The sequence below is a fragment of the Candoia aspera genome, chromosome 1 (genome assembly GCF_035149785.1).
Source record: "Candoia aspera isolate rCanAsp1 chromosome 1, rCanAsp1.hap2, whole genome shotgun sequence".
NCBI classification, from domain to species: domain Eukaryota; kingdom Metazoa; phylum Chordata; class Lepidosauria; order Squamata; family Boidae; genus Candoia; species Candoia aspera.
This window is the reverse complement of record NC_086153.1, coordinates 22,543,492-22,687,670: the sequence shown is the minus strand read 5'-3', so window position 1 is coordinate 22,687,670 and position 144,179 is coordinate 22,543,492. Positions and strand designations below refer to the sequence as shown.

General features: G+C 42.5%; 4 protein-coding genes across 7 annotated transcripts in view; 1 reads left to right on the top strand and 3 right to left on the bottom strand.

The window, feature by feature from the left end:
* The window catches only part of POMC (proopiomelanocortin), a 6,248-nt gene extending 6,197 nt beyond the window's left edge, over nt 1-51 (bottom strand). The window contains exon 1 of the mRNA XM_063300329.1: nt 1-51. This exon is cut by the window's left edge and continues 61 nt beyond it. The gene's annotated coding sequence lies outside the window, so the exon portion shown is untranslated.
* A 46,197-nt stretch (nt 52-46,248) lies between these two features.
* STMN4 (stathmin 4) lies at nt 46,249-81,809 on the bottom strand. 4 transcript variants are annotated; one of them, XM_063300308.1, is made up of 7 exons: nt 61,962-62,028; nt 59,751-59,867; nt 54,571-54,668; nt 52,769-52,864; nt 51,773-51,981; nt 47,400-47,591; nt 46,249-47,000 (listed from the first exon to the last, which is right to left on the bottom strand). In XM_063300308.1, the coding sequence occupies exons 3-7, from the start codon at nt 54,581-54,583 to the stop codon at nt 46,941-46,943; spliced, it is 570 nt and encodes a 189-aa protein (XP_063156378.1). In that variant the 5' UTR covers nt 54,584-54,668; nt 59,751-59,867; nt 61,962-62,028; the 3' UTR covers nt 46,249-46,940. The 4 variants fall into 4 exon arrangements, with proteins under 4 accessions (XP_063156378.1, XP_063156372.1, XP_063156371.1 ...); XM_063300302.1 differs by lacking the exons at nt 59,751-59,867; nt 61,962-62,028 and adding an exon at nt 81,620-81,809; XM_063300301.1 differs by lacking the exon at nt 59,751-59,867 and having other exon boundaries at nt 61,962-62,047.
* Nucleotides 81,810-86,333: 4,524 nt separating this feature from the next.
* SLC35F6 (solute carrier family 35 member F6) lies at nt 86,334-107,985 on the top strand. Its single transcript, XM_063300300.1, has 6 exons — nt 86,334-86,482; nt 93,150-93,222; nt 94,246-94,417; nt 102,173-102,385; nt 103,481-103,591; nt 105,786-107,985. Exons 1-6 carry the CDS (start codon nt 86,406-86,408, stop codon nt 106,265-106,267), a joined length of 1,128 nt encoding a protein of 375 aa, XP_063156370.1. The 5' UTR covers nt 86,334-86,405; the 3' UTR covers nt 106,268-107,985.
* Nucleotides 107,986-111,506: 3,521 nt separating this feature from the next.
* Nucleotides 111,507-130,516, bottom strand: CLU (clusterin). Its single transcript, XM_063300299.1, has 8 exons — nt 130,378-130,516; nt 125,798-125,946; nt 123,665-123,832; nt 122,158-122,617; nt 120,301-120,414; nt 114,962-115,185; nt 113,145-113,326; nt 111,507-111,740 (listed from the first exon to the last, which is right to left on the bottom strand). Exons 1-8 carry the CDS (start codon nt 130,463-130,465, stop codon nt 111,734-111,736), a joined length of 1,392 nt encoding a protein of 463 aa, XP_063156369.1. The 5' UTR covers nt 130,466-130,516; the 3' UTR covers nt 111,507-111,733.
* Nucleotides 130,517-144,179: the final 13,663 nt, after the last annotated feature.

Below are 144,179 nucleotides of genomic sequence, written 5' to 3'. Positions count from 1 at the left end.
CTCTGCAATATGATAGAAAGTTAGAAACGGGACATGCCATGGACAGCGGACAGCGACCATCTCACGTACTGCTTCATTGCCTTTAAAGCTACTGCTGGTCTGAGTTTTTCCCTTCCTGATGTTTCTCTCCTGGGATCTGCCCGCCTGAACTTTCAATACAAGGCTTCTTCTCCTACACTCGGAAGAAAATGCATAAAGCCAGCCCTGCCACCCTTCCAGACAGAACATTCCTCTGCCTGAAATATAAGGGGAAAAGAAAAAGCCAAGGACAGCCAGATGCCCGCCTTTTGCCTTGCAAAGAGAGAGCGGACCAGCATCTGAAGAACTGAATTGCAGCCAGGGCGAGAGCTCAGCGTCGCTTACCTGTTGCTGCAACGAGAGTTCTTCTCCCTCTCTCTCTCCCTCTCTCTCTCTTTCTCTCTCTTTCTCTCGGTCTCTCTCCCTTTCTTCCTCTTAACATCTGCAAGGTTTCAGCTGCAACCCCAGCCCCTTTTTATACCACCCAAGCTTGTCTTTAGTGCTAAAGCAGCCTTCCGGACAGACCTTTTGAAGCAACAATAAAAGGGGAGGCGTCCAGGAAGGTTCCAGGTAGACAAGAACAGGAGAGATTAGCAGGCGTCCATGAAGACAACGTAAGTTACGTGGGGAAAAGCTCAGGAAAGGCAGCTGGAGGTAGAGGCAGGATTAGCACCCCAATGCGAAGAGGACTGCCAGATGAGGCAGAGGAAAACTGCCCCCATTTTTAGCCTCTTAAATTGGTTCTGGAGATCAGGAGTAGACAAGTGATTTTTTTTAATCAGAAACCAGACACCCTTTAATAATAATGGCATATTGGTTCATGGGGGTTTAACACACTATTGCATGCATATTGTGCACATCTGTTCAATAGCACCTCCTCTATTTTTCCCCTTTCCAATTTGCAATTTGTAAAGTTCCTTTGTTCAGCTTGGCAAGACAAAAGCGTCTCAACTGGTGGTCCATATGGTAACGCTTGCGTACCAGAGTGGTCAGATAGATTTCAGCTGACATGGCAGGAGGATGCTGTGCCTCTCACACGACAGTGAGAGACCAGCATTTTAAGCGATCCCCCTTCAAGCCCCTGGTTTTTAAAGGATGCCTCCATCCCCTTAATTATAACTGCAATCAGGCACCAGAGACCTTTATAGAATTCCCTTCCAAGAGTTTCCAACTGTTATTTTAGATTCCTGCAGTAATCCAAAAGCACATTTTACCAAACGCCATATGTGAGCCAGATTGGAGGGTCCCTGGTTTAGCAAGACAGCTATAATATTTTAAGGGATGTGAAAGTATTTTTGTAAGTGTAGTATCTCCAGGGTTTTGCACATGAGCTAAATGGCCAGGAAATCTCACTCAGAGCAAAATTGGCAAGATGAATCCAGAAAATCCTGCTCAAAAAGAAGTATCTGAGGAATGTCAAGGGACAACCCACCACATTCACAAATATTTGTGAAATTTTTCAGCATGTCCATATTGGAATAAGGTAAAATACTTAGAGTAATTTAATAAAACCTCCATGAAAAGCAAAACACATGTCCAATACCTTGAGTTGACAATCAATAAAGGGATAAAAATAATAATGTTAGGTTACAATGTGGTTCTGGTACAAATGGACTAAGTGTGCAACTATGGGCTTGCCACACAACCCAAAAAACTTCGCTTCCACTGCAAATCAAAATCCTTCCTGTCTTATGTCAAGTAGCATAATGCTAGCAAGAGCTAGTTTCTTTTTTCATTTTTCATTTTTCATTCCAGCGATAGACTGATGTACTCAATTGTTCTTTATTTAAAGTGGACTTAATTCCAAATTCCTGGCCAGCATTGCTAAATTGTTGTGACCCATCAGCAAAAACTGGGGGGAAGTATATCCCTTTATTACCCTTTTATCATTCCATTTACCTTTCAGAATAGGAGTATTGTGTCCCCTACAAAGATGCATTTAGTGACAAAACAAACAGGGGATGCCCATTGCTTTGATTAAATAAGACGCAGACAATCCAAGACGAGAGGAATATCATACAACAAAAGAAGATTTGAGTACTGCGTTTTTAGAGAGGTGAGTTGAAAGGATGTTGAAGGAACATGGAAACAAAGATGGTTGCTGAGTCTGTACAACCTACTAGGTTTAGGCTAGAATAGGGTCAGGGAGTTTGAAGTGTGGTGTTTTGGAAACTCAGCTAAAGTATGCTGGGAAAGAAAGGTGGGGATGGAACATGATATGGGATGGATCATTCATCAACAGAAGATGGCCAGGAATTGCTTTCTGTGGCCCCAGGGGGCAAACTCTGTCAAATAGGCTTTATTTATGGGGCGCGGGGAGAATACATTTGGTTGAAACTTAGGGTATACTGCTTAAGAATATTTCAGTAATGGAACCAACAGAGAATTATAATGCAATCAGTGGCTAAATTTGATTAATAAATAAAATAAATAAATATGGGTGGGTGGGTGGAGGTGGGGGATCCTTTAGGCACACATCTAAAGGTTCTCTCCAACTCTGTTATTTTCTGCTCTGCTGACTTTGTTTGCAAGCCTGAGCTCTCACTTCTATTCTTTGCTTGTTTGTTTCTTCAAAGCAGTAGTTGAACTGAAGCAAGTGCACCAAGAATTTTGATACTTGGGAAAAGCAGAGAATGCTGCCCTTTCAGAAGGAAAAATGGGATTAAGAGAAATACCAACCAAGCCAATTTGTAAATTTCAAGGTCTTTTGCCCCTAGTTGTATCCAATTTACAGGGACCTTCAGCAAATAATTTCTTCCGTTATATGAACTACCTCTTTGTTCTTAAGGCCTGGGCTGCTGAAAATCACAGGGTAATAAATCCAGGAACCATCTTGAATGGAACACAATGTCATGGTGCGTCCTGTGTTTTGCTGGGCATGAATCCATGGTTCCCAGAGATTCAGGTCTTTAAGGATCAGGGCCATTTATACAAAATACTGTAGGTTAAAAAAAAAGCACGATAGTTATATAAGTGTATTAAAAATATATACATGCTTGCATATTTGTATTCAGTAAGTATATATAGATTGTAACAGTTACTGTCATAATGATTTTTTTTTTCCTTTTTCCTTTTGTAATTTTTTTCATCTTCTTTAAAGCACTTGATGTGCATTTTAAGTATTGCTTTGGCAATGTATTATCTTTGTGTTTTGTTCCTTTCTGTTTTTCTCTTTTCCTGTTATTATTTTAAAAGCAATTTTTAAAAAGGAACAGGGTCTGGAACCCTCAGAGTCCTTGTAGAAGCCTTCCTGGGTGCTCAGGAGACTACTTACCCCATGTGGTTTTTACACTTTAAAAGGTGCTTTAGTTTAAAAAGAGAGAAAAAGAAAGAGACTGAGAGAAAAGCATACCACAGAACAATGCACCAATCTCTAACATCATTTTCATTTCCCAAAATACCAAAACAAACCTCATAAGCTTTCTTAGAAGATAACAGTGATAGGCAACTACAGCCCAGTACTCTGTTTGGAAGTATGCACACCTGTCCAGAAAAAGGTCAAAAGTAAACAAGACTAGTAGAGAGCCTCCTGAAAGAGGGGAGATCTGAGAAGCTGTCAGGTAGAGGTCTAATCAATGGATGTTTTGCAACTGTTTATGTCCCCCATGGCAGATGTTCTATGAATGGAAAGTCTCCATGACAGCCCTAAGCTGAGGGTGCCCAGAACATGTTCGCAGAATTCCAAATGTTCTCACCAGCCCCCATAGGTTGGGAGTTGAGTCTTTAGCCCTTTGATTTATTTCAAGATCTGAATGGCATGAGATTAGAGTATCTAAAGCAAGACAAGAGAAACAAGATTCAGGCCAGAGCTGAATCCCTGCTCTCCAGGCCTCTCAGCTTGGTCAGATGACAACCGTGGGATGGAGCAAAACCTCAAATTCCACCTCTCCCAAAAAGGACAAATCGTTTCTGGAAGTAGTATTCAATCCTGACCCTCATCTTCCTCAAAAGGGAGGGTGTGTCAAATACCTCCACAGCAAACAGGAGCTGAGAGAAGGGGGTTACTGAGCAGAAAATGGGTACAAGGCTTTGATTCTGGAGGAGGTTTAAATCATAAGCTAATTAAATGTCTTACTTTCTTGTTAAAGTGTTAATAACATAACATGCAAGTTGACTGTTAGCATCCTTTTATTTTATGGGTTAAAGCAGTCTTCTCCAACCTGTCCCCTTCAGATGAGTTCAACTATCATCTTCAGCCAGCATGTGTGAAAGAGTGGGGATTATGGAAATAATCCAACCCATCCGGAGGACATCAGGTTGACAGTGGCTGTTTAAGGGCCACAAGAGCCATAATAAACCTGTGGAATGGAGGAAAGTACTGTATATATGCATTGGAGATAATTTTTAAAAGTTTTAAAAAAGGAGAACAGTCTATGTGCCTCGACTGCATGCATAGTCTACACAACTTGTAGAAAGTTTTATTCAACCTCTTTGTAGAAGATAAATTCGAATAGCAAGCAGGGGCACACATTAAAAAGTGGTGGGGCTTTAATCACACTTACAACCTGACTTTTTCAAACTGCCCCCGCACAGACACCCCTGACAGTAAAATACAGGAGGAGGCCAACTTTTTATATGTGATTTCACTTGTAAAGTTGTATATTAGTCATCTCTCACCTTAAAATACATGAGTCATAAAAATGCTTATATACGGCTGTTATTATCACCACTGCCCTGCACAGGGGAAAAAAACCCCTTGGAGATAAGTTGAAATTTTAGAATTAAATAATAATTTAGTTTAACTGACACTGATTTCCACAGATAGATGCCTGACTGCTTGAGACAGCTTCCCATGGGGAGTTCATGCTGGTGGAAGATTCACTGCCGGCATTAGTGGCTTCCAATTTTAGCACCCTGAACAATCCTGGGAAACATTGTGTTTTGATGGAGGGCCATTTGGATGCTTTAACGGGCCTAATCAGAGGCTAAGCCCTTGTCTTGAACTTCACCTTTCTATCTCAACAGAAAGTAGGTTGGATGTCTAACTGGTGGCAGCAAATCGGTTTTGAAAGGATGACGATCCACAGCAATAAAGAATTTGGACCTGGGATGCAAAGATGGAGAACTGCATTTTAATCACTTTGACAGCCTCTGTGCAATTTGGGTTCCTGTCCTCCTGTTTTTTTCTTTATTTGGCTCGTAGCTTTGTCTGCCATGCTTCTGCCTGGTTTCTTCTGTTTCTGAAGCTTGAGCAGAAGAGACCAGGCTGATTTTCCTTCTTAGCCCCCTACTGATGCTTGGACTACAACGGCCATAATATAGCCAGAGATGGTCAGAGATGATGAGGGCTGTAGCTCCAATATATAATTGTCCATTCTAAATGCAACATTGACACCTGTTTGGTTCTTCAGTTTTGCCTTCTCCTGCCAAATGCAATAATGATTGAGGGACCTTGCCAAAATACCTTTTTGAGGGTACTATGTACATGCCTGGACATTCCACTCCTCCCAGCTCCCAGTTTAATCTCCCTCCCAATTTCTCCTTCCAGGTTCTCTTTTTCTGATTCTCTCACATTCACACTCACCTCACAGGGTTGTTGTCATGGGGAAAACAGGAGGAGGAAGGAGTATTAGGTATGTTCACCACCTTGAGTTACTTATGAAAATAATAAAGGTGGGATTTTAAAAAAATCTTTTAAAAATCTTGCTATTCCTTCATCTCCCCTCCCTTAGATAGCAATAGTTATAGCATCCTTCCTTCCTTCTTTCCTTCCTTCCCTCTCTATCTCTTTTTCTCTTAAGAGAGCTTGTAGGCTCAGCACAGCAAAGCTGCAATCACACCAACCATACAGATGGCCTGGCGGAGGGGAGGTGGGAGGCAGGACTGCTATTTTTTAAAGATGCATAAATTTGGAAATCCAATGAAGCCCATGGCCTGGTGATCCAGTCTCAGCGTCACCACAAGCCCAGCATGGCTTGATCTGTTTGCCTGAGTCAACCAGAGTACTTACTGAAAATGTACAGACTGATCCATCTGCTCCCCATTTCTGGCAAGAAGTCCTGAGTTGTGTCATTTAAGAAGAAAAGTGGTTTACCTTTTTCTGTGATGCCTCTTTGGTTAAGGTTAGATACTTGTGAATTCATTACAATTATTTTATGCTTCTACTAAAATATCAGTTAAAAATATCAAGGCTACCATAATCAGTTTGTTTTTAAACCCAAGTAGGAACTGTAAGAGAAAAAATGCTAGAAGCATACAGCAATTATAAATTTGAAAACTTTCTCAAGACTGAGATTGTAGTTGTCACAGAAAAAGTGTTCCAGTTTCTTGAACGCTACCAGTAATGGTTTATTCAATACACTCTAGTTAAAACATGATGGCATGTTTATTTTTATGTATTTATTTGTTTTACAATAATTCTGTATCTCTATATTTCAGTACAACTCCTGGTCATTTGCACATAAAAACAATCCAACACAACCAAAATAAATAAAAAGATAATAACACTTATAGGCACCCAATCCCAATAGCAAGACTTAGAATCAAAACTTTTCACTGTCTTCCTAAAAGAACAACATGGTCATCCAATCCAAACACTCCCCAAAGTAGGGAATTCTAGTCCTTCTCTAGGCATGAAAGCTGGCTGGGTGATTTTGGCCCCATCACTTTCTCTCAGACCAACTCACTTACAGGATTCTTGCTGTGGGGAAAACAGAGGATGGGAGGATTGTGTATTCTGCCTTGAGCTGCACAAAATAAAGGCAGGATATAAATCTAATAAATAAAAAGATCATCTAATAAATAAGAATATTCCAAGCAATAGAAGAGTCCGCCATCCATTAAGGGAATTGGTGCATCTCATAGTGTTTTTACTTAGCTTACCAGACCTGGGCTGCAAAAATCCAGGTGACCACTAAATGGCAGCAAAAGACACATGAGAACTCTTACTCTTTCTTGCCATCTAGTGGCCATCTCCATTTTTGCAGCCCACATCCTGTAACCCTATTTTACTGGTAAACATTTCTAAAGTTCAGTTAAAATACAACACTAACACACTATGTCCACATGCCCACATAATTTCAACCCATGAATACCAATCCTCTTTTCTACAGGACTGTTCCCATTGGTGGGATTTCTTAAACAATATTACTTGAAACGGGTATCAACTTCCCTAACACTGAACTTGTTGAAGGAAAGCAATGTCTTTCTTGGCAGCTATATAGACATGGTGGTCTATTGCCTTCTGGGGGTGTTGTTTTTTTTCAATATCTCAATCTAGTCCATATTTCTGGAACTTTGTGTGGTCTTCCATTTAAATATTAACCAGGTATGACATTGCAATTAGCCTTTGTTTTAATTTAAGTCTTTTGTTAATATAGTTTTTAGTTGTTTTTAATTGTTTTTAACTGTTTTAATGGATAAATTATATTGATCGTTTAGTTTTGTTTTAATTGTATACACCACCCAGAGTCACATGCAAGTGAGATGGGCAGCTATTTAAATTTAATAAATAAATAAATAAATAAATAAATAAATAAAGATTGCTAGATCTATTCATTAAGATTGCTCTACTAGCTGAGATCACTCTATTAATTTAAGATTGCTAATTAAGTTTGCTAGATCTAGATCCTTTCTAGATCCATTAGACAGTTTGATCTTTCCATTTTTCAAGTGAAGTGCACATTTCCCCTCCTTGCTATCCTCCAGAAGTGTTTGAACTAGAATATTCTGGATGCATGTAAATAAGCTGAAGTGGGTGAATAAGCTAAGGGACAACATTGATCTGGTAGCCCTAGGAGATCTTTATCCTTATCATTAGGTTGAGTGTGGCATAAAATCATAAAGTCCTCTAAGTCCTCTACAGCTTAACCATTCCCTCTTAGCTGTAGTACCTACAAATGTTGAAGCTAGCAAGGAGTGCACGGTGTCTGGGCAAAGGCCACGTGTTGTTGTCATAGCAGTGCTGTAAAAATGATGGTGGAGTTGGATTACTCAGCCATGTAATTGATGGCATTTGGGAGAAGGGCAACATTAATTTAAGAGACAAGCATTTGGGTATAAATAAACTCCACAAACAAGTGTGAACTTCATGCATACAATTCAACTCCATCAGGTGCAAAATATATCAAGAGAAAACAAGAGCAATGGAAAAAAATGATTGTTCACACCACTGATAACCTAAGGCTCCCAAATCTGTGGCAATAATAGTTACCGTTGTGTCTGTTATAAGCTGGAGAAATCCAGCTTTCAGTCTCTTAACACTTTATCCAGCTAGGAATCTAAAAAGATTGTAAATGTCCAGAAATCCTTGGAATCCCCCATCTCCAACCTTTACTTGTCCACATGAGATTCTGCCACTCTTCCCCTCAACTCCAACTCCCGTGGGCCTACTTCTCCCTGCTTTTTCTTTTTGCCCCTTTATCCCTCTGTTCTACCTGGGTCCAGCTACCACATCCTTCCCCTCAACCCTGTGCCACTTGCCCACTTTCCTGCCATTCTCCCATTGCCAACCTTGACCTCCAGCTCAGGACAGAGTGTTCCTCCTTCCTTCCTGCTCTCCAACAAACTTACATCCTGCCTGGGATCCACACTTTTCTTTTCTTCAGTCTTCCTCCACCTATCACTACTATAGTAGTTCTATTGTTATAGGGGAAAAGCACTAAAGGAGTTTCACAGTGGATGTGTGTCAGTGTGTATCTATGTGATTGGAGTGGGTTGTGCCTGCACATATAAAAGAAGTGGGACTTCAGTCGCCACACCACACCCACTACCTTGCTGATTCAGTCCTATTTCCTGAAGATGCCTCTGCACCGTACAGGTAGTCCTCACTTAACGACTACAATTGGGACCAGAATTTTGGTTGCTGAGCAAAGTGGTCATTAAGTGAATCTGACCTGATTTTATGATCTTTTTTGCAGCAGTCATTAAGTGAATCACCGTGGGTGTTAAGCGAATCATGTGTTTCCCCATTGATTTTGCTTGCCAGAAGCCATCTGGGAAGGTCAAAAATGGTGATCATGTGACCACGGGACACTGCAATGGTCATAAGTGTGAGGACCAGTTGTAAGTCATTTTTTTTTAAGCACCATTGTAAGTCTGAACATCACTACACATGGTTGTTAAGCAAAGACAACCTGTATTTTCCCCGGCCGGTTACCATCTAAAGCCAGAGTACATAACCACCTTTTGTGCTTTGAAGGGTGTGTCATAGATTTCGCTTCAAAATATAGGAGACCAGGAGGGAAAAAAAATTGGCATAGCCAGGGGAAAAGCTAAAAAAGATTTAATTGACTTTAGATTTAATTTAATTCATTTAAAGTCTTTCTTCTTTACTTAAGCATCTCTGGAATGCCCTGTCAACCCCAGTTGTGCCGTCTCCATGGAGCTAGCCTTGTCTTGTCTCCAGACCATGATTTATGGAGCCTTATCCTGCTATTTCCAATACCACAAAACATCTGGCAGCCACAAGACACAGAGAAGAGCCCAAAGAGTCAGGATAAGACATCATAATCACAGCACCTCTCTGCAGAACACAGCAAGGACTGGTTTTCATTGAGGATTGCAAGGAAGGGACCCCATTATCATAGCCCATGGAATTCCCCCAACATTGCACAGATAAAATTCACTGACAATTCAGGAAATTTTTTTGTTGGTGGTGATAAGAAGTATACCAAAGACATAACACCTCATCCTTATCAGCAGCATTAGCATTTATGTGCCACTTCTTATCATCATTTTGTAATAATCATAAAATGGTAGATATTGGGGAGTGGGAATGCCTTGGAAAGGCCAACCTAAAAAGATGTTTAAAAAAACACCTTCCTACAAAATAATATTTTTAAAAAAGATTAAAAATCTTCTCCTAGTTATATCATTGATGTCTCATATCCTAGCACGGATGGGAAAAGAAGATTAAACACCAAGTTTTTCCACTTAATCTACTCCGTGTTGCAAGGGTATTTCTAAAAACATAATTTTAGATTTTCTTATAGAGCTTATTTCATCTCTGCTGCTTTTAATTGCTAATCTGCTGTTTGCTTGTGTTATTATGATTTTATTTATATGGATTCTGTATTTTTTTATATATGCTTTATCAGTTATATACAGGGCGACTAATACATTTTACAGATAAATGCATAAATAAAAAAGGATAAGATCTGGAGAACTGTGAAGGTAAAGATATTGAGTGCTCTGGGACTTCACATGGAAATACAGCTCATGCAGATCCCTGGAGAAAACAAATAAAAAATTAAAGCAATTTAAATACATTAGAGGTGGGTTGAATATTTCTTCCAACATTTTCCTGCTTTCAAGTGAGCATTGTGGGGAAGAAAATTCTCATGAAATTTAGAATGTTCCCCTCCAAAATGTTAGGGAGTTATATTTACTGGGCAGAGAACAGTTGCTTGCAGGAGAGGCTGAAGGTTTTGATTTTTTCTTCTACAATTTCTCAGAAATGTTACAGTAGATTGTATCCTAATCCACATTAAGATGCTGGTTTGAAATTGCTGGGAAGCATAGACTAGCACAATTGAATGGCACTGGGTTGTGGAGGCTATGCTACAAGACAGCACAACATGGTTCTCAGGATCTTTCCAAGAGTTAAAATAGGCATCATAAGCCTCCAATTATCACCATAGTCATAAGGCAAACTGAATCTGGATGAAGGATCACATCATGATGTCTTCCTTTGGAGTGATAGGGTTACAAAGTCCATCTTCCAGCTAATTCTTCAAGACTGCCAGAGTTGGACCCCCACTCCCCTAAACTCCGTGCAGCCATCTTTTAATTATGTCCCTGGGAAATGTTTACAAAAATCTGGGGAAGGACATTTATTTATTTATTTATTGAATTTTATCACTACCCATCTCCCCCGCAAAGCAGGGACTCTGGGCCGTTTACAACAAAAACAAAGTTTAAAATTCAGTATCATTATAAATACAATAAATATAAATATAAATAAGCAGTAAAAATATAAAATGTGATAAAAACCAGATGGCTAAAGATTGTATCTCAGTCTGTGAGTATAAGGGCCATTCTAGGGTGCTAGCCATCCCCACTAATGACTGTTCCCCTTCCTGCTCCAGGCATGGTGACAGAACCAGGTTTTTAGTTTTTTACGGAAGGCCAGGAGAGAAGAGGCTTGTCTCATCTCTGGGGGAAGAAAGTTCCAGAGGGTGGGAGCTACTGCAGAGAAGGCCCGCTTCCTGGACCCTGCTAGATGGAATTCTTTTACAGATGGAGTCCATAACATGCCCTCTCTGCATGACAGGGTGGGATGAGTCAATGTGATGGGGATGAGACGGTTCCTCAGGTAGCCTGGCCCCATGCCATGTAGGGCTTTAAAGGTGATAACCAAAACCTTGAATTGGAGCCAGAAGCAAACTGGGAGCCAGTGCAGCTCGCGTAGTGAAGGTGTTAAATGTGCCAATCTTGGGGCACTTAAAATTGCCCACGCGGCTGCGTTCTGGACCAGCTGTAGCTTCTGGATATTCTTCAAGGGTAGCCCCATCTAGAGTGCATTACAGTAGTCTATATGGGAGGGGACCAGGGTGTGAGTGACCATTCAAAGGGCCTCACAACCCAGGAAAGGGCATAACTGGCGCACAACATGAAGTTGAGCAAAGGCCCTCCTGGCCACAGTGGCCACCTGCTCTTTGAGCAGGAGTCGTGAGTCCAGGAGGACCCCCAGCTTACGTACTGGAACTGTCTGGGGCAGTGCCACCCCACCCAGAACCAAAGATGACAATTTCCCAGATACCAAGGAGCCTTTAATCCACAGCCACTCCGTCTTACCAGGGTTCAGCTGAAGCCTGTTGTTCCCCATCCAGACCCCAACAGCCCCCAGGCACCTGGAGAGGGTGGTCATGGCATCACTTACCTCACCCGGGATGGAGATGTATAACTGAGTATCATCCGCATACTGATGATACCTCATCCCGTGGTGATGGATGATCTCGCCCAGTGGTTTCATGTAGATGTTTAAAAGGAGCGGAGAGAATACCAAGCCCTGTGGCACCCCACAAAGAAGGGGCTGCAGGCTGGACCTCTCACTCCCATCAACACCGATTGGGACCGGCCCTGGAGGAAGGAGGTGAACCAACACAGAACTATGCTGCCCACCCCCAACTCCCTGAGCCGCCCCAAAAGGGTACCATGGTTGATGGTATTGAAAGCCGCTGAGAGGTCAAGAAGAGCAAGGATGGATGCACTCCCTCCATCCTGCTCTCACCAGAGATCATCCATAAGTGCAACCAATGCTGTTTCCATCCCATATCCTGCCCTAAAACCTGACTGAAAGGGGTCTAGATAATCCAGTTCATCCAGAATCCTCTGGAGCTGCAATATCACCACTTTCTCAACCACCTTCCCCAAAAAGGGGAGGTGGGAGAATGGATGAAAATTGTCCAGTACAGTAGGGTCCAGCGATGGTTTCTTGAGGAGGTGACACACCAGGAATGCCTCCTTAAAGGCTGCCAGGAATGCCCCCCTCTATAGTCATGGGTGGGGGGAGATAGAGCATTGGGAGGTCAACCACACAGGTAAGGAGAAGTGGGACTAGACATCTTATGCCTATTACTTTCTCTGGTCAACCCCCACCCCCAATCCAGAGATTAGTTACCTGGTTGCTCTACCAGCTTGCCTCAGGTCTGCTGGTACTGATGTTGAATGCCAAGTCAGTACAAAGTAAAAGATACAGTATCTACTATGACTAGATAAAGGGCCTGATCTGATACGTGTAACACAGAGCTGGGTGGAGGAATAGGGAGGAGTTAGCCTCTCCCAGTAGCCCACCTGGCTATTCTGTTATCACCCACATTGTCTTGAGAGTCAAGGAGAGAGAGTTGCTGTGGTCTATTGGGATTCCATCTCCCTCTCCAGGCCTTCTGTCCAGTTGAATACCAACCCTGAATGTCTGTCCCTTGTGTCTTTGTCCCTTTAAAAGAGACAGTGTTCAGGCCACTCCTAAAGAAGCCAGATCTGAACCAGTGGATGAAAACATCTATTGGCCAGTGGCAAATATTCCTTTCTTAGGCAAGGTGCTCAAGCAGGTAGTGTCTGATCAATTCCAGGCTCTCTTAGATGAAACTGATTTTCTAGATCCACTTCAATCCAGTTTCAGGCCTGGTCATGGAACAGAAACTGCCTTGGTCGCCCTGTGGGATGACCTGTCCAGGAAAAAGAGAGACCTCTCAGCAGCTTCCAATACCACCAATCATACTTTACCCCACCCCCACCCTTGGGTAGGCTGTCAGAATTGTGATGTGGGGGTGTTGTACTACAGTGATTCTGCTCCTAGTTGGATGCCTGTTTCCAGAAGGTGGTGCTGGGAGGTTATTATTCTGCCTCATGGCAGTTGGGTTATGGAGTCCCTCAAGACTCTATTTTATCCAATATGCTCTTTAACATCTGCATGAAACCACTGGGAGAAGTCATCCAGGTGTGTGGGCTGAAGTGCCATCAATATGCAGACAATAGTGCCCTCTCTCCCTCTCCCCCTCTCTCTCTCCTTTTCATCTAACACAGGTGAGGTGATTGGTGTTCTGAACCCATGCTTGGGCAAAGTAATGAGCTGATGAGAATGAACAAACCAAGACTCAATCCAAACAAGATGGAGATATTATTTGTGGGTGGTGCATATGTCCAGCTGTAATGGTATGTGGGTGTCCTGTTCAGACTATGCAGCCAGGCAAGGACTTATAAAACACTCTTTATTAAATAACTATTTACAATAATTAAGTCCTTGAATACGAAGACTCAGTCAAGAACCCAACTGGAACAACAGGCAGAGAAGCTGTCCTAACAGTCAGAAATCACGCTGAGACGAGGAGTAGGTCTCTAGTGTTTATTACTGCTACATTAAACAGAATCCTAACAAACTGAAGAAGCGTGGGAAAAACCCAGACAGATAAACCCCGAAAGTTAAGGCAGGTCTTATCTGTGTCTCTTTGAATGGCTGCTTAATTCCTCAGTACTACGCATGCATTTTCCCCCTTGGATAGAGGCCCCCTCCTGCTCACCATCAGTGCTCATGACATCACCCTCCCCTCCAGATTCACAGTCCATTTCACCCCCTCCCTTCCAGAGGCTTGATAAGAGTCTATGTCTCCTTCTAAGCTCCCATGGGAACTGGGCAACGATGGAAAGTCTTCAAAGGAAAACTCCTCCAAGGACGAATCAGTGTTGCTCTCCAGGTCTGATAATTCTTCTGGCCCAGGTGGCTGCTGCTGGAAAATAGCTAGATAATTAGAAGAGTCGTCCCTCCTCCCCCCTGGGAAATGCAAACCCGAGGTGGAGGGCTGCGGTTCCCCCCCCCCCCTGTCCTCTGTTACCGGTGTCAAGGCTTCAGGTGGGGGTGGAAACTGCAAACTTACAAACTCCTCTGCTTGGGATTCCTCTGCTTGCTCAGCCAAGTGAGGAATCTCTGGTAGAGTGCAAGGCTTGGGTTTGTGAGGGAAAAGCTGATGGAATCGATGAACCAGCATTGGCGCATGCACATCTCTGGCATTCTCCCACGTGCGCTCTTCCTCAGGGTACCCTTTCCAGTGTATGAAATATTGGATGCCCCTTCCCCTCCTCCTAGAGTCCAGAATTTCCTCGACTTCGTATTCCTCCTCCCCCTCCACAATTACTGGAGGGGGGGGGCAGTTGCGATCGTAAGGCACTGGGGGAGGGTCCTTGGCTAGCAAGGCTCTGTGAAAGACTGGATGGATTTTCATGGATGCTGGCAGCTTTAAGCGATAAGCCACTGGATTTATCTGCTGTACCACAGTGAAAGGGCCCACAAACTTAGAGTCCAACTTCTTGGAGGGTCTGGTAGAGGTCAAAAACCTGGTAGAGAGCCACACTTTGTCTCCTACCGCAATCGCTGGCCCCTCTTGTCTGTGAGCAACTGCAGCTTTCTTGTAAGCACTCTTTGCCCTGTTCAGCTGCTCCTTTAACAACTCCTGTGCGGCTTGTTGCTCTTCAAGAAAATCAGCTGCGGCTGGAACAGCTCCCTGCTGGGAAGAGGTGGGCAACACCCAAGGGTTAACCCCATAGAGTGCTTGGAAAGGAGACATCTTGGTAGAGGACTGTACAGAATTATTATATGTAAATTCTGCCATGGGGAGTAGGGCTGGCCAACTGTCTTGCTGATAAGTGGTGTAACACCTGAGATACTGCTGTAACCATTGGTTAATTTTCTCAGCTTGCCTGTTACTAGCCAGATGATGCGATGATGATAGGTGGATCTGGACCCCTAATGACTGGAAAAGGGCCCTCCAGAACCTGGAAGTGAACTGAGGGCCTCTGTCACTCACCAAGTGATTTATCATGCCTCTATACCTAAAAACGTGGTCCATGAACAACTGCGCTGTGGCTTGCACAGATGGGGGGCCCTTGCATGGAATAAAATGTGCCATTTTTGTGAAAAGGTCCACCACCACTAGTATGGAAGTCAACTTTGATCAGTCTATGAGGGGGAACAGACAGAGGAGACAAATTCTCTGGTAGACTGCCCTGGGATCTCAAGACTACTGGTGGAGCTGCTGCTGCTGCTGCTGGCACCGGTTGTGGGTTAATCGGAGCTGGTTGTTGTAACTGCTGTAGCATGGCAGCTTGTAATGTGTTGATCTGGAGATCTACTTGTTGGTGGTGTTGTTGCAGGGCGGCTGCCAATTGTTGGATGGCTTGCCGAATTTCCTGGTTTCCTGAAGACATTTTCCAAATGTCTCTCCTTTATTTTTCTTTGTTCCTCCCTCTTTCGATGGGAGTAGGAGTTTGTTAGGATTGATGTCCTAACAGTCAGGAACCACGCTGAGACAAGAATAGGTCTCTAGGGTTTTATTACTGCTACATGACAGAAAATCCTAACAAACTGAAGAAGCGTGGGAAAAACCCAGACAGATAAACCCCAAAAGTTAAGGTGGGTCTGTTCTGGTTCTCTTTGAATGGCTGCTCAACTCCTCAGTACTACACATGCGTTTTCCCCCCTGGATAGAGGCCCCCTCCTGCTCGCCATCAGTACTCATGACAGAAGCGAAACTCTCACTGGACCGATAGACTGGGTGCAACTGGAACACAGTGTGCTGAAGGCAGCAGATCTCGAACTGGAATGGTGTGCAGGGGCTGTTCTGACGCTGAACCGCTGGCAGTCTGGGACTGGGCTGGTTCTGCATACAACAACTGGATCTTTGAAGCAGGACTCAAACTCAAGACAAGACTAGACTCGGCTGGAGGCCCTGGACTAGGCTGAATACTCTGGACTAGAGGCTTGAAGCAAGGCTTGGAACCCAGAACAAGGCTGGACTCGGCTGGAAACCCCAAACTAGGCTGGATTCTCTGGACTGGAGATTTGGAGCAAGGCAGGGAATTTGAAGCAGGACTGGACTAGGCTGGAAGCCTCAGATCTTGAACAAGATAGGTGTGAAATTCTGAAACGCGGCTGAGTGTACAAAGCGCGGTAGCAGAGAGACAGAGGCAAATGGCAGCACTGGAATTTCCAGGCATGACTATGCCGCTGAGGGGATCACAGAGGTTCAAGGCTGGATGCAAGGTGAAGGCTGCTGGGCTTGGCTGACGCTGATTCCCCTGTTGCAGCAGACGCAGGATTCAATCCCTCCTTGGAGTGGAGCAAAGGCGCTGGTTCCTCTTCGGCAACAGACCAGGGCCACAACTAGGGGGGCAACCGGGGCATGTGCCCCGGGCGCCGCACTGGTGGGGTGCCAAAATGGACATGGAATCCATGTTTGCCCCGGGTGACACAGACCCTAGTTGCGGCCCTGCAACAGATGCTGTCTCTGATGCCAGTAAGGACTCTTCTTCCGAAGCTGCAGGCTTGGAGGATGGGTTGTCTCTGGAAGCTCACTCTTCATGTGGCTGCCTTTTATTCCGTTCCTTGGTGCGCTTGGAGTCTCCTGCAGCCAATCGGGCTGCTTTCTCCTGCATGCACTTTTCTGCCTGTCTTTGGTGCACACTGATTGGAGGATTCAAATCCTCCCCCGAATCTTGCCGAATCAGCACCATGGATTCTTCCTGTGCTGCTGGCTCATCCTGGAGCTTCGTTTCCCCAATTTCAGCCCAGTAAGTTTCCAGTTCCTCCTCTGACTCAGATAGAGTTTCACTTTCTGAGTCAGAGGCAGGTGAGGCAGGCTTCATTCTGACAGTGGGAAAGACCCCGGGAGACTGAGTGAAGAGATGCTGCCAAGAGAACAGTCAGGTAAGAGACAGCATAGCCCGCAGCTGGATAGTGGATGGGGCAAGAGGCTCAGAAGAGACCTAGTTTCTCAGGCTGTAAGGGAGTTGGGAGGGAGAACTCTACTTTCATACTATAAGGTTCTGTCAGTGTAGGTTTACAATAAAGTAGAATTAGCTCAACTGGTTGTGGTTCCTATCTAGTTCACCCCATGAGGCCGACATCAATCTTGCAAGTTTAAAAAAAGTTAATAAAGTAAATAACATTTCCACGTCCTTTGAACAGGCCCTCTTATAATTCCAGATACATGGGTGACATATCAATGGAAAGACTACCTGCTCTGTATATGTTCAGAGAGACTATTATTAATTTACTTGTTCCAGATCTGAGCTCTGATTTCAGGCTGACTACTGATGAGTGGGGAAGGCAGTGGCAAACCACCCCGCTATAGTCTGCCAAGAAAACATCATGAAAGCAGCTTCCCCCAAAAGGCTCAGACATGACTGGTGCTTGCACAGGGGACCTTTCACCATCCCCACCACTGTAATTACATTTTATCTTCCACTGCTTCAGTTCGTATATTCCTGTACAACTGGTTTTAAGAATCTATCCTGTTATGACATCAAAAGATACCAGTCTTGATTGGAGTACAATACCTCCTTAACCAGCCTTCTTTTGTTTTGAACAAGATGTTCCAGTAAACCCATATTTTGCCTTGGTCTCCTCAAAGCAGACAAAGTAGATGTGCTTAAGGTCAACAGAACCTTCACTTGTGGAAAGTGACACAATATTAATAAATGTGTTCTATTTATATGCTTCAACCTACTCAGGACTTGTGTAATTAAAACTGACTGCTGTGTTGCTGGTTTGTATAGTCTGTGGTGGGCAGAAAAATAAAAAATATATAATTTTTGCTATGGAATGGAATGGAAAGGAGAGGAGAGGAGAGGAGAGGAGAGGAGAGGAGAGATTTAGGTGTTGTTCAAGTTATTAATTTGGATCCATTAAGTGTATATGATGTATTGTATGTCTGAGTATATATAAAGAGCAAACTCTTTTTCACATTGAGCTTGGCTCCTGGTGATAATCTGGCCATGTCCATGTAATTTTCTTGACAATATGAAAGTGGTTCACCTTCAACTTCTCAGTCTATTATACAGCCTACTGATGTATACATGTCAGTGGATTTCTATTCTTATTTTCCAGACATCTGTTCAAAACAATTCACAATAAAAGATGAAGTGAGATCAAGTGTAATGTATAAAATACAGAATCTAAAATAAAGCTTAAAAATAATGGTTAAAGTTTAACATTAATAATGGTAAAGAGGACACAACATGATTACAGTAATTGTAATTAATTTTTCCTATGAATTAGTAGCTTAACCTATTGATTAGATCTGCGTGCATTCTATAATCAATGAAAACAAAATTTCTGATAATAAACATGGAATCATAGGCATTTGCAGGAAACCAGTTTGGCCCAATGGTTAAAGCATCAGGCTAGTAACCAGGAGGCCATGAGTTCTAATCCTGCCTTAGGCACAAAGCCAGCTGGGTGATCTTGGGCCAGTCCTTCTTTCTCAGCTGTAGGAAGGAGGCAATGGCAAACCATTTCCAAAATCTTGCCAAGAAAACTTCAGGAACTAGTCCAGGCAGTCACCAGGAATCAGCAATGACTTGAAGGCACACAAAAAAAAAGACAAGGAAATGCTTGTGCATATGGTGATGCATGATACATTCGTACGTGCCAGTGCTGGACACAAGAACACAAGTAATGGGGTTTGCATAATGACATCATAATGTTTGCCCACTCGCCCCACACCATCCCTGTATGTAACAGTAGGGTTAGAAATTCAGCCCTGGAGATTTCCAGCAGATGGCTGTTTGAACAATTAAAAACTAAAAGTTACCTGAGGGACCACCTCATCCCCATAACATCGACCCACCCCACCCGGTCATGCAGAGAGGGCATGCTACGAACCCCGCCGATAAAGGAATTCCACCTGGCGAGGTCCAAGAGGTGGGCCTTCTCCTCAGTGGCACCCACCCTTTGGGACATTCTGCCCCCGGAGCTGAGACAGGCCCATTCACTCCTGGCCTTCGGTAAAAAACTAAAAACCTGGTTCTGCCGCCTTGCTTGGGGTGGGAGGGGCACCAGTTCATCTTGTGGGTGGCTATTATAGATCTCTCCCCAACAAACAAGATCTTCGCTGCTGGATTTTATATTTTCTATTGTACATTTATTTGATTTTATAGAGTATTTATATTGTAATTTATGTGTTTTAACTTTGATTGTAAACCACCCAGAGTCCCCTTTTTGGGGGAGATGGGCAGTGATGGACATTTGAAATGTAAATAAATAAATTTCTGCTTCCCTGTGTAAGATGTTTTCTCAAAAGACGTACCAGTACCAGAGTTCCATGTTCAAAGCAAGGGAGGCCTGATGGGATGAATAAGGGATTGTGATTGGACTGGATGGTCTCTCTTCATACAAGACAGGTTTCTATATGTTTCAGAATCTCAGAGAAAATAAAATACATGTTTGGTTATTTCTTAGAGCAGTTGTTCTCAGTGACAACAGCTAAGATAATATTGCCACAGGGCTATTGCAGAAAAAGAGATTATTTTGGAGGATCAGACCCAAAGTGAAAAGCATTTAGTTTAGGCACTGACTCATTCCTAAAACTAAACATGAACGTTATTTGCATCATAAGGAATAAACCAAACAGTACATTGTTATGTGACTTTGCTAGTTTGAGGTTCCACATTTTCTGGGAATCCAACCATCATATTAGCACATTGTGTGTGTGCCAATTTAGTGGCCTGCTAGAACCACTGAAATGGAGCAGAGCTTATAACACAGCTTAGAAGCTGGCACAGAAAAAGAAAATTGTCTTAGATAGTTCATTGACTTTATTGTTGCTTCTGTTACATTCATCTTGGTGAAAAAGAGGAAGTTCCTCTATTCTTCTTTTCTTTCTAAATACTTAGTTTGCCCTAAACCCTCAGCCCTACAGCTGCCAAGAGCTGCATGGAAGGAAGGGGCAGAATTCTTCATCAAGGCCTGAGCACATGGCCCTGATGAATGGAGAGCAGAGCAGCATGCTTGCTTCTCCCTGGGTGGAAGAAGAAGAAAGAGAGCGAGAGGAAGTGGGAGTGGCAACAAACAGCTTCCTCAGAGTTGCATTGTGGGACAACTCAATTTACATGCTAATTCACATGCTAATGAGGCGTGCTGGATTTGCCAGGACTTCCAACAGTGTGAACTAGGGCATCATGCCTTTCCCAGTGATGCTGCAGGTAGTTCTGTTGAGTGGTAAGTGCCTGGTAAGTAGCAACAAGTGGCAACCTCAACATTCGATGAAACTGCCCCCAAGTGGCCTCTTTTGGCCATTCCCAGAAAGCTCTTTGGTTTACCCAGGACCACGAGGAGATGAAGCAGCTAAGAAGATGCCTAGAACACGGAGGAAGACAAAAAGTGAACCAGACCAAGCATGGGCACAAGTTCAAGTATGAATGTACATGTTGTTGTTATTATCATTATTTATTTATTTGTTTATTTAAATGTATTGGCCGCCCAGCTCCAGTAGACTCCATGTTGGCAATAAGGGAAATGAAACACTATTGTCTCTCCCTTGTGCTGGCAGCTTGTGAGCCAGAGGCCTCATTTAGAGTTACCAACTCTCTTCTTGGGAGGGGTCAACAGGTATTTGCCTGCCGTTGTGCCTAGTTATTCCAGCATTTTGTCAATAAAGTCAACCAGACACCCCATTTAGGGCATGGCAGACTGGATCCCACAGGGGTCAGGGTGGGTGTGGTGCTGGCAGTCTTGAAACAGACTGTGGTGGACACCATCATTAAGAAGTTCTGCCTGGATCCATCTGTTTTTGACAACCAGCACTCTGTTCCTGGTCTTCCATTTCTGGGGAAGGTTATTGAGACTGTTCCGTGTACAGTGTAACTACTGAACACTCTAGAGGCAGCAGATGCAGACCTGGGTATGAGACGGAGATGGCACTGGTTGCTTTTACAAATGGCTTATGTTGTGACCTGCATGGAGTAGTGCATCCCTCCTGGTCCTTTTAGATTTTTTAGTGAAACTGTTGATGGTACTTCCAATACCATCATCCACTGTATTTTTCTGGGCTGCCTGTGGGAGCTGAAGATCAGAGGCACTGTTTTGTAATGCTTTCCCTCCTTCCACAGCAGAGTTGGAGTCAGTGAGGTGGGCAAGAGGGATCAGCCAAGCAGTAGCCTTCTTGTAGAATGCTGCTGGCTCCAGTTCCTTCTCCCCTGCTTTTAAACATCTGCATGAAGTTGCTGCAGAAGGTCCTCTGACAGTTCAGTGTCCAGTATCATCAGTACTCTGACAGTAGCTGATTGTACATCACTACCTTGAGCCATGCAGGAAAGGCTGTCAATATTTGACTCATTCTGGCAGCAGTTTCAAGGTCTGGATGGGACAAAACAGACTGAAATTGAACCCATTCAAAATGCACCATCTATTTTCAGAGAATCCCTTGAGAATGAGTGAAGTATCAGTGGCTGGAGAAGGGCAAACTTCAAAAGGGGGAAAAGGTGAGTCAGAAACTACCAAACAGTCAGCCTGATGTTGACAGATCATAAAGCAATAGATCTTGAAGCATCCTGAAAACAATGCAGTAATTACTATAGTAATTACAAACCATTGATTTGTAAAGGTTGTCAAATACCTGAAGGAATATCATACACAAGAAGGCTATGACTTGTTTTCCATCATTCCAAAATGTGTAACACAGAATAATGGACCTAAGTATCAGGAAGGCAAAGTCTAGTTGAACATAAGAAAAATACCCTTACAGTAGAAGCAATGTGACAATGAAACCAACAGCCATAGGAGGATTTCTTAGATAACAGAGATTCAGCATTTCTTCAGCTTACAGTTTGCATCTCGCCCCAAAGATCTGAATGCATTCAAGATCAGTAGGTATTCCTTGACTATGTTTCTATCAAGCTCAAGCTTAATCTCACCATATACTTCAGCCAAACACAATACTCCCAGTTGTGTGAAATGCAACTATCAAATGTCAGCAATTCATCATCCAGGTAACACTGACCATAGTTCCCCAAACTAAACCACGACCATTGCAGCCATTTCAGTGGCCATTCTTCTGCATTATTTGTACTTTTCTCTTTCCAATGCACTGGAAAGATAGTTGAGAACATCTATTAAGTTCTCAGGTTCTTCAGCTTCCCTCCTAAAACTTGGACTATGATGCCCACTCCTAAAACAAAGAGAATCTATAGACCCATTTAAGAAATTAGATCAGGGATAATGTAAAGTTCTATTTGACCTAACCGTCGCTGCTCTAACTGAATGTGTTTTTTTCCTTTCCATTAAAACATTCCTCCCATTCAGAAACTTTCATTCTATGTGTTTCTGCAGGTGTTTAGCTATAAATACACCAACAGATGATTGCAACATCCAGATTATAATAGCTTTGTACAAGTTGAATAAAAAAAATGAACAGGGTGCAAATTACACTCAAAAGTGCTTGCAGACACATTAGAGGACTGATCTCTAGTGTTTAAAAGCTTACTGAAGCACGATTGTTAAATTAATCCAGTTTTTGGTTCAAGAGACAGTAGAAATGGAGATGGAAGCAGATTAGACAGTTGCCAGTGGCCCTTTTTCAAGAAGAACACATTTTGTGATTATACCATGGAAGATGAAAATGTGAAAATGGGCTTCATATTGCTACCTTTCTATCACAATTTAGTTCAGGTTGCTAGGTTACTGATTCATTTTGGATTCGGCCTGATTGGGGGGTTTTAGTGCTCAACTTTAAAAGAGTAGTTAGTGCATTGGCTATTATTGTACAGGAATGTGAAATTGGTTAACAAGAAATAACCTCAAAAGAATTGTTCCTGGATACATGCATGCCTGTGAGCATGTTCCAAATTAAACTATGAATTGCCTCAGGAAATTGCAATTGTATTTGTAGCTATTTAATATTACTTGATATAATCTGTTCTTCTTATAATATATAGGACATTATTGTGAGAAGCTCTGGACATTTTTTAGGAAAGGCAGCACGCAGAGAAATCTATAAAGAGCACGGATTTATAATTTTTCCCATCTGCAGATGCTCAGACGGCCTTGGTTAGTAGCTGCAGAGGGTGATAGCCCAACCACTTCCAGACTCACCTCTCCAAAATGCTTCTTGCTCCAGAGTTGCAGTGCATGATGAAAGCAGAGTCCTTTGGAAAGTTGTCATGTTATAGAGGGTTCCACAGCATGCTGGAGCTATGGCTAAAAAGACCAGCTTATCAAGTTAGCAGAATCTTTGTCAGATGAAGCAGACTGGAATGATATCAATTAGGAAAGAGCTATATGGGTACTCTGTCCCATCAGCTTGATACCTACATTCTTCATGGAAGACCCAACACACACTCCAACACATTCTCTTGAAGCTATTTTCCCTTTTAAAAAAATATGTCCTGCTAGATAATTTTCAATTTTTCCCAGTTATAGCTCTTCCCCACTCTTGTGTATGATGTGTTCTGAAGAACAGTTCTACACCACCAATATTTTCATGAAAATGACCCACAATAATCTTCATCATTGATGGTCTCAAAACCCAGAGGAGATGCTCAGATCGCCTCCAGCTGACAGCAGAACACAAATGAAGCTACTATGTCCTGAAGAAATAAAAATTACCTCTCCTTCATTCCACATAAGAAAAGAAATGAAACCATTGTGACATTCTGCCAACATACATCCCTGCTTTTATGATGGAAAGCTATGTGAGATACAGGTTTATTAAAGAAAGAAAACATCATTGCTATGTTGCACATAAGTGTTTGAAGGCATCATAAGAGCCAATGAGGAGTAGTAATTGAGATGTTGAACCAGGAGCAGAAAGATCCAGGTTCCAGTCCAAGCTCAGCCAGGGAACTTCACTTTGGACCAGTCCCCTTCTCCCAGCCCAACCAGCCTCATAGGGTTGTTGTAGGGAAAAATAGGAGGAGAGAGTATCGCTACTTTGAGCTCCTCTACAAAAGGCAGGATATAAATCCAATAGTTAGTAAATAAACAAACAAACAAATAAATAAACCATATCAGCAAGGCACTTCCCTTAATTTTTGAAACCACAGTCATTGTTCCAGCACGGTGTTTCTTAAGCTTGGCAAGTTTAAGATGCATGGACTTCAATTTCCAGAATTCCCTAACCAGCCATGCTGGCTGGGGAATTCTGGGAGTTGAAGTCCACCCATTTTAAACTTGCCAAGGTTGAGAAACACTGTTCTAGCAGCCTGAGTGAGGGATGGGGAGAGATAAACCCTAAACAATGCAGCCAAGAATTTCACTTTAAAATGCAACCAGGCTGATCTTGGCTGGGCTTCATGGTCATAGTCTAAAAGTAATGCATCTTCCCCTGGACTATCAAGTCTCTACTCTGCAACAATTACATTTTGACACCGGTTTGCAACCTCTGTGGGGCTGCAGACACCAAGAGTAGAGCCACACTGCACCGTTCAGCTGCTCCTGCCCTGTGCTGATGCCGGTTTAAGCCTGTTGAAGAAAAACTGTCCAGATTGAGATGTTTTGGCAACAGCTTGCAGAAGATTCAGTCCAGACTGCAGGTTTTCACATCCTCCTGTTAGTCAAGAGCAGAGACATCACACTGACAACAAAGGTCCCCATAGTTAAAGCAATGGTGTTCCCCGTAGTAACATATGGCTGCGAGAGCTGGACCATAAGGAAGGCTGAGCGAAGGAAGATCGATGCTTTTGAACTGTGGTGTTGGCGGAAAATTCTGAGAGTGCCTTGGACTGCCAGAAGGTCAAACCAGTCCATCCTCCAGGAAATAAGGCCAGACTGCTCACTTGAGGGAATGATATTCAAGGCAAAACTGAAATACTTTGGCCACATAATGAGAAGACAGGACACCCTGGAGAAGATGCTGATGCTAGGGAGAGTGGAGGGCAAAAGGAAGAGGGGCCGACCAAGGGCAAGATGGATGGATGGTATTCTAGAGGTGACGGACTCGTCCCTGGGGGAGCTGGGGGTGTTGACAACCGACAGGAAGCTCTGGCGTGGGCTGGTCCATGAAGTCACGAAGAGTTGAATGTGACTAAACGAATAAACAACAACAAATATATATATATATATATATATATATATATACACACACACACACACACACACACACACACACACATACATGCATACATAGATCGTAATTTTTTAGATTTACACTTGCACAGGTAATTAACAAACCATTATAGCAGTGTATGTTACATTTTATGTTATTTTATCTGTGTTATGCTAGCATTTTATCTCATCTATTTGATTTTACTTTTGTGTTGTATTTTTTTTCAAATGTTGCTAGTCATTGACTGAATAAACAGTGTTTCATTTCATACATTTTGTTGTTGTTGTTGTTGTTTATTTTATGCAGGTGGCATGACCTGGTTAACCTTCTGGGCGTGGAAGCTAAGCAGGGCTTGCTCAGTATCTGCATGGGAGGGAATATTACAGTAGCAACCACTTTCTCAACCACCTTTCCCAAAAAGGGAAGGTGGGAGACAGGGCAAAAAATGCCCAGTATAGTAGGGTCCAGGGATGGCTTCTTGCGGAGTGGACCTAATATGTGGACTGGCACATATTGAATAATATGCAATTATTCAAGGGAAGAGAATGGCAAGCCACTTCTGGCACTATTGCCAAGAAACTGCATGGCTGCATTCATGTAGCCACCAGAAGTCGAGCTTGTCTCAAAAGCATCCTTAGCTTTTTGCCTTTCCAAAAAGATAAATGTCCTTGTTTGCCTGTTTATTAGGATGTCATGATGATATGAAGCACCAGCTCTTCTTTTTCCAAAAAAAAAAAGCAGTACTGCATGAGACATAAAAACAGAAGGAACTTAAACAAAGACTTGGGCATAAGCCCAGGACAACATCAGCAATGAAAAGGTCACTGGATTAAAACCTTTTTTGATATCTCTTCCAAGACTAGATCTAGTGGAAAACAAGTATTTAATGAGCTTGGCAAAATATCACTTTGGTTGGACTTGACACATACAAGCCTAGAATGCAACAGCCAGGATATTCTATATCCAAATATTCCCACTTACAGCTCCATTCCAGTTCTGAAAATATGCTCTGGCATTTTCAATTGGAAGGACAGAAAAAGTAAGACCACCTCAGGGCTGGTTCTGAAGAATGGTAGTGTCTAGCCTCTAGGGCTGCTTGGCTAGTGTCTTGCCTCTGGTTGGTAGTTGGTAGAAACCCTTGCCCAGGGTTTCTCAACCGTGGCATCTTTAAGATATGTGGACTTCAACTCCCAGAATTCCCCAGCCAGTGGTCTAGCTGTGCTTGATAGCATCTAGCTTCTGGTGCTGCTCTGGTGCTGCTTGAGGACCTGAAAAGGTGGAAGAAGAATAAGGCTATCTGTATCTCTCTCCCTCCCTCCCTCCCTCCCTCCCTCCCTCTCTCTTGCCATCTATGGTCTTCCAGACTTTAGCAGCAAAGTTCTTACTGAGACACTCATTAATATAGTTGTTCAGATGTAAATGTGATGCTGAACTGAATGACCCATTATGTGCCATCAAGTCAGTGTCAACTCTTAGCAACCACAAAGATAATCTGTCCCTAACCGGGTCCTTCAGGTCTTCCAATAGTACTCTCTTCATCACTGTAACTGAGTTCATCCACTTTACTGCTGGTCATCCTCTTTTCTACATTCCAAAAAATATAAAAATTGACATTTTATGAAGAACTCTGGGTCTGTCAAGCCTGGGGATTGGCTAAGCAAACCATCCTATACCAGTAGAAAGAAAACAACACTCCATATCCAAAGTCTGGGTTCAGGAGATGTGTTGTTTGTTGATTTTTGAAATGACTTTCTATTGCAGAACAGAGAAGATGCAGCAATATGTTTCTACAGTATATGGTCTAGATTTAATAATATACTAAAGGACCAAGGGAGATGTATACTAATTGATTGATTAATTGATTGATTATGTGCCATCAAGTCATTTTTGATTCATAGAGACCACACAGATTTGTTGTGTACTCTACTAATACTATATGGATTTTATTTTCCTTTTTAAAAAAGTTTTAGTTCATTTTTATCACTATTATATAGTTTTTTAAAATTTATCATTATATTCTGGGGTATCCATGTGGGTCAAAAAAGTCAAGATGGTGGCCACAATCATGCACTTTTTTACCTCTTTTCCACCCCTGATTGTGTGGCTTTGAAGATTAAATTGTTTTTTTTTAGTGATATAATCATTTTTTATTCTTTCATTCTGATTTATATTACATCCTTCAAGTAGGCCCCACAAATATTTTGGGGGGAGGGGAGTAAGAGGACGGTGAAGCTTCCTTAACTGGACTTTTTTTGCATGATTCTGAGCTGCTTGGTACTGTCCTTTGCTTCTACTCATGGCAATGCTGCCACTGATGTCAGCAACTCAATGAGCTCGCAGGGGGGCCACCCCTCTGAATTTTGCCACTGATGGTGTTTTTTTCTTGCTGATCAGAAAAAGGAAATGTAACAAAAGAGTGAAATGTACTTTTCAGGCCTGAATGCAATTTCTGATCTCCCACCATTTCACCCACCAGACATAAGAATCTCACTCCCGTGCCTATTTTTTAGGAAGCTTTTAATAACATGGCTTTTTCAATGTGGGTTTAGAGACTAAGGCAAGGGTGGGAGGTGTACTTGATTTGGGATGGGTCAGGCTGCCTGATGTTAGAAGATGTCATGGTTTCTTATAACATTCTGCTTCTGTTGAATTTCTGTTAATAAGATTTATTGTTGTGGTTGTTGAGATGTTTGATAATTTTGGTAACTTTGAATTAGGTACTGTACGCATTGCGTGCTTTTGCTGTAAGCCGCTTTGAGTTGCACAACTGAAGCAGCATAGAAGCAGTTGTAATATATAAATAAATAAAGCACTTGAGCTTTCCTCTCTTTGAGGAGGACCTAAGAGGGTAATTCCACAAAGCATCATTTTCACTTCCTCATATCATAGGTCTTGCACATCTATGCAAAATGTCTTTAACTATGGTAAGTCAATGGCTGGGTTTCCACAGTGTATAATACCTACCACATTTAGCCTTGTTTGGAAGCCAGGTATTATCTTGCCTCCAATCCAATGGTGATGTGCCTCTTAGGACCAGACTTGAAAATGGAATGGGACTCTTCTAGGAAATGGGCTACTGAATTACATGGCCAGTGTAGTGGGGTTGATCTGGCATGGATTTCTTAGATCCTTAACTGGCACTACCATCAATGGACAGTTGCCTTGGAGACTTCAGGCTCCTGATTAGAAGGGTTTCTAGCTCTGGAGGTTGTGCAGGTGTCACTGCAATTTTTCCATTTCATTCAGTTTCCGTTGCCACTAATGTGAAGGCCATATCTTCTAAACCAAGATTGGAAAACCTTTGGACAGTCACAGGAGGCATTACACACAAACACACACACACACACATTATAATTTCCAAGGACTTCAAGGGGGGCAACTATATCAGGATGTCACACAAGTTAGCAAAGTTGGTGTTTCTTTTCCATTTTTTTCTGGTAAGCCAAACATATTGGAAGGCTTACATGTGCCATTTTTTTCTTTTGTTTCCCATTGGAAATGCCTCCTATGTTTGACAATTAGCTATCAACGTTTTGTAGGGTGAGCCTGGGGCTTTGGAGACTGAAAAAGCAGGAAGTTCAGTAGGACCTTGTTTTGTAGGATGGTCACCTGTGTTTTAAACCACCTACAAGCTTAAATGTCTCTCTAATACCATGAGGACTAGAATCTTGCTTGACTTTAATCTATTATGACTTGTTCTGTGCCAAGTACTTGTAAAATCTTTCTCCAAAATACTTGCGCATCCATTAGAGATGGTTTAGGCAATTAAGTAAGATGGCAAATGGCTAAAGGAAAGACAACTTCTGGTCCTTGACCTTTCTAGACAATTTTTCCATTTGACTAAAATTCTCAAAGAGCCATTACATTGATTTCACTTACTTTCCTTTTCTCCTGAGTGCTGCACAAACAACTTAGAGCATAATAGAAGGATGGAGAAATACCCATTTCTGCTTCCCTTGAGAGGTAGATTCACCAGCTAAATTCAGCTGGAGTGGACAGCTTGGATGCAGAAGAAGGACCTTGACTTCAATGTTGCATTGTGAGTTGCTAATTAAAAGCAGGAGGCAATTGCTGGGCTAAGAGCTTTTTGGACTCTCACCGCCTTGTTTGTGCTGCACAGTAGCCATCAGATCTCATGAGTTTAATGCGTAAACCATGAAAGTTGGAGAAATGCAGGCTACGGAAAGGGAGAGCTGGAGGTCAAATCTATTTTGAAGCCTAAGCACAATATGACAAATGTCTTGGGAAAGGATATAAATTAACTCCTTTGAAAGACTGGAAATGCAATTCTAGGTTTTAAGAGAAAGGTGATGGTAATGGATTTTATTATAGGGGAAAACATGTTGACCTAATCACTCGTAATTAATGGAGGCTGATCATTAGTCATAAGAGAAAAAAAATCTGGAACTCCTATGTAGCTCAGGACAGCTAAAGTAACTGCCTGTGCATGCATGCCTGTCTCTCTGAGCAATATATTTAAAGCGAAATATGTCAGATCTGGTTAATTCTTTAATACCCTGTCTTGGGATGTAATGCCAGCCATAAGAGATGTTTAAATGCTCCAGGGGGGAGGTTCTGTGGTCAAGAAAATTCTGAGCATTCCAAACAAAACTGAGGAAAGCAACATGTAAATAATAATTGTTTGTTGTTTTAATCAGTTCAATCGTATCTGATTCTCAGAGACTGCCTGGAGAAGTCCCTGCAGTTTTCTTGGCAAGGTTTTTCGGAAGTAGTTTGCCATTGCCTCCTTCCTAGGGCTGAGAGAGAGCGACTGGCCCAAGGTCACCCAGCTGGCTTTGTGCCCAAGGCAGGACTAGAACTCACGGTTTCCTGGTTTCTAGCCCAGTGCCTTAACCACTACACTAAACTGGCTGTCTTAAACAATAATTTATATATTAAAAAAAAATCCCTTCTCACCACTAAGGGTGGTATGTGTCAGGTCCGCTACCAGAGGCCTGGAAGTTTGAGGGTTCTGTGCAGTATCTTAGCTGTTCCTAGCACTGTACTCTTCTGGACAGAGAGCTCTGATGTTGTTCCTGGGATCTGTTGGAGCCACTCTCCCAGCTTGGGAGTCACAGCCCCAAGTGCCCCTACCACCACTGGGACCGCTTTGGCCTTCGCTTTCCACATCCTCTCTAATTCCTCTTTCAGGCCCTGGCCTCCTCCAGCTTCTCATACTCCTTCCTGATGTTGCTGTCACTTGGCACTGCTACATCTATCACCACCACTGTCTTCTGGTCCTTGTATACGACCACAAAGTCTGGTTGATTGGCCAGTACTTGCCTTTCTGCCTGGATCTGGAAGTCCCACAGGATCTTAGCCCTGTCATTCTCCACGACCTTCTGTGGAATCTCCCATCTGGACTTGGGAGGGTCCAGCCCATACACTGTGCAGATGTTCCTGTACACAAGGCCAGCTACTTGGTTGTGCCGTTCAGTGTATGCTGTTCCTGCCTGCATCTTACACCCTGCCACTATGTGTTGGACTGTCTCTGAGGCCTCTCTGCACAGTCTGCATCTGGGGTCCTGTCTAGTGTGGTAGACCCCTGCTTCTATGGATCTGGGGCTTAGGGCCTGTTCTTGCGCTGCTGTGATCACTGCCTCAGTGCTGTCTTTTAGTCCAGCCCTTTCCAGCCACTGGTAGGATTTCCCAAGGTCAGGCACCTCAGCTATCTGTTGATGGTACATCCCATGCAGGGTCTTGTCTTGCCATGGCACTTCCTCTGCTTGATCTATATATAGACGAGACAAGATAGATGTAGATGTAGATGTAGATGTAGATACAGATACAGATACAGATACAGATACAGATACAGATATACAGATACATACATACACACACACATACAGTGTGTATATATACACGCACACACATACACACACACACACATATCCATCACATTGTTCCCTTTCAGTATAAGCAACGTTATGCAAAGCAAAGTAAGAAATAGTGGGCCCAAGAAATTAAAACATGAGATAAGGACAAGGAAAGGAAATGGAGCTAGAGCTTGTTTACGCCCACACCATTCATTATACCATTCCAGACCCTTTCTCTCTTTGCCAACCGTCCTTGCTTCCACAGCATCCAAATACAGCATTTCATACTCTGCGATTTATCCTTTAACTTCTTTGAGGGTCCATCCAACTTTTATCCTTCATTTATGCTATCCATTTATCTTTCCTTTGTTATTGTTGCTGTTGTTGTTGTCCTTATCAAGGCAGCATTTCCAATATGCACAATGCTTTTGAAAGTATAGATCCCTGCTTCAAAGAATTTATACTCTCAAATCCAGTGCAGGAGAAACAGGAAAGGAAAGAGGGGAAAGTGGCTGTTGTAAACAGGGAAAGGATATGCCTATTTTTTCCAAATAGGCCAACTGGCTTGGCTACAGATTGGGGGCACTGGAATTCGAGTTCTGTAGTGAAGGCTTTCTATTTTGTGAATTGTGACCTTGGCTTATGCATCCTAGTGATGCTACGAGCTGTGCCATTGGGTGTGTATGCTCCCAAAAAATCAACTGCAGCAGGCAGGTCATAGCTAAAAGTTCAAATGACATATTCTCTTGTCCTTCCCCCAGAGGAGGAAACAGCAACCACTCCAACAGCCCACCAGGAAAACCAATAGACCTTCATAGCCAGGACATCAACATGATCCTGGAAGATAAGATGCTGAGAATACTTTGGGCATCAAGGAAAACAAATAATTCTGAACTAAATGAAGTAAAACCAGACTGCTCAGTGGAAGCACCAATCATTAAGCTAGAGCTTAAATATTTTTGGTGCATAATGAGAAGGCAGAGCTCTTGGAAAAGTCCCTGATGCTTGGAAAAATCTAAGCCAACGAAAGGTGAGGTGGCAAGATCCTATCACTGATGACATAAGCAGGAGCTTATAGGAACTCAAAGAAGGCACTGTTGATAGAAAATCCTGGCAAAGCAATATTCCATTATCATGAATAGTTGGAAGTGACTGAATGACTGAACAATAGCAATAAAGACATGAAAGAAGAAATGATTTTTCAGAGGGATGTTGACAGAAGGTAGAGAGGTGACCATTTCCCCTGTCAGATCACACCGTAAAGGGCAGAACACTGTGGTGCTAAGAGTTAGAAAAATAACTGAATCACAGAGGTGGGCAACTAGCAGTCTACATGCTATATGTGCCCCTCCCGGGTTTTAGTGCAGCCATTGGAGCAACTCAGCTTCAATATACAACAGTGTTTCTCATCCTTGGAAACTTTAAAACCTTTCCCCATGCTGGCTGGGGAATTCTGGGAGCTGAACTCCACACGTCTTAAAGTTGCCAAGGATGAGAAACACTGATATGGAAGATCCATGTATACAACCAGAAGGAAACTGTAAACAAAACCACTACAGATCAAAATCATATTGAGGCAATACCTTTATTAGATGTAATGGAGGTTTACACAATAATTTTCAACTTCTAACTTTCCTAAAACTTTCCTTTTTGGATGTCTGAATAGACTCTCCTTCACTCCATTTGATTTGCTACTGGCAAAGTTTATCCATATTTTCACCATGCCTTCCTTTTTCCCCCTCTAGATTTTAACTCCCTGGATTTTATCCACCTTGTCTGATGAAAAGATCTTGGAAACTTGAAAACTTTCAACTACTTTAGTAATCTTAAATTGGCCCATTTAGTAAAGGACAGCACTATATCAGCTCTTCCTCAACCAGTACTCTTTCAATTTGCCAGACTATAATTCCCAGGATCCCTTGTCATGATTACCATTGTTTCTCTGAAACAATCTGTTCTCAACTTGTAATGCAGATATACAAATCAGGAACCATTCCAAACCACAGATGTAAACGATGAAGGGTTTTAATTTGATTTAATTTAATGTATTCAATTTAGGCACCGCCTGATTCCAAACTATGGGTGGATTTTATTAACACATCAGAAAAACAAAGAACTGTATTCTGGCTGCTCAACTCTGAGGCCTAGCTGAGCCTCAAGTAGAAAAAGAAGCTGCAACCATAGTAACATATATCACAATGGTGGTTGGAAGTTATGGTGGTTGGAAATTACACTCCAACACATTCGACATCACTGTTGTAGCACACATCAGGTCTCTTTGAATTTGCTGGATATAGATCCCCTTCCACCTTGAGTTTTGACTCACTCTTAGCCCAGGCCAACAATTGATGCTTTCTCAGAAGACAAATGTGGCGACATTTACATTCAAACAGGTAATTTACTTGTTGCATTTCTCCTCAGGAAGCTGCAATCGTGAAGGGGAAAGTCAGAACAATCAATAACCACATATGAAAATATCCAAAACAAAATCCTGTTTTAGAAAGAATGAATGCACTGATATGAAAGCCATCAGCAGCTGGAGATTCAAGACAAGCAGTATTTGAGCTTAACAGTATCAAATCATAATGCAACTTTTTTTGTTTACAATCCTGGATGCACCTCACTGTGCAGTTTCCAAGCAAATTTGAATCAGATTGGGCACCACTAAGCCCTTTAAACAGCAGATGGTAGGACCTAGCAAACCTTGGCTGTTTTTTTTTTCAAAAAGGCAGGGTCAAAGTAGGGTCAAACCTAGTTTGCACATGGTTAGGAAACCATGGACGCGGTGGCGCTGCGGGTTAAACCGCTGAGCTGTCGATCGGAAGGTCGGCGGTTCGAAACCGCGCGGCGGGGTGAGCTCCCGTTGCTCGTCCCAGCTTCTGCACACCAAGCAGTTCGAAAACATGCAAATGTGAGTAGATTAATTGGTACCGCTTCGGCGGGAAGGTAACGGCGTTCCGTGAGTCATGCTGGCCACATGACCCGGAAGTGTCCTATGGACAACGCTGGCTCCAAGGCTTTGAAACGGAGATGAGCACCGCCCCCTAGAGTCGGACTCGACTGGACTTTACGTCAAGGGAAACCTTTACCTTTACCTAGGAAACCATCAGAAAATCCTGGGGCTGCAAGCTAGACTGGAAAGAAAGAAAAACAGTCTTGGAAGAAGACAATGGCTTCTGTTTCATTGCCAAGAAAACTGCATGGATGTGTCCTTGTAGTTACTAGGAGTAAAACTCAGTGGTTACCTTTACCATTTAAGTTCTTCATAGGATAATGTGAAGTTGTAACTATTTTTGTGACTTGACTTAGTCATAAAATCAACCTGGCAAATCCACCCCATTCTTATATATTAGAAGAACAGAGAATGGAGATGGCATCTGCCATCTAGCAAATGGGTCAGGTGGTGAATGGAAGTAATGACTGAAACAGAACAGCATGCAAATTCAACTGAGCAAAATGGACTGTTTGAAACTGCTGGGAAAAGAAGTGTAGAATTCCTAGCCCCTTATGGACATTTTGCTGAAAAAAGAAAAAAAAATGAACTTGTGATTTATGGGCTTGATGATTAGAAAGAGTAACTTATGGAAAGAAGGAAATTATGTTGTAGTCTTAGAAAGAGAGGGTAAAATATAAATGTACTTGTAACCACTGCTAAGAAGACTGGAAGCCACTTCTTTATAACTTTTTCTTTTCTTTTCTTTCTCTTTTCTATTTCTTCCTTTGCACTTTTTTCACTTACATATTACTTTACTTTCTTTATTTTTCTCTTTCAAAATTTGTATTGTTTTTATTCTTTTAAAATTTTCTTTAATAAAAATTATATATACAAAAAGGAAAAGAAGTACAGAATTCCTCAGGACAACAGCATTCTGAGTACTTTTCATTGGACAGCCAGTAGCTCACATCTCCATCTATAACTCTATCTATCATACAGCTATATCATCTATCTATCTATCATCTATCTAATTTATCTATCAGCCTTGGGCACCCTCATAACTACAGACCCTCAAAATAGACTTATAAATAAGTATGGCCTAGCATACAAAGTCTAGAACCCTCCTGGAAACTTTGGTACAAAATGTGACTACTTGTATGCTAATTGGGCAGTCACATTACTGCCATATAATAACCTCTGCTACAAGACCTGCATCGGTTGCTGGCTTGGTTCGGAATGCTTGGGCCTGGGTATCTTTGGAACCACCTGTTCCAGCTAGAATCTGCCTGCCCAGTACATGCACACAGAGTGCCTGCTGAGAATCCCCACAATTAGGAAGGCCCAATGGGAAGGGACTTGGAGGAAGACGCTCTCCATCCAGGCTCCCCTTCTACGCAAGGACAACCTCTTCCCTTCTGATATTGCAGAGGCTTGTGAAAACTTGGTTATTCTGGAAGGCCTTTGAAGATCACATCAAGGTCAGAATGCAATGCCTTGAACAAGTATGGAGAGAGTTTTATCTTACCTTGTATTATGACGGTTATTTTATTATTACCACTATATGGTTTCAGATTGCTGTTTTTTTAGTTAGTTTTATTTATTTATTTATTTAAATTTATTGGCTGTCCAACTCCAGTGGACTCTGGGCAGCATACAAAATTAGAAAAAAACATAAAAACAGCTTAAAACATTAAATCAAGCAGACCGCCCAGACTAAAATGTTCTAATAAACAACAAAATCAGCAAAACAAAACAAGTGCCTTAGACAAATAATAAACATCAACCCCAGGCCTGGGACCAAAGCCAGGTTTTCAAAGCTTTCCAGAACCCTAGGAGAGATGTATATTCTCATTAGATATATATGTATAATGTGTATTTCAAACTATAAGCCACTTAGACTTGTCTATGACCAAGGCAGTACAGAGTTGCATAAATAATAAGCCATTCATGGGCTTACCACTTTGTAAAGAATTTGTTAAACCCTTTAATGTGAGATAGAATAGAAATCCAGAAAATGCTGGAAACTATCAGTTAATGTATGAATTGCAGCATGGATGATCCCAGCTTATCAATAAATACCTACATCCTATCTACAAACAGGACTATTTTATATTCCTTCTTTCCATGCATCAAGCTATAAATCTCCCTACACCCACTGCTCTATAAGACACTTGTCTATTTACAAAATGACAGCCAGAATAGATATAACTCATCATTTAATTCCTATTTACCAGAAGATGCATTAGCTCCACAGGATGCTCTCTAACATCCCAGTGGGACCTTTGTAGGCCCAAAGGCATTGTTGCAAGTAAACATGATACTGGAGGTTGGTGTTCTGTATTTAAGCTCTGTATTTAATTGTTTTAAAATGCTCCAGTAGGAAAAAGCCTTTTCTGCACTGCAGTTTTTAAGTGGCTTGATCCCTGTGCATAAATTGGCTGAAGTGAAGAAGACGTAAGAGATGCCTTTCCAGGTTTCACCCCTTTCCTCTGCTTCGGCCACAGTGATGACTTGGTGTTCTGTCCAGACCACACTTACCATAGCACACATCCCTCCCCTCCACTGGTGGATTCCGCTGCTTCTTTACTTGGCCACCGGGAAAGCAAGCACCAATTGCTTTCCTTTTTTGTTCCCTTTGGGAACTCATGGTTTCTACTGATAGACCTTGAAGCTGCACTCAGCCAAACAGCAAAGAAGGAAAAGTTGGCTTGTTTTACAAGTGTGGCACTGTTTTCCTGTCTGGGAAGGAAGAACAGCTTGACCCAACCAGCATAATCTTCTCCCTGCTGCTAAAATTCCAGAAGGTCAAGCTGGGCTTTCAATGGTCACCATTTTTCTTCTAAATTGACTCCAAAGTTCATTTTACACTATTTATAGTGCCATGAGAGGATCAAGTACAATAAGACCCTTTGAATCAGAGTCAGCCTACCTTTTCTACCAGCTTGTTATCACTTAAAATTGCCAAGTGGCTGTTAAAGTTGGCCATCTTGTTCTTTTCAGGAATCATCTTTGTGTGGAATCAAGCATAACCAGCCTGTCTCCTTTTCCTCTGGAGATGATTCCAAGCAAGACAGGGCACAAGCTAAAAATATGCCCCCAAGGATGTTTTACCAAGTAGTCTACAGGGAGAGAACTTACTTCCTAAAGGTTGGAGAAAGATGGAACTGAAAATGGTGAGAAATGGAGAAACCATATATCCCTATACCAAAAAAAGGGAAACACTAAAGAATGTTCAAACTATTGAACAGTGGCATTTATTTCTCATGCCAGTAAGGTAATGCTCAAGATCCTGCAAGACAGACTCCAGCAATTCATGGAGTGAGAATTGTACAAGCTGGGTTTAGAAAAGGCAGAGGAAGTAGGGACCAAATTGCCAATATCCACTGGATAATGGAAAAAGCCAGGGAATTTCAGAAAAACATTATTTCTGTTTTATTGACTACTCTAAAGCCTTTGACTGTGTGGACCATAACAAATTGTGGCAAGTTCTTAGTGGTATGAGGATACCAAGTCATCTTGTCTGCCTCCTGAGGAATCTGTATAACAACCAAGTAGCAACAGTAAGAACAGACCACGGAAAAACAGGCTGGTTTAAGATTGGGAAAGGAGTATGGCAGGGTTGTATACTCTCACCCTACTTATTCAACTTATACGCAGAACACATCATGTGACATGCTGGGCTTGAAGAATCCAAGGCTGGGGTTAAAATTGCTGGAAGAAACAGAATACAAAATTTCTTGACCATTTAGAAATGGGTTGTAACCTAGACAACAGTAACTTACAAGGTATCTTTCATCATTATATCATATTTCAATAGAAGGTTAGGAGACTCACTGATTGCCCATATTTAAAAAACACTGCCATCAGGAATATGTTTACTCTTCTTCATATAATGTGCACCAAAAGATTCCAGTGAAGATGCATCTTTTGACAAAATTCACAAAACAAATGTTATATTTTTAAAAGGTTCTTTGCTAAAGTTCTCTGAGAATTTTTTGCTGTTCCCCTGTTGTTGCCCTTGTCCCAAGTCTGCTTTCTTCCTTTGCCCCAAAATAAATCCTTCTTACCCTGCTGTAGACTTGATTATCTACAGCAGGGTTTCTCAATCGGGGTTCCATGGAACCCTAGGGTTCCACGAGAGGTCACTAGAGGTTCCCTGGGAGATTACTATTTATTTAAAAGATTATTTCAAATTCAGGCAACTTCACATTAAAGAGGTAAGCTTCATTCTTTACTTTTAGTTTAAGAACACTGTTAATGCATATATACAGGTCTACCCATGAAACGAATATAATAATTTTGTAACTTCTGGCCTATATTTGAGCCTGAATGTGCAGGGGTTCCCCAAGGCCTGAAAAATATTTCAGGGGTTCCTCTAGAGTCAAAGGTTGAGAAAGGCTGATCTACAGCATCAAAGAAGTAAGAGGAAGGATTGATTTGCTGATCAAGCTGGCTTTATTTCATGGAGGAGCACTAAGAGAGGAGGTGAAGGGGCTGAAATTGGGAGCCTGCCATTCACTCAAACATATTTACAATCTGTTCAGTTGTGTCTATGTTCATCCTTACAGCAACCATTCATTCAGATCTTCCTGGCAGCATCTTCCCTTTGATCCTGCCAGTGTGTTGGATGGAGCTTGCACAGGTTAACTTCTCCATTAATCTTCTCATTCATCTGAATGAGGGACTCTACCATCTTTCCAACTGATCTAGCTTGTTCCCCTTTCAAGCACCATGAAGCTCTCTCTTGGACCCAATAGGATAGTGATTCAATCCCTTATTTTCATGGCTTATCTGAATTGCCACTTGCTGCAGAGATCTCTGACAGCCAATAACAATAGTATTAGAAGAGACAGTGGACATCAGAGAGCCCTGGCCTGCCCCAGTGCAGGAAATACAATAATTAAGTCTTTCCCAGAATGGAGAGAAGGAGAGGGAGGGAAGCAGGGAGGGAGGGAGTCACTATGTGTATGAGAGTGTCCCATATAACTCAATGAAGTAGTTCAATAATTTAATGGTGCTCATCTCACCTTAACATTACCACAACCGTTGCATAAAAACAAAGTTTCAGCCAAGAGAAGATTTCCCATTTTTTTCTAACAGAAATCTTATTTAAATATGAAACATCTTACAAAATAACACTATTAATGCAAAGCAAATGAAAATCATTGTCCACATATTGCAGGTTGGAAAGGACTTGAGGAGAGAATGACTGATGATCATCATATCACACATAATAAGCTGTACAAACCAGACTCTGCGGTACGTTCCAGAGATATGACCTGGCTGCAAGTACTATAATCAGTACAACTACTATAGAAATTTCGCATGACTTTTAAGAAAAGCTATATGGCTGATAGATCGGAAAATTTGGAGAATGCTGGTCCATAGAATTACTGAGAATCGGACACAATTGAATGGATAGCATCATCAGGGCCACAACTAGGGTCTGTGTCACCCGGGGCAAACATGGATTCCAAGCCCATTTTGGCACCACCCCTCCAGCACGGCGCCCAGGGCACATGCCCAGCTTGCTCCCCCCCCACCCCCCCTTGCGGCCCTGAGCATCATCATCATATGGCTGATGGTGAAGAGGGATTCTGAAAGCACCTCTTTCTTAGGCCCACTGTTATCCTTGGGCCAGCTCAGATAGTGCAGACCAGAGATGGGGCTACCTAAATTCCCCCTTATGACTTGCTTGTAGGTTAAACTAGCCATTCCAGTGCATGCAGAAGATTCATTGATTTATACAGTAGGGAGGTGGCATTTTAAAATGTTCCCAAACTAAATTGCATACATTTTGTGCATTAAGACCCAAGTAAATGTTTTCTAATGGATGCTTCTGTTTTTGTTTTTTTCCCAATCTCCCCACACACAGCAGGAATATACTGCAAGATCCTACTTGCCCTGTTCTCTAGGGCAGTGTTTCTCAACATTAGTAACTTTAAGATGTGTGGACTTCAGCTCCCAGAATTCCCTAGCCAGCATGTCCACACATCTTAAAGTTGCCAAGGTTGAGAAACACTGCTCTAGGCCTAGGTTCTCAGGCCTTCTGTTGTGGAAAAACCCCCCACTATTTTTATTGCTTTGCTGCCTTCTAGTGGTCACCCAGATTTTGGGTAACATTAGTCATGGCTGGGGAAGATGGTGGGGAGTTTCATTAGGCCTGGCTTGCAGAAGTCAAAGCAAGTAAGTAGAATACCCAGAGTGCAAAGAGGACAGATGAGGCTCAGTGGTCATTGATGCTGTTGGATTGGATGTGAGGAGCAGAAAGCAAGAGAAATGGGGGACTGAAACGAGAAAGAACCGTATTATCCTATATGCCACAGGAGGCGTCACAGATAAAAAAATCAGAGCTTCTATCACACTGTTGCAGCTGCCATCTTGACTTTTTTTCTCTCACCCTATGGACATCCCAGCTTAGGCCCAAATTATCTGCAAGATAACCTACCCCTGTACAGTCTGCCTTGTGCCTTGTGCTCTGTGCTCTTGAGTGAGACATTTTTTGCAGGTCCCTCCTCAGATATATCTAATATTAAATCTGTCTTTTTCCATCATGTGGCCTTCTCTGTGGAAGAAGTCTTTATTCAGACTTTTAAAGGTTTTCAAACTGTTTAGGCTGCTGATTGTATGTTTTTTAATGTATGCAATGTATATGTGTGTATCTCTGCCCACAGTCATTTGGGACTGAATGGCATGCAAATTTGTAAATATTAATGAATTAAATAAGTAAATGGTGTGGGCAGTTTTGTCTTATCTATAAGTACTAGTTTGCCCATCTAATCTACTATTTTATACTTGATCTCAATGGGTGGACCTCTGTTTTTAATAATAATTTTTTGAAAAGTTGTTTATACAAGCCTGAAGTCTGCCCATTCCTAGTATAATGCTACTGACTAATTACTTGCTTTTGAATTCATTGGTCAATTAATCAGTTACACTGAGTGATATTTGCATAGCCAAAAGCTCAAACACCTTTTTCAAAAACCCCAAATATGTCCTTAACTCACAAATTCACTAATTGCAATTATCTCTTAACAATTCAATCATCTTTAGCTGATTAAACTATAAATGCAAAATAGCTCTCCTTTGGTTTGTTTAGAAACGAAATGAGAAGAAAGGAAGGTACAGTATGTTGTTTCATTCTTAGGTGACTTGAGGGTGCAAAAATAGAAACCTCCCCCCAAACAGAGGAGGGGAAAAGGCAAATATTTAAATATGATGATGAATGTTTGGTCCCTTTAGAAAGAAACAATATCCTGTTATTAAAACTCATACATCTTTGCCATATAGTAGAATTCAGAATTTGTTTATAGAGCCTATCTGATTGCCTAGCTCTGCAATCTGCATCCTTCATCTGCGTAAAGGCAGTTGCTTCTATCCAAGCATGAAAGCATCACCAATCTCAGAATTGCTAATAATAAATCTGAGCATAAGCCTTCACGCAGGTTCAATCTGCCACACTAGCCCCCTAAAGTGAATGGGATTTTAATGTTCCTTCTTTCCACTGAGAGAGGTGATTTGGAGTACCATGAAGGACTACAGATCAGAAAAGCAGATCTCACTGGAGATTAAATCCCACCTTAATTCCCATAATTGGTACTTTCTCCTTAAAATGCTCTTCTTAAATTCTGCCATTTTCTTTTTTTCTTTTCCCTAGTTTCCCACCACCAGAAGCAACTAAGTGCAAGATCAGAGCATCACAACTGGTCTTTCTTTCATTCTCTGCAGAAGCTCCTGGCAATTTTTCAGGCAAGATTTCACTGAGAGTTGCCTAAGTTGCTCAGGGATCCCTCAAGCTCAAGGCTGCTGGTATCCAGCAGCAGCTTTTAAGGGAGTTGGTCAGAAGTCTTGAGTCCCAGTTTTTGCACAGGGAATGTGCTATATTGATTTGTTGCAGCAAAGTTTTTTTCCCTGCAATTGTGTCCATTCTGGAAGAATCACTTTGCCCATCCCATGATAGCTTTTCTGGTCTGACGGATTAGAAAAGCCCTATCTTCCCCATTTTTTAAGGATAGAAATGCTGTGTAGAATATGGATGGAAATGATGCAAAGCCAAGCTTGAGTAGGCCTTAGTCCTACACAACTGGCCCCTTGTCTCCATGCCCAGGACATCAAATGGAGCAGCACTTAAGGAATTTGTTGGCACTTCCAAGATGACCCTTATTAGGGAAAGTGAGCCCTGGAAGCCAGCTGGGAGTGCCAAGTTTTGTTAAGGTTCAATGAAGAATGCCAAGGAAATATTCTTCCCCAGTACAGTGCCTTTGAAATGTGTTCGTTTTTAACTCCCATAATCACCAGTATGCATGGTATCTGGCCATTTTTGGTTGGTGGGATGGGATATGTAGTTCATCACATCTGGAGAGCTCTTGGTTAAAAGCCGCGGCCAGGTAGAAAGCAATTCCTAGAACTTTTCAATTACTTTCACCTATACATCTCTTCACCACTGAAGTTGTTGAGGTGCTACAGTGATAGTCTGAGTGATAACTAGAGTCATACCTAATAAGTTCTCTACCTAAAGCACATACTGAACCAGGAATCTTCCTCAAGCAGAGTATGCCCTGTGCCACTCTCACCCTGGGACATAGGTTAGAGTTAGTGCTATGGATTGGCCCATGTCCAGCTTTAGGGGAAAATGGAGATTTTATCTCCACCCCCTGACTCATCCAACTCACTAATTTATTTTAAATCAACTTTCGTTAGACTTTTGTGAGTGTATTGTGCAAATACAGCTTATTTGATTAATTTGTGCTTCAGTTAATCAAAAAATTCAATAACCAGGTTAAGTAGGTTAAATGAATGCAAACCTTAATCAAATACTCAGCCATCATGGCATATTTGTCAAATCTCTGCTTCTGACAAGATCACTGAGGGGAAGTACATTTTCCCCCAATCTCTCTCTTTCCACTGATGGTCACAGAATGGCAGATATTACCTGAAGAACTCTAACATCATGGGATCTGATGGAGTGGTTTGGTATAGCTAGAAAGACAAGGATCATTACTCCCTCAAAAACATCTGCCCCACATTTCCAATCTCTTCTCTCTTCCTGAAGGAACTGGGATTTCCACATTTCATCTCCACTCGATTACAAATCCCAGCATCAGATAGTTGAGATGTGGCCATCACTGCTAGCTGGGCTCATCATAGGCATCCATAAGAACCCATGATGACAGTACACGCATGCAATAATAACATGATGTATGCAGCATCATTGTAGCTTCTCACAGACATCTGCAGTGGTGGTGGCAGCTCACGGGGTAGGGTTCTTGTTAATAGCAAGGCTCGTCTCACCAGCAGAGGTAATTGGACCTTGGATGATTGGAGGTTGTAGTGGCCTGGAGTCAAGAAGAACACCATCAGTGGCTCACTGATTTCCCACCTAGAGATTTCTAGGCAATTGGTTATATCCAGTGCTATCTGTTGTTAGACTTGAAGCAAGCACTGACAGGCTGGGGGTTTGGGGGAAGAGGGACAGTCAACCACCTTGGAGGAGGGTAGCACTGCCTGCTATGGGAAGAAGGCTGGGCCTTGTCCAAGGGCTGGAACAAGAACTCCTGTCGCTTAGGAAAAAGATGTTGCAAATGCAGGTCTGGCTTGCTTATAGTGCCATCTGCTGCCAAACAAGGGAACTGCTTCACAGGGGGGAGGAATGGCAGAAAGACAGCTGACCTAGCTTGAATAGGATTAGACCAGGGAGCTGGGAGATGGCAGGGTAGATTTTATAGCAACTGGGGACTCAAAGATATTAGGGATGGCAGTCACACTGAGAGCTCTGGAACTAGGAATTGCTATATGAAACGCTCTGACATGTCTTTAAAGAACTATTCTCCTATGCGCTGGGAATGCTAACTAACGTATACATGATTAACTTTCGGTAGTCATTGGTCATTGCTTAGTTTTCATGGTGGTGTACAAAAGTTTTTAACTCAATGCACAGCATCTACCAAGTCACCAATGTGTACCTATTCACTGCAACAACCATGGCGTCACACTGATGCAACCCCTTCAAGGTGTAATTAGAGATTCTGACTGTGAAACTACAGTACAGCTGGATTCCCAAGTCACTGCACCACAGAATTACAATTGTTTTCTTGTGGTTAAAGGAGAATGTAATTTCCTGAAAGGAATTACGCTTTATATAATATTCGTCCTAACCTTGGTGCTTTGCAAATGTATTATGGGAAGACTCCCTTCACCTCCAGGCAGCTGAGGACCTGATTATTTATTGCTCTCTTCCTTCCTTTGGTTGGGGGCCTCAATTGTTGTGTTGCATTTCTCACCCATTACCTTGTAGGGAAGTCAGATGAATTGCAATAGAGGCAGGATAGTGATCAGCAACAAGGACAGCCAATTTCATGATATGTAGTTTTCTGTCAGCTTGAGGGTAGGTGCACAGCACTTCAACTTCACCGTGGGGAAAGGCCCTCAGATTCAAGCTGTTCCATGATGTTCTCTCTCTGCATGTGTAAGTTTCTCTTTACTGTTTTCTCTGGCATTGGAGCATGCTTAGTGTTCATTGGATGGGTTTTGGGATTTTATCCACTTAAAATTCATTTCCTAAAGATTGTTCTCTGCTTTTCCAAGTTTTGGGGGTTCTCCTTAGTGTCTTCTGTTCCATAGGCATTGGTTAAACATGCACGGTGGATTCCATGTGCTTCCCAGAAGCTTTTTGATGTGCTCCCCTCCCAAGACTCTCAAAAGGTTTTACCAGATTATAATTTTAAATGTGACCAAATGATGAAAGGGTTGAAGGACTGAAGATTAATCACATTAGGCTGATTTCATTTTAATTAATTAAAATGTAAATGAATGCACTGAAATTAGCAGGGCAGTCAACCCCAAACGCAGCCCTTAGCTCAGCAAACATTGCACAGTGGAGAATAAATGGTCCACGTTGGCAATACAGAACAGCCCAGAAGCATGCTGTTGCAAAAACCTCTATGGCTGTATTTGCACAACGTATTGACTTCACTGAACTATGATTTAATAAAATAATCCAATTACAAGGGTTCGCACAACATGCCTGAGCAGGTCAGTTTAAATTTTAGCTGTTGCATTTGCACAACATAGTAAGTTTGGTTTGTGTTGACTGAACATAATTTGTTTGTATCATGTGGTTACATTAAGAAAGATAAACATGTGACTACAGTACAGAGTCCTTGTGCTACAAATCGGACAATATTTTAGCCAAGTTACGTTGTGCAAACCCAGCCTGTATCCCTTCTGCTTGCAGATTTAGAGAAGGCACAACCATTACCTCCACCAGCTTAGCTCCATCTCTTATTTTATTTGTACTTTGTTTTTCTTGTTGAGGAACAAGAAAACTGAGGGCCTATAGGTATAAAATATTAGGATTGTGCACACTTCAAATTTTATCCAGAAATTGTGCTTCATAGTGTGCAGGAACATAAATCCAACATCTCACAAACAGAATATTCCCCAGCACTAATCCAGAGGATAGAGTACGATTTTGGGAGAATGTGTAGCAGCACACACCCCTGATAAATATATCTCTAGAACTTCTCAGGGATGGGAAGTAAGATAAGCCTGGAAGTAGAGATTGGGTGTTTATCTCTTCACTGATAAGCAGCAAGGAATTAAACACCATATGTAGTCCTGCCACTTTGGCATTCACTTATTCCCCTCTGCTAACACTGTTTTTCCACAGCCAAATCAGCTGTATCAATTTAAAATTATTTGTTCACACACAGAGTGTCTTATTAATCCTGACTTATTAATATATTCCTTAAATATGATGCTAAATATTACATTATCAAATGCACTATGTTCTTCAGGGGATTGTTTTTCTTTCTTAAAGCTCTTTATCCAACAGGCTTCTTAAAGGGGAATGTTATAAAGCTGATGAAAATGCTAACTAGTGTGTGGAAGTGCTGGGAATTTATGAAAGAACTCTGAAATCATGAAGCCTTATTTTAAGAATAAACTTCTCAGATTCTTGTCAGTATAAATGCCACCTCTGTCGTTTTATGTTCTGAAGTCAGGTGTGTGTGTTTAAATCATGTTTGTGTTTGTTTTATTGCATAGTGACATGGCTTTTACTTGAGAAGGTATCCATACAAGTGCTCTTTTGTTATTACTGTCCCAAGGAATAATGTTTCAATTGTCCTCAACTAGTCCATTATCCTTCAAGAACCTGGTTCTCCACTACAAGTCTGAATGGAAAAGAATGGAAAATGATAACCGTACCTGAACATGGTGAATCTCTGGCAAAAGGTATTTATTGTTACAATTATTTTTAAAACAGAGGCCTGTGGGGTCAAAATCAGCACCCCAGCCATCTTCAGTTAAGCAATACCAGGCTTGTAATACCTTGGAGTTAAGAGACACGATGGAAAGTTACAAAGGAAACACAGAAATGAGGAGCATTTTTATCACACAGGGGACTGACAATGGCAAAACACACAAGACAACACTCACCCCAGAGGTGATTTTACCTCCTCTGCTTGCTCATGGCTCATCACTAATTTTAGATTACTTTTCTTTCTTCATTGCCCCAGCCCACCCCCAACCCTTCTTTGACACTTCCCTACATAATTGGTATTCTTACCACCCCTCCAGTATTTGGATTCCACCTTGAGAAATACCCATGTGGGAAAAAGACGACAGATCATCTCAGTTTGGGGGTGTCTTCTCATCCATGCCCACCCTCTTCCCTCCCCAGATACAGACACTTCTTCTTCACAGCTTCCTCTTCCCCTTATGTCCCCCTCCCTCCCTGAAACACATGAGATGGCTTCTCCCATCAATTCTTTACATTCACAAACAACGAAAGCAGAGGACAATCCCAGTTCCTCAGTCAACTTTGCATTAAGGCAGCCTCCACCATGTACTGCCGCCTGCTGCCGTCTTTCCTTGGAGCCGTCAGTCCAAATTATTATCTGCCTGAGGACCTCTTTACCTTGAGGCCTCTTCCTTTAATTCCTTGTTCTTCCGGACCTCCTCAGCATGCTTATCCTGAAAAAGAAAAAAAAAAAGACACCACAAGATGTGGCTACAGTCACCAATTTAGTGGGATACGCAAATTCATGCATAGGGCTCCCATAGCTTCCGTTAATCTCCTTGAGGAGCAGCATATCTCTGAATATCAATAGCCATGGAAGAAAAATGAAGGAAAGGGCCATTGCTATCATGTTCCTAGAGACATCTGATTGGCTACCATTGAAGCACTATTACCGGATTCATACAATACACTCCTGGTGGGCCTTCAGATACTGCTAGCCCTGTGAACTGAAGATAATAATCCTGAAAAAGGAGCAATCTTCTTCTTCACACACACTGTAGTCTACCATACATGTCTTGATCTAGTCCAACCCACACTTTCCATCTCCATTCTTACTACCGTTGCCCCCTCACCTTCTCCTGCAGACGTTCCAACATAGCAGCTAAATGTGCCTCTCGGTTCTCCTTGTTAGACTCCATTTTCTGCATCAGCCTCTCCTTGGCAGTTTTGATGAAATTGTTGTTCTCCTCAATGGCTTTCTGGATGACCTCCCGTTCATGTTCCCGTTTCCCTGCCAGATGCTTCAGGAGTTCTGCTTCCTGGTACTATACCCATAGAATAATACAAAAATGATATACACATATTGGGTCTATTGGATGAAGGACAACGAAGCAGACCCCAGGTTAGATGTTGTAGGCTCCAAGTAAAACTCCACTAATAAAATCTGTGCTTTATTGGGATATTTTGCAGTTACAACAAGATCGGATCTATTGACCTGATACAGGGAGAAATTCCAACATCTAAACAGCTGACAATGTAAAGACAATCTGTTAAAAAGTCAAAAATCAGTACTGGGATTCAGTAATCTGCTTGTCGTGTATGTCGAAGTTGGCCAATTTCTGCACTCTTGCCTCCTGTCCTGACCCCAAAACAAAGTTGCTAAGAGCTTTGCAACAACAGATGAATGTGCTCAAACACAGCTGGAATGTGTCATGAAAATTCCAGACACAAATATCAATATATGTGTGTGAGGTATGCATTATTCCCTTTATAAGAAGCTTTCTATTTTACCTGGTTTAAAATTCGATAAGACTTCTGCATAAAACTATTCTAGGGGGTATATGGCATTCCCAAATGTTGCATTGTTATTTCCTTCTTTTTCCTTTCTAAAACTCTAAGTCTGTCCAACCTGGCCATGCTGGCTGGGGATGATGTGAACTGTAGCCCAACATCATCTAGCTAAATTGATGAATGGCTGAGAAGGTAGATTTCCAATTGCCTTACAGGGATTTTAACATTTTCAGTCTCAATATTCCAACCATACTTCTACCTGTACCCTGTGTTCATCAAGATGCATTTGGGAAGTCTTCTTTCCCCTGCTGAATGCTTAAATATAGCAAGAAAACCTGTTCAGTGTCACATATGCAGATTTTTTACATCCCCTGCCTTCTTCCTTCTGGTTGAATTAACACTGTTGGGACAAAGCCTTTCAATTTAACTTATGCCAGTTTCCCTTGCAGGTCAGGATCTCACTTCCCTCTATGCATCCTAAGGGCTACTTTATAGAGTACTATTAACCACCAGCTCAAGCAGGCTTGCCTGGCTTTTAATTTGTAAAATGTCAAGCAATTGTAATGGATGGATCATATATGACCTTTCAAAGATCACGTAGCACAAAAACAAGTAACTTATTGACAGCAGCACAGCATTTTTTAAAATATTGTCCATGGCCTGGTGAGGTGATAACACTTAGGGTGGGGGGGCTAGATTCCTTCCCCTGCTTAAAAAAAAAGGGAGAATACCCAGACTTTTGTTTTCTGCTTCTTTCAGTACATCAAGCCTATGTGAAAGCTGGACCTGGAAGAACCTCATTTCATTCAGTTCCTACTAGAAATCAGTGGCAAGCCATGGCACCCAATTTGGGATGATTCATTTATACAAAATATCTGTATGTTTTATTTGTACACTGTTTCCCATTTAAAAATAAAAATCTCAAACTGGTTTATAATATATTCAAAGAATGAGTTAAAAAATTAGCAGAAACGTACTGTATAACACTATCATGGATCTCCACAAGGAATGGTCAAAAAAGTTAAGATGGCAGCCAGGATGTGCGATCTGAGCCTCAGCTGCAATGCATATAAAACAGGCAGGGCTTTGATTGCACTGTCATGGCCACCATCTTGATTTTTTAAACCACTCCTTGTGGACATTCCTGAACACTATATAAAATATACAAAATTAAATAAACACTAAGAGAATAATGTAAAGGGCAAAAGAAGTAAAAAAAAATTAAAATATCATGATTAAAAGCCTGGGAGAAGAATAATACCTTTGCCCAGTGCCAAAAATACAACAAAGATGGCACCAAGGGTACCTCACTGAGGAAACCATTGCAAAGTTGGTGAGGTGGTTAGGTTTGGGCCTATATTTGATTCTTCTCTGAAATCCAAGCTTCAGGTTGTCATGAACCTACAGTATATTCTTACCTTACATACTTGAAACTTTTCCTGTTATTTTCCTATTCCTTATAAATTTTATGCTTATCATATAATCTTGAAAAAATTTTCAAGTAAACTTCAGGTAAAGATACTTGAAGATATTCTTTGCTTGTGTCTTGCTAAATAAAGCTACACCTAGATGCTGGCAAAGCAGAGCTTTATTTATTGCTATCTGAGTGCGTTGTCCGCATGAATGAATCTGTTAGATGGGCAATGCAGAGCCCACAGTGGGGTTTATCAGTCAAAGACACCCAGATATGAACATTATAATCTGTTTTAGCAATTTCTCCTTTGTGCAAAGATTGATTGTTCTACTCAGTTTTCAGGAGGTTGACTTGATCACCTCTGGTTTCATGCATGATGATTCAAGCAAGGGGAGATCAAAGGCCTGCCTTTGCAATGGCACATTACATTTTGCATAAGCCTTGTTGAGAGTGCAGTTATCAAGAATGCCTGTCAAGCCCTGTATAATTGTTGATAGTAAACTGAGATGCCTCCCCTGCCTTAACAAAGCTACCATAGGTAAGGCCCTCTCTTGGGCAGCCACTTGCCAAACTTTAAATGTGTTAACCTGGATATGATTTCGAGCTTAAGGAGTAGGAAAACTATTAGCAAATAAGGAACCCAGAGTTCTAACAAAATGTTTCCCAAAGTATTTCCAAATGGAAAGGAGTAGACAAAGATCACTTCCTAAGATCAAGGTGACAGCAAAGGGGTTAACTTGGGATCTAAGAAAAAAGCTGAGGCAGGAAAAGAAATTCATTCACCTCTTTTCCCCACAGTTGTAGCCCAGAAGCCATTCATGACTATCTGTCAAGGTCAGGCCCGGACAAGGATGAATTACTGTACTAGATTATCAGTAATTCACAAGCTGGAAAGCATTGCCAATGTCCTCCTTCCTGAGATCAGCCCATCCCTTGGAACTGTTTCGTAAGCAACTGGAGAGTTACCTAACATTTTGCTTGAATTCCTATTTCTCTCACTGTTCACAGGAGGAGCTAAAAATGGTTTCTTTCCATACACTCTAGCTTATGTTAAGCATCTGCCTAAGATTTCAATATTATGCATAACTACAGGACTGTTTTATACTGCTTTATGAACAAATGAATGGAATTCATTTCCATTACACTTGACTGGTGGTACCAATGAATTGCACTCATTTGAATCAGACATGATTTTCTTCTAGTATTTTATTATTTTAGTAAATATTATTTACCAAATGGATTGGTTAAGTTAATAGAACAAGGCAAGCACACTTTAAGAGCATATTTCCCAACTCAATGGGGAAATGTAGCCAAATGGTAATATTTGAGAGTCAGTGTGTTGTAGTGGTTAAGGTGCTGGATCAGGAGCAGGAAAACCCAGAGTCAAGTCCACAGTCAGCCACAGACCTCACTGGATACCTTTTGGCTAGTCACTCTCTACCCCATGGTAACTTTTCAATGGTTGTTAATCAAATGCTTAAATATCTCAACTGTAATAAAACGTGTGTATGAATAATATTAATTAAAAGTATTTGAGAGAGGCTGGGCTTGTACAATATACTTAATCTGGTTTGCACAATATATTGAACCATAAACTAACCAAAGAGGCTGAGTTTGCACACTTTATGCCAACAAAAATTCTCCTAACCAAGATGAAAATTAATCCATTTTTGCACATGGTATAAATGGAATCACTAAGTTCTTAACTGACCCAGCAAGTACATTGAGTGAACTCAGCCAGGCAGTGCAAAGTTGTCAGTCTTTCAAATTGTTTGTAATGATTGGTCAGAACATAGGAAATTGGCAACTATATTTTTTCTTCTAGAGCAGCTTCCCCAACTTGGGCACATTCCATAATTTCCAGCCAGCATGGTTCTGTGAAGAATTCTAGGAATTGATGCCCATAATTCTGGAGGCATCCAAACAGGGAAAACTTTTTTCCTGGAGTAATTTAATGGAACCGTGGGAACAATCTTTATTTTTCTACAGCAATGATTCACACTTTTCCTGGCATTGAAAACGAATGGGCAGATTCCCTATCAATCTATTCGCATGATCTAATTATCCTCTATAATGTCTAACCTATTAACCAAGCTTGGTGCCATTGGGGAAGGCAAAGATTAACGCCCTACTCAGCAGAACGATAGGGAGAATCCTCAGAACAGGATGGTTAGCTCAGTGCATTTTGAATGAGTGAATAATATGCTTTACTATCTAAAGAGGTGGCTCTCTATTGCCATAAAGCCCATTAAATTTCCTAACCACACTGCGGCTACCATGAAGATACAAACTATTTCTCACCTTACGCCGCTCCTCAGCAGCTTCTAGCTTCTTCTGGATCTCCTCCAATGAAGGGTCACGCCGTCGAGGCAAGGAGGCATTGAATTCAGGGATTCCATCGAAAGATGGTGGCTTAAGGATAACTTCAAAGGATTGTCCTGAGGTGCGCTTGTTGAGCTCAATGACCTCCATGTCAGATATGACACACCAGGTCAAGTCTACAGTGTCTACTAAAAAAGAAAGGGAGGGAAAAGCTGAGAAATAAGTATGCCAAGAAGCAGTTAAACTAGCAATGGGTAGAATTTCTCTAGGCCACAGAGAAAATCACTGTGAAATCTGTATCTCACAGGGAGATCTGCAGTCTCTTATCTCAAGTTTCCTCTGTAACACTGAGGTCCTTCAGGGCAGACATGATGGGGTTCATCAGCAGAGAACTAGGCATGGAAGGAAAGGGTTTCCTGAAAGAAGTGTACCAAGTTTGGAAATCATTGTGTGAAAAGTCCCTTCCTCGAGTGCCTACTCTTCCCTCATGCTGGCAAATGAAGCTGAGCCAGAGAAAAAAAGGAGGCACTAACATATTTCTTCTCCAAGGCCAAGTTCACACAATATGCTTAATTGGTTCAGCTAAAAATCTAGCAGCTGCACTGGAACAACACATGAAACTCAGTTAGCTTAGCTTGTTCTGGGTTTTTTTTTTTTTGCAAACCCAACCTGCCTGGATAATTTATTATTCCATGTACTGCGAGAGTCCAGAAAATTGGCTTAATTCATTAATCCAACTAAGCACATTTTGTGAATCCAATTACAGAATCCTAGAATGTCAACTATATATTACCTCATTATCTCATTTTTGCATTATCTATCTTAATAACATAAAATAATTAATAGAACATAATCTAATATAAATTGTCATCCATAATATGTTATGCCAAGGCCAACACAGAGCCCTTGGAAGAGCAGCATTCTCCCTCAGTTATAACTATAGCTTTCTTGGCAACAATGTGAGTTTCCACTTACCTTCATATTTATAAGATGGTTTATTTAAAGGGTCTGAGAGGAAGCAGGAACAGAAGAGGGACACCAGGGGGAGCTCTTTCATTTTTTCTTTGTAGGCTATAAGAAACAATAGAATTCCCAAAGAAAATTAAAACTCCCATTACAAAAAAGGAGGCTTTACTAGCAATTTCACTGGCATTTGTTCCTGGCCTTATTTTCTTGGCTTCGCTCCTCATTTCATGGCAAAGAACAGATATGGAAAGAGAGTGTCCCTCAAGTGGGGGGAGGGGGGAGGAAGAGCTGTCATTGGCTTTATTTTCATATCCTGAGTTCTGGTGATGCGTTTATACAAATTCACAATGCAATTGCATTTGAAATGCTGTGTGTCCACATCTGGTCATCACATCTCAAAAGGAAGTTCTGGAGCTGGGGAAAGAAGCAGGAAACAAGCAACCCATTTGGAGAATAGAAATATGAATTAGTTAATTAGGTGCCCAATGGTCTTTAGAAGTTCTCCAGCAAAACTGCAAGCAGAGAAATCAGAAAGATGATTGAGCTGAATTCCTCTAGGCATGGGAGATGAAGATCCCCCCATGGTTCTCCAGGATAGGATTTCCCCTGAGCTATGCCAGTATCATTACTGCTAAAGCATCCCATGGGAAAAATTTACTCTTGGTATCTTTCTTGGGGTTTAACTAAAGCATGGGAAGCCATGGAGGCAGCAGATCTCTGGGGAGAGAGTGGAAGAGCAAAAGACAGGACGCTCGGTCATACTGAACCCATTGGCCACTTTACAACTAAACAAGTGCAAGAACACCGTACTCCAGCAGTGAGAATGTCACTAGAATTCTCTTTTCCTTTGAAAGGACTTGCAGAAGCAAATTTGCTTGCATCAGATTAAATAAGAACTGGTAGGGACAAATGGAGAATTTCTCTACCAAGACTATTTCTAAATGGAAGCAAAAAAAAAAAAGATACAAAAAGTATGACTCTTTGCTGCCAGCTAGTGACAATCTGGTAGCTCTTTGATTAGTTTAGCACAGTGCTTCTCAAACTTGGCAACTGTAAGATGTACGGACTTCAACTCCCAGAATTCACCAGCCAGCATGATCTCAACTGCCGGATCAACGTGCTATTCAGACAGCAGAAAACTACATCCCACGTAAAATCTGCTGTCCCCATTGCTAATCCCTATCATATTAGGCTTTGTGACCTCTCCCTTTCCAAATGCCCCCACCCAGCGGGAAACCATCCTCCAATCCCAACACCAATGCAGGGATAGGCTGGCCATGAAGTCAGAGAGGTAGCAACTTTCCCTGCCCCACAGTGCATAGTTTAGCCTGGGAAAGCCAAAGAGTTTGGATCTCCTTGCCAACTCTGTAAGCCTGCTGAATGGCTGCCCACTAGGCTTGGGGAAACGGTGAGTTTTAACCAGTGGCTCACCCTGGCCTCTCCTGCTTTTGCACTGACTGATGTTCTTGCAAAACTCTGCAGCCCCATAATCACAATCCCAGCTATTTCTGCAGGGAAAGGGGAAAAAAACGACAGTATAGGAGAAAGTCCAGAGACAGAATGGTGGTGCCAAAACTAGCCTGAATTGGCCAATAGGCACTAGGCTGACCCTATTTTCCTGGGTCACTAAGAGCATGGGCAGTGAAGTTGTTGATACCATAAAGGGAAACCACTATTGTAGCACCAGTACAGCTAAGGGTGACATATGGCAACATTATAGGGATATAGCAAGTAGGAATGTTATCAGGGGATGTTTATACCATAGTTAAATGCCAATGGAGGAAAGCCCTTAAAAGAGAGCATTCCCATACCTGCCAGTGTCATGGTGTCAGCTGTTCTTAGTGTCCTGCTGCTTTGGTGGCTGTCCACAGGGAAGATCGTAGCCAGCGTAGAAGGGCCTGCCTGCAGCCTGAAAGCAGCAAAAGACAAAGCAGCGCTTGGGTGAATTTGAACTTGCTTTTGCCCTGTTGAGGAAATGGGGGTCAGGGGTTGGAAGGGGATGTAATATGCAGTACACCACAGTTCACATGCTCAAAAATGAGTTTCCCCACAAGGATCTCCTGCAGACAGGTCATTTTGCCTGCTACACAAAAAACGATTACAATTCTGCACTCAGAAGTCTAGTATAATGTGTTGTGCAATGACCATATTATTCTGTTTATAACTACAGCTGGGGTAAATCCCAGTATTGCTCTGCTGGAATATGTATAGTTTAACTCAGTGTTTCTCAACCTTGGCAACTTTAAGATACATGGACCTCAATTCCCAGAATTCCCCAGCCAGCATTTGAAGCGACTGAAGTCCACATATCTTAAAAGTTGCTAAGGTTGAGAAACGCTGGTTTCACGAACTGGTAACTTCTAGGTTGAGGAATGGCCACAAAGATGCAGCGCCCAGAAGTGCAGAACTTCTGATGTGGAAGTTCTGAACTTCCACAGCTCTTAGGTACAGACCAAAATTAGGTGCAGTTCAAAACTGAATTGCTTCCCCAGTTGTTACTTGATGCATTTAAAGATAAGCAAGTAAAGCAGAGAAGGGGCTCTTTAATCTTTTCATTTCTGCCTATTTGTCCACTAAAGATCACCTTCCTGCCTTTTTTTTTCTGCTCCATGGAAAAAGACAGCCGATTTGGGCAAGATAACATTAAATGCCCTTGGTATATGTTTAGACGCACTTCTCATAGCCTCAGTCATCAGAAGTATAGTGTCGTCTTTCCTTTATCATGCCATCATTCCATCATCAGCATTGCTTTGCTTGCCCAGCGCCTGGAGCCTATGAGGGTCTGGATGGAGAAGAACAGGCCATGACTCAACCCTAGCAAAACAGAGTGGCTTTGGCTTTTTGGGCCCCTTGGACCTGGAGATTTATCTTTAACTCTTCACAGGGTAGCACTTCCCCTGGATAGAGTTGGTGTGCAACATGGGAGTCCTCCTGGACTCATGGCTCCTGCTCAAAGAGCAGGTGGCTGCTGTGGCCAGAGGGGCTTTTGCACAAATCCAGCTTGTGCACCAACTGCACCCATTCCTGGACTTGGAGGCCCTGCTCACAGTCACTCATGCCTTGGTCACTTCGCAATTGGACTACTGCAACGTGCTCTACGTGGGTCTGTCCTTGAAAAACACTCAGAAGCTTCCACTGGTTCAGAATGCAGTGGTATGCACTGTTCAGGGTGCACCAAGGTTCACCTGTGCTACATCACTACTGTGCAAGCTGCACTGCCTCTCAGTGTATTTCTGGGTGCAATTCAAGGTTCTAGTTGCCATCTTTAAAGCCCTACCTGGTACAGGGCTCGGTTACTTGCAGGATCGCCTCTCCCTGAGGGTTTCTGCCCATTCCACTAGATGCAACAACCTGGGGGTGTTCCAAGCCCCCTCTGTTCAATAATATCATCTGGTTGGACCAAGGAGATGTGCCTTCACTGTTATGGCACCTGGCCTATGTGGCAGCCTGCCCTCTGAAATCCAGAGGACCCCAACTCTCATGGCCTTTCAGAAAGGTGTGATGACTCTTCCCTCAGCCGCTGGGATGAGATATTAATTGAGCCAATATACTGTAGGTGTAGCGTTGGGAGTCTGTTATGGTGCCCTAGCTATTATGATTATTTTAACTTGGTTTTTATTTTGGGATTAGAGGCTTTATTATATACTTTTCTGAATAGTTGTTAGCCACCCAGGGTTATAAATGTACAATGGGCAGCCATATAAATTCTGTAAATAAATAAAGCTCATGCGAACCATTCTGTAACCAAGCCGGGTATCTGGATTTCATTCAGTTGCAGAGATTGTTACAAAGAAGTAGAAGAAGCACCCTAAGCAATGCTGACTCAGGGCCACCTGAGAGTTTGAATCAGTCTTGGAACACATTGGCACCATGTCTGGGATGACTCCAGTGTGTGAACACAGCCCTCACGGCCAGGAAGGGAGAATGCAGCTCAAACAATGGGACCTTTTCAACAGAAGAAATAGGGGATGGAGCTGCTCCACCCAGAAGCAGTTTAGGTCCCTGCCTTTTAAGAAATCTGTGGAGATCTTGAATAAAGGCTGGCAGACAGAGCAGGCTGAGTGCAGGTATGGTGCTGAACCATAACGTGGCCTAGCATATGGTGCAAATCCCGCTGATTGTAATTTATCCATCAAACCATGGTTACATGAATCAGATCATAATGTGATGGGGAGGAGGAACAGCAAGAACATTGGCATTAAAAAAAATAGTCAAGCCAGTTTCAGATACTGGAGCAGTCAGATTTCCAGTTGAAAGAATAATTCAGTTCTGCATAAACATGACACACTGGTGGAACACAGGAGCTGTTCTAGATCCAGTGGAAGGTCCATCTCATCTAATCTAGTTGAACACCTTGCTTCCAACAATGACCTGCTCGATGTATATGGATGGATACTTCCAGATGCTGCAGCAAAAGACGCTGTAGAAGAGCAGTGCTCTATACACTCGTTCCCTGCCCATTTGACCCAGCTTCTGTGAAACCGTGAGGACCATCCCACTCACTAACTGCATAAGACCCAAGAGGTTGCAGCAGTGAAGAAGAAACTTCCCAGCTTACAGTGACCACGGGTTGGAAAAGGAATTCTTAATCCATTTCTACAAGCGACACACAGATTGGGCTTTGTACCATAAGGCCAACAAAAACCTACCATCACTTATTATTGGATGGTTTCTCGTCAACCATCTTCTAAGCTCCATCAGCAGATATGGAACTGACACCTCTGAGTCTTTAAAAAAAGCCTTATTAATCCCATTTGGGAAAGGTGCCTGGAATTCTCATTACATTTGCCCCATTGAAGCACAAAAGAATCATGGCGTACAGAATTAAAGGTCCAAAGGAGGCAGTTAGGTTTTATCTCAGCAATTCAAAAACTTAAATTAGCTGAGCTGAGGTGGGGGAGCACGGGGCATTTCCAAGGCTGCTTGCTTGCCTAGAAAAACATTGGGTAAGTCAGTTATCAATCTAAGTATGGGAACAATGCTGCATTTGTTTCCAAAAACTGATGAGGCTTGTTCTTAGGAGAGGAAGCACATGTTCAAAATCACTTCCCCCCTCCCCCATGATAACTTTACATGTCCCAGGAATGAGCCATGACACTGAAAGAGACAATGGTGCCTCTTAGGATTGATGCTAGTTTTTAAATGAATTTAATTTTGCTTTTACTTGCTTGAATTATAGTACAATAGCTAAAGTACCTAACAAAAACAAACAAACAAATCATCCAGAAGTCCTCTTGTTTAATCCTAAGCCTCTGGAGTTTGACTGGGGTTTCCTCCTGTGGAAAAAGGTGGAGTTTTGCATACAATCTCAGAGGAATTCCTGCTGTTCCACTTGGAGGACACGTTCTTCAGACAAAACTTCATTCCTCCCATCCTCACAGCATAGCAAGTCTCCCAGTCTCTCTCCCCACCTCCCTCTCCCTATCTAGGATCCTCAAGCAGCTCTTCTCCCTTCATGTAAAGGAAGACTCAGTTTCTAAAAGTGGGGTTGTCACAGCAGCCCCCTTCCTTTTTCATCCAAGACGTATTAGTGGACATTATTCAGCCCCCAGGATCAACGGCTCTTCTTTCCTTTGTTAGGAGATCATGCGCTCGACGCCTTCACCGACAGCTCTGGGGACTGACTAAGATCTGCCCACAGCCTCTCTTCACCACCACCCCTTCACTGCTAAGACCCCCTCCTTTGGTTCCTGGGAAAGCTCTTGGATCCAGAAGCCGGCTTGGGGAGATGGGGCTGGCTGGGAGATGAACCCATGGAGTGAGCCCTGGGCTGGCAAGAGAATTGCCGCCGTCTTGCCCATGGCTTCACCGGGGATGCTCCGGTGCTCCATTGGTGAGGGAGGGAGGTGGAAGCCACAGCCCTGTATAATGTGGGATGAGCTCACAGCAGCTGAAGGCAGGCAGGGAGGGGCGGAAAGAGGAGGGCACGATAAGGACCCGACACTGCAGCCTTGTACAAAAAGGACAGGCTGGAGAAGCTACAGACATTTTGCATCAGTACAAGATGGGCTTATCTCTTTTAATTATTTGTCTCCTTTCACTCTGCTGAAAATAAGTGCTCATACATTTCCAAGATACAGCCATAACCCAGAAAGACTCTACCTATGCTATGCCATTTTAAATGCCCACTGAAACCCTTTCTACTTCATCTCTTTGGCTGATCCATCCTTCCTTCCTTCCTTCCTTCCTTCCTCCCTACAATCTGCATTTGTACTTTTTAGATCTTCATGCTGCTCTTCCTTTTACTTTGTCTTCACTTGGATTTTGTTCTGTACCTTTGCTTTCCAGGCAATCTTTTACTACATTCTTTTATTTGATGGTTCTATAAACTACTCAAGAGCTGTGGTGGCTGGACCGCAGGTACAGGCAATAAAGGAATGAATCGATTTCCGCACCAAAATATTAAAACAATTCAAAAAGAGAACAGCTGTTGCTTCCCCTTCAGTAACTATTCCATCCCACACCCATACATTTGAGATAAATGCAATACAAGTGGGAGAGGCCTCTCAGCCTTCATCTCCAGATGAGGGAGGGAAAGAGAGAGAGAGAGAGAGAGAGAATGCTGATTCCTATTTGTCTAAAAAAAATAAAATCCTCCATTACTAATATATACCACCAGTTCATCACACATGTATGAGTGTGTGTGATTACTTTCTCTCCTTTAAGCATTTCCATTTCTATTTTTACCAATAACTTGGCATCTCCTCTTTTGCCAAGCAATACTCTACCCACCATTGACAAATAATTGCAGTTTTTGTTCAGCATTTGAAGGATTGACTAGGAAGGAGAAAAGGGGTGGGGGGGGGGCTGGCCTTCTTTCTGATACCACCAATGAAATCAAAAGTAAGGAAGCGGCGAGGGAAGGAAGATGGCTGTCCTGCCATGAGGTTACCTGTAGCACAGACATTATCTGCAAATATAAAAGAGGAGGTGGAGGAGGAGAGAGCAAAGGGTTGATGCTGATGCTGCTGAACGTGCTATGCTTACTTACCTGGTGCCACAGAAATCTGCTTTTCTTGCTTTTACCCACAGGGGAGGAATTTCAATGCAGGCAGGAGATACACTCACCTTACACCTGCATTTGATAATATGTGGCTTGTTGGGAAACCTACAACCAATCAAAGCATCCCATGTATGCAATGGTCATTTCCAATCATTCATTTCTGCCCTAGAGCTATTTGGAAAGCATTCTGCACATGCTCCCAGGACCTTTATCGCTGTTACACTTCATACTTGCCAAGGTTGTCTGATGATGGTTAAAACAGAGTTCTCATGAAGAAAACCCCTCTGACTGTTGACTGACAGTAAGCCCTGATACCCCTCCATCTTTTATCCTAGACCAGAACGCTTTTGGGGTAAGTAAAGCATAATGTGGAAGTGGGCTGATTTGGGTCAGTGGAAGCTGTGGCAAAAAGGGAGTCACAGCGTGAACTGGGAAAGGTCTATCCAAAAATGGAATCAAAAGGCTTTGGAAGAGTCTGTTGCTGTCCAGAGGCAGTCAGAAGTACTTTTTGGGGGGTGGGGGGTGGGGAGGGAACAGTAGGCAGAGAAAAAACTAAATCTGGAGAAAAATTGCTATAGAAAGATTCAGTCAATAAACATAAACATTAACAACACTTAGCCTAAGGAAACCAGGGCTTAGTGCTATGTGTGATGCAGTCATCATACACGGTACAGAAAGGGCATTTCCAAAATTAACAGAGCTAAGTTTGTACCCATTGTAGAGGGCTGTGAATATTCCACAATATTCCCCCTGGGGAAAAAAAATCTGCATCCAGGCAAACTAGACTGACCTTTTCTATTTTAAAACACCTAATATTTAACAGACATCAAAAAGTCTAAATGCTTTTCTCTTTCGGGGGGTGGGGTGAGAGCCAATCTTGGTTTTGCTGGGTAAGAACAGGCTTAGCAAGCTACTAAAGCAGTCCTCCCCTTGACCACAGAAAATTTTATGCAGCCATTCCTCCGGCTTCTGAGATTTCAGCAATAGCTAACCCAGATTGAAGGCAAGAAACTTTCTATCAATAAAGAAATAAAAAAGAGAGAAAGCCAGGATGTTTCAGGAACTTGAATTCTACATCCAATCGTCTTGGCTGTGCTTTCCTGCCCTCTGATAGCATTGTGCCAGAAGGCAACCTTGCCCATTGTTAGTTGGAGTGGATCATGGTGAGTTCATTGCAGGTTTGCAAGAGAAGGAACAGCTGTGAAGAAGAAGAAAGAAATGTTCTATAACTACCCCCCCATGGCCCCCATAAAAATGTCCCTCCATCCATTGCAAAAATGGCCAGATTTAAAAGATCTTCAAAGCTACACTGTTTGTCTCTGTGATAATACCCATATTCGCCTGTTACAGAAAAACTGATAAGAGTCTTATGGTACTCAAGATTAACACATTTATTACAATATAAGCTCGCACGGACTTCAGGGCATTGTCTCTAAATGAACTCCACTTCGTGAAAGCTTCTGCCATATAAATGTCTTTAAGGTATCACTAGACTTAATTGTTACTGTCTGGAAGCCGTTTTCCACAATGCTGCTGTTCCCAAATTACCAATCTCTCTCAGCCCAGCATCCCAAGGGCTTCAGATTTTATATTGCATCACAGGACCGAATTAGGTTATGGGAAGTATATTATACATATTACAACAACTAATAGGAAGCAGCTTTCTTACTAGGTGAATTGTTAAAAATGCAATCCTGTACAGCAAGAAAGTGTTGAGGAGGAGGAGGGCGGGGGGGACAAGGGACTTTGAGGGCTGGGGAGAAAAAGGAAATCTGTTTTGATTGCATATACAGTGTCAGCCTGGGGTGACAGAAAGAAAAAGAAAAGGAGACAATATTAAACATTCAGAGATGGAAGAAGGTCACTAATAAAAGGATAGCAGGATGCCAAGACAGAATGTGTACATAAAAGCACTAAAATAGACATTGCTACATAAGATGTGCAAAGAGATCAGATCAGAATGTGGATGGAAAGACAGAAGAGTGCTGGCTTCCAAAAGCCAAGACTGGTGTTCTAGGATCCTGCCCATCAGAGCCTTAGCTGTATCTGGCCCCTCTATTGCACTCCTCATTATGAAAATCCAGCTCTCAAGAGACCATTTCTGTACTTGGTAGAAAATTTATTGTTTTCTTCAAGTTTTCCTTCATCTGCCCAGCCCCAGTTCCTGATGGGACCCTTTCTTAATCGTGCTGCACTTACCTCTTTTTAAGTCCAATGCTTGGTTCAGCCGCTCCCAGCTTCTCCTTTGCTTCCGTTCAGGGAGTGATGCTAAAAGATCCACTGAGCATCCACCAGGCTGCCAAGTTCACACCATGACATCATCTCTGAGCCAGCTGATTGGCTGTGGTCATGGGGCAGCTGATTGGGCAGCACCTTCTTGGGAAGAAGGAACTGCCTGAGTAATCTCTCGATGAGCCAGGTGGGTTGGGGATGATGTCACACAAAAGATGCGATTTTCTTCAGATGAAGGAGGAAACGCAGTATCCCTGCTTCAGAGGGATGCATCATAGGAAATCTAAGCCACCCACACCAGGGCTGCCAAGGCAAGCTTTCATCCTGTATAGCAAACTAGCTTGTCCAAGCTAATTACAGGGGAGGGGGAGTTAATCTCGGGCTGGAATTTGTATTTCTACATCTTTATCCAGGAAGAACCTCTTCAAGTCAAGACTGAGGATCTTTGGAGGAAAAGGGGGCTTTATTTTACAATTTTCTTTGCATTTCCTTTTAGGGTGAAGTTGGCTGAAGTGGGAATGGAATTTTTTTTAAAAAAATGCATTTATTGGCTGAGTTCACCCTACTTGCTATACTAAGCTAAAATGGGCTTGGGTAGTTAATCATTCAGCACTTTGTGGAAATCCCTCCCTTGTTTTAGCATGTTGTATGAGCCAAACCAAACCAGCCTTAATAAACTGTTAACCTGAATTTGACTTCTAATTTTTTGTGTGAACCCACCAAGCCATAGTATGGAACATTAATAGTGCACTTACATACTATGGAGGATGAGAGCATAGGAAATTCTGGGCTAAGGATATCTCAATAGTCACAGCTCCACAGTGGGCCTATTTTAAGTGGATTTGTCATAATTGCTACATATAGTATGTGAGCTTATATATTGTACATAATTTGCATACCTGCTAAATATGGTTATTTATTTATTATTTATATCAATTTATATGATTGGCGAACTCAACCAATATGTCTCTGGGTGGCTAACAGAAATTAAAACACAATAAAAATACAAAGTATATTAAAAACTCAAAACTACTGTTCCAGCCAATGAACACAAAATGACTCCTGAACGTACCATTCACCAATAGCATGGACTCAATCCATTTCCTGGTCCCCTGCCTCGGAAAACAGCCAAGTCTTCAAGGCTTTCCAAATGTGCGCCGAGTCGGGGCCAGCTGAATCTTGGGCAATGTGGTATTCCAGAAGGCAGGAGCAGCTACAGAGAAGGTTCACCTCCTGGGTCCCACTAGATGACAATCCCTAATAGATGTGACCCAGAGTATGCCCCTCCTGCCCAACCTAATGGGATGGGTAGAAATCACGGGTAGAAATCATGGTCCCTCAAATATCCTGGCCCATGCCATATAGGGCTTTAAAGGTAACAACCAGTACTTTGAATTGTGCCTGGAAGCAAACTGGAAGCCAGTGCAGCTCATGGAGCAAAGATGAAACATAGGCAAAGTGAGACACCCCCATAATTGCCTGGGTTTCTGCACTCTGGAGCAAATGAAGCTTCTGGATGTTCTTCAAGAGCAACCCCATGTAGAGTACATTGGAGTAATCCACTCTGGAGGTGACCAAACATGAATGATGGAGCACAGAGCCTCCTAATCCAGGAAGGAGTGCAATTGGTATACAGCATGAGGCTGTGCAAAGGACAGCAGCTTTGAATCCAGGAGGACCCACAAATTGCACACCTGTGCTGTCTGGGGTAGTACAACCCAATCCAGAACTAAAATCCCCAGATCCAGGAGGCCCTAACACCCAAAGCACTCCATCTTTTTATGGTTCAGCTGGAGCCTGTTCATCCCCGTCTAGACCCCCATAGTCTTCAGGCACTGAGACAGAGCTTCCACAGCATCACTTGATCAAATAGGGGTGGAATATACATCTGAGAATTATCAGCATATAATTCAATCACTGGCTTTATGTAGATGTTAAGCAGGAGTGGGGAGAGAGTTAAGCCTTGAGGCACCTCACATAAGAGGGGCCGTGGGGCAGACCCCCCCCCCAATCAACACTGACTCAAATGGAGGAAGGAGGAAGGAGAAGAACCAGCATAACATGGTACTCCTAACCCCCAGAACTGGTCCAGAAGGATAGCATAGTTGATAGTATTGAAAGCTAATGAAACTCACTAGTACCACCCAGACTAGTAGTGTGATTTAGATGACCCATCTATTGTATTGATTTTCTCATGAAAGAAATTTCTTTCTTTGCATGCATAACCATATACATGAGTCCTCAGGGTATGTGTACTACTCAAGTGTATCCAAATGTGTCATTTCTGCACTTTTGGGGGGAAGTGCCCAGCCAGCACCTTTATGCAAGTTAAATTCCAATGTACAGAGCCAATATATTGCAGAATGCCTTATTTGTGGAGAATTTATTGCCAACAAGTTTGTTCTGGTTTTAGAGATGAAACCCATGGAAAACTGATCTCTGGTCAGTAATTCAGAGGTTCTCCATGAGATCTGTGAGAACCTCTGTGAGATTTGGATAGAAAGGCATGCTGTTTAAATTCCAATTCCTCTTTAACTTTATCTACTATCTTCTCCTTCTTAGCTAACGAGGTCAAGATTGCCTCTCAGAGTAATAGGAATGTTCATGTTTAATCTGGCAGAGGACCAGATTAAAAGGATTTATAGGAGAGGATTACTTCCTTCGTGCTCTGTTTAACTTCTCAAAACTATCTAAAGGGCTGCTACTGGCAACTGAGCAATAAACTAGATGGATCTCATAGTCTGGTCTAGCAAAGTTCATACATGACTACCCTCTGGTTTATACCCAAGGATATAGTATGCAACCCTTCTTTTTCTCAGGTCTTTATGCAACCCACAACACCAGAATTTTCTTTTTCTTTTGTATTTCTCTTAGAGAAGCTGCACTGCCAATAGATCTGTCTGTTCATCTAAATATTTCTGAACATTATGAACATTCTGTGAAATTGGGTGGTGATAGAAATGTGAACAATAAATAAATAAATTGTTCTGAAGTTGTTCTGATATCTTTCTGGTGTGGAAAAGCTACACTGAAGATCATCATCCCATGGCATTACTAAGAGGGACAGTGTGTAGACAATGCTCACGCCTAGAGCTTACCAGACTGCAACTTAGACACTTAGTTCACAAACAAATTGAAAGCTAAACTCTGGTTAACAAACCACAATTGTTCTGTTTACATACCCCGCTATGTCAAAATAAACAAACCATCCTGCAGCTTAACGTAATGGTCTTATTCACAATACACACAAATTGCCCAACCTCATTTTAGCCAACTCTAGAACATTGTACAAGCCCAGCTGGAACATCTGTGCTTGATTGTAACTCTGCTAATCATACGGAAAAGGTCATGGGAACTCTTGTTCCTTTTTCTTCTTTCCAGTCTGAAGCAGCAAGTGGAAGCTTGATTCTGCCCCATGACCTGTGGGAGCCAGGAAGAACAAGATAGGGTTGTTGCAACTCGGTATGATTGCTGCAACTCAGAGAGATTGGGTGGCTTAACGGTTAAAGTGTTTGATGAGTCTGGGGAGATCCAAGGTCAAGTACCCACTCAATCATAGTGCTTGTTGGGCGACTTTGGGCTGATCACTCTCTCCAGCCCAGTCTACTTCATAGGGCACATTTGTTGTGAAGGGAAAATACAGGGTAGCTTCAGTGGATACCATCTTTACCTCCTTAGAGAAAAGGCATAATATACATGCAATCAGTAATAAATCTATGTGGAAGGCAATACTTCTTGTTGAAAGGAAAGGTCCTATTTATCTGGTTATATGGATTTTAGCCTAGCAGTTCCATTCAGAATGGCTTCTCATTTGGGGGTCATTTTATAAAATAGTCAAATCTCTTTCAGGAGTATATCGTCAGCCACATTACACATTAAGCCATGGTTTGCTTAAGGAAGCTTTATTGAATGCATCAAAACTGCCTGGGTTTAGCTAAGTCAAAGCTAAACAGACAACATTAACAGTGTAGTGTGTGAACTCAGCCTCTCTGTTCCTAATAGTGATGTATAATCTTGACAACTAAATCAATAGCCCTCCTACAGCAAGAATCTAGACTTTACGAACAGAAGTTCTTTCCCTTAATAGATTATTTTTCTTTTCACAAATGTTCTGCCAAAAGATCCAGATTGTGTTACTGTTGCTTGATGTATCATGGCAGCTAAACAGTGAGAAGAAGAGGAAGAAGATGATGAGAAAAAGACAGAAAACCAGCCCTAGAAGGAGATGAGTTGCATCTCCCAGCCCATCAGCCTCTGCCAAACCATCCTATAGAGAACTCTTATTATGTTGCCTTTCTTTTCAAACCTTCTGTTTCCAACCACCTCTTGGGGTCTTTTTTCTTATACAGAAAAGCCATTAGGAAGGAAACAATGGAATACTTCCAAGATCTTTTGGCTTATAATTTTCTGGGCCTTTCCTCACATGCATTTAACCACAACATCGAGATGCCCTGGCAACATCTTTTTCTCTGCTGTGTTCCCATAGTTGCCTCAACTCCATTCCACAGATGACACAGTTATAAGTCATCCTTAGCTGCACCTATGTTAGAGTAGCATTTCTCCTCTTATTCTAACATCCAAGGCAGCTTCAAGATGGGTAAAATTTGTTGTTCACCTATTACCTTGGATGCAGCAATGTTAGGGGTGTGTGTCAATTCAGCAAGATGGGAGATGGTGTAATGGTACATGGGAATGACCTTGGGAGACAGGAGGAAGAGCCGCAGCCTAGGCAACAGTCTGATAAAAGAAATCTGAGTCTGAAGGAGGGGTGGGGATGGAGAAAGCATCTCAGAAAGGACCCTCCCTAGTTTTCAGGGGAGTAAAGTAAGGGAGGAGAGAGGAACTTTCAGACTTGCAAGATTCTGTTACTGTAACCTCACAATAAAGTACTCATGGTTGGTGCTTCTTGTCTGGACTACCTCAAAGGGCTGACAGATGGAAGGAGTCATGATGCAAGTCCCACTCCTTTGGTATGTGCTGATTTTGACCCCTCCCTGAGGACACCACTGCTTGAAGGGGAACTAGGGACTGGCAGTGATTTGGAACAGAGACAATAGAGGCAGGATAGGGATCAACAATAGGAACTACCAGTTTTATGCCAGTCCAGTTTTCTGCCAACACAAAATTGGGTGGATAGCACTTCAACTCACCAATGGGGAAAGACTCTAATGGCTGCTCATCTAAAAACAGTAGCTCCCGCCCTGTGGAACATGCTGCCCCCGGAGGTGAGATTGGCCCGATCACTCCTGGCCTTTCGGAGGAGTCTGAAGGCCTGGTTCTGCCGCCTTGCTTGGGGCGGAGAGGGGAATAGATCTACATGGGGATGGCTGCTATAGACCATTCCTCCCACACTTGGACTGTTTTAGATTCTTCGCCACCTGGATTCTTTATTTTTACCTTTATTTATATTATTTATTATTGTATTTTTATACTCTGTATTTTATGGTTGTTTTTAATTGATTGTTGTAAACCGCCCAGAGTCCCCCGACGGGAGGAGATGGGCGGGGACAAATTAGATAAATAAATTTAATTAATTAAAAACCCTGTTAGATTTTGTGATTTTTGCAACTCTAATACAGAATTACACCCTTTCTTTAAGGTGTGGTGGTGTTTTTGCCATTCAATCATGTCTGATTCTTGGCGACTGCCTGAACTAGTCCCTGCAGTTTTCTTGGCACGATTTCAGAAGTGGTTTGTCATTGCTTCCTTCCTAGGGCTGAGCGAGTGACTGTCCCAACCCAGCTGGCTTTGTGCCCAGGGCGGGACTAGAACTCATGGTCTTCTGGTTTCTAGCCTGATGCCTTATGCACTATACCAAACTGGCTCTTTCTTTAAGATACGGGGCAGCAAATCACATTTTTATACCCTGGTTGCTTTCATTTGAATGGTTCTTTCAAAGACTACTAGGAATTGATCCAGAATGAGATGCTAGGGTATTTACTGGATCGGTCAGACTGTGACATCAATGTTGAAGGTACTGCACTGGTTACATAATTTCTTGCCGGAAAGAACTGAAAGTGTTGTTTGTAGGGGGGGCGAGGGGGGATACCTTTATAATGAGAAATGACCTGGTTTCATGATCATATGACTCACTACTATGTAAACATTAGCTGTTGAGATCATCTCAATGTCTCTCCCCTGCCCTCGGTATTAATGGGATAGGTTCTTTTCTGCAAGGGTCCCAAGACAGTGGGATTTCCTGTGGAAAGACCTTTGTCTAAGTGTGCTTTTGCTTGCTCTTTCTGAAAAGTCAAGGCTTTCATATTGGATTAAAATAATGTCTTATCTGGTTATTTTTTCAAATTAAGGCATCAAACCAATTTACATTTTTAAACCAAGTGGTTAAAGCATGAAGAATAAATTAAGATGACAAAATCACTTCTTTCAACGTTCTTTCAAACCACATGCTACCACTACCTTTCTGCCCACATCTTAAAATTTCTCCATTCATTTTTTCATCTTAAGTCAATATTCTACCAAGGTACACAATTTTTTGCTGCCAAAAACGTTGGTCTTAGTTTTCAGATCCATGCTAGTTGCATCATATAATTTATCTAACATGCACTGCAAATCATTTGGGTTTTCTTCTACATACAAAAGAACACAAATGTTCACATCCCCAGCCAACACCCTCTATGGTCGCCACAATAATTACTTATACGTTTACCCATATATACGTTAAACAATCAAAGGGATATCACAGATTTGTCTTACTCCCTGCTTAATGCTGAGCCATTCACTAAGCTTTAACTGTATTGTATTAGCAACTTACCTTCAAATCTATACTTCTACAAAATATTCCGTAATTCAAGACTATTCATTTCATCACAGGATTTCTCTAAGTCAACAAATGTACAATAATCATTCTCACATGCAGACAATTCTCAATGATCTCCTGAAGAATAACAGTCTGGTCCTCACAGCATAAAGCTGCACTGTACTTCCCAAATTTTGTTCATTTTCACCTCTCACACTATTTCAATCAGAGATCTGCCAAACACTTTATCAGGGGCAACGTGAACCCCCTGTCGTTTTTGCATCTGCATTTCCCTTTGCCTAGGGCAGTGTTTGTCAACCTTGGCAACTTTGAGACGTCTGGACTTCAACTCCCAGAATTCCCCAGCAAGTAAGCTGGCTGGGGAATACTGGGAGTTGAAGTCCAGCCATCTTCCAGTTGCCAACGTTGAGAAATACTGGGGAATAATACACAGGTTTCTGCACAGATTCAATCCTTCATACACATTTTAAAGTCACACGGCCAGTCCATATGTAAATCACAGCCCTATGTCAACATCTACCCGGTTACACTGCAGGATCTATATCAAGAGCTTCACCATTTTTCAACATTCTCAAGGAACACTCCACACTGACATTTATAGCATTTGTTTCAATTCCACTCTCTGACATATCTCCATCATTCCAGTATCATCTGTAAAATACTCCTTCCAGTATTTCCTCACTTCAGTTTCATCCCAAAGCATGTAAATGTTGCAAGACAGCTTCACAAGTTAACATACTCTTGCCTGCACCCCAATAACATGGAAGTGGGATGGGGCTCTCCTACAATGTTGATTAATCACCATTTGGGGTTATACTTCAGATGTTAACCAGCCAAGTGCTGCTCTTCAAATTCTCAATTATACTTGAATTGTTAGTGATATCTAGCTCTTCAGACAGAAGAAAATGCAACAATAATTAGACACTGAATGGTTGATTATAGTTCCATTTCTGATCATGGAAGAAGAATGTTTATATTATTATTTTTTTCATAATGGCACTAGATCTACAGCTGCTTTAGTTCTCTCTGCTCTTTCATTCTTTTAATATTTTTACGGGATATTCTACTCCTTTGTATCCACCTAGTTATTTACTTTTTTTTTCTTCCTTGTGTTTTTCCATGGGTGTAGGATCCGCTTTTTGGATCAACCAAATTTTGATCCATTGGTTGCGACAGGAATTGACTGACCAGCTTGTTGCCTGAGCCTGAGGTTGTGGGCTGAGAGAGGGCGACTAGCCCAAGGTCACCCAACCGGCTTTCAGGCCTAAGGCAGACTAGAATTCACAGTCTCCTGGTTTCTAGCCCATTGCCTTAACCACTAGACCAAACTGGCTCTCTAGTTATTTACTATTCTCATCAATAAGTTTCATTTCATTTTATCTTTTTCATTGTCCTTCATCCCATTTTTTAGAATTAGTTTTTAGTTCATCCTAGGAAGCTAATCTCTAAACAACTTTGATGGGGAAAAAGAAGAAAGAGCTTGAACAAACTCCAGCCACCCAAGTCCCAGGAATGCCTCAAAACAACTAAGATTGACAAGTTAGTATCAATTGTGGATTGAATCTCAGTAAGTGGGGATGATTTATTCACTCTAAATAACCTGCCTGACCTCCAAAATTAGCAGGAAATGAACCTGAAGATCTACAGAGCTATACAAAAATGAGCCCTCTCCTTCTTGGAAAGTGGACTCTCTGTCAAATAACCTACTGAACAGCTCCATTACAGAGGATCTGACCAGGAATTTAACAGCCACTCAACCTGAACTTCTGGCAACACAGGGTTTTTTTTAAACCTGACACTATGTCTTCAATCTATCTGAATCTTACAGCCATTGACAAAAAAAAAACTGATGTTATATACAACCTTGTAAGTCACTGTTCTGACTGCTGGACAACTGAAAGGCAACCAATGGATCAACCAATGAAGAGGGGGTACCCCTAGGGCCTATCCGCCTTGATCTCATCCAAACCTTGAGCAATTACTTTTAAGCCAACAGTGTGTATCTTCCTCAATATTATCTGAGTTAAAAGTCAGGATTAGTCTGCCACTGATAAATGTTAATATTCCCCTCCAACCCCACACCATCACCCCCAGCTAATTTCTCAGACCAAAACTTCCTAGGACTTATTTTGGGATTTTATGCAGGATTTCAGCTCTGATTTTAGCTGGTAATTTTAACGATAGACAAATCAGGGACATGATGAAGAATTCCTACATCCTAATACATCAACTGTTGTGTCTAACAACCTACTTCATCTTGCCATTATCACACCAGATAAAGACATAACAAGAGGAGATTGGGAATAGACTCTTTTACCTATCAAACTTACTACAGCTTGCACAAGAACAACCTGAAGACAGCACTATTCCTTTACAAAGGACTCTTAGAATCAAACCCTCAAAACCCTGGATCAGGAAAGGATGTACCCTACCAAGGCCCAGTTAGTGGCTGCCTTTAGGACTGCCAAGCAAAACAAGGACTGCTCTCATGCCACTTTTCATGCCCTTGAAAGTAGAATGCAATGTTCTTGGAGGGGTGAGGAAACTGCAGAGACAAGGAATTGTTTAAAAGAGATTGGCGTCTGCAGCCCAAACAAGCAATCTTGCCACCTTTGAGCAATTAGTTGCCAATTCAGCCCCTTCGGCACTGGGAATTCAAGCACTTCTGAGACCTACTTTATCAATTTTTACCAGGTCTTCAACAAACTGGCTAACGATTCAATCCATTCCCCGCTACTGTGTGACCCTTTTCCCAACTGATATCAGCCCTTCAAGGTAAGCCAGGTTAGGAAACAGATGCCACAAACTCTAATTTATTAATATAGGCTATAGTAATAGAATCTTAAAAGCCTGATAGCATTTTTCCCTCCCTCCCTGTTATAGTCAAGAGAATTAAGGTGGAGTTGGTCTGAGTTTCTAATGTTTTCTTCTTGTCCTGTATCATGTTTTTCTAACTGCCTTGACATAGTCTGTCCAAGATCATCTCTATAGTTGTCTATAGCTGGCCTCCTGTCACTATTTCATAGTCCCATAAACTAATTTCTCAACTAAAAAATGGCAAAGCCAGGAATTCATTCCAGCTGAACTCTTTAAACCTAATGCAGAATGGCGGCCCATTTTGGCCTCTTTATTTACCCATGTTGACCAATCTGTCAAACCCCGAAATTGTGGAACTGCTCAATAACTATTCCAATCTTCAAAAAGGGGGACATGTGTAATCCAGACAGCTATTACCCAATTAGTCTGCTTAGCATAATAGGTAAAATATATGCTAGGGATCTGTACACAGAACTGATGGTTTGTCTGATTCAGGACAAAAAATTAGCTGTAGAATAAGCCAGCTTTAGGTCAGGTTTCTCAGTCAAGGCACTGCTCCGCGAAAGCTGAAAATATTGTCGCCTCCTCCAAGGAACCCTCTGTGCTACCTTCACTGATTTGAAGGCAACTTTTGATCTGAACCCCCAGGAGTGGGTCTGGCAAAAACCAGCTGCCTCCACTATTAATCGCTAGCTTTTGAGGTTAATTATAATGTTAGATTGTGTCAACCCTTCAGGGTAGACCAGACTAGAAAACTAATGCTGGTCATGTTTGTCAGTACTGCTTTTATTGTAAAGCCATAGGAAGAGATTCTTGCTCCCTTTATCTTCATGTGAACTAGGGAGGGGCTTGTCTGAGGCATTTACTCATATTGCTTTCTTGGTCTGGGCCCAGGCCCCTTTTATCTGACCACTGCCTTGGTAGCGGCTCTTCCTCCTGTCCTTCAAAGTAATTCCCTCTGCCCTCTACAGATGGGGACAGTTCCACGCAAGTTAAATGCAACATCAATGGTATTTTGACAGCATCAGCCTCCACACAAAAGGATGTCAGGCAAGAATACATTTCCCACCTGCCCCGCTTTCTTTTAAATGACTTTTATGTTATTGGGATAGTACAGGCCCTTTCAAATGTGATTTTTACCAGCCCCAAATTGGAGACTAATTTTCATACTCCTCTATGTTGATGACGCAGCTATTCTTTCCCTCACCCAGTCGGGACTCCACCCCATCAGGGCTTGGCTGAACATTGTCAAACCAGGGGAAACAAATTATCCAGAAATGAAGGTGTTGATTTTCCCTAAGCAATGTAGCCAGCAGGTGTGGGAGATCCATAGCCATCCCGCTGAGCTAGTGGAAGTGTTTAAATATCTAGACATCTATTTCCACTTTCTGGATATGGCAAACCTGACAGCTCATGGCCTGAGCTTACAAAACTGCTTGTGTAATCATGAGATTGGCCAGCTGCAGTGGGAACATATTGCTCCCGGCAGCCCTTAACATCTTCAAGGCTAAGGTGCTGAGGCTACTGTTCTTTGGTGCCCATACTCTGATTCTTCACATTTTGAAAGCCATCTGACCTAAATGCATCAGAACTTCATTGTGGGTCTCCCACTCCAATCTGAATGTGCTTCTTTGGCTAGAACATGGATGCCCCTCTCTAGAAGCTCGAATGAGGATCTGTCACCTGAAACTCTGGCTAAAACAGACCCTTTGAGGTGAATTGCTGGCCCAACTGACTTTGGCAGATAAGGTTACTTACACTTGAAACATTATTGCCAAGAATTTTTAAAAATTAGGTATGTTCACCGCCTTGAGTTATTTATAAAAATAATAAAGGCAGGATAGAAAATAAATAAATAAATAAACAAATAGCTTTGTCCTTCTATAGCTTTTCTGTTCCATTCCTAAGATGACTTGGAATAGACAAAGCCATGCAAGTAATTAAGCAAAGCATCCTTGATCTGGATAAAGAGAATGACAGATTTGAAAGTCCATCCTACTGTCCCAGGGACCTCTTCCATGCTAATTCTCACACACCCCAATTACCTCCACAATATATTTCTGCTACAAAGAGAAGCCCATTCACATTAGCCAGGTTTAATGCTTTACCCCCAATGCTGATGGGAGATACAACAACATGCTTAATGGAGAACGCTTCTGCACGTGTTCTGTCTCTGCAATATCAAATCAGTAAGCCATGTTCTACTTCATCACTTTCTCTACTGTACTCAGTGTTAAGAGGTCAGGCTGCTCTGAAATTAAAGTTACTTACTTTTTACTTGCTGACTTCTCCACAGGAATTTCCAGTAACGTGAAAAAGCTTTGCTCAATTCCAATGCGTTTCATTCTTATGCGGGTTAAGGGCACTGAACCTTCATATCTATCTATCTTTCATTTGTCTTTTTTGTTTTTTTGTTTTTTATTTTGTTCTATCTTTTATAGTCTTTAGAGATTTATCACTAATCTTCTGTTTCCTGCTTTTTCTTGTGCCTTGTTTTATTGGCCTCTGGCCATAAATTAATAGAGCAAAATATATTCTTGCATATTTTAGTATAAATTATCAGATCTGCTGAGTAACTGTGGTTTTTAATAGTGTAGCTGCTCATTATTGAATTGATTACTGTGTCTCCTAGCATGATTAATCTAGAAAGGCTTCTGCCATTACATTTTTTAAATTAATAATTTATTCAAATATTTATCTTTCCTCTACCACAATATTAAAACTGAAATAAACACCAGATAGGACTTAGTATCATGTCTTCTATCAGGAACCTTTTTTTCTTTTTAAAAACATGTAATTTTCTGCCCAAGAAATTACTTGTGTAACTGTGGGTCTTACACACATAAACATACACCCTCAGAAACACTAATAATTCTAATCAGTTTTTTTATTATTATTTGCAAAAAAACCTAATACCATCACAACATGATTAAAGATCAAAGTTGCTGGTTATTTATTTTTAAATGGGTACATTATATAAGATGTGGCAAGAAAAATAAAAATGGCACTTTGTGTCATTTTTAGATTTATTATGAAATATCTCTGCTTACTATTATTTTCTTCTATATTTTGATTCTATTTATATTGCAATGTTTGTTTTTTATTTTTATTAAGAAACGCCCTAATAAGATATTTTGCCTATGAACTTCAGATATCATGGCAGGACTCAGGAGTATTTTCAAAACCCTACTATTTGATATAAAACCAAGATTATGGCAACCAGCTTGACTGATAACTGGCAAATAGAGGGAGAAAATGTAGAAGCAGTGAAAGACTTTGTATTCCTAGGTGCAAAGATTACTGCAGATGCTAACTGCAGTCAGGAAATCAGAAGACGCTTAATCCTTGGGAGAAGAGCAATGACAAATCTCGATAAAATAGTTAAGAGCAGAGACATCACACTGACAACAAAGGTCCACATAGTTAAAGCAATGGTATTCCCAGTAGTAACATATGGCTGCAAGAGCTGGACCATAAGGAAGGCTGAGAGAAGGAAGATAGATGCTTTTGAACTGTGGTGTTGGAGGAAAATTCTGAGAGTGCCTTGGACTGCAAGAAGATCAAACCAGTCCATCCTCCAGGAAATTAAGCCAGACTGCTCACTTGAGGGAATGATATTCAAGGCAAAACTGAAATACTTTGGCCACCTAATGAGAAGACAGGACACCCTGGAGAAGGTGCTGATGCTAGGGAGAGTGGAGGGCAAAAGGAAGAGGGGCCGACCAAGGGCAAGGTGGATGGATGATATTCTAGAGGTGACGGACTCGTCCCTGGGGGAGCTGGGCGTGTTGATGACCGACAGGAAGCTCTGGCGTGGGCTGGTCCATGAAGTCACGAAGAGTCGGAAGCGACTAAACGAATAAACAACAACAAACAAACTATTTGATATAGCTATACAATATGTTCTCCTTGCTTTCATTTTTGAGAATTTTTACCCCTAAAATAATATTTTTCCACATCTATTTTCTGTTCCCTTTGGCAGGGTCAAAAATTTCAGCCCTTTTTGCATTTGGGGATATTCAAGAGTAAATTAAGGCTAAAAGGGAAGAAGGACCATATCCTTTGGTAAACAGGATTCCAGGATTGCTATGGTTTTATGTAGCACATTTTCTGTCTGTGAATGTGGTTCTGAACCACCACACTTTCATTTCTGCTTATTTGATGTACGTAGCTTTAAAACAACACACAAAAATTATTCCTTTCCTAACCAGCAGTTCTTCAAAGGAAGAAAAAAATCAGAAATGCTCCCTTCCTTTAGCACTTCATTTCAGCGGTTTTCAGTCACGCAGCCTGTGAAGTATACTAGGTCCAATATTAGAAATGACTCAGACACATTAACCAGTGTTAAGAGTCTATTTACATACATACAGTTTTGTACAGAAGTCTTCTGCTGAGCAGCATACAGACGGTTTCCACAGCGCAGCTCAATGAGACAAAGTAACATCAACACTTCAGCACTTTGCCAAGTCAACTCCTTCCTTGTGGGGGAGATGGGTGGCGATAAATGTGATAAATAAACAAACAAACAAACTTTACAAAGGGATTATCCATAAAGAGGGATGGGGGTATCCCACAATGGCAACTGTATACAAACTGTATACAAAGGTCACAAGTAGAAGTAGGGAGGTAAAAATCAGCAATATGGTAGATGGAGCATCACAGTGCAAACCAGGGCTCTTTCAAACATGCACACAATGTAAACATGTATCCCAAAAGGCTGAACTTGCGATGCTCTGCCCACCGTATGCCCAATTTTCACACCTCCCTGAGGACACCACTGGACGTCAGCCCAGCAAGGTAGACCAGACTAAGAAACGGATGCCATATAGGTCAGAACTACTTTTATTGTAATAGCTGTAGTAACAGAATCTTGCAAGTCTGAATGTGCTTCCCCCTCCCTCACTTTATCTTTACAGTATGTGACCTAGGGAGGGGTGTGATGGTATGTGGGAATGACCTTGGAAGACAGGAGGAAGAGCCACAGACTAGACAACTGTCATGCAAAAGGTGCCTGTTTCTGCAGGTCTCAGCCTGCAGAAACAGAAGAAGCGTGGGAAGCACCTCAGAAGAGACTCTCCCTAGTTTTCTGGAAAGAAAAAGGAGGGGAAAAATACTTTCAGAGTTGCAAAATTCTGTTACTGTAGCCTCACAATAAAGGTAGTGTTAGTACCCGTAGTTCTTGTCTGGACTACCTTGAAGGACTGACAAGCGGCTTATCAGAGATGTAATTTTCTCAGCCCAAGCTCAAGCCCCTATTATCTGACCTTATTTTGGCAGTAGCTCTTCCTCCTGTCCTTCAAGGCCATTCTCTCTGCCTTCTACATTGGGACTATCCCAAAGATAATCCAATTTTAGCCATTTCATAATTAGCCAGTTTCACCGAACCAACGGAAGACTCCCAACATGATTATCCCTGATTGTAAGTAGTTTGCAATTTTCTCTAGAAGCACCCAACAAGGAAAAATGATAGTAGCACAACTTAGAATCACATCGTACTCACTAGTGCAGGGAGGCTGTTCGCTGTAAAACCTGCCATAAAAGCATGGGGGTGGGGGAATAGCTTCTCAGAAGGGGTTGATGACCAAAAACCTGGGGGCCTTTAAAAAAATTACACAAATTCATAAACTCATAAGGGGTATCAATGGCTGTATATTTTCTCTCAGTTCTGGTTGTTGGAGAGCAGAAGGTAGAAGGTCACTATTATGTTATTAATAATTTGACTTATATCCTGCCTTTCCTCCAGGGTCCTAAGGGGTTCTATACACCACCCCCTTCTCTGATATTTTGTCACAAGAACCCTGCAAAATTGGGCTGTGTGATAGTGACTGGACCAAATTCACTCAGCTTCCATGACTGAAGATGAAATTGAACCTTAGTCTCCCCTGTCCCAGTCCAACCATTTACTGCTGATGGAGGTCCCAGCAAATCAGCATGCCTCATTAGCATGTGGATGAGTTCGTTCTAGGATGCAATTCTCTATGTGCTTCTGGAGGAGGCTGTTTGTTGTCCCTCCCACATTCCTTAGTCCTACCTTCTTCTACCATCTGAGAAGGAAGCATGCTGCTGCTACTCCTTCCATCTGGGGATCATGCATGGGCCTAGAGTCAGGAGGTTCCCCTTTTCTGCATGCTGCCTTTAGCAGCAATAAGGGCTAAGAGTTAATTCAGTTTAGGGAAAAGAAAGAAAAACAAGAATCATTTTTCCTGAATGGATGTAACTGGACCAAATAAATGAGTAAGACTTTTTTTTTCACTTACTTTTGAACCTACTGTATCTAAGTGTGTAATTCTTTATGCTTGGGTGGGCTATGTGTGTAAGATCAATAACCTATATTTCTCTAACGTGCTCATTAATGCTATTTTAGATAATATTCTTTTTCTGTGTGCGTCTTTTCGCTGTATTAAGCTCTGCTCCATTCAGTGGTCCTGTCCACTAATGGCTTCAACTCCTACATCTCACTGGCTCTCACATCCTGTCTGGGAATTTCCCACTGGTACAGTCGCCAGTGTGGGAACAGAAGGCTGGCTGAGAAAGACCTTTGGTCTGATCTGGCACAAATCTTAGATTTCAGAGTTTCAGCTTTTGATGAGGATTTCGTTCATTTAATATTTCTTAGCTACCTTTCAAGTCTCTGGTGTAGTAGAATTCAAGTATCATCAGACAATAAAAATATGTTAAATGTAGTCCCAGTTAGAAAATTCTGTTGGAACGGGAGGCCGTTTGTGCACATCTGAGGATCAGCATCTCTGCATTGCTAGAATTCAGCACTGGCCGCAGCCCCTTGCAGTTAAAACTGTGAGCCCGCCACAGGCGTTCACGTTTCCTTTGTTGGGATGTGTATCACAGAACTGAGGTGTCAGTAGAGGGCACAGGCAGTCCCACTGCGGGACATGGTTCAGGGAAGGATGGGAGAAAAAGGCATTAGAAGGCGTCACTGTATTTGTTTTGTGTTGTTACACAATTCAACTGAAATGGAGAATTTGGATGGCATTGATTTTAATGACTGCATAACCATAAATCAGAAACTGAAAAGCCTGGAAGAGGGAAGGGGGTATAGAACACCACAAAGACTAAAAACACACAAAGGAGGCCTTACTACAGAACAATTCTTTGTTTTCCCAGTTTCAACATTCCAAAAAATGTCCTTCACCTGTAGTATCAGAGAAAGATAAGATCATACAAGGCACTTAATTTGATTACTGAATTTTCCCATTTTCTGGTTTTACATGAGACATTGAACTGGGTTAGCTTAACTTGTTTAGCTAGCAGAACACCAAACAAAGGTTAAATTTAACCCAGTTTTCTCATGCTAAGCCACTTAAAATTTTAACTGAATTTCCTCATGCTAAGCCACTTCAAATCTTAACTGAGTCACACATTGCACAAATATAACACTAAGTCTTGGCCTGGCTAAGAGGTACGAGGCACACCCATGTATGAGCTGTGAACACCACAATCCTTAATTTCTTTACCAACACTTCGCAGAAATACTTGAGGATGATCAGTGGATAAGTTGCCCATGTGTTTTCCCCAAATTACCCAGCTTCCTTAACTCCAGTCCTCAAGGCCTCTTGTATTTTGGGGCTCCTCCAAAAGAGTCTGGCAGCAATATTGGATCCCTCTGGCTTGATCCCACAATTTATTTCTGGCTCAGCTGCAATGTACTTGGAACCAAAACAAAGCTAGTCCTCTTTTCCTAAGCAGCACTTTGAAATGCTGCAGCTCTACAAAACTTCTGGGTAATCCATTTCCTCTCATCATTATTCAAATCTACTGAAATTTGCATCTTCTTTTGTATATGGATTACTAGTACTTAAGAAACCATTTAATATGAATACAGACATTTGCGTGCAGTGCTCTTGCTCTGTCTACATTGTTGCACAAGAACAATCTATACCAGGGTTTCTCAACCTTGGCAACTTTAAGATGTGTGGACTTCAACTCCCAGAATTCCCCAACCAGCCTTGCTGCCTGGGGAATTCTGGGAGGTGAAGTCCACACATCTTAAAGTTGCCAAGGTTGAGAAACCCTGATCTATACCATAGAGCCATACAATGTATGAGTTGGAAGGACTTTATAGGTCATCTAGTTCCTATTCAGGACAGAAAAGTAAATTAATTACCTACCTGGGGCTTCCAGAACATAACATCATATCTCTATGTGTCATAGATCTGAGCTAAGGCATGTGCAACAAGGCAGAAGGGAACTAGAGTCAGCAATCATTCACCACCCCAAACATTAGGGTTACTAGATCTGGGCTACAAAAATCCAGACGACACTAGATGATGCAAAGAGATGCAGAAAACTTTAGTTCTCTGTCCCTGTCTAGAGATCAACCACATATATGCAGCCCAGATATGGTAATCAGAAAAAAAAGGCATGCAGACCCTGAGAATAAGCAAGCATCAGCAGGCACAAATCTTGCATCTGACTAGAAAATACAACACTGCTATTCCTAGTGCCCACAACATGAGCTTGATTAGCCTGTCACTTTTCACAGCAAGAAGTTCAGCATTAGCAAAGGCTAGTCTCTCTAAATTAGGCAAAGTATTAAAGGCACAGAAGCCCCTTTTAAATAAAAGCTATCAAGGTTTGGGGTATTCCCACCTTAAATGCCCAGCATCCTACCCCTCACTGCGGCACCTCCTTGTGCCCTAAAAACCATGCTATAGCTTTAGGAGGAAATGGGGACCCTTCATGCTCCAAAAACTCAATTATTCAAAAAGTGTTGGTACAAATATTTGTACAGGTTGTATAATATTTGTTTTCTGCCTGTGCTACAGCTGTTCAACGCTACTTCAATCTTTGGGCACAAGCTTAAGACAGACACAAAACACTCCCTCTGTACAGCTCTAGAGTGAAAAGGAAGCATCACTCGAAATGCCCACAGCTGGTTCCAGAACTGTGAAGGAATTAATTCTCAGCTAGACTTCAACATCTGCCGGATAGGAAGGCGAACCCTCCTGACTGGGGGTGACATAATGTTCTCAGATCAGAGCCAGTGAGAACCATTGGGTCTATTTCTAGCCCCATAAATGTCTTTCTGTTCCTCCTGCATGAGGAGGAGGAGATGACTGGTGATGGGAGTTTAATTGCAATCTTTTCTGCTATTTTAGGGGGAACAAGGAAGGGCTCCTACCAGATGGTTAGATCAAGAAAGCCTCTAGCTGTCCTCCCTCCCAGCCCTCCATTTGCATCTCCTTCCTTCCCAGTTCTTCTGTAGTTGTCTTACAGTGAGGCTACAAAGCCTCTGATTTATCTCAGTTGATGCTGTCATGCTCACCTGCAAATTACTAAATCAGGGACCAGCAACCCATAACAGAATGTAATCACTTGAATTGGTAGGACCAGTGATCAACGCACAGCATTCTACAACAGTGGTGACTACCAGTGCATTTCAGAACCCGGTTCACCATGCTGACTTTGATCCATAAAGTCCCACATGTTTTGGACCAGGCTATTTGAAGAACAAATAATAGCTAAGCAAATTGCTTGGCTCAGCTCAGATCCTCTAGCAGTTTGGCATTTAATTCTCATACCCCGTCATTTGGGGTTTCAAAATATGGCAACAGTCAGATAGTGCTGCCTGCCAGAGGCTCTAATAAGGTTTCACTCCCCAGCTAAGATCAAATTATGAGTTTTAACACAATCAGATAGACACAGCACTGGGGGGGGAAAGTAGGCATGTTGCTCATATAAAGAAAAAAATCAAAATCCATACTGAAGCAACACCATTGTTAAACCAAACAATTATAACCTTTATCATTTTAGATAAAAGCAATGATTTGAAATCATCATAGTCTGTAAAGCTAGATCCTTGAACACAACCCAAAATATATGACAACTGTGGGAATTGTACATTATTCATTTTATTTAGGGACATAAACACATTTACAATAAATATTTAATTAGCAAACTCTTATCAAAATAAATCAAAGTTCTAATACCAAATTCCTGCCTAAATACTTACCTATTTCTACAGAAATAAACAAGACTCCTGAAACAAGCATTGTCCCTGCTTCCCCTTTACCTGTTAAATCCCAGTTTGTCCTTCCTTGGTCAGCAGTTACTCCTCTCTGTTCTCCCAGAGATTTGCTTGCAGTCTCTCAAAACCTCTTCCTCTGTAGCAGAGAAGGGTTGAAAGATTGGATTCTGTATGTGACAAAGTCCATGTCAGCTAGTCAATGTTGTTGGAAACCTACTCCAACTATCTTGCATTTAGACTGGCCAGCTGTGAGGCCAGCTTTGAAAGTTGCTTTCTACAATAGACTGATGTAAGAACTTTGGCCTATTCTGCTGCCCAGGCAATTCCAGAGAGAATAATTCAGGCACAGAATGTAATGCCAAGCCAAGAAGCCAAGAACCCTAGATTGTAAGAGACTTCAGAAATGGCTGCTATAGTTATTAAAAAAACAAAAAGTAGAGGGACCAATCTGTACACAGTATACTGTATACTATAAAAATGGAGGCTTCAGTAGATACTAATGCACAGCATATGTTTAAGTTTCCAAGCAAAACAGCTCCATTACTCAAGAGTAATAAGCCAGGAACAGCTTCTTAACATTTAAAAATAGAGGTACCAGGTATTGAATCTGGCTCTCAACTCAACAAAATGTGGTCAGTCAACCATAGCGCCAAATTCATCAGTTGCCTAATGAGGCATAATTCAAAATGCCAGAAGCAATGTGAGGTATGATTTTTATGTTATCTTGGGCCTGGTAAATCTCCTGGAGAAACTAGAAATATGCTTTAGAAGCTTTGGTAATTTCAAGATGAATCATCAAGCTCAGCAGACTAGAAGAGTTTTCAAGGTTTGTGTTTCTGAACAACTATGGTAAAAAGCCTAAGTTCACATACGTGTAACCTTTTTAAATTTGCAGGCACTTTTTAAAATATTCTGTACACCAATGGGTGTGTTTTCACCTACATGTGAAGCAAATTGGGCTGAGCCATTGCTATTCTGTTGGATTTTATTTTTCCATTTCTTTTTTGCAGTTCTTGGTAGTTGTTACCTCCTAAAAGAACTACATATTTAGTCAGGCATTGCTAACTTAGGCTTATGAGGGACTCTTTCACTTTGTCTTCACCACTTAATTATCAATATCTTTCTTTAGACCCTGCAGAATGGAAAAGACATGCTGAGATTCCCACAGCTCTGCAAGCAACCCAACCATATCCAGAATACTGATCGAAACAGCAGCTTCTGCAAGGAGGGGCAAGACAGCCTTTTCAAATGTTGTCAACTCTTAATTCTCTTGAGCTCTGGCCTGAGGGCCAGTGCAAGGGAAAATGAGACTTGTCATCCACTATCTTCTTCTGGGGCAAACTTTGCCCACATTTGTGATATTAGCCCAATTATGAGACATCAACAAACACTGGAAGAAGGACAAATCCTAGATAGCTTTGAATTCTCTAACAATTCTCTTCTCCACTCCAGCCCATCCCTCACCAGATCTTGTAGCTTTGCCTGGGGATGGGGCAGGATTTGTCCAGGAAAACTTGAGGTAATGCTCATAATATCTGTGGAATGAAATAGGAGGAAAAGTTTGACCAATTCAAAAGGCAGAAAATGACTCAGTTTTGCTGTGTGAGAAAAATGGAAAACAGAAATATTGATAAAGTTGAAAGATCATGGGACAGGGTGAAAGAAAATTTGAAGTATGGTACGCAGTGACTAGGTTCACACAATACACTAAAGCAAGGTAACAAACCTTAGTTGCTGTCAGACTCTCCAATCAAAGGTTCACAGAACCCTCTTATTGGAGCATCTTCCATCTTTCTCTCCCCCATGTAAACAGACTTTGAGTCACCAGATGGGAGGGGGTGCCAGATCGGAGTGTGAACTGAATTGTTATGGCTAAGGACTTATTGCCTCGGCCACCCCAAGGCCATGCAAGCAGGGAACATCAGAAGGGCCATCTGGCATGGGAAGGGGGGTGGCATGCTTTAGTGGGTAAAGGGGTAAGAGGGCAATTTAGAGAATGCAGTTTTAAATGTTAGTTTGAGCAGAAATTGGGCATTCACAGCTTTCTCCTTGCACTGGTCATTTCACCTCATTAAAGCAGTAGAAAGAGCCTGGTCTCCTGACTGTCACTGAATGAGTACTTGAATGTCCTGGTGCTTACAGTTGCTGTATTCACAGAATATGCTATGCCTAAACAAAAAGAAAAAAACCCTCAAACCATATTATGGTTTTAATATGATGGCCTCGTTCACACAACATACTAATCTAACAGATGAGTTCCCACAGTCTGTGAACCACAAACTCATCAGTTTCATCTTAGCCTAGTCTAGTATGTTGTCCTAAAGGTAAAGGTAAAGGTTTCCCTTGACGTAAAGTCCAGTCGTGTCCGACTCTAGGGGGCGGTGCTCATCTCCGTTTCAAAGCCTTGGAGCTGGCGTTGTCATAGACACTTCCGGGTCATGTAGTATGTTGTCCTAAGTCCATCAAAATGTCCTGCCACAATGGGTAACCTCACTGAACTCCAAAACAATGGAAAGAAAGAACAGATCCAAATAGAAAATGAAGACACTCTGGGGATCACAGAGTCTCAAAGAGACTGCATCTTAGTGTCTGGGTAAGAAGAAAATCTCAAGACGAGGAAAACTTTTAGTTCCACCAGTTTCTGAAAGTAAACCTTGCTAATCAGTTGTCCATCCCTGAAAAGGTCAGGAGAACCTATGCAGCTAAAATCTCTAATTCAATGTTTCTCAGCCTCAGCAAAATTAAGATGTGTGGACTTCAATTCCCAGAATTCTGGGACTTGAAGTCCATACATCTTAAAGTTGCTGAGGTTGAGAAACACTGCTCTAATTAATAATCTGTCCACCATAACAGAACTATAGAAAATTCCCTACACCTGAATTACCATCATTTTTTCCACCAATAAACACAACATTAAGAGCACCTCTGTCTTCTTTTTTTTTTTTTTTTGGTGCCTTTGAGTCAGTGTTGACTCCTGGCAAGTGCCTCGATGAGTCCCTTAAGTTTTCTTGGCAGGCTTTTCAGAAGCAGTTTGCTATTGCCTGCTTCCTAGGGCTGAGAGAGAGGGACTGGCCCAAGGTTACCCAGCTGGCTTTGTGCCCAAGATGGGACCAGAACTCACAGTCTTCCAGTTTCTACACTGGTGCCTTCACCACTACACCAAACCGGCTCTCAAATGGATGGCTTCCACTTAATGCTAAGCCATGGCTACCTTCATCACAATAGCTTGGTTCACACATAATTCTAAACCAAAACCAAGCAAATCACATTTTGGCTTTGCATAACTTAGGATTCCTATCCTAGGGTCCAGAACTATTTGGGATAGACTCCCAGAAACTGTGAAGTCTTGAGTCACTCTCGATTGTGTGGCCTCAGGACACTGAAGTTTCCCAGTGTGCTATACCATTCCCAGTCCTGTGCCATTACATACTTGCCTTGCTACTATTCCAAAGTAGGCCATTCAATATAATAAAGCTAAAGAAGTTAACTGACTAAACAATGAAAACAGTATAAAGTCTTGTGACATTTTATAAAATAACAGTGGTTTAGCATAAGCTTTCCTGGAGTACAAATCACTTCCTTTGAATTTGTGTAGCATTACCCTTGCAAGAGAATATGCTGCTCTGCCAGATTGGTTGGAGCGGAGGAGAAAATAGTAAAAGGAGATGGCTGGTGAAATGAACGGTGGGAGATGTAGCCAAAGATGATTGCACATAGATAGGCATTATTCATAGAATGTTAGGTGATTTAACAGACTTTCAAATGCAAGTCATTTATTTGAATGTTTTCTTGGACCATCTCCTTGTACATTCAAAAAATACTAGCCTCTTGATGGTCAACTAACCTCAATAAAACTATTATTTTTACCCTTTGCTCTGGTTCTTGGTGCAATTGTGCTGCCAACTTACATTTGGAGTTAGAATCTCCAGTCTATGGCAATTCAGAGGTTTGATCTCACCAGCCGGAAGCATGGCTTGTAAAGAAAGAAGAAAAGACAAATTGTGTTGGATTTCTCCTGATAACTTGGGCATATCCATGGAGTTTTCTTTGCAATAGTACTGCTATAGTTTGCCATTGCTTTCTTTCAAGATTTTTTTTTTCTAATTCTTAGTCTGGCCTTCAGGAGTGGCATATCTTAGTGGTCTCTCATCCAAGTATTAACCAAGTCTAATTCTCCTTAGTTTTTTTGAGATGAGCCGATGTGGGACAGGGGCCTCTATTATAAATACTTCCTTATTCTTCCCTGTCTGCAGTTTCAATTTTGTATCTGGATTCTAGCAAGCCTGATTTCTGCCCAGCTCTGCTATTCCTTACGGACTTCGTGTATGCAGCAAAATCCCTGCGTCTTCTCCTAAAACACTTGGCTCCCTCCAACTCCTGTAGTTTTTAAACTGTCACCCCTAGGGCTGCAGCACAAGCAACGCACGTTGTGGTCGTTGGGGAGGCCAGCAGCTAAGGACAAAATCCTTCTTGACATTAACAAGCTTAAGAGCAGAAGCTTCACCGGCTGAACTCCTGCCTGCCTTCAGTTAAAGCGCATAGACTCCGCTTGTCGCCCGAAGAGAACCCTCTGCCATCCAACCCTGCCCACAAAGCATCCTTCAACTTCCAAGGAGGTAAGGAGGGAGGAAACGATCACGAGCTCCCCACCCCTCCCCCGATCCCCACGCTCTCCGCCAAGAGGGAGCTTTGCAAAGTGTGGGCGCCTCCGCGATCGCCGCCGGCCGTCAGCTGATCGATGGCGGTCACGTGACGCGCTGAGGAGGAAATGCACCCAAGCCGCTGTGGGGGCTAGTTGGGGCCGCCTGACTGGGAGCGGGAGGCAGCGACGATGGCCTGGACCAGGTACCAGCTCTGCTTGGCGGCCCTGATGCTGGTCACCGGCTCCATCAACACGCTCTCCGCGAAGTAAGTCGGGGGGACGAGGGGAGGCAGCCCCGGCAGCGTCTCGTCCAGTCTGCCCGAGTCGGCTCGGGACGGGAGTGGGGCGAGATGGGGCGTGAGAATAGCAGCTGCCGTAGAAAAGGACCAGACGAGAGAGCCCGGAGATCGACCGAGACTCGCGAAAGGGGTGTAAGGAATGGCGTGTGTGTGTGTGTGTGTGATGAGGTCACCGAGATCCTCCATCCTGCCAAACCATGGAGGGGAAGGGTCTCTTGCCATGGCCCTTTCCTAATCCTTGCTTGATTGCCATTCTTGTTAGTCATGTTGGCTAGACATTAATTGCAGTTGGGGTGAGTTGGGGTGAGCTCATGTAATGGACTAACCCAGATTTTCAACCCATAGTTGCTGGTTCACCTACTTGATACACCCCAAAAATAAGGGTAATGTATTATGGCTTAATGTGATGGCCTGGTCATCATGGTGGTATGGGTTCCCACTGAATTACAGTTACTCAACCCCATTACAGGATTATGTGAACTGAGCCAGTTTTCTGGGAAATGTCATCCAGAGACTGCCATGCTCCATGATTTACATCCTACTTAAGAGCTTCTGAGAGGTTTCTCCTTGGTCATTGCACAACTGAATGTGAGACAAGAAGGACTTTGATCCTGCACAGCTCTTCTGATACTCCTATCACATATTTATCACATGCTGGCTGGGGAATTCTGGGAGTTGAAGTCCACCCAACTTAAAGTTGCCAAGGTTGAGAAACACTGGTCTAGACAGTGACTGGATTACACATGGTGCTAAACCCAGGTTTCTTTGACCATGGCTAATGGAATAATCCACATTGGTTGGGTTCATACAACAAGCTTTGCTATACACCTTGATTTACAAATCACAGTGGGTGTGATCAGATATAAGGCTAGAAGCAAATGAACCAAATTCAGGGTGATGCATACGTTCTGCCACTGAGCTTTACTGCGGCATCTGCTTTAACTGGCCAGAGCATATTTTATCAGATGCAGACAGCAGCCATATAAGCTAGGGTGTCAGTGTGCGTAAGTTGATTGCAAATGGGAGAAGGGGAAGAAAACCTCAGTTCGTGGAGATGCCCATTTTCTTCTTTCTGTTTTCATTTATTAGATATAAGGGAGTATCCCGGAGATAATAAGCTTCTTCCTTCTCCACATATTAAGGGCCTCCAGTTTCCTGGAAGGTTTTATCCCTCAACTTCATCATCTGCTGTTCTCTTTGTTTGCTTTGCCTGTTCTGTCTGGGACTTGATTTTTTTGGTAAACAAAAGAATTGCTGCTGGGGATAAGAAAGGGGAGAGAGGAGAGAGCAAATCCCAGGGCTGAGAAGGTAGCCAACTGTTGAATAATGTCCATTCTTATCCCTTGGTTTATAATACTCCAGGTTATCAGAATTGCAGTAGGAAAAATAAAAGCAAAATACACTGAATTGACAGTTGTTTGAATGAAGAGGAATGTACCGAAGCCTGATTTAATCAGAGGGACAAAAATGTAATGTCGGGGTGGGTTCTGAATGGAAATGAATATACATTTCTGTACCTTATTAGGAAGAGGATAGAAAGTGCCTGACAAACGGGAGTAATCATGTTTAGGTAGCCTCGCCCAGCCTGTTTGCCTTTAGCTGTTCAGTCTCATCCAACTTTCAGACCCTTCAAGACCAGCTGTCTCCATTCTTTCCAATAATTTATAACTTCATTTAGTGTTTCTAGGTTTAAACCAGTATCTTGCTTGATAGTATCAATCCAGCATTTTCTTCATCAGTCTCATTCAGTATTTCCAACTATTCCCAATATAATTGATTTTTCTAAGGAATTTGATCTCACGATGTGGCCAAAATAAGATGGCCTTAGCTTGGTAATCTTAGCTTCCAGTGATATTTCTGGCTTGATGTGATCTAAAATCTCCTTGTTTGTTGTTTTTGCTGTCAAAGGTATGCACAGTAGACATCTCCAAACCCAAAATTCAAAGGAGTCTAGTTTTCTCCTATTTACTTTTTTATTGTCCAGCTTTCATCGCCCTAAGTAGTTATAGAAAAACAGTCATATCTACTATTCTGTACGTGGTATTAAGACTGATGGCCTTGCTGCTCCAGAACTTCTTTCTAGTCACTGCAGCATGGCCAAGTGATATTCTGTTTAATTTTGGGTTACGTGTCTCCTGTTCAGTCATTTTTGGAACTGAATGATTGAATAAAGTCCTGGACTAATTCAATTTCTTTGTTGTCAATTTTTATCTTAATGTTACCATTTCCAGCTGTTTTCATTATTTTAAACTTCTTGATGTTTAGCTGCAATCCAGCTTTTTCACTTTCTGCCTTGACTTTTTAGAATCATTTGTTTTACATCCTCTTCCTTTTCGGCCAGTGTTGCCTGCATCTCTTAAATTATTAATGTTCCTGCCTGCAACCAATCTTTATTCCAGTTTTGATTCATCTTAGTTAAGGTTCCTCAAAACTGCCTCTGTATGTACATCAAATAGAAATGGGGATAGAATCAGCCCTGCCAGATATCTTTTCCAGTCTTGAACTGGTCTGTGTTCTGACAGCCCCTTCTTTGTTGTTGTACAATGATTTTATTGATTGAATCAAGCATTCTGAAACATTCATTTCTTACAAATACTTGGATAATTTTTTAGTGCAGTGGAAAGCTTTGATACTGTCAATGAAGCATGAATATGCATCCTTTTGAAATTCACATGCTTGTTCCATCCAAGCATCCGCAATGTGATCTCAAGTACTTCTTCCTCTTCTAAAACCAGTCTGTGTGTTGGGCAGCTCTTTTTTCGTGGTTGGACCCAATTGTATGATTTTCAACACAATTTTGCTAGCATTTGAAATCAAGGCTTTCGTGTAGTAGTTGGAGCCATTGTTGGTGTCACCCTTTTGGGGGATTGGTTTTTCTCCAGCCCTCCCCATTGATCCCAGCTTGGGACCAACATATAGATGTGTTACGATTAATATGGCTGGATTCCCCAACCTAGTGTCCTCCAGATGGATTGGGTTTCAACTTGTATAAACCCCAGCCAACCTGATCACATCTAGGTGCTTGAGGACATCCAGATGGGAAAGGTTGCTTTGAATCTGAGGGTTCTGTTCTTCTTAAGTCTACCTCATAATGTCTGGTTGCATTCCCTCCACCTATAGGCCAGTGCTTCTCAACCTTAGCAAGTAAGATATGTGGACTTCAAGTCTCAGAATTCTGTGAAGTCCACATAATAAAGTTGCTAAGGTTGAGAAACTCTGGCCTATAGGTTTCCTCTGATGGTTGTGAACATTGAGGAGTCCATGTCACTGTCAGAAGTTGTAGCTATATTCCCAGTCCTTACAAATCTGATCAGTGAAATCTCTGCCACAAAAAAAATTTTTTTTCCTTCTTGCAACCTCTAGTGCTGAGTAAGCAACTATCCTGGAAGATTGCCAAGTCATGACATTTCGGGGAAGTTTTCTGTGTTTTACAATTCTCCTAGTTTAGTTTTAAAAAAAAACCCTCTGGCAGTAGCTGCTTTAAACTTGTTTGCACATGTTGTGTTATAGTACATCAACCTCATGTGATTTATGAATGATCAGATAGCCCTGTCCAAGAATTTTAAGGGGCCTAGAGGGAAGTGGCAGTAGGAAGAGCTTGACAATTATGTCTGGGTCTGCCCAGAGCCATTTGGGAATTGGTGGCATATAAATTTGTAATGAATAATAGGTAGTTGGCCAGCTTGGGTTTTGCCCGTACTCCATCAGTCTGCTGGTACCTACTGGCAAGATGGAGAGAGGTCTTGGTTCATTGGCTTTGCATTTACAAGGTCTTGGGTAAATCTTTAGCAGTTTGCAACAGTCAGATTGCCCCTTGCACTGATTTAAACAGTCATACTCCTAATTCTTTCAGGCCCCTCCTCATAATAATATTCTGAATGTAGCTTTTACCATCATTCCTTAGCTCTTGTGTTACTGCATTATGTATCTCATTTTGTTGTCTTCCACATGTTCAAATGCCCAAATAATCCATATTTTGGTTTGATGCAGGAATGGGTAAAATTTCAAGGTTTGGGTCATCTATTAAGGTACTTGACTTTTCTGGCGAGATCACTAGAGCTTTTTGGATTTCTGTGGGAAGGGGTGTTAAGTGGGAATGGGAATTGTTTCCTTCCTCACCTTTAAAATCCTATCCCCGTCCCATGAAAAAGTCTGAAATTGTGCCACTGAAATTCAGCCCTTTTGCTTAATACTGTGGCCTAATTCACACAACAATCTAAAACAATGGCTGAGTTCCCACAGCACACTGAACCACAAACTTTCCACTGAGCATAGTTAAGCCTATTTTGTGAACCAAACCAGTTTTAACCATCTAGGGCCTTTGGACTGTCATCATGAGTCCCTCTGGTAAGATCTGTCTCTCCCTTCTGAAAGGAGAGAGGGGTCAGCAACAAAATGGGTGAATCCCACCCCCCATCTTCTGCTTACTTCAGCCATGTGCATTATTGGCTTGTGGTCCCCAACAGATTTCCCAAGGGAAAAAAGGAGTTGACAACCTTGATTTAAATTTAAAACTATTTTGATAATTGAAACACATGGCCTGCCAAGGTGAGCTAAATCCTTGAAGCTGGCCAGGTGCTTTAAAACTGGGACCCACAATATCTGTAGCACTATGACTCCCAGCATCCTAGATAACATGGCCATGCTGATTGGGGATGATGGGAATTACCCAACACATCTGGAGGACACCAGATTGGGTGAGGCTGCTTTATAAAGGCTTTTACCTCAGCCACTGATTAGTTAGACTGGATGACACCCTTTGAATCACCCTTGTCTTTCAGTAGTTCTGCAGCATTTTATTTGCTTAATCAACATGTTTCTTTCCTGCATTTTCATTCCAAGACTGTTAAAGCATACATTATTTGTCTAAGAAATACATTTTGATCAGTGGGTGGGACACCTGCATTTTTAAGGACTTGGTGAGAGCTGATTTTTGTCCTTTTGGTGGCCATTTTTTAAATCTTTTTTACTTTGAAATTGCCCCTTCCCATTTTCTTAAAGATGATTTCTGTTCTCACTGAAAGATAGAATTGGATCCCCATAACTCATTTTCAAGTCATGCTCTGTGCTGAAATAGCTATGCTTTGCCAGTGCTTTTAAATGAAAGAGGGAGGATAAATATTGGTGTATCTGCAATTTGAAGGGTTAGAAAAATGTGTACACCCCATAATGCAGCTCTGTTCCCAACCAACTTGAGGCAGGCCTCTCTGCCAGTGAGAGGAACCTTAAGCCCTCCAGATGTGGTGGACTGTAACTCCCATCAGCCCTGGCCAGCGTGGCCAGTAATAAGGATTTATGGGATGTGCAGTCCACAATATATGGAGGGCCCTTTCTCTGTGCCCGGCGTTGATAGAAAAACCTGGCCAAAGCATGGTTGCAAAAATATTTCTAGAAATCTGCCTTACATTGAATCTAGAACTATCTAGTTTGATGCTGTCAGTGTTGACTGGCAGAGAGGCTTTTCATATTTCCAAACATAACTTTTTCCCTGCGCATCCTGGAGCTGTTGAGGATTTAAACCTGAGGATTTATTCTGCATGCAGAGCAGCTCTGTCACTAAGCTATGCTCCTTCCTCTGATCTAGCTTTTCTATATTGAACTAAAAGCTAAATATAGGTTTAGCAGTAGCTAGTGTGTGCTCGCTATATGACATAACTGCTGGGTGTCTTTTTTTTTTCTCCAAACGTTAGTTTTGGCATAGGTGAATAGCAGACTTGACACCTGAGCTGTGAGAGATCTGCTCTTGTGTTACTTTGTCTGTTATATCAGAGTTTCAGTTACAGAAACCAGGGAGAGATTTGGCCTGGAGTCAGCGACTAAACTCTTTGCACCTTTGTTTGCAGTTAGGTATCTAAGCTGGGGGCAGGTCCAGGCAAAGGAATGTATCACAGAGCAATTTTTCCCCTTAGAAGATGAGCAAAGCCAATATACTGGCTACCACTTAATTCATGGTTATGAACAGCCTTTCCCAGTCTGATTTTCTTCAGATGGGTTGAGCTGCAGATTGGAGAAGGCTGTTTGCAATACTAATGTAGGATCGAGGAGTGGTTCTTCTCACGTCTTTCAACTTGGCCTTGCTAGCAGAGCTGACCCAAGTCAGAGGAAGTGTCTTCTTCAATGTCTGAATGAAAACAGCTGTTTCCAGTTGCCACCACCCCATCTATTAAGCAGACAGGTTTGGCTTTAAGTGAGAGAGAGGCATTCTCATTTGCTTTTTCAGGAGCTGAAAGCCATCTGAGCAATATTATAGAAATGTTTTGGCAAATACTGTATTGGGTTGTTATATCTCCACTTCTAAGCTGACTTCTTCCAAGACCTTACTTACACAAGATTCTCAACTCTGTCTATAGCACAGGTATCTGTATGTTTGACTCTAAGGTCCCCAATGTGGTTCCAACAGGCAGAGATCATCCTACAAGAAAAGAGGGGTGGGTGAGAGAATGGCAGGTAGCAATCTGATAAATCACTGGTTTGTAGCAGATTATGTCCTCCGTTTGATGAACGGATTGGAGCCCATTGCCATTTTGCACAAGCTTTTACGATGACATTTCACACCCCAGATGTGCCAGAATGTGATGTAAATCCAAAGCTTGAGGACACGTACTCTAACTGAAGCCTCACCCCTTCCTTTCAGATGGGCTGACAAGCTGAAGGCACCAGGCTGCAGTGGAACAGAGCCACACAATTTCCAGCATCCCTTTCTGCAGGTAACACTGGCAGGATTCTGCACTACTTTGTTTCATTGTCTAAACCACTTTAAATCACATGATGGCTGGGGAATTCTGGGAGTTGAGTTCCACACATCTTAAAATTGCTGAGGTAAAGGAACACTGGTCCAAACTCATTTCTGTGATGCTATGAGCATAGGTTCTTCAGATTCTGCATTCCCAAAACCTCTGTGTTAAAAATTCCTCTTTTTTTCTTTTCCCTTTTTGTGTCAAAGCTGCAAAATTATAGTGTTCAAATTTAAGGAAACAAGCAAGCCCATTTTCCCTCCAACATTCATCAACACGTATGAGGTCAAGAGCCCTTTTGGTCTTTCACCCCTGCTAAGCAGAGACATCGTCAGCAGTAGTCACCGGTTCAAAATGACAGGCCCAACTGGGCAATTGAAGCCCTGCCCTTTTTTAAGGTATGCCAGGGACCATTGCTGTGGGTGCCGCTGCCATTAAATATACATAGCCAGCCCTTACTTGTGATCCTGGGTGATAAGTCATGCCAGCATTTCTCAAGCTCATGGAGCATTTTAACAGGCTTACCTCAAGTTCTTACTGCAGGTTTCCAGATCCATTTCCACAGTCATGGGGAAAAAAGAAAGAAGTAAACATACTGAGTTGAGTTCAAGTCCTGATGAATATTTCAGCACATCAGTACAGTTTTCCTCACAACAGTACAAATGGTGGGCCATTGTCTTCTTCTTAGATGTTCTTTCAACTCATCTACACTCCTGGGATTTCCTACTTGTCTCCCATCCAACTTGTAACTAGATCTGATCTTGCTGAGCTGCCAAAGCCAATCATGATTGAGCAGGTGATGCCATCTACTGAGAATTTTAGAGAAAACAGTTAAAATGGTCACAAATCTACATTGGAAAGTCCAAATCCTTGATCCAAACCAGCTTGGTAATCTGTCCCAGTTCTCAGGGGGTTGAGAGGAGATGGTGGCTTTTGCTGGGGATCTGCTATCCGTGACAGTCCAGAAGTTCACAAACCTTTTGGCTTGCATTCCAGGCAGTGGGCATGTTTCTGGGGGAATTTTCCTGCCTGGCTGTTTTCTACCTCCTGCTCTGCAGTGACCGGCGGAGGTCAGAGCCCACCATGACACCTCCTCAGCCCTTCAACCGATTGCTTTTCCTGCCTCCAGCGCTATGTGACATGACAGGGACTAGCCTCATGTATGTGGGTAAGTGTTTTCAGATGGCTGTTCGTACATAAAACCCAGGTTTTGGGTTTGCTAAGAATAGAGCAGTGTTTCTCAACCTTGGCAGCTTGAAGATGTGTGGACTGGCTGGGGAATTCTGGGAGTTGAAGTCCACACATCTTCAAGCTGCCAAGGTTGAGAAACACTACTTTAGAGGAGTTTAGCTCTGGCCTTGAGGGGGAGGAGGGAGAGGGAAAACAACTGATCAGCCCTGGGAAAGTAGAAAGTGTGGGAAAGAGGCTCAGAATTGAGCTGCCTTGACCTTGTTCTTAAAAAGGGGCAAGGAATGTGTACAGATTTTCAAGATTCTGTTGTTATATCCTACAGCAATAAAGTCAAATCCCTGAGGTGTCTGTTCCTTGATGCTTGCCTGCCTGAAAGAGCTGACAAACACCTTCCTCTCCCTTACATCTTTAATTTTTTTTAATATAAATCAGGGAGGGGGTGGAGCCAACATAGCAGCCCAACAGCACATGTTTTTCCATGCTCCTGCCCTTTTAATTTTATATTAAAAAAAATAGAAAACAAAAAATAGCTAAATTATACTATTTAAAATAATAGTATAATTTAGCTATTTTTTGTTTTCTTTAGATAGTTTTAGTTAAAATAAGTATATTAGGTTACCATAGATTTTATATTAGATTCTTACTATTAGACTATTTTAAATATATTCACAATTTTTTACGGTGAGACGATTGTGGAGTAAAAGGTGCAAGCAAAAGCATCTGAGCCGATTTGAACATGGGAAAAATAAAAAAGCGACATGGAATCAGTCCGGGCTCTCTCTCCTCTTCAAAGTCTGCTAAACGACCAAAGACAGAAGAACTTTTTACACAAAAGGACACTAAGTAAAGCAAATCTTTCTCCCACTTCCAACAAATATTCAGCCCTTGAATCACTTGAATGGGACTTTCAAACAGAACTGGAAAAACAACAGTTGTTAGATCTCTCCCTATTGGTCAGGGAAGAGCTAAATGAAAATTTCGACTCCCTCTCGGACTCTCACTGTGTGTCTCCAATGCAACTTGCTAGCTCACCTAATAACTTCAAGGGAAATACAAATAAAAATAAGTTTAAAAATAAGATACAAAATCAGAATTTGGAGAGGCTCCCATGGGAAAATACAACAGAATTTATGGCAGAGCAATGTCTTCTTACGCCTCAAACTGTCATCTCACTATTTGAGCAGCTGTCAGCTATAAAATATGACTTAGATTTGCTGAACTTTGAGATCTATGACTTTGAGGCTTTTGTTCAAACATACGCAGCAGGACCTGCTGCCTCCATTAAAACTAATGCAGAAGTTCTGGCAAAGCAAGACATTCCTGGCATGTGCTCTGATAAAGGACAAGTTGTTAAAGTAAAACAAACTGACAAAAGTGGGCAACAACCAAATGACTGTACTAATAAATCCCTACTCTCTGATAAGGTAAAGAGTCTTATACAGACTAACGCCTCTCTGGATTCAAAAGAGGAAATTCCCTGCAACTAAAACCATTTACTTCAGACACAGCAGGTTGCTCTCTGAATAGTCTCAATACTGGATGTTGGGATTCTAGGAGAGCAATCAAAACCTCTTTAGGGCAACTTCTTCACTGTCACTACAGACAGATAGATCTATGTGCTATTGAATGGCTTCCTACCACACAAAACCGAAAATGGATTTTGCTCTCTTTTAATCAGTCTGCTATTCCACTGATGCTATTTAAGATGAGACCATACTTAGTATCATTTCATATTTTCCCCATCAGAGGTTTTCGTGATGTACTATAATAGTTAATTCTTTATCTGGCTTTGCTTCATCTAGAATTCATCGCGCTCCAAAACTGTAACAGAGGTTAACAAGCTGTCCTTCCCACATATGACCTTGAAAAAGCAAGGCTGTGGGAGTTAGCCATTCTTACAAAATGACAGTGTGTCAGATCTAGCTGAAGCCGGTCTTATCAGTGCTTTTGGTTCTCTGCTCAGGAAGGAACAGGATAATATAATACATAAACTGGAAAATCTTAAGAAAACCTTACTGGTCACTATTGCTACAGCAGAACCACTTATTGATCTTGTGTCTCCCAATACTGACACAAATTGCCATTATTCAGTGGACAATGAAGTGGATGGAAATCGCCACCCAAATAACAATTGCGCCAGCCTTTATGGGATGAATGGGGAGCCTGCTGGAGAGTGCCAGACCTTGCTAACTATTGAGGAGGAAGTATTCCCCATACCACAGACAGATGCTGAACAATGCTCTTTGGATCTTAGACCTTTTCCACACGATGGTCTTTTATTACACCTCTTGGAACCTACTAGCCTTCTTCCCCAAAATTTAGATCTGGAGACTGCTACTGGAGGTTCTAAAATCATCCAACTGGAAGCTACTCAGGTGGTGTCACAACAGGCAACCCTAGATGAAACTCCAACTCTGGCTCCATTCCAGAAGAAGACTCTAATGTACAGCTAATTCACTGATAGTACCCTCAGACTCTAAATGACTCTATCCTACAGAAGGGGGCATCTCTATCCTCTCCTGGAATGTTGCAGGCTGGAAAGCAAAGATGTCAGATGTTCCATTTGTGGAATATATTTCTTCTTTCAATATTCTTTTGTTTCAAGAAACATGGGCTATGGAGGATCTATTACTACCTGGATACAGTATATTCCCTTTAGTTTGAATGCAATTCCCAGTATAAAGAAAGGTAGACCATCAGGTGGCCTGAGTTCTATGGTTTCTGTTAAACTCAATGTCCCAGTATTTATGCTGGAGTCTTGCTCAAATGTGGCTCTAGCTCTCCTACTCAGATTTAAATTTTACACTATTACTTGTTAATGTATATTTTCCCCCAGTTCGTGGGCATAGGGAAATAAATACTTTGTGGGATCAGTGTGATACCTATGTAAACTTGCTATCATGTCATTACCCAGATAATAGTAATAATAATATAATAGTAATAATTATTATTATTACTTATATAATAATAGCTGGTGATTTTAACACACATATTAGCCAATCTGATGCCTCTCTGCAAACTCATTTTAAGTGGCCAATGCCCGCTAAAACTGATGTGGGCTATTTATCAGCCAGACAATCTAAAGACCAAAAATGTAATATTACAGAATTTTGTCTGGCTCAGTTTGTGGACAGTTTAGATCTAGTTATATTTAATGGCACTGTCAGAGTGACATATTGATTATATTATGATTTCCTGGAATTTTGTATATCATATAGCTTACTTTTATATTGGAACTCGCCCTGATAGTGACCACTTTCCACTAATTTGTCTTTTTGATTCTAAAACAAATCTCAAATCGTTAGAAGTAGCCCATTGCCCCATTGACATTACAATGAAGGGGCAAGTGCAAAATAAATGGTCTTAAGATTTGGCTAAAATTATATCTGGAATCTTGACCTCAGCCCCGCTTCAAATGCGTACCCAGATTTGCCCATCTGATTCATATGAACAAGTAATATCACTGTATCAGTCAATTATTGTTAATCTTCAAGCCCCCTGACAAGATTCACAGCTAACTGTGTTTATGCACATAAAAGATCTAAATCTTGGTATGATAATGACTGCATTAAAGCTAAAAAGGCTCTCTTAAATGCAATAACTTCCTTTCGCCAGGAAAATTCTGCAAATGCCTCAAAATTACTTAAGATTTCAAAAAAAAATTATAAAGATCTCTTAAAGATTAAAAAACAGCAAGAGAGAATTGGAGTTACTTAATTTTAGCAGCAAAGCTCAAGAATTCCACTTGGTTCCAGCATTTAATAAATCAGTCTCTTACAGATAGACAGTTTGGCCCTATTACACAAATACTGCAGATAAATGGGAGGATCATTTTAATAACATCTTTAAAAGGGAATCTGCTGTAATCTCAGATGTGATTTCCTCTTGCAGTGACCTCCTGGATTGGCCACCAGTATCCATAGCTGAGGTTAAAGAATTTATTGCCCAACTAAAACCAGGTAAAGCATCTGGAGGTGATTTTATCCCCCCAGAATTAGTAAGGGAAAATAAAGACTGGTGGGCCCCAGTTTTGGCCACCTTATTTACATACATTAATAACACAGGACAATTTCCATCTGACTGGAATCAGGCCATTGTTGTACCAATATACAAAAATAAAGGAAATAGACTTGACCCTACAAATTATAGGCCTATTGGTTTATTAAACACAATAAATAAACTTCATGCCAGATTTTTATATTCAAACTTAGTGTATTGGGTACAAAATGAAAATATTATTGCTGAAGAACAGGCTGGATTTAGAGAGGAACGTTCAACACTAGATCATCGTTTGTTCTTCACCATTTGGCAGAAAAATATTCTACCAACCCTTCTGCTTCCCTTTTTGCAACTTTTGTTGATTTTAAGTCAGCTTTTGATCTAATACCAAGGGAGACATTGTGGGATAGTCTCAGACATTCCACGATTGACAAAAGACTGCTAGCTCTTATTCAGTCACTTTATTCAAACACTTTCCTGAAAATTAGATGCACCTCCTGGGGACATTTATCTAAAGCAGTCCCGACTTATAGAGGTGTAAGACAAGGTTGCAAGCGGGGCATGTGCCCCGGCGCCACACTGGGGGGTGCAAAAATGAGCACTGGGGGGGCACCAAAATGGGCGCGGAATCCATGTTTGCCCTGGGTGACACAGACCCTAGTTGCAGCCCTGTGCATATTAGCTCCACTATTTTCCAATTTGTATCTAAGTCCAGTAATTCAAGCGCTTGCTGTTTCAGCCCATCATCCACCTATTTTGGCTGATCATGCAACTCCAGCAGTACTGTATGCCGATGATGTAGTCATTATGTCTGCTTCACAAGTGGGAATGAGAAAAGTAAACTTAGGGCACTAGCTTTATTCTGCACAGATCAAAAACTTTCAATAAATCATGAGAAAACTAAAGTCTTAGTTTTTGCCTGACACCATCATAAGATTCACAAATGGCAAAAAAATGGGACTCCAATTGAACAGGCGCACACCTATAAATACCTTGGAGTGCAGTTCCAGGCTTCCTTATCCTGCATTGCTCATTTTCTTTACCAGGCAAGTGTTGCACAGCGTACTTCATCAGCTATTACAAGATTCTACTATTCAAAAGGAGCCCATTATATTCCTGCAGCTTGCAAAGTCTTTCAAGCTAAGGTAGTCCTTCAGCTTCTCTATGGCTCTCAAATCTGCTCCCTTGCAAAGCTTAATATTATTGAAACCATTCAGAATAAGTTTATTACAGCCATATTGATGGTACCAAAAAGTATTAAAAACGCCATTCTACGGGTAGAAATAGGTATAGTTTCCTTGGATGCCAGAGCATGGTTCCTTCTTCTTACCTTCTGGCTAAAGTTAATTCTGTTGCCTCTAGGTTTAGCCCCATTAGTATTTAGAGATCATTTTAAGTCATCTGTCAGGCTTGCTTTGCATGCCTGCCATGAAACTATTGCTACACACATCAGCCAAGGCAAGAGCAAACCCGTGTCAGCTTTTGCAGCTTTGCAGACAGAGAGGATAGTTAATCACATTCCTTCACAAACCATTAGAGCCAAGGATGGGCTGATGACACCTGGACTTTAATTAAGTCTAAGGAACTAGGAGTGGGGAGATCAGGAGTGAGAACTGGCTTGTTTGTGAGACAGGGAGGGGAGACTATGTCAGAGGGAATGATTTAATTTGAATGCTTTAACGCCAAAACATTATTCAGAGCTTTGCAACTGTCCTATATAATTGGGTTTTAATAAATGAATTCTTTAAGCTTCCTAATGGACTGTCTGGAGAATTTCTCAAGATCCTGGTATTGGGGCCCTCACAATCATAGTTTAAAAAAAAGCCTTATATAAAATTAAATTGCTGGGCTTCTCTATGGACAGTGTGCTCATTAGGATTTTATAATGCTAGAACCGCCCTGAAACAATGAATCTGGGATATAGATCAACAAACAAATTTAAGTAAGGTGCTACGCCCCAATATCTGTCATTTTCTTCCAGAAGGGATTGTTCCAGCTTCTTTTTTATCATCCATCACAATTTTGATATTTCGTAAAGCTTTCACTTTAGCCAGGCTGGACACACTGCCCTCAACAGTCCTTTTTGGATATTTTAGGGGTACTCCTATGCACCTTCAGTTATGTCCATGTGGTGACAGATCAATAGAAACCCTAAGCCATATGTTGTTATACTGTTCCCTATATAAGGACTCTAGACAGACCTTATATATCCGTTATTGAAGAAATTTCCAGGCAGGGAGTGTGATTTCTATTTAATGCTACTTCTTTTGGACAAGGACCCAAAAATATCCTCCCAGGTTGCCCAGTTCTTTGCTACCATCTGCACAATATGCTGCACCATCACTTAGATTTAGAATTTCTTAACGTAGTATTTTATTTCAATTTATTTTAGTATTTTCATTCTTAATTAATTTTAGATCGTATTATACTAATTGGGGTTTTTTTGGTATGTGTATTTATGTGTGTGTGTGAGTATAAGATTTACATTTACATTTACAGCCTTCCGTCCTTCCGAGGTCAGTAAAATGAGTACCCAGCTTGCCGGGGAAGGTGACGACTGGGGAAGGCAACGGCAAACCACCCCGCTATAGTCTGCCAAGGAAACGTCGCAAAAGCGGCATCCCCCTAAAGGGTCAGACATGACTCGGTGCTTGCACAGGGCACCTTTCACACAAGATCGTTGCTATTATATGATTTTATTGTATCTGGCCTTAGGGCTGTAATAAACATGTTGTTTGTTTGTTTAATATAAATCAGAACTATTTGACATAGACATCCTATAATGTTTGCAGTGCTTATTGGACTATTGCTTTTTGCTGTCTTACTAGTCCTAACTTATTCTCCTATTAAAACAGTGCCAACAACCTATATGAAAAAAGGAGGTTTTAATCCTCGATGCATCATTAATCTTAGAAAGGGCAAACAGGGCCTTCTTACCCGTTGGGCTGTTTCAAGAAGGGCTACGTGCCAACCACAATTGTTTCTGGCAATATTTGCTTGTTTTCTTGTATGTCTGTCTGTTTTAAAAAAGACAATCATAATTCCATTCAGAAGCAGCTGTGTCTAATACAGCAAGAAAGGCAAGTGGTTCAGAATAAGTGCTGTGACAAGTAGAAATTAGTAGTGTACTAACGTAAATGTTAATAAGCTGATCTTGTTTTTAATAGAGGTAAATTACACTTGTTCAGCACCGTAGTTTGAAGGTGACCCCTTTGTTCTAGAACTCCCTTGAGAAGTATGTCTGACTCTCCCATTAACTAACTGATTTTAATCAGGACTTAATATCTGGTTGTTTAAATTATCTTTAATAACTGGCTGCTTAAATATCTGCACAAACTGACACTGGTTTGTAGCTGAAGAGTTTTAAAAGAGAGTGCCAAGAGAGAGTGCCAAATAACTTTGTGGAATGTGAGGCACAACTCTTGATATAACCACCTACAAGTCGGGGAGACCAAATGGAAGGATATCCCTCATGGAAGCACTCTTTATTCTGTACTGCATAGCCCCTTCACCATCATTTTTCTTCCCCTGCTCTCCCATCTTGGAGGAAGAAAAACTCTTGGTGCTCCATAATGTCTGGAAAGAGTGGGAGACAACATAAGCTCTTCTGTTTGGGGTATCAGATCCTACCATCTGCAGCCCAGCTTCCAAGTGTACTTTGTCTCTCCTGCTGCCAGTTTTTCTCTAATCACCATTCTCCCCTCTTTCCCCACTACCCATTTTTCAATTCCAGCTCTGAACATGACCAGCGCTTCCAGCTTTCAGATGTTGCGTGGAGCTGTGATCATCTTCACCGGCCTGCTCTCAGTAGCTTTCCTGGGGAGGAAACTGGTCCTGAGCCAGTGGCTGGGCATCCTGATCACCATTGTAGGGCTGGTGGTGGTTGGCCTGGCAGATTTGCTGAACAGTAATGATGAAAGCCACAAACTCAGTGAGATCATCACAGGTATGCAGGGAGTGTCTTCTAAAACCAGTGGCCTTCCAGGTGTCCTGGAGAATGCTTTCCTTTACAGCTCATGCTCCTCACTTTCAGCCAGAGGTTCACAGGCTCACTTTCCTGCCACATGTCCTCAGTATCCAGAGATACTTCCTGACCATGCTACCCTCTCCTTCTGTTAGCACTGCAGTGTTCAGTTTGGAACATTTCCCTGCTTCTCCAATTCCAGACATCTTAGTTCAGAACCAGTGTCCCCCTACTTACTGTTTAGATTTCATCACTCTAATTCAGACTTCCCACACATAGTGCCAGAGTACAGCCCCCAACATTTCCAACCCACGGAATCATTGACCAAGAACTGCAGATGTTCTGGTCTGACACTTCTGGAGAGCTGTTTGGGGGAAATTGATATATATGTTGCAAATAACACCCCCAAAACAGAGCATAAATATACTGTACCTCTTACCATTTGAATTTATAGGTCATTGATCATTATCTACTATTGGTCTATCTAGGCTAAAAAGAGTATTCATATAGTTCCAAAATAACTTTTAAGGAGAAGATTTCCAGAGTCTAAGTCATCCTCCATTTATGGGCTGCATCCTGACTAAGCACATGGTTGATCTTAGCACAGATACAATCTCTGGAGATCATTGCTATAGTATGACAGATATTTAAAGCTTAGGGCTCTCTGGTGAGATGGATTGGCAGCAGGTCAGGAACAATTTCTTCCTGCAACTCACAGTTAGAGCATTCCATGCCATAGGCTGTTGCAACTGGCTTCGAATATTTATATTGAACAACTAAAGAGTAGAATCTTGTTTGCCATTAAGCACATAGCTAAATGGAATCTAGGTGCCTAGATTATTACTTTATATCACGCATTTTTATTAAATTAAGTTGCTTCAATAAAACTAATATGCAATGTAATAAATAACAATAAAAGTTGTATGGGGAAAAGAGAGAAGCATAGGGCATCTATCTCCACATGTAACAGATTAGATTGTTATTTCACATACTTTTCCTTTCAGGATTTGAAAGAGTAAATAAGTGGGAGAGGGAGCATATTCCTTATGGAATGCTTATATTCTTGCTTCTCCATAGGTGACCTTCTCATCATTATGGCCCAGGTTATTGTGGCCGTTCAGATGGTGCTGGAGGAGAAGTTCGTCTACAAACACAATGTTCACCCTCTGCAGGCTGTTGGCACCGAAGGTATGTAAGCAATCTTGGTATGTTCACAGATGGAGGTCTGGGGTCACATGGATCATGGGCTACCAACTCTGATGGAATGGAAAGATGATTCATAAATAGTTTGCTGCTACAGTTGGGCCACTTCTATGTTCTATGAAGACCATCATGAACAGCAGAGAATTAGCGGCTGAAAGGATCTCCCCCAAAAGATTATTTCTATTGCCTCAGTGTACAGGACATGGAATAATGGGATTAATTTGTATTCCTGCACCGAATATTCAGTGGTCCAAATAGTCCCCCATAATTGTTATAATTCTATGAACTATGAAAGGCTAATGCAGCACCTTGAATTAGATCTGGCAAAGTGGTAGGAATGCTAGTCACTCAACCTCCGTTAATGTCCTGGACAGAAAGGCACCCACTGGCTGCTATTTTGGAGGAGCTCAGAAAAGAAATTTAGCTTTTGGCCAGTGAGCTGCCATTTTCTCTGTGTTTCAGTGGTTATAGTTAAGAGCCTTAAGAACACAATTTCTGATTGTTAGCTCTAGTTTTCCAAATTTGGACAGAGATGATTTCCCAATCATTATGATTCAATTCCTCATTATGACTGACTCAGATCTATAAAAACAAGGGAAGGGATACATTTCTTAGAATGGTATCTGTGAAATACAGCTCCATCTCCTTTCTCCAGGTTGACTCTGCATTCCATATATCTCTGTATCTCCCATTGGCCTAGTCCTTTGCAGATTTCCAAAAACTGGATAATGGAGAAACTTATGCTTCTAATGAGATATTGGTGGTCTTTCCACACATTTGCCTTTTTAAAAAAAAAATCAAAGTATCTGTGTGCTGCTTTCCATCTTAAAGAAGGTTTAAAACAATCAGCAATAAGAAAAGAACAACAGTGACCAAAATAAATAGAAGAGCTGTGGCAGGAATTGCCGCATGGACCAAATGTTTACAGTTCATCAAAATCCACTTTCAAAGAAAGTCTCCTCAGTCTTACTGAAAGTCTGCATCAGTACTACCATTTTAAGTGGCATTTCAAAGCCATCAAATTGTGCACTGCATGGAAAAGTAAATGGTGGGCATTCCCCATCAGAGGTCACTATAATTGAGTATAGTGATTTAAAGTTTTGAATTAGAACCAAAGAAATCCACATTTAAATCCACAATCTGCCTCACTGGGTGACTTTGGGTGAATCACTTCTCTGCCTGACCTACTTCACAAGATTGTTGTAAGGTAAAATGGAAGGGAGATGCCTATTTAAGCTGCCTTGGGCCCCTGAAGAAAAGGTGGGATATAAAGAGTCCATAGGTGGATGGAGTAGGCAAATTGGAGGTTTCTCATCTGTGCCCTATATAAACTTTTTAGCTTGCTTTTTTGTCTGGGACTGAAAAAGGCATGGGACTTAGATACAGCATAGTGGGAAATTAAATTCATAATTGCCATTCTGGACAGGAGTTTCAAGTGTTAACCTGGAATATCTAGTTAAAAGCTGTCATAGCAGAGAATGGCTGCTTGAAAATGACAGTGAAGAAGACAAAAATGGAAGGTCTGCTATTGCAAGAGAGATACACTGCTCTTCAAAATAACTGATGCAAAATAGTTATGTAAGTTTCCTTCTTTCAGATTTTGATGGCACCTGAGAATTGCCTACTCTCTTACTCTTCCAAAAGTGACCAGTTTTCCTCCTTTCTTGCTTGTGGAAAAATATCCCCTCCTTTTAGCAATCACTTCCCTTGAGGCTTTATAATAGCCATGTAGGGACTGCAACTCCCAGAATTCCCAGACAGCAAAACTGAGAATTCTGGGAGTAATAGTCTTAACCTATTCAGACAGCTGCAGGTTGGAGAAGGCAGCTTTGTGACTACTGGAAAGAATTTTAGATTGAATGTCTCCTGGAGGTTCAGCAGGTTGCCTGGCCAATCTTCCCTGGGCTCAGAAGCCAAGTAGGGTCTGGTGGGAGACTAGCAGGAACTTCCAGAGGTGTAGCCAGATTGGGAGAGCAAAAAAGCATCCTGAAGAAGGCAATGGCAAGCAATCTCTTTACTCTTGCCAAGGAAACTGCATGTCTACGTCCATGTGATCACCAGGACTTGAGCACAACTCAAAGACATCTTTAAATTTTTGACAGGAGCCAGTTGGAGGATAACCTGGACTCATTATTCTCCTGGGTTTCAATCTTCTTCATTTCTTCTTCCTTTTTAACAGGTTTCTTTGGGTTCATCATTCTCTCTGTCATCCTGGTACCCATGTACTTCATTCCTGGGGGCAGTTTCAGCGGTAGCCCCCGGCGGGTCCTGGAAGATGCTATAGACGCCTTCTGTCAGATTGGCCACCTGCCACTCATTGCTGTAGCCCTGCTGGGCAATATCAGCAGCATTGCCTTCTTCAACTTTGCTGGCATCAGTGTCACAAAAGAGATCAGCGCTACCACCCGGATGGTACTTGATAGCCTGCGCACCATGATCATCTGGGTTGTCAGCCTTGCCATTGGCTGGGAGGCCTTTCATGGACTGCAAATCCTTGGCTTCCTCCTCCTCCTCACTGGAGCTGCCCTTTATAATGGACTGCACCAGCCCCTCCTTGCCCGCCTGCCCTGGGGGAGGCCACCAGCAGGGGTTGCAGCCAGAGATGCAGATAGAGAAGGTCTCCTGGCCACAGATGAGCTTTCCATTAATGGAGATAGTTGATGGCAATGGAACTGGTACTACTGCATCACAACTTCGGACTTCTTATTGAATGAATTGGCCTGTATTGCTGGGAGATCGGGCTAAAAACACTCAACTGGTTTCAAGATCTGCTTTGTAGCTCTGGAGATGCTTTGCTTAACTTTAAATGTCTGCATGTTTCTCCATCATTTCATTCTCCTGCCCTTTACTGAAGGAAGCAGAGGAAGCTTGTTACCATTTCTCTAGCAACCACGGAGTAGAGGTCTGCTGCTGCTAAGCAGCCCTCAAGTGGTTATGGGCTCTCTCCTGGGGTTGCTGGGAAGCCATCTAAAGTCTTGTTCCATCTTTCATCATCAGCATTTGGGATGGGGACAGTGGACATAACTGGCAACATTTCCTGGATACCTTATAGCTCCTTAGATGCACCCATCTGCCTTGTGGGTACCTGTCACTTCATTGTTTATCTTCTGTTAAAGTAACATCACAAAGCAATTGGAGGAGGACATTTGCTTGTCCCCAGTAGTCTAGTCTGCATAAAGGATACTCTCATGCTTCTGCCAAGCAGAACCTTGTCTACTCTATTTTAAAAAGAGGAGTGCAAGTAACCATCTTTCCCTGAAATGCCATTTTCATAATTTCTCAATCGCATGACTTTCTCCAAAGTGACCTTCCCCAACTTGCTTCTTTCCCTACACTGGCTATATGGGATGGAGAGGATAGGCATTTTAATTCAACACATGGAAGAGGGAACATTAAACTGGGAAATATTTCCCTGATCTGCCTATGCATTCTTTGCCCTTTTCTTGATCCTTTAGGTAAGAGCTGTCCTAGTGAGGTCTAGTGAAGTGCTTTCAGTTGCTTCTTTCTCTGTCTTCATGTGAGAAGTGTGCTGCTGACCTGGGTCAAAGGCTGGCTTGCAACAAATCTGACATTTTGGTAGTAAGATGGGAGCTGCTTCATTCAGCAGCCTCGGCATCAAGGGCGTTATGTGCAACAGTTTACAGTCTGGAGTTATAGCCCAGCATCTCTTGGCCCCTGATATCCGAGATCTGGGATTTGGCGAAGCCATTCAGGCTGCTAAAAAGAATAGGTGGCCCTGGGATCATGCAGTTACACATTTTGGAAGGAGGGAGCAAAAGGGTTACTTAACATGTGCTGTTTTTGCAATTTTTAGTGAAAAGGCCTAGAGTGTAGAGTGCCAAGGATTTTCATTTATTTTTTTGAAGTAGGTTGGGCACTTGGCACAGTTGATGTACTCCTCTGATGTCTGCTTACTTATCCCTGCTTGTCTGAGCAGCAAGGAGGAAATAGGAATTAGGAACACATGACTCATTTCCAGACTATTGCTTTTTCCAAGGATGCTACTATCCTCCCTTGAGACCCTTCTAGAAGAAAGCCCATGATAGAGCAGACATCCCGATGAGCCATGGACTGCTGATGGATCTTTGGGGTTCCATTGTACAGAGGGTGCCTTCTTTTCAAGGGCATCCTAAGTAAGGCCATCAAAATACCTGCGATCAATTGTCCAGGTATGAGCAACCCCTTTTTCCTTGACAGCTTTCTTAAGTTCTGAGCAGATCTTGCCCTTGTGCCCTTGGCAGCTGATGACACTGTTGGGTCATACTCAGTTGGGGCATGGGATGGAGGTAACAGTTTAGTTTCTCCAAGTTGGGAGATATTATCAAGAATGCAGTTTTGTAATCAATAAAATACTTTCTGATTTGAAGTCCTTTTATGTCTGTTAAGCTGAATTTTTTTTTAAATAATGTTTTATCAGCACAGCTCTTATGAAGTCTGCAGGAATGGCTGGGGATGGGTCTCAGAATGGTACCTAGATGAAGAGAACTATGATATGAAAAGATCAACAGGCATGTGACAGCAGTAATCAAATGACAATGTATGGAGGTGTTCACTCATGCACTGGGGGTCTGGATGTAACCAGCGTAGTGTGTTGGTACACAACTTACTGATGGGCTGTTTAGTTTTTACAGCAAGGTTCAAGTCCTTCATGATAAAAAAATACTTGATTTTTCATGAGCTAGACTTACTGGCAGTCTTTCTTAAGTTTTACTTCCTCCTCTTTAAAACTTAGATTGATAGAAAGATCTGCAGCTTTGCACAAACATTTTCATAATCTAACCTTTATGTTAGTCTGCTGCTGAGCTTTTTAATTCTGCAGGTATAGAGTTCTCTTAATGGTTGCTAGATATCTTACAATTGGGAAAGGGCAGAACTACGGCTTGCTTGAGTTCCATCTGAGGTAAGAATAAAAACACAGGTAGGTGAGCTATTTAGCCAGGCTGCAAAGATGAAGTGGGCCCCTCATTTTAGAGAAAAATAATGATGTTGGCACCTATCTGACATATCAAAGATACTTAAAAAAATAAATGGGAAGCTAGTATGCTGCAAAGCAAAATACCAGTGACAGTATAATTCTAATTTACAATAATTTATTTCACAAAGGTACATAAGCATTAAACTTGGAGTGACTGCAACCTTGTTTGGGCTCCGAACCTATGCAGTGCCAGGCCTGGTTAATACTTGGACAGGGGACTAGCAGAATATCTCAGTGCTGTAATCGCCACTGTGAATTCAAACAGAATCATGCAAGAAGGCACTGACAAGTCACTGCAGTATTGTAGCTAAGAAGACTACGTGGGTATGTCATGAAGTCACCAGAAGTTGAGCACAATTCAAAATTTTGACTTCTCAGAAACGTATCTTTAATGCTGCTCCCCATATCCTAGCAATGAAACCAAGATCTGGAATGTGTCCTTTGAAGCACATGCAAAGATTTCTGAGTTAAGAGGGTGCACTGATTTTCCTGCTGCTGTTTTCCTATGTATGAAAAAAAAAAATCTGATAATTTTCTGAAGCAAAATTAAAAGCCCCCTCATGATTTTGGGGGTGCTTCAGCTGCTAAGCTCACTTTCCATTTCAGGATGTGTTGGAGCACAGCCGTCATCTACAGCCAACCTGACTGATAACTACTTTAGTTAAGAGGACCTCCCTGACCCTCTACAGCTGATATGCCTTACGGTCTAATGGGCTGAGCGTTTTTCTCAGCTGACATTATGTCCTGCCTGTGAGGGCCACCATCTTTCTTCTGCCCCAGTGTCAAATACTTAGAAATCAAGGAGGAATTCTCCTGCAAGCCAAAATAGGTGGTCTTGAAAGACAGGGCCAAGAGCAACCACAGTGTTTGATAGGCCTTTTCTGCATTCTGAAGTGGGTTAAATGTATCTGTAACTAACTTCTTTCTTTCATAGACTTTGTGCACCGAGTCCACATTGACTCCTGGCAACTGCCTGGACCAGTCCCTGCAGTTTTCTTGGCAAGGTTCTCCAAAGTGGTTTGCCATTGCCTCCTTCCTAGGGCTGCAAGAGAATGACTGGCCCAAAGTCACCCAGTTGTCTTTGTGCCTAAGGTGGGGCTAGAACTCACGGTCTTCCAGTTTCTAGCCTGGTGCCTTAACCACTACACCAAACTGGCTGTCCTTTCGTAGACTCTTTCATAGACTAGAGTTCATATAAGGAGTTAACACATTAAGTTGCCTTGGACTAAACCAGAGCATTTCCAGCAAGAGGGTGGTATGAATTTAAGCTGCTCCTTGGCTTTAAAGAGCTCACCCCCATCTTTACCCCTCTTCCCAGCTGCCTCTGTGCAGCTAAGGACCATTGCATAGCAGGTAACTGTGATAACATCTTTTTATGGGCTTATAAACACCTTGCAGTGGAGTTTCATTCCAGTTGTAGAATTAGAGAACTTGGAACAATTCTCTCCAGTGCACAATTCAGTGGCTTCTTAAAACCCATCAGATTTATACTTTAGCAGACTATATCCTGTTTCATCTATTGGGTGAGATGCTACACAGAGCTTCCTTCCTACGTGGCTGGAGGGAAGGAAATGAGGGAAATTAAATGCAGAAAGTACAGGGCAGTAGCATTTGAGTTACCCACAATGTCCATGCCTGGAACAGTTGCTGACAATAAACAGTGTGACACTGGGTGAGCCAATTACCACTTGTAGTCAGTGCAAAAGAAAAAAAAATCTGACTCATTCAAACCTCTTGATTAATTGTAATTCAGTGGTAACTGTTATTGTTGACAACCTACCTCGTTTCTCACAAAAATTCTTCCAAGTGCAGGACACTCAACACAAACAGCTTTTTCTGGAGGCTATTTACAGATCCACCTACATATAATCATAGAAACTGGCAGCAAGAACAGGAGGAAAGAACATGCATATGTGCCTGCATCAGAAGTTGTGATGTCATTACATAATTGTGCCTTTTGTGTGATGTCACATACATTTTGATATCACTATGGCTTGCCAAAGACCCCTACATGATGAGCACCCACTGGAGTTGCAGGAACCGATGAAAAGAGCTCCCCGGGGTTCCACCAAAATGACTGCAGGCATCCCTGTGCTCACGTGGGTTTCTGTTAGAGAATTCCTCAAAGACCCTGTAATGCTACCGAGCTTTGAACTACGTGGCCATGATGAAGCTAGTAGGTGTGTTTTGATGGCAGGGCTAGGATAACAACAAGGGGAAGGAAGGAATACTGGTTATCATCTTTAAAGCCCCACATGGCTTGGGGCCTGGTTAGTTGAAGGACCGCCTTTTCCCAGTGACATCGACCCAGCCCACCAGAGCGGGGAGGCAGGGTATGTTACGGGTCCTTTCTATGAGGGAAGTTCATCTACTGGGACCACGAAAAAGGGCCTTCTCCATAGTGGCTCCCTCCCTGTGGAACATCATTCCCCTGGAAATGAGATTGGCCCCCACCTTGATGCTTTCCCAAAAGGCCCTACAGACGTGGTTCCGTCAGCAGGCCCGGGGAGCCCGGGTTGAGATGGAGCCGATCAAGTGGCAGATTTGATTGTGTCGTAGCCGCCACGGGGGGTGGGGGCTTTTTATATTGTGGATTTTAATTTTGTAAGCCACCCGGAGTCCCTGTGTGAGAGTTGGGCAGCCATATAAATTTGTTTAATACATACATACATACATACATACATACATACATACATACATAGCTCTGTATTGTGTTCTAGTGTGCATCTCCCAAGTTGCTGTGGGAAAGACAGGGAAGAGGGTTAGCAGATGGTGGGCCTTTGCCTCAGACATCCTGGCCAAGCGTTCACACAGTTCACCCTTGGAACCCGTTGCCCCAGTGCATGAAGCTTCTTGTGCCCTCTTCCCCAAATCCAAGTCCCATTTCTTCTCTCTCACTCAATCCACAAAGCACTTTTTCAAGCATTGGGCCTAGAATCTTTTATTTCATTTTGCGCATCAGTAATGACCCAGCAGCAAAAACAGGGCAGGCGGTACAGTGTAAACTACAAAGGCGGACCGGTGGGGCTTGGTGGGCGATGCTCCCTTGCAGCACTGTGAGAGCACTGAGGCAGAAGGGCGGGAAGGCCGAAGGGGCCATGGCTTCTCTCGCTCTCCCTTGTCATGGCCTGAGTCCCAGGATGCAGGCAGAGTTACTCTCTGTTGGGGAAAAAACAGTGTATGATTCCAGAACCAAAAGTTGTTGCTGAGTGCTAGGACAGTCCGTGGAATAACAGCGTACGCGTGAGAGAAAGAATGATGGGAGACTTATAAAATTATATAGTATATGTATTAAAAATGGCTCCATTATTTATTTTTATTTTTATTTATATATGTCTGTGTGTGTGTGTATTAAAAATGGCTCCATGGTTACCAATCAGTTCAGCAGCGCTCATACAGTACAGGGAGTCCTCAGTTAATGACTGCCCCATTTAGTGACTGTTCAAACTTAACAGTGGCACTGAAAAAGTAACTTTATGACTAGTCCTCAAACTTGTGGTCGTTGCAGCATCCCTGCGGTCACACAGTTGCCATTTGCAAGCTTCACAGCTGGCTTCCGACAAGCAAAGTCAGTGGAAACCAGTAAGTCGCAGTCATGTGATGTTGCGCTTAACAACCACTGGTGATTCGCTTAACAACCACAGCAGAACTAATGTCATAAGTCTGGCACGGTCACATGTACGCTTAACAACCACATTGCTTAGTGACGGAGTTACCCATCCCAACTGCAGTCATTAAATGAGGACTACCTGTATAACACTACAGCCTAGTTGCCACTTAGTATAAATCCACAGTTGCTCCCCAAAACAGTCTTCATTTTGGAGATCTAGAAATATTGTCTCTTTGTCTCACCCCAAATGCACACATATTTAATCTTCATGGGTAAAAAGTCAACCTATTTCTAATTTAACACAAAATCTGCAAGCTGAACATTGAGAAAGAGGAGGCTGGAACTGACCATCTCTTCTTATAGACCCTAATATTATTTTCTTAAATAAAATGGTCTAGAAACATCCTTATCCAAAAAAGTTCCCATGAGCTTCCCATGGACTTCCTTCATATGAATGATGTTTTAGGATACTTCAGCTTTTCATGGCCTCAAGACCTGCAAATGTACTGGGGTTCCAATTTTCAATTGGCCACTGACAGTGAATATTTAAATAAAACTTAAATATGGACAAAAACAATTATGGGAGACTTAAGTTGGTCAATCCTCTCCTCCCTACTTCATCTGTCCCTCACAGAAAATGTGTTTGGCCTTTGGTTACTCATTGCCAAATGTAAGATAAAGCATTAGGAAAAAAATTTGTGGAGCAATGGGTGGCACTTCTTCATTTCTGCTATATTTCCACTAAATATCCCAAGATGGTTCTCTCAAGAAAACAAGCCAATGAACTCTGCTGTTGCAGTCTGAAGTGGTATAGCCCACTTCATATAAGTCCAGCCATAAAGGAAACTGTATTAGAGCAACAAACTTAAATAGATGATGATGTTCTCCATTTAGCTGAACTCAAGAGACTATCCAGTTCCAACCCACAACCAGCTCCCCGGCCCCACACTTACACTTCATTGCCCTTGTAATCGCGCAGGGCCTCCCGGGCCACCAGATCCATGAATCTGTCATCGTTCCTAGTGATATCTCCTGGCACAATCAGGGAGATGGGTTCAGAATCAAAGAGTTGGACAGTCACCTGAGTGTCAGGAGATTTGGATGGGTCTTCTGGATTGGAAGATTTAGCCATCACCTTGAAAGAGGAAGACCAAGCATTAGCAGGGCCTGAACCTATCCAAAAGTCAGTTCTGTTTCTAAAGGAAGAAAGCTTTGATTTCCACCAACCACCCACACCAGCCCATGAACACAAAACAGAACAAGTAGAGGGGTATATAAATCCATTTCCTCTCTTTCTGTTTGAGCAGAATTCATCAGCTTCTTTGGGCGAGCCAGCAATCTTTAAAACTATTGAAACAATCCTGCAATCCAAGATGTCCCTCTCTACACCCCTGCAATAATATAACTTGGTTTCCTTTTATTTGCAACTGGAAAATAATGCCGTTCTTATCTGAGGCTGAATTATGCATGCTAAAGTTTTTGCTTCCTTTTCTATTTATTTATTTAGTTGATTCATTTGTTCATTAAATTTCATGTCTGCATGTCCTCCAAAAGTGGCATACACGGCACATCCTCATCCAATTTTTCCCTAGAATAATATGCCTGCGAGATAAACTGAGAGTGAGTGCTGGGCCCCAAATCATCCAGTGAACCTCATGGCTGAAGGTGGACTTGAACCTATGTCTCTGGGCCTCCATCCAGTGTCTTAAACCACTGGCATGTTTGCCTATGACAGCTGAGCTGCCTCTGTGATGAATAAGGCCATTTGTCCACCCAGCCTGTTCTGTCTACTCTGCTTGAAGCTTCCCTCTCCTGTAACTTTTCCCAGACCTGCTCTCCTGTATCCCTATTTCCATTGGAGTTGCTGAGGAATGAAGCTGGAACTCCTCCATTCAAATCCAGAATTATTGCTCCTCTATAATGTTAACACTATAAAACATGCTGATTCAGGCAGGTAAAATCTGCCCATCCATTACACCTTGGCCAAGGATGTATACTGAGAATGCCCCAAGGGGTTAGAGGGGAGGATGCTCAGAAGCAAGCCTTCTCAGCAGCAGTCCCCATTCTGGAATAACCTGCCCCCAATCTGTCATGAGTAAGGATGGCGAGCAGGGGGCTCCCATCCAGACTGTCAAGCGCATGCGTAGCACTGAGGAACTGTTCAGCCATTCAAAGAGACACAGATCGGGACCGCCTTAACCCTTGGGGGTTATATGTCTGGGTTTTCCCCACGCTTCTTCAGTTTGTTAGGATTCCTGTTAAGTACCAGCAATAAATATTAGAGACCAGTTCCTTGTCTCAGTGTGTTTCCTGGTTGTTAGGACACAATCCCTGGGATTAGGATGGCCTCCTCCCTGCTGTCATTTTGGAAGGCAATGAAAACTATTCTCTTCCAGCAAACCTTCAAGGTAGAAGAAGCTATCATCTAATGGGAGGCAACCGCTTAGAGGGGGAGAGTTGGAGGATCTATGGATTTCTGATACTAACCGAGTGATGTTTTTACCATGCTATTGGAAGCTGCCTAGAATCAGCAAATAGGCATCATATCAATGTATGTAATAGCTAAACAAACATACTTAAAACAGGCAGGTTGAAGACTTAGTGGCTATGTTCACACAATATGTTAACTTTAGTTAAAATGTTTGTAGCTTAGTTTGTGTGCACCCAGCTATTTGGCTACTTTATGATTTAATGGACCTTGTAAAACCAGTAAAAGGGCTAATTCGGTAATCAAATTAAGCAAGTGAGGCAAATGCAGTCAATAACTGACCGTGATAACCTTCAGAAGACTGTCATTCCGAGTGGCGTTGGCTAGCTGAGATACCCAACCAAACTGCCGGTTGAGCTGATCCAGGATAGCGGTGGTGTTGAGCATTTCTTCCTGGAACGCCTTGAGGATTTCATCGTATCTACGGGTAAATCGTTCGGCCAATCGCAGAGCATCTTCAAAGCGTTCCTTGTATTTCCCCTGATCTGGGTCCATCTGGGAGCAATCTGTATGGAGTTGGAAGAAGGTAGAGAACAAAAGGGATCACAAATCCAACTAAGAGAAAAGTGAAGACTTCCTCGTGTGACATTATGGACAGGCCACATAGGGGTTTTTTTCTGCAACGGTATAGAGGTGGTTTTGCCACTGCCTTCTTCCACGATGTTCCTTTGACTTCTCAGTTCTGGGATCTCCAGGTGATCTGCCATCCAAGGGCAAAGCAGGCCTGATCTGGCTTAGCTTTTTAAGGTCAGTCAACATGGCTATGTGCTTCCCCTGCTGTGACATAGACCAAAGCCTATCCTTGCAGACCTGTCAGAAAACACTCTCATTTTTCGATGCCAGAGCCAAAAGTCCAACCAAGAACTAAAGTGCCCCAATCCTCAGCAGAGTACCCCAAACCCATTGCAGCTCCCGACTCTAATGGACAGATGGATGGACGGAAGGATCCTTCCTTCCACAGCTCTACCTAATGCCGGTGTTACTTAAACTGTGTCCCTGGCCCCAATATTTCTGTGTCTGTATGCACACATTTGTCGTCTAAAATCAGGCATCAATGGCATTCAAATGCTGTATCCATTGCGAACACTTCATGAAGTCATTATAAATCTATTTTCAACTACAAGCTAATAAATCTAGTTTGGGTATATCTTAAAAAATGGCATCATCATAATAGAAAAGCTCTATTCACACTCTATATTTAACTAAATCAGTTACAAACCAGGTAGCTGTATTCATATTAAATTTTGTTCATTTTAAGTCTGGTTAATTTTCATGTCATTTAGCATATTGTCATGAGTAAGGATGGCGAGCAGGGGGCTCCCACCCAGACTGTCAAGCGCATGCGTAGCACTGAGGAACTGTTCAGCCATTCAAAGAGACACAGATCGGGACCGCCTTAACCTTTGGGGTTTATATGGCTGGGTTTTTCCCACGCTTCCTCAGTTTGTTAGGATTCTTGTTTAGTACTAGTAATAAATATTAGAGACCAAGTCATTGTCTCAGCTTCAGCAAAGGATCGTTACCTTGTCGTGGTGCTGGAGCTTGAGCACCTCAATGATGCCATGAGCTAAACCGTGAAGGGCCACCCAAGACGGGAAGGTCATGACAGAGAGGTCAGACTAAATGCGATCCCTGGGGAAGGTAATGGCAACCCACCTCAGTATTCTTGCCGTGAAAACTAAATGGATCAGTACAACCAGAGATATGTCGGTATACCATCGGAAGATGAGACCCCCAGGTCGGAAGATGGTCAAAATGCTACTGGGGAGGAACAGAGGATGAGCTCAACTAGCCCCAGACGTGATGACGCAGCTAGCTCAAAGCCGAAAGGACGGCTAGCGGCCGACGGTGCTGGTGGTGAACGGCGAATCCGATGTTCTAAGGATCAACACACCATCGGAACCTGGAATGTAAGATCTATGAGCCAGGGCAAATTGGATGTGGTTATTGGTGAGATGTCAAGATTAAAGATAGACATTTTGGGCGTCAGTGAACTGAAATGGACTGGAATGGGCCACTTCACATCAAATGACCACCAGATCTACTACTGCGGACAAGAGGACCACAGAAGAAATGGAGTAGCCTTCATAATTAATAGTAAAGTGGCTAAAGCAGTGCTCGGATACAACCCAAAAAACGACAGAATGATCTCAATTCGAATTCAGGGCAAGCCATCTAACATCACAGTGATCCAAATATACGCCCCAACCACAAATGCTGAAGAAGCTGAAGTAGAGCAGTTCTATGAGGATCTGCAGCACCTACTGGACAACACGCCTAAAAGAGATGTTATTTTCATCACAGGAGACTGGAATGCTAAGGTGGGCAGTCAAATGACACCTCGAATTACAGGTAAGTATGGCCTGGGAGAACAAAACGAAGCAGGACGCAGGCTGATAGAATTTTGCCAAGACAATTCACTCTGCATAACAAACACTCTCTTCCAACAACCTAAGAGACGGCTTTATACATGGACTTCACCAGATGGACAACACCGAAATCAGATTGATTACATCCTTTGCAGCCAAAGGTGGCGGACATCTGTACAGTCGGTAAAAACAAGGCCTGGAGCTGACTGTAGTTCAGATCACGAACTTCTTCTTGCACAATTTAGGATCAGACTAAAGAGATTAGGGAAGACCCACAGATCAGCTAGATATGAGCTCACTAATATTCCTAAGGAATATGCAGTGGAGGTGAAGAATAGATTTAAGGGACTGGACTTAGTAGATAGGGTCCCGGAAGAACTCTGGACAGAAGTTGGCAGCATTGTTCAGGAGGCGGCAACAAAATACATCCCAAAGAAAGAGAAAACCAAGAAGGCAAAATGGCTGTCTGCTGAGACACTAGAAGTAGCCCAAGAAAGAAGGAAAGCAAAAGGCAACAGTGATAGGGGGAGATATGCCCAATTAAATGCAAAATTCCAGAGGTTAGCCAGAAGAGATAAGGAATTATTTTTAAACAAGCAATGCGCAGAAGTGGAAGAAGACAATAGAATAGGAAGGACAAGAGACCTCTTCCAGAAAATTAGAAACATTGGAGGTAAATTCCAGGCAAAAATGGGTATGATCAAAAACAAAGATGGCAAGGACCTAACAGAAGAAGAAGAGATCAAGAAAAGGTGGCAAGAATATACGGAAGACCTGTATAGGAAGGATAACAATATCGGGGATAGCTTTGACAGTGTGGTCGGTGAGCTAGAGCCAGACATCCTGAAGAGTGAGGTTGAGTGGGCCTTAAGAAGCATTGCTAATAACAAGGCAACAGGAGACGACGGCATCCCAGCTGAACTGTTCAAAATCTTGCAAGATGATGCTGTCAAGGTAATGCATGCTATATGCCAGCAAATTTGGAAAACACAAGAATGGCCATCAGACTGGAAAAAATCAACTTATATCCCCATACCAAAAAAGGGAAACACTAAAGAATGTTCAAACTATCGAACAGTGGCACTCATTTCACATGCCAGTAAGGTAATGCTCAAGATCCTGCAAGGTAGACTTCAGCAGTTCATGGAGCGAGAATTGCCAGATGTACAAGCTGGGTTTAGAAAAGGCAGAGGAACTAGGGACCAAATTGCCAATATCCGCTGGATAATGGAAAAAGCCAGGGAGTTTCAGAAAAACATCTATTTCTGTTTTATTGACTATTCTAAAGCCTTTGACTGTGTGGACCATAACAAATTGTGGCAAGTCCTTAGTGGTATGGGGATACCAAGTCATCTTGTATGCCTCCTGAAGAATCTGTATAACGACCAAGTAGCAACAGTAAGAACAGACCACGGAACAACAGACTGGTTTAAGATTGGGAAAGGAGTACGGCAGGGCTGTATACTCTCACCCTACCTATTCAACTTGTATGCAGAACACATCATGCGACAAGCTGGCCTTGAGGAATCCAAGGCTGGAGTTAAAATCTCTGGAAGAAACATTAACAATCTCAGATATGCAGATGATACCACTTTGATGGCTGAAAGTGAAGAGGAACTGAGGAGCCTTATGATGAAGGTGAAAGAAGAAAGTGCAAAAGCTGGTTTGCAGCTAAACCTCAAAAAAACCAAGATTATGGCAACCAGCTTGATTGATAACTGGCAAATAGAGGGAGAAAATGTAGAAGCAGTGAAAGACTTTGTATTCCTAGGCGCAAAGATTACTGCAGATGCTGACTGCAGTCAGGAAATCAGAAGACGCTTAATCCTTGGAAGAAGAGCAATGACAAATCTCGATAAAATAGTTAAGAGCAGAGACATCACACTGACAACAAAGGCCCGCATAGTTAAAGCAATGGTGTTCCCTGTAGTAACATATGGCTGCGAGAGCTGGACCATAAGGAAGGCTGAGCGAAGGAAGATCAATGCTTTTGAACTGTGGTGTTGGAGGAAAATTCTGAGAGTGCCTTGGACTGCAAGAAGATCCAACCAGTCCATCCTCCAGGAAATCAAGCCAGACTGCTCACTTGAGGGAATGATATTAAAGGCAAAACTGAAATACTTTGGCCACATAATGAGAAGACAGGACACCCTGGAGAAGATGCTGATGCTAGGGAGAGTGGAAGGCAAAAGGAAGAGGGGCCGACCAAGGGCAAGATGGATGGATGATATTCTAGAGGTGACGGACTCGTCCCTGGGGGAGCTGGGGGTGTTGACGACCGACAGGAAGCTCTGGCGTGGGCTGGTCCATGAAGTCACGAAGAGTCGGAAGCGACTAAACGAATAAACAACAACATTGTCTCAGTGTGTTTCCTGGTAGTCAGGACACATATTGTGTGAATCCACCCCATTTAGTTAGTTTACAATTCAGGGTATTCCACAAATCCAGGGTATGAATTAATTCAATAACCAGAATACAGGTAGTCCTCGACTTACGACCACAATTGGGACTGGCACTTGTCACTAAGTGAGGCAGTTGTTAAGTGAATCATGCCCAATCTTACAACCTTTTTTGCTGCAGTTGTTAAATGAATCCAGCTTCCCCCATTGACTTTGCTTGTTGGAAGCCAGTTGGGAAGGTTACAAATGGCGATCACATGACCCTGGAATGCTGCAACTGTGATAAGTACATGCCGGTTGCCAAGCACCCAAAATTTGATCATGTGACTGCAGGGATGCTGTAATGGTCGTAAGAACAAGAAGCAGTAATAAGTCACTTTTTTCAGCACCACCTTAACTTCAAATGGTTGCTAAACAAATGGACATAAGTTGAGGACTATCTGTAAGGGTGTTACATGAACACAGCCAAAAAGTCATGTTGGCAAAAGGAAACAAAGTCATTAGCAACCTGTATCTAAGACAAGCTCTTTTTTCAATAGCCTAGAGATGGGTGGGTACCTGCAACATTTTTTACTTTTTTGCAACCCAGCCAAAAACACACTGAAATTCAGTAGCAAGCCTCCAAACATTGGAGATTCTATTTTGTACCAATTTTGTGTGAGAAATTAAAGATACACAAGCCGTAAGATTTGATTTCCACCTAAGTAAAAGGGGCATTGAAAACTATCAGAACTGTTCACAAGAAAATCCTAGCCTTTCCTGTTTTGTACAACAGGTTGCCTTTAATAATTGATCCCGTAAAACCATGGTTGTCAGCTGCAGAACATTTCCATCTTAGCCTCTTACAACTTACCTACAGCCAGGATTGCCTGGCATTTCTCACATTTTTCCTTCATTTTCAGGCAGCCAGCAGAATTGCGACGGATCTCACGGCACACCATTCGGTTGTCATTGTGACCAGGAGTTGCTAACAGAAAGAACGATAAAGGATATCACAACAGACCCCAGTTTTGCCAGATGTATTAAGTCACAAGCTGACATTCTTAATAAAGCCAAGAAATACCTGAGACCTGAAATTTGGAAGCAGCATCACACCATTCACCTTTTAAAATATACCCTTTGGACTGAATTTGGATACTTTTGAGTTCTAGATTATTTTTAGTGCAGGCATTACAGTAGATTTTAAATTCAGGTCCAAGTATCTTTTCAAGCAAGCAAAGGGCAGTTTAGAGCAGTGTTTCTCAACCTCAGCAACTTTAAGATGTGTAGACTTCAAATCCCAGAATTCCCCAGCCAGCCATGTAGACCTGTGGAAGGACCTTAATTCTACAGTTTATATATACCCCAAGTTCACAGCGTTCCTCCACATGTGAGCCATACCCTTCATTTCACAGAGCATGATTTACACATGGGGGCCAACATACACAATTCTCTCTGCTATGTATAAAAATATACACATCATGTAGAACCTGTGGCACAACTGAAAAAAAAGTATTTCTGTTAGTCTCTATATTCCAGGAGTGTCAGGCACTGCCTCAAAAATTCTAGCTGGAATTATCGCTATTTGTTTTGTGGGTTGTTTAAAAAAAGAAAAAGGGGAGAGGACTGCCCTGTGTGTGTACTGCTGGGTACCGTATCCCCTGCTGCTTTGTTCCTATTCACCTTCCATCCTGTGGGTGGGTCTTCCCGGACATATATACTTTTATGCATATATGCATGCACACGCACAGTTAAATTTATGTTACGAGGTTAAAAGTATCAAAAGGCAGATATCTGCAGGCACAATAAGCAGCTTAAAAAATCCCTTCCTTCTACAATGCTTTCTAATCATTTCTGTTCCTCCCTTTACCAGCATTGCTGAAATAGCAAAGTGGTTAAGATCTTTGCTTCGCAGAGCAAAGGTTACTATTTTTCCTCCTGGTATTTTTTAGAATAAGTCTGGGCTTTACTGATCTACCATTTTTCCATTTACCTGAGCATTTGAGATGCTGCAGGCCTGTGGAGGTTCTTGGCAACCCGTTATAGAAACTCCTGCCTCATGTTGCTTCTCAGGTTGCAACAGGTCCATCAAGAGGAAAGAGGCTTGATGGCTTTTCAGTTCCCCCCAGGAAGAAAACCGGAATCATGGAATATTTTTTGTAAACAGCAAGACAAGGATTTGGAGGTGCCCATAATTTATTTTACTTCATTTTAGCATGGAGTGGGGGCATTTTTTGTTGTTGCTATTGCTGCAGAACCTGTGACAGCTCAGGGTAGGGTAGTGATTTTCACACCCTTTCAGCATTTCTGAGTTGGCAGAATGAAGACAATCAAACTGCTCTTGCCAGTCTGAGCAGCAAAAGCAGTGGCGAGGTTAGAGGGACCTTACTTTCCATACTGGAAATTAGGGGGATGGGGAAAGCAAAGTAGAGCCCTTGGTTAATCATTACAAGCAAATTGCCAAATTAGAGTTTGTCACAGAAGACACAGAAAGTGAGCCTAAGGCTATTACCAAACAACGGCTTACCATGAATATGAACCAAGCAAGTATTTCTCCAGCCCTTGGGAATATGCTAGGCACCAGCAGAAATCAGAATCTAGGTCTCCCCTTTTTACGCCCAGTAAAGCTTTTTTTCCCTGTGTATAACTGGAGCAGCTAGGCAGGCAAATACACGTGTCTGAAAGAGCCCCAGTGGCAAGGCTCGATCTGCAGCCCAGAATCTCACCTTACCTGTTGGGAAATGCTCGAAAGAAAACGCAGGGATTCCTTCTAGACCTGGGCGGTCCAAAGCTTTCCGAGCTCCCTCAAAGAGACGTTGGGTCATCTCATAGAACGGTTGGAAAAGCTGGTGGAAATCTTGATGTGGGCGGTAATAGCTGGGGAAGTGGGGGAAGGAGTGCACGTTCCTGGCAATACGGGAATGGGTAAACGGGATACGGATGCTGCGGATGGGGGCCCAGAAGGCATCCTGGAAACCACCAAATGGCGACTGGAAGAAGGGGGACAGCTGCCCATAGGCCTGAGTGCTCTCTTGGAAGAGGTCATCCACACCATCTTCCACCAGACTGTAGCGCTCCTCGAGGTCATCCAGCTTCCGGCCCTGTTCTTCATCCATGTCCATCAAGGAGTCAATGCGCTCCCCATTCACCCAGATGGAGAAGGGGGAAGAGTGGTTCAGGAACTCTTCCAGCTGAAAGAAAAAACACAAAAAGAGCACTCCAGTTGGAAGCCTGCTGGCTACTGTAATTGGGTAAGAAACAGTTCAGTGCCCAGAAAAGGAGTATGGTAATAATTCACAAGCTAACCAAGAGGGAAGCACTGCCAGAACTATCTGTAAAGCTTCCACAGGTCATAACACCATGCCCTTAAGCCCAGAGACATCCATGATTCCATCCTATTCACCCTACCATTTGTTATCCATTCATTTCCAGAATCAATTTAAGTTGACCTTTAAAATTCTAGATCAGCATTCCTTAAGCTGGTGCCCAAAGTTCTATTATCCCAAAGCAGTACAATTAGTGGGAATTGTAATGCAACCCCCCAGCCCCCCAACAGGATCAGGTTGGATAAAGCTTAACTCAGATAATTTAAGAGAGTCCTCCTCCTGCCTGTTTCTCTCCTGTGCATTCAGCTCAGTACTTGATGATCTGATCCATAGCCCCCTGCCAACAAAGGGAATGAAGAATGTGGCTTTGCAATCACTTCAGAATGTGATCAGGTTCATTCAGGAGAATTTGGAGAGCGGAGAAGCTGAGTCTGTGCCATTATTTGAGAGGGGAAACAGTTTATTTGATCTAGAGGTGTTTTGTTTCCTATTCAGCTGGTTGTACAATTGCTTTGATGGTTGTATACTTTGGCTCTTGCCAGTGTCCCCTTTGTGGCCTAAGTACCCATAGAGCAGGGGGTGTCAAACTTCTTTACATTTTGGATGATCTTGAGATCTTTTAAGGCATGTATTTCACTCCTTAAAAACCCTGAACTCCAACCTCCCAAACAGACTTAATATTTGCCTTATGTGGAGTGCAGTCTTGAACGTGGTGTGGCCCTTCAGTCAAGAGAAGTTGCATACCTCCCTGTGAGTCTCACTTACCGAGATTTTAATTTTGTATCCTGTGACACTCAGCCATAAGGTTCAGCCCAATTAGCACCTTGAGGGTTTCAAGGCTCACCTGAATCCCCAAAATGCAGTTACCCAGAAGTTCAAGGCCAAGCAAGCCACATCATATGGCTCACTCACCTGCCTGCCAACCAGCCCAGCACCGCTGTGGCACGTCCGGGTATAAAACTTCATGCAGGTCTGCTTCAGGCACGGCTTGCATTCCTCCCAGAGGGCCAACATAGTGTCATTGCACACTTCCTGTTCATTCAGTTGCTTCTCCATATCCTTCGCCAGGAGAAGAGCCTCCTGCAGAGGGAACAGGGTCATTGGGCCTTTCCAAAAGGGCCAACAAGCAAGACAAAAAGAACTAAAGCTGGAATGGAAGGCAGCGGAAAAGGAAGAAAGGCCAAGACATTAAGAGCAGATGGAAGGAGCAGGTGAGTTTCTTCAGTTAAAAGAGTTAGGTGCAAGGCTCAAGGTGCTTAGAGAAAAAAAATCCTAACTCCTTGGAGCATTTGCACCCTGCCACATATGCTTTTGGAGACACAGTATATAAGAGAAGCGCCAGAGCAAGTAGGCAGCGGAGAGGGGGTTATCTTTGAGGGTCCACAGGAGATGCTGATGGTGAGAGGAGCAGAGGACCAAGAGGATCCATGAGCACAGAGCCAGGGAAGGATTGGGGGACAGTGCAGTGAACCAGTGAGGATTCCACGAGAAACAACTGGGAGAAGACACTGTCTTGGCAGAACCAAGTCAACACCAGGAGAAGACGACCATGGAACAAGGCAGCCTCGGACGGAATGCCACTGCAGAGCTCAGGTCAAGCGCTGGGGAAGGCTTTGCATGAGGGTTTGGGATAGAAGGGAACTCTCAGTGTGTTCTCTTCTTCTCCACTCCACCCCACCCCACCCCTTTGGGTACTGCAAGGCTTGTCCCTGTTGGAAGGGAAAGCAAGGCAGAAGTTAGCATTCCAAAACATGCAATTAGATAAACAGAGGAGGTGAAAGTGCACACACCTGAAACTTTTTGATAAGAGGCTTGATAAATGCATGCAAGATTGTTTTCTTAAGTTAAGCTTATTCACCTGTGTGCTCATTTAGGCTAAAATCAAGACACTGTATATCAGTGTTTCTCAACCGTGGTAACTTTAAGATATGTGGATTTCAACTCCCAGAATTCCCCAGCCAGAATTCCCCAGCCAGCAGGTCTGGGAGTTGAAGTCCACATATCTTAAAGTTGCCAAGGTTGAGAAACACTGCTGTATATGAAACCAACAGCAGTATTTTACTGTAATCCATTGTAAATAGTGATGTTTAATTAACATCCTGGCCTCATGTGTGTCTGGCCAGGTCCCTATTCTTATCCGCCCTCTGACAAGCCCTCACAAGAGCTCTATTCAAGTGTTTTAAGTATAAGCAACAGGGGAAGAGGGACACCTTATGGAACTCTGCTTCCAATGTCAAGCACACAAAGCAGTCCCTCCCCCTGGCATCCATATACTGGCTGGGCTCACACAATGCACTTAACAAGGTTGTTTAAAGACTTTTCAACTTTTTCAATGTAACATGCTAAACTTGGTTAGCTTTTTGTGGTTACCTTTGGAGTGCCATGTGAACCAAGCCCATTTGGCTAGTTGATATTTCAATGTAGTGTACATACTCAGAAAACAGGTTAAATCAAGTTAAATGTGTTGTGTGTGAACACAGCCCCACTGTGTAAACAATGAATGCACAAGCAAAGGGGAAGAAACTACTTGGTGCACACTACGTCAGAGGGTGGGGCTAGCTGCATAGCCTCCCCACTACCACTTTTTCTTATAAGCATGATGGCTCAAGAGCAGTGTTTCTCAACCTTGGCAACTTTAAGATGTGTGGCCTTCCTGGCTGGGAATTCTGGGAGTTGAAGTCCACACATCTTAAAGTTGCCAAGGTTGAGAAACACTGCTCAAGAGGGTTGTCTAATCGTTCCCAGCTTGGTGCCCACCAGATAACTGTAGCTCCAGCTTAAATTGCAGTCATCCCCTGGGGACAGTCGGCTGGAGAAGGCTGAGCTAGTCACTTCAGGCATAGCAAAAGTGCTACTCCACACTGAAAAATGTATCCAAAGCCTATGGGAGTTGCAAGCTAGTAGGTCATGGACAAGAACTTGAGACTCTAGGTTAGGCTGGTGAGAAGAAGAAACTCCCTTGCCCCTTTTTGAATAGTAAAGACACAAGACTTTCAGTCCAACTGAGGGAATCACGGATCACAGAAAGCCCTGATGCCCACAGACCTCCTTCTTCTTCTTTATGTCTTCCAAGTTATTCAAGATATCCTGGTGGTCATTGCTCGTCTGCTCCATCAGTAGCTTCATTTGTCGGACTCCATTGATGGCATTCTCCAGCTCTTTGTCAATGTACTGGCTTCCTTTTGCAGACATTTCTGTGGGAGGGAAAAGAAAAGAGTTGGAAGGACAGATCAGCACCATTCTGATATGCTCTTTCATGGTGCACAGTATTCTTACATAGAAGGAACTTTTCAGGTACTTTTTAAAATAAAATGGAGAACATTTCATAGAAACCATGAGCTTACCAGGGAAAGTGGTTCTTTACAGCCCTTCGTTCCTGGGTGACTCAAGCCTGGAGAAAGCATGGACTTTTAAATCTACCTATAAGGGAATGTATGTTACCCAACAATTTACATACGTAACCTGTACGTTGCACTGAATCTCTGATATGACCCATGTACTATAAGCAAATAGGGACGCGGTGGCGCTGCGGGTTAAACTGCTGAGCTGCTGAGCTTGCCGATCAGAAGGTCGGCAGTTCAAATCCGCGTGGCGGGGTGAGCTCCCGTTGCTAGTCCCAGCTCCTGCCAACCTAGCAGTTCAAAAACATGCCAATGTGAGTAGATTAATAGGTACCGCTTCGGCGGGCAGGTAACAGCGTTCCGTTTGGTCATGCCGGCCACATGACCACGGAAGTGTCTACGGACAAACGCCGGCTCTTCGGCTTTGAAACAGAGATGAGCACCGCCCCCTAGAGTCGGACACGACTGGACTTAATGTCAAAAGAAACCTTTACCTTTTACTACTATAAGCAAACTCCATATTAAAATGCAATGTACACGAGCCAGGACCATCCATATCTAACAAAGAGGGATAGGTAGGGTCTGGGGTATCTCTAGTTCGCAGTTCAAGGAAGAGAGGGAAATGTAGCAAGTTCACAGGAAGACCGTCAAGATGGCAAAGGGTTTAGAAACCAAGCCCTATGAGGATTAAAACGTCGGTATGGTTAGCCTACAGAAAAGACAACTGAGGGGAGATATGATAGCAGTCTTTAAATACCCAAAGGGTTGTCAAAGAGAAGAAAGAGTGGGCTTATTTTCTTTGACTCAAGAGGGCAGGACCAGAACAAGCAAGCAGATTCACACTAGTTCTCAGGAGGAGCTTTCTTACTGCAGGGCTAACAGTCTGGATATTAAGAATCCAGACTGTTAGCCCTGCAGTAACAGGGCTGAAATATTTCTTATTATATCCAGACTGAAATATGTCTTATTCTCTTCTGCCCTGGAGCATTTGCTCTCATGGTTTCCCTCATGGGAAAATTGCTTGAAAATTCCCCGCAGAAATTCCAGAATTTGTTCTCCAACAAGCCAAACAAGAATTTGACATTTCAATATCATTTCCCTTCCCCAAGGAAAAAATAATTCCAGACAGATGAGGGAGGCAGATACACCGTTCTGATACATGGTGTTGGAGGTAACCTACAGAAATCTGTCCTATTTTGATTGTTTGCAAATCAGACATCATTGTTTTGGGGAACTATATTGAAAATTCATTCCAGAAATATCACAGCTGGAGTAGCCTTCCCCGAAGTGGTGCCCTCCAGATCCATTGCCACTGCAACTCCCAGAATCCACAGCAATCATGATCAAAAGCATTGTTCTTCTTTGCTTCTCTCCCTTCAACTCATTGATTAGACAAACATTTATTACAGCGCCAGGGACAAGAGAAGTCATTGTTCCTTTCTATTTTGCATTGGTCAGATTGCACTTAGAATATTGGATCTAGTTCTGGGCAACTCATTTTAGGAGGGGCTTTGACAAACTGGAGTACATCCAAAGGACAACAACCAAATTAAAAGGAGTCTGGGAAGAGAAATGTATGAGGTATGGTTGGAGGTAGTAGATATATATTTTATTTGTTTATTTTCTATCTATTATTTTTATAAACTCAAGGTGGCAAACATACCTATTACTCCTTTCTCCTCCTATTTTCCCCACAACAACATCCCTGTGAGGTGAGTTGGGCTGAGAGAGAGTGACTGGCCCAAGGTCACCCAGCCAGCTTTCACGCCTAAGGCAGGACTAGAACTCACAGTCTCCTGGTTTCTGAATAAGCAAAGACTGTATGAGATAGGATAGCTGTCTTTAGTAATGTGCAAGATCTGTAGTATCTTTTATCATGTAGAAGACAGGGAACAATTCTTCAGAGATGTTCCAGAAGACATGGCAAGAAACAATGGATTTAAATACATGGAAGCAAATTTTGCCTGGACATCAGGAAAAAAAGTCCTAATGGTAGATATGTTCAATCATGGAAAAGACAGCTTCAGGAAGTGGTGGACTCTCCTTCACTGGATGTTGGAGCAGAGTTGATTCCTGCACTGAACAGCAGACTGCACTAGATGATCTTTAAGGTCCCTTCTGACCCCTCCATTCTACAATTCTATGAATAAGGCTTTTGTCTCTTTTTTCTCCCCTTTCCACCACAACAGTGCTGAGGAATGACTTCGTGCTGCATTATTAGAAAATGTATTACTTCTATCTTTTTAAATTGCCCAACAATAAGCAATGAAAGACAAGTGAACAGCCTTCTGTCATCTGAGAACACAGAATGATACCCAGATCTTCCACACACGATCCTGCCAGACGGTGCAAGCTAGAGACTGAGAAAATGGAGAACATTTCAAATTAAGAGATTACAGAGAAATGGAAGAAGTTTCAAGGGACCCTTCAGAGTTGGAGCAGAGGAGCAGCCAGGCCTTGGACATTGGTTACCAACTGGTATGGGACAGCTTTCTGGCAGGAAGCATTAAGTATGCCCCTGACCAAATGTAGCAAGAGAAAGTAGAAGCATGGGAAAAATAGAAAAGCACAAAATCAGTATTTCCACTTGCTCATCTGGAAAATGAATGGACTATACTGATGCACATTTCTTCTTCCCTTTTTTCTCATTCTTACAGGATATGAGTTATAATAAACACATTATTCCTCTGCCTGTTTTCTTGAGCCCCACCACAGAGAAACAACCACAGCTTTCCACAAACACCAGCCCTATATCCTTTCAATTGTTTTACACTGATCAGCTTATAGAGAGAGAGGCCCACAAGGTCGAAAGAGTTAAGGAGGGATTTGCTTCTGGATTTCCCAAAAGGTTGATAATCCACACCAGCCTTCCCCAACCTAGTGCCCTCCAGATACATCAGACTACAACTTCCATCACCCCAGCCAACAGCCATGCCAGATGGCACTGTTACATGAGAAATCCATGCTAGTTAAAAAACAGCTCTGGATCTCCACATCCCACAAGATAGCAGTGTTCAAGGGCTGAGCCCAATTCTTCTCTGCTCAGCTACAGGTATATTTAAAGATGTAGAAAAATAAGTTCTTTGTCTGAAATTCATCAAACCCATCTAGTGCATGGGCCTAAAAGGTGCCTTTATACTTTGTTTAGCTCCTCTCATACAAACTGCTGGGACTTTTATTTTAATTTTTTTGCCTACAACAGACATTGGCATGACCTAAGTAAGGAAATGGATGTGAGCAGAAAGGCGTGGAAGCTCTTTCTTTTTCTCCCCTTTGGCATGGAAAAGAAATGGGAGAATTTGTGTTTCTCCAGGACACCCAACAACTCAGGGCAGGATCATGATTTTTGTTCCTGTTCTCACATTCCAAGGTTGGCAGAAGTGAAGCCCATTGCAGATCATCTTCAAACTGATTTAAGGGGCTGGGCAGGGAGATGGGGAGAGGGGCAATACGGAAGTGCCCACAGAAGAGAATATCAGAAAATTTAACAGGATAAGTCAGAGGGAGAATAGGTCTTTCCACCCACAGTGTTTATACCTCCTCCCCCATCACACATACCTCTCTTCAGAGTCATTGGGAGTTGGGCAGCATATAAATTATTATTAGTATTATTCAACTGTGGCCACTAGATAGCTCCCAATTTTGAAGAACGTGGCCTTAGACACAGACATAAAATTGATACTTTGGCTGTAGCCGCTATATAGCACTGTTTTTTTCTTATCATTCAATGTAAGGCATATTCCTGAGCTAAAAAAAAAAAAAAGCTATTCAAGTTCATTGAATCAGAGCCACCTCTGCTTCTTCCATTTGCTTCTCCTAAACACTCTGGATCTTTCCAAAAGGCATTGCAAACATTTCCTTCCCTCCCTCTGGAGGAACATACTTGTCTGCAAGCCTCTTGCATAATTTAGCAACATGGTCAAAACAACATGACATGACAAGGCAGCATTAACGTCCCCCAAACTAGCCACAAACTGCTGTGAGTCACTCTTCTGGGAAGTGACTTCATGACCCAGCTGGCTGGTTCTGAAATAGTGTCTTTTTAAGTGCTGCCAGCAGTTTTTCTCTTTTTGCAAGTATGGGCCTCCTGTGGTTCACCAGACAGTGTTTTGGCATCTTTTGCAGATGCAGAAATCATATACACAAGAGCCCATTCCAGCACATCCACTAATCCCCCCTCCCCCATTTCTCAAAAAAGCCCACAACTGGCTGCAGTTCAAATCCACAAATTCTTTGCCAACCAGAAAAAAAGCCATCGTTTCTGATTAACAGGCAGGTACTCACGCTGAAGCTCACTAGGAGGAAGGAGACAATGGCCCCCTTGCAAAGAAACCAAGATTCCCAGCAATGACAGCAACAGAGGGGGGATCATTTTCTCAGAAGAAGGAAATCCAGATTCCTGCAAAAAGGAAAAAAAGGAAAAAAAAAATAGGAGAGCCATATTAGTCCATTAAACAACTGAGTTCAAATGCTGTGCACCAGGGAATACACCTCATTGTTTTGATTTTTCTTCTTAAAAGTAGGAACTTGAACTTCTGTATTTCTCCTAGAGAAAGCATTAAAAGCTATACAGCACATGTAAGAGAGATGGGACGTTCTAGCTGCAACACTGAGACTCGAACTCCTTGCCAAAGGCAACTTCTTGTTAATCATCATCAGACAAGTGCTGGAGACCTTCTCGTTCCAATGATTGGCTAGAACACCCTGCAGAGCCCTAGATCTTCCCAACGTTGCATCCCTGACTATTGGCCACACTGGGCGAAGCTGTCAAGAACTGTAATTCAGCAATATCTGGAGGACTACAGAGTCCATGCCCCTTTTGGATAATTTGTTTTAAAAGGAATCTGCTGATTTCAGTTTGCAACTCTGCCAAACCGCCTGTTTGAGTGTCATTTTGTAGTTCAGCTTTGCTGTCTGGGAATGATGGCAGTTGGAAACGATGTCCAACCTATTGAGCAGGATTAGCTGTTTCCTTTTTATCAAGAGTTTTATTTTTCACTTTGAATTCTTAGTGGCTAATGAAGTAGAAATCAATAAATGGACTGTACACAAATGCTGTTTCTTTACTATTCATGAAGTAAGAATGAAGGCCAGAACAGGAAGGCTTGCTCCATACCCAATTACTTCTGTTATCCTTTAGCTTCCAGCATCAAAGCCAATTTGGCAAAACATCTGCAAACAAACCACCAAGCTCAGACAGCACCAAGACCTCCATTCTCAAGTCTATTGAGAATAAGGCAGAAAAACAAAAACCTCTTTTGCAGCTGAAGAAAGAAAAAAAAATCCTGAGAAATTGCAAGGCAGATTTCAGCACAGCATTGTCCGAGACCAAGGAGGGAGCCTGCAAAAAGCCAGCCAGCTCCCAACCTGCCACAATTCACAAAGATCCAGAGAGAACAATGCACACTTTGACTCATCCCAACGTCTGTTCTCCCAGATGGACACATGACACAGCAAAGGGCAAGAAAACTGGCCAGCCTTCCCAGCCTTAATAGCCAGCTAGATTCCACAGAGAAGAGGAGCAAATTGTGCCAATATCTGCTTTCCGATAACTCCTCTATTGTGCCCAACTGAAAAAGAGTTGCATAAGGGCCGCCACTTGCATTCAAGGCTAGCAAGAGGACAGATGGTTCTCATGGGGAACTGCAGGGGGGGTCACCCAAGCAGGCTCTGTGTCCTCAATTTTTCCTGGAGGAGCAAGAAAGAAAGAGGAGGCCCCGATAAAGCACCCACCATTTTCATGATGCTGCCTCCAAGCAAGGCAGGCAGGCAAATTCCAGCAGAACAGAAACAATGGAAAGAGTTTTTTTTCCCAGATCTTTTTCTTTAAAAACCCCAAGCCCAATAATGATAATTGCACACATCTGCTAGCAACTAACCCAACACTAGTGATAGTTTGCATGAGTTGAGGAAAGGGAAGAAACTGCCTCGTTCTGGGAGACATGACACAATCTTTCACTGCTTTCAATTAAACAAAATCCCAGCCGTGGTAAAGGCCTTCCATGAACTTCTGAGTATCAAAACCAATACACAGAATGCAGTGGGCATCTTTAAATGAAGATGAAGTACACTTTGTTTGTTCTGATCTTTACTGGGCTTGTTTTGATCATTAGGTTTGTCACAGAAAGATTAATTGCAAGCTTGGTTTTTAGATGACATCCATGCATGTTCAAATCAGTGGCACCCTAACAAAACCACAACCACACACACCTTCTCCACAAAGGAGGTGATGCCTCCTCTGCAGTGGCTGTTTAAATAAAAGGCCATTTTAAAAACCATTTATGGATACTATCATTCCTAACATCTATTTTTGTTTTTCATCTATTTCCCTGCTTTCTCCTTCAAGATTACATGTCTGTAACACTCTCCTGAGAGTAAATCACACCAAACTTTGAAGACTTAGTTCTGAGTTGATACACATCAGATTGCACTGTCAAAGTTGCACTTTAGAAAACATAAATCTTTACACATGTGGTATCAATACAGGAGAATATCTCTAGCTCAGGGTTGAACTGTGGAGTCCTTGGTGCTCTCTGAGCTTGGTTGTTTGCTTGCAGACAGGCAACAAAACTTCTGCAAACAAATAACCAAGCTCAGGGAGCACCAAGGACTCCATAAATCTTTACCCCAACAAAATGACAGAGAATTGGGAGGGAGGGAGTTTGACCTTACTAGTGTTCAACTCCCCTTGAAATAAAGGTTACATGAACTCTTAAAGAAAAATAGAACAGCTATTTTTAAAAGGGTCCAGTGGGCTGCTTATCAACAAGGACTTCATAAAAGCTATCCAGTGCATTCCAACAGAAGTCTCAGAGCAAGAGTCCTGTGACCAGGTAGGGAGTTAAGAACTGGTTTCCCACGACAAACATTTTCTACTTGCCCCCAACAAGGCTGCTACTTAAAGGGGAAAGAGCGTGCTTTAATCTCGTCAACGAACTAATTCCTGTTGTAAGGGGGAAAGGATCTGGCCAAGGCCTTGGCTACGCAGAGCTCGGTGGCGTGGGAAACAAGCAGTGGCAAACAGGACGAGGATCAGGCTGCCAAGGGGAACAGCCACCACTTAGCAAGAGAGAGCACACTGGCTTTGTCCGCAGAAGGAGCCTGACATCTCCAGTGAAAGGCTCTCAAGTAGCAGGGTCAAGGTGGCTGTTTTGCATACAGAAGGACCCAAATTCAATCACTGAATTCCATCTAAAAGGATCAGTTAAGATTTCTCTGCCTGACATTCTAGAGCGCTGTGAACGATCAGCAGAGACAATGCTGGCTGACATGAACCAGGGAACTGACCTGACCTAAAGCAGCTTTGCAGACAAGTTTCTCACAACACAAAGCATCACTCCCACACCTTCCATAACTCAACCCCCATTTGAGAACAGACGCAGGAGACAACAGTCTCTTCTAAGAATTTTCATTTGGTGAACCTTTTCCTGTGATTCTATAACTCATTTGCACAAAGAGCCTAAGTGGCATTTAGGGAGATCTGGGTTGACTGCAGATACTTTTTTTTAAAGCAGTGCAGAATTGATGGAAATTAACAGGATGTTTTAAGAGGGCTATGCAGCACTTAGATTTCAAGGTTAAAAGGTGCTTCAAAGTGTGTAGGATAACTCCTTAAAACAGCTGCATATTATCCTGGTCTCCCAGGTGCTCCAGGCCGGGGTGGGTAGGAGAAAGAGAATGGTTTAAGGAGGTGTGGGTGGTGTACACACACACACACTCTCTCTTAGGTAGTACTGAGGTTCCTTGCAAACGAGGAGGGGAAGAAGAAAACTGGTTGTTGCCTAATTTAGGTATCACCCTTGATTATACAAAAGAAAAAAACTTTATCTACTTCTTGCCAGGCATCATTGTATAGCCCTTTGTTATGCCCCCAACTAACTGAGGGTTTTATTTTTCCTAATTTAAAAAGCCTAAAAGGTTGAAGTATTCCTGTTGTGGAGGTGCTAAAAGCCTCTGGTCAATTTGGTTGCTCTTGGCCACAAATGCTCTTACGCACGCACGGAAGGGAATCCAAAGAAGATGTTTCTTGATTCTTTCAGATCCGGCAAAGGATCCAGGCCAGACCTGCTGGATACTGGGCAAGGTCATGGTTTTACTCCCTGCCCTGCAGATGGCCTTGATCGTGGAAATCTCTATCAGTGGCACAACATAGAAAGAAAAGTCCTAGTTGTATGTGTGAAGCCTGAACCACTGCACACCAAAATTGGGATGCCCTACAGGAAAGTTATACGCACGGATGTTTCAGAAAAATACCTGCCTGACAACAGAAATCTTGGTTGGCATCCATCTCACTGCCCGTTCTTTTCTGATCCCTTGAGCCATCAACTGACTAAACAGAAACCAAAGGCACAGAAAGGAGACTGTGGAAACCCATGAAGCTGGAAATTTGCCTTCTGCCTAGAGAAGAAAACAAAAATGCAGGGAAATGCTGGTGCAAGCTAAGTTTCTCTGGAGATAAGGTGCCAGACAGAGGAGGCTGAAACTGGCCCATGGGTGTGAAAAGCATCAATAATTCCTGCCTTAAAAAATGCTCCCAGGCCTCCCCCTTCACTGACACTGTATTCTGCAATGCCTACCTCGACCAGTCACATGCCGAGCCAGATCTTAATGTGGCTTGCTTGGCTTGGCACATGAATTCGGCCATTGTGAATTGTAAACCATGGCTTACGTGACAATGTTATGTGAATCAAACTCAGAATAAACCATCCAGCCACACTCAGCCACATGCAAATTACATATTTTACATCATGACACAAATTTATGCAAAAGTGTCATTGATGTTATCTCCCCATGGACGTCCATGTAAATGTTCACCTTGACTGCTGAACCCAGTATTTCTCCACTCCCCAGGATCTTGACTGGAGAGATTCAAACCAGCTTTTAGTTCTGGATCTGTTTTTTTCAGCCAAGATCAGACATACTTGGACCTCCTCTACAATTTTAAAAATTAAAAAAACCAAAACCAAAATTCAATTCAACCTTGGAAAACTACCCTTTAATCTGAAAGTCCTCTTAGACGAGCTGAGATGTCAAGCTACAGTTGTTTCAGGATGAAACAAAATGCTCTTTGCATATACTCAGAGGCACTCTTGTTTATCTTTTGCTGAGCTGATTCCTGACTCATTCCTGCTTTGTCTATATCTCAAATCTCTGTTCTTATGTACCTTCTGCTGTGTGCCAGCTGAGGTGGCAAGAAAAATACAATGACACCAAAGTATACTTGCAGGCTTTTTCTTTTTGGCAAAGACAAGCATGATTGGGGGCCAAATCCTAGAGCTGAGTGGTAACCAGGCATCACAGAAACCTGGCAATGCCCAATAGAGGCCAAGGCAACAAGCATGGGGTGGAGCTTGCAAGCAGATTTTTACAATCTCTGCTTATAACATGCCAATATTCTGAACTGCCTTGTGGTCGAAAAGATGACAAAGTCTAGTCTCATGAACAAGAAAGAAAATAATGAGTGTGACGTTTCTGCAAACTTAAAATAACTAGCAAATTCAAATGTGAGACCATTTGCCTCAGGTTCAAACGCAGCCTCCAAGAAACACTCCATTCCAAGTGTATATATGTATGTGTCAATAAATCATCTCACATTCTATCGTGTTGCAAGCCTAATGTTCAGCATTCTTTGCCTCTTGGTCTTTTAATATTCCAGCACACTTATCTGGTTTCATCATATTTCAGAACAAAAACAAGCATAATTATTAGAGGACGGGCGGTTTCAATCCCACCATTTGCATTTAAGGAACAACTTGCCCCAGTGGGTAAAAATCTGAAAGATTGAGGGATAAACTTCAGAAGCTGTCCATGAATAACTGGGGCAGGAGGGAGGGGGGGAAACGGTCTGCAGCGCTTATGAGCCAGCCAAATCCAGCATATCAGGTGATGTTGGGGATCTGCCAGTTTTCAAATCTCTATGCTTTCCAGCCCCCAAGTGGCAAAAAAAAATTAGATCCTTTGAGATCCTGGGAAATGGCTCCTGGTTTGCATTACTTCCCAATTTGTTCAGGTCCAACTTTAAAAAAATACCTGGCATGCACTGCTATAAGCAAAAAGGAGGGGAAAAAAGGAGTAAAGACCTCAATTCTATCAACCTGGATGCTGCTTCAGTAGAAAAACTGGTAAAGATGGAACATCTGGAAAAATAAAGTGATGATGGGATAGGAACAGCTACAGCAGAACAAAAAGCAAATGGACAGTGATTCTGTCTTTTTTTTTTCATTTTGGCTGGGGCTGAGCATGACCATGCACATTTTATCACAGCTCCCTTTCCCCAGCATCCAATTTTAGACTTCAAGCTTCTCAAGGCAGAAGCATGTCCTTTTGCACTCCAATAGCACCACATTCACCAGTGACAGTAGATCAATTCCAGATGGACCACAAAGCTAAATAAGAATTACATTAACCGAGGACAGTGACTGGGGCACGGCAGCCATCATCAGAACTCTCCTTTTGAAGTTCATTCATTTGCAATCCTCAGGAACACAACGCCTCAGTTTTAAAAAGCACGCATTGGAAACGGATATCCCTCCCCCACCGAGGTGTGATTCTGGAAGCTGGAGTCTTTGCTTGGTTGCTCTTCCTCAATACCACACTTTGGGTCTTGCACAACAGGGACACACCCATTGTGTAAAGCAACAAGAATTGGGAAGGCAATAAACCCCAACACAGAGCTGGGCTTTCACCACTAGGCAGTATTTCCCATCCCCTGACCTAGAAGTATTTTGTTGTATGCCACTCGGAGTCCCATTGGTTGAGATGCATGGCCAGATAAAGGTTTGAAGTAAAGAAATAAAAAGTGTGCCATGCTTATTGAGGCTAAGACACCTAATGCCCTACAACTTACCAAGAAACAGCCTCCTCGCCACAAATTGAAGAGAAATCCCAACAGGAAGGAAGACCCAAAGCCGCTGCCACCAAGCCTGAATTTCCACCCTGTGGAAATCCACCCTGTCTTACAGCTAAGTGGCATCACCGAGCCCACCTTGGCTGATCTCCACAAAACTAAGCAGGGTGTGACCCAGTAAATCTCAGATGGAAGAGTTTTAAAAAATGGGGATGAAAGCTGTGGCAAAGCATTTCTGTATGTGGTGCCAGATGAACGTGGTGCCAAGCTCAGTTCTTTCTCACCTTTACCCAGAGATGCTGAGCATTTATTTTGTGTGCAAAGCACGTGGTCTACTAGGGGCCAGGCCCTCCTGCCCTAAGTTTTTCCCAAGCTCAGAGCACCAAACCCTCCCAAACCGGTGCACCACATAACCTGCCCGCCTCTCATTCTCACGCTATTTCTTCCAGTCATTTTTCCCTACCGGCGCCCAGCGATCGAGCCAGCTCCCCCCACCCCCGCCGCATCCTCTCCATCGTACTAAGTCCTTCCGTAGCTTTCGCCAGCGCTGCCAAGAGATGTCCATGTCGGACCGCATTCCTACCGTTGCCAAGTTACATTTGCACCCGCCAGGATGAGGGCGACGCTTTTCTCCATCCTCCAAAGCAGGGGAGAGAAAGCCCGCATCGCCGCAAGCCCTCCTTCCTGGGCGAAGAACAGTAACTGCTTTCCGGTCGCCACCTTCCCGGCCGCTTCGAGACTCTTCGAGCCTGAAGCAGGGAGTCCGGAGAGCTGCGTCACTCTCGCTTCCCTCCCCGCCGGCCGTTTTCACCCTGTACTTTAAGCCCCGGGAGCAGCTTGTCTTTAACCCCGCCCCCCCCCCCCCCGATATCTAACGGACGGGGAATCTACTTTTCCAAACTATGCATCCGCTCGCCTGTCTTGGCACCTGGATATCTCAACCAGCGAGCCGGGGGTGGGCAGTTTCCCTAAGCGATGGGACGGAAAATTCTACCGGTTCTGCAGTCGGAGGTGTGCGATGCCACCTCCCCAACCGGAGCAAGCTCCCCACCCACGTCCCCGGCGTTCGGATCACTCCCAGCTCCCCACCTTAACTCTGCCGCAGTTCGCTCCGGACAGACTGTGGCGCGGTGGCCGCTGAGATCTTATATAGGCCACCAGCCCCTCCCCTTGGCCCTGAGCTCACACGGGCAGACACCATCCCACCCCCACCCCCGCGTCCCCTCCCCACGACCAGACTGGGAAACCCGCCGCAAAAGCGCGTCTCGCGAACCCGCCGCCAAGGGACGCCCGCGCTCCACCAATGCGGGAAAAGAAGCGCCGCGTTTTCCGTCGCTGCAGGCAGCCCGAGTCCCGCGAGAGGCGGAGCGGAAGGGAAGCAGTCTCCGGGGCTCCGCTGCAGAAAAGCCGCAAGGGCTTTTGGCGCACCGTATCTTCTTGCGCAGGACTTAGCCCCGGGCCGGCGGCTCAGTCCCTGGCAATTGGGCCGGCTGGTAACGCGGGTGAAGCCGCCTGCTGTAGGTCTTCCTTGCTTTTGACGAATGCACGTGGCAGGTGATCCGCTAGGATTCCTGGTATCAGAGCGTTGAAGCAGAACTGATCGATTGTGCAGTTGTAGTTAATGGTGTCATCGTGGTTATTAAATCAACCATGGATAAACACGTGTGAACACTAGTACTTTCTCCTGCAGTCGTGCAGCTCAATCCTTTCCCCAACCAGAGTCTGGTAAGAGAAAGGGATGACTGTAGGTGGTTTTGCAGAGGGAAAGCAATGGATAGGGGGACAAAGCATCTATCCTGCTTACCAATTCTGCCTTGAAAATGCGCAGGCACTTCTTCACAAAATCCAGCAGATGCAAGCTTCAGAAGGTTTTGCTTGCTAGCAAGTCATTTCACATTTGGCTCTTGCAAAATGGAAGCATTGGATAGCACCAAAGTGTGCTGATCTGGTGCAAAAGCTGCATGGAATCCAGTCCATATGGATCTGTTATGAGCCCAGAAAGGAAAGAGTGGGCACATGGGGTTGACTCAATCCAAAGAAATAACTTGAAGAATAAACAGAACCTGCCATAGTAGTTGTTGATTCAGCACTAAAAACAGCTGAGAAGGAAATGACATCAGTCCATCATGATTGCTGGTATGAAACCAAGGTAGGCATGCAACATTTTAAAAGGAGGGGGAAAGAAAAACCTCTGCTCAGTTATGGTGTCTTGCCAAATCATCTCATGCAGAGATTGGTGTGTGTGTGTGTGTGCACGCGCACGTGCACATGCCTTCAAGTCGGTGTTGACTCGTGATGACTGCCTAGACAATTCCCTGCAATTTTCTTGACCAAGATTTCAGAAGTAGTTTGCCACTGTCTTCTTTCTAGGGCTGAGAGAAAATGACTGGCCCAAGGTCACCCAGCTGGCTTTGTGCCTAAGGCAGGACTAGAACTCCTGGTCTCCCATTTTCTAGCCTGGTGCTTAACCACTACACCAGACTATCTCTCATGCAGAGCTTAGGACTTAACAAATCAGGTAGAGGACAGTTCTTCATTTGAAAAGGAATCCGTCACTTTTTTAAATAGCCCTAAGAAACTAACCACAAACACATCTCTGATTACTCTCTGAAGTCAGTGGCAATCACAACTTGACATGGGAAATTAGTTAATCCAGTTAGACAGTCTTGTACATTGACTGTTCATACGAAAGGTTTCGAACCATAAAAATGGACGCTCCTACATTAGAACATAAGACTCCTCCTTGATCTGACCAAGAGCATGTCTAATCCAGCATTCTTTGTCACAGTATGGCCAATTGGATGCATTCGGAAGCTCACAAACATGGACAGATAAGCAATAGGCCTCCCCCTCTTTTGCTCCCTAGCAGCTAGTACTCAAGGGATGTGTAATGGTCTGTGAGAATATGACCACCAGATCTACTACTGTGGACAAGAGGACCACAGAAGAAATGGAGTAGCCTTCATAATTAATAGTACAGTGGCTAAAGCAGTGCTTGGATACAATCCAAAAAATGATAGAATGATCTCAATTCGAATTCAGGGCAAGCCATCTAACATCAGAGTGATCCAAATATATGCCCCAACCACAGATGCTGAAGAAGCTGAAGTAGAGCAGTTCTATGAGGATCTGCAGCACCTACTGGACGACATGCCTAAAAGAGATGTTATTTTCATCACGGGAGACTGGAATGCTAAGGTGGGCAGTCAAATGACACCTGGAATTACAGGTAAGCATGGCCTGGGAGAACAAAACGAAGCAGGACATAGGCTGATAGAATTTTGCCAAGACAACTCACTCTGCATAACAAACACTCTCTTCTAGCAACCTAAGAGACGGCTTTATACATGGACTTCCTCAGATGGACAACACCGAAACCAGATTGACTACATCCTTTGCAGCCAAAGGTGGCGGACATCTATACAGTCGGTAAAAACAAGACCTGGAGCTGACTGTAGTTCAGATCACGAACTTCTTATTGCACAATTTAGGATCAGACTAAAGAGATTGGGGAAGACCCACAGATCAGCTAGATATGAGCTCACTAATTTTCCTAAGGAATATGCAGTGGAGGTGAAGAATCGATTTAAGGGACTGGACTTAGTAGATAGGGTCCCGGAAGAACTCTGGACAGAAGTTCGCAACATTGTTCAGGAGGCGGCAACAAAATACATCCCAAAGAAAGAGAAAACCAAGAAGGCAAAATGGCTGTCTGCTGAGACACTAGAAGTAGCCCAAGAAAGAAGGAAAGCAAAAGGCAACAGTGATAGGGGGAGATATGCCCAATTAAATGCAAAATTCCAGAGGTTAGCCAGAAGAGATAAGGAATTATTTTTAAACAAGCAATGCACGGAAGTGGAAGAAGACAATAGAATAGGAAGGACAAGAGACCTCTTCCAGAAAATTAGAAACATTGGAGGTAAATTCCAGGCAAAAATGGGTATGATCAAAAACAAAGATGGCAAGGACCTAACAGAAGAAGAAGAGATCAAGAAAAGGTGGCAAGAATATACGGAAGACCTGTATAGGAAGAATAACAATATCGGGGATAGCTTTGACGGTGTGGTCAGTGAGCTAGAGCCAGACACCCTGAAGAGTGAGGTTGAATGGGCCTTAAGAAGCATTGCTAATAACAAGGCAGCAGGAGACGATGGCATCCCAGCTGAACTGTTCAAAATCTTGCAAGATGATGCTGTCAAGGTTATGCCAGCAAATTTGGAAAACACAAGAATGGCCATCCGACTGGAAAAAATCAACTTATATCCCCATACCAAAAAAGGGAAACACTATAGAATGCTCAAACTATCGAACAGTGGCACTCATTTCACATGCCAGTAAGGTAATGCTCAAGATCCTGCAAGGTAGACTTCAGCAACTCATGGAGCAAGAATTGCCAGATGTACAAGCTGGGTTTAGAAAAGGCAGAGGAACTAGGGACCAAATTGCCAATATCGGCTGGATAAGGGAAAAAGCCAGGGAGTTTCAGAAAAACATCTATTTCTGTTTTATTGACTATTCTAAAGCCTTTGACTGTGTGGACCAGAACAAATTGTGGCAAGTTCTTAGTGCTATGGGGATACCAAGTCATCTTGTACGCCTCCTGAAGAATCTGTATAACGACCAAGTAGCAACAGTAAGAACAGACCATGGAACAACGGACTGGTTAAAGATTGGGAAAGGAGTACGGCAGGGCTGTATACTCTCACCCTACCTATTCAACTTGTATGCAGAACACATCATGCGACTTGCTGGGCTTGAGGAATCCAGGGCTGGAGTTAAAATCGCTGGAAGAAACATTCACAATCTCAGATATGCAGATGATACCACTTTGATGGCTGAAAGCGAAGAGGAGCTGAGGAGCCTTATGATGAAGCTGAAAGAAGAAAGTGCAAAAGCTGGCTTGCAGCTAAACCTCAAACAAACCAAGATTATGGCAACCAGCTTGATTGATAACTGGCAAATAGAGGGAGAAAATGTAGAAGCAGTGAAAGACTTTGTATTCCTAGGTGCAAAGATTACTGCAGATGCTGACTGCAGTCAGGAAATCAGAAGACGCTTAATCCTTGGGAGAAGAGCAATGACAAATCTCGATAAAATAGTTAAGAGCAGAGACATCACACTGACAACAAAGGTCCGCATAGGTAAAGCAATGGTGTTCCCCGTAGTAACATATGGCTGTGAGAGCTGGACCATAAGGAAGGCTGAGAGAAGGAAGATCGATGCTTTTGAACTGTGGTGTTGGAGGAAAATTCTGAGAGTGCCTTGGACTGCAGGAAGATCAAACCAGTCCATCCTCCAGGAAATAAAGCCAGACTGCTCACTTGAGGGAATGATACTAAAGGCAAAACTGAAATACTTTGGCCACATAATGAGAAGACAGGACACCCTGGAGAAGATGCTGATGCTAGGGAGAGTGGAAGGCAAAAGGAAGAGGGGCCGACCAAGGGCAAGATGGATGGATGATATTCTAGAGGTGACGGACTCGTCCCTGGGGGAGCTGGGGGTGTTGACGACCGACAGGAAGCTCTGGTGTGGGCTGGTCCATGAAGTCACGAAGAGTCGGAAGCGACTGAACGAATAAACAACAAAAGAACACATTCCAGTTCTGATAATAATTCAGGAGGTTTAGATGCTGCTAATGTATCTGAACCAAACTGTGAAATCAAAAGATATTTTAGTAAAGAATTAGCCCATTAATAATATATTTTTTAAAATGCATGTTTTGGACTGGGATTATCCCAAAGTGAATATTTATCATATGAATAAGAGTCTAAATTTTATTTTGATCCTGAATTCTTCCAAATGAGCCATGCAGCTTTAATACTAAAAAGAGTGGAATCCTGACTAAAAAAGGAAGTGAACCTCTGCTGTGATATCAGAGAAGTCACATAATAATCATAAAGTTTTTTGGATGTAATCACTTTTACTCAAAATGTATGCCCTATGAGACCCTGAAAATCAGGAAAGTTACCCCCACTACCATCACCATCATTACATGGTAAGGTTAATTTAGATAAAGAAAATCCAGGGGCTTGTCCTTTCCATTGGAAGCTTTAATTAACCTGTTAACCTGTTTGAAATCCTTAAAAAAATTGCTCTGAGTATATATATCAAATCCTGAAATAATTCATTTTTACAATATTTAGCATTCCCCATAAATTCATTACAACTTTAATGTTTTATTTTTTATTTTTATACTGTTCAGTCATGTCTGATTCTCAGAGACTGCCTGGACAAGTCCCTGTAGTTTCCTTAGGGTTTTTCAGAAGTGCTTTGCCATTGCCTCTTTCCTAGGGCTGAGAGAGAGTGATTGGCCCAAGGTCACTGAGCTGGCTTTGTGCCCAAGGCGGGACTAGAACTCATGGTCTCCCTGTTTCTAGCCCAGTGCATTAACCACTACACCAAACTGGCTCTCAGTGTTTTATTTATATTTATTTCAAGCTCTTTATCTCAGATTAATGTTTTATTTACATCAATACTAATCAAGAGCTTGAAATATTTCTCTCTACAAATAAAGAATAATTATCTGAAGATATGTCAAAAGATTCAAATATCAGGTGAAGCATCAATTTTTACATTTTGTTTCTAGGTATATTGTATGTGATAGAGGGCCATTCTCTAGTAATGGTTAAGGTATCAGGCTAGAAACTGGGAGACCATGAGTTCTAGTCCTGCCTTAGGCATGAAGCCAGCTGGGTGACCTTGGGCCAGTCACTCCTTCTTAGCCCTGGGAAGGAGGCAATGGCAAACCACTTCTGAACTCTTGCCAAGAAAACTGCAGGGACCAGTCCAGCATTAACTCCCCCAAAAAACATTATATATGAAAGGATGTATATAAGATGCCATGTAATTGAGAAACCTGATAATTTGCCAAACTGTTGTGCTCATCAATAAATTTTGCTATAGTGTGTTAATTATAATCAATAAGACATAATATATCAGCATTAAATTATATATTATGTGAATGGAAAAATTGTCCATGTTTCATCTGGAGACCCACCCATGTGTCAGCAGAGGGCAGCAAGCACAAACCATCTATCCCTGGTATGAAAAAGAGGAGAGGAGGAGTGAATGAAAGATTCTGATTTATCTAGCATCCTGCGCTGTCAGTCAGCCATCCTTTCTACTTTGGGAAATTTTGCATGGTGATATCAGGGAGCCACCAGTAGTCCAAATGGAAGCCTTTTTCATAGACTACTAGTTTTACAGGGAATCTCTCTAACCTGACGTTCCACCAAAG

Coding starts and splice junctions, on each gene's coding strand:
- STMN4 (XM_063300302.1), bottom strand. Junction 51,982..52,768: donor ACCATCTTATAAATATGAAG/GTAAGTGGAAAC, acceptor TTTCTTTTTTAG/TAGACACTGTAGACTTGACC. Junction 47,001..47,399: donor TGGAACGTCTGCAGGAGAAG/GTGAGGGGGCAA, acceptor TTTCTTTTTCAG/GATAAGCATGCTGAGGAGGT.
- CLU (XM_063300299.1), bottom strand. CDS start 130,465: ATGATCCCCCCTCTGTTGCTGTCATTGCTGGGAATCTTGGTTTCTTTG. Junction 125,947..130,377: donor TCCTCCTAGTGAGCTTCAGC/GTGAGTACCTGC, acceptor TCCCTCCCACAG/AAATGTCTGCAAAAGGAAGC. Junction 123,833..125,797: donor ACATAAAGAAGAAGAAGGAG/GTCTGTGGGCAT, acceptor TTCCCTCTGCAG/GAGGCTCTTCTCCTGGCGAA.
- SLC35F6 (XM_063300300.1), top strand. CDS start 86,406: ATGGCCTGGACCAGGTACCAGCTCTGCTTGGCGGCCCTGATGCTGGTC. Junction 93,223..94,245: donor TCCAGCATCCCTTTCTGCAG/GTAACACTGGCA, acceptor CTTGCATTCCAG/GCAGTGGGCATGTTTCTGGG. Junction 94,418..102,172: donor GACTAGCCTCATGTATGTGG/GTAAGTGTTTTC, acceptor TTTCAATTCCAG/CTCTGAACATGACCAGCGCT.